The sequence below is a fragment of the Saccopteryx leptura genome, chromosome 3 (genome assembly GCF_036850995.1).
Source record: "Saccopteryx leptura isolate mSacLep1 chromosome 3, mSacLep1_pri_phased_curated, whole genome shotgun sequence".
NCBI classification, from domain to species: Eukaryota; Metazoa; Chordata; class Mammalia; order Chiroptera; family Emballonuridae; genus Saccopteryx; species Saccopteryx leptura.
Window position 1 is genome coordinate 223,655,989 of NC_089505.1, and position 144,179 is coordinate 223,800,167.

The window sequence follows — 144,179 nt, forward strand, 5'->3', positions numbered from 1 at the left end:
ACCAAATGAAATTGGTTTACCAATGAAACACAGCGTACTTGCTCACTATCTATTCCCAGGGCCTCGAATGGTGCTAGGCTTGTACCTGCTGCTCAGTAAGCGATTGTTAAAATGGAGGCTGCAAAAGGCACATTTGGGCTGTCACTGTGGCAGTTATCCTAGGTCTTGAATGAATGCCTGCACAGAACCCGCAGAGACCATAGGCCAGTCACCTGGGGAGGGGCTCTGAGAGGACCTGAGTGCGGGGACAACAGGAGGCACCGCTGGTGCTGGCACCTTCTCGATGCAGCCGCCCCATCTTGGTGAATGAGTATTTCCAAGGCACTTTTAAAATAATTATTCAACCCTCTATTTCCTGAGAATGCTTAGTAACATGAAGTCTTAGTTTCCAAACTTTTCAGGCAACAGCTCTTCTAATCAGCAGTTAGAAGACTTGATCCCTTTGCTGCCAAAGTGTCCTTGCTTTCAAGTTCAAACCCAAAAGTGGTAGCGTGGTTGTTCTTCAAGCTGATCTGTGCACAGTAACCACAAATATCAGCCCTGCTGATGGTTTCTAATTGAATGTGACTTTCTTTGTTAACGCCCGTCCTTGCCCCCAGCAGCAAACTGACAAGCAAGACTTGCCTTTGAGAGTTGAGATGACGTCGCTGATAACCAACAGCATGTGTTAATTTTTCCTGATAATCTCATGGTATTTTTAATGAGATTGGTGGCAAACACACCATTTCTGGGGCAAATTAATTTGTCCTTGAAAAACAGAGTGTCAGCAATTTTTATTTCCTTTGTGTCTGATGTACCATGTGTTGTGTTTTGAATGGCAATAGATACAACTGAGTATTTTCAAGTGCAGTGTAGGAAGGACAAGATTTTTCCAAGAGAGTGATAAAATCAACACAATCACAATTAAATGTCAGATGTTTGGAAAATAGTCGGCTGACATTTCTTCCTTCATCCTCCATATTGAGAGGGGTTGTGACTTATCAAAGGGTGGAGAAATGAACAAGGCAGCCTCCAGGAAGCCTAGCCACGAAAGGCAAAGTGGTCAGGAAATGTGACCCTCTGTACCTAACGTGCTCCCGCCCTCAGTCATTAGTGCAGTACTGCTTTCTCTGCCCAGGCTCTGGGCGGCAGCCTGCCCTTGGGCCCCCTTGTGTTGCTGGAGTCATGAAGGGGAGAACTGGAAATACTGTACCCAAAGCTCCCATCCTCTATTACTAAGGTCTGTCGCCCTTCACCACCAAAAAAAAAAAAAAAAATCAAATAAAAATTACCCTCCTAGTTGGAAGACTTTTGACCACAGTATCAGTCATTATAGCTGTTTCCATAATCCCTGTACATTGTTTATACTAGCTCTAACCAAAGTGTAGGATGGAGTTAGGAACCGTGCAGTTCATGGAATTAACCATCTCTTTCTTATGTTGGATGGAAAAGAACTGGGGGCTGAATTCACTAACACAAGTTTTAAATTCTAACACTCCTAGAATTTTAACTAGGCATTTTCTGCTGTTTAGGGTCCCATCACAGAAGACAGGGATGCTCAGACCTTTGGTAGGCAGTAGGGTCCTGGGAGTTATGGAAGGCCTGCAGGGTGGGTGCGGTCTTTCTACGGACACTAAGGGAAAAAGCAAGTGGCTTTGGCAGCATTCACTCCATCCCCTATCAAGAAACCAGCCAAGAACAGGAGCTCCTCTGTCCTGTTGGGGGCTGACTCTGTTGTGTGGTTGGAGATGGATTAAGACACACCCTCTAAAAAGCAGTGAAACATGGGGGCCTGAATCACTATGTAGAAGGGGCCATGGACCAACTCACCCCCCTTTCTAGCTATGGTGCGGCCAGCCATGACAGCTGTGCACGATGTGGGTGTCCTCCCTTGAGCATAGGGCTCAGTTTTATTATTCTTAACTTGGAGTAAAGAGAAGCAAATCTTTTATGTTATTATGAAGAAGAGCTGCTTAGAATCCATTATAATTGAATAAAAGCTGGGTATTGAGCAGGGTTTCAGCATGGGGCATGAGCAGTAGAGCTAAACAGATCTTTGTGGCTCCCACATGGGCATGATCCTTGCCAGAGCCACACAGCCCGCGTGTCCCATGTTGACATTCCTGTATACTTGATACAGTCATTAGTAATTCTGGTTCTGGAAAAAAGTTTCAATTCAAAGCTCATTAAGCTCAAGACCAATATGCGATACAGTAGTTTACGTCATGAATCTTACCCAGGAGTTTTGGTTAAAGCAATTTTGGGGTAAAATACATAGGTGCTGTCACATATCCACAGCTCATGTAGATATATGCAAATACAACCCATCTTTTATCTGGGCAGAAAAAAAAGACAAACTTTAAAACATTTCAGAATATTCTGACAGCTCTGTTTCGGGCAAGCCAGAATTAAGATTCAGCCATACACGATGCCAAGGTCACTGGCACCTGCCTCTGACCATGCCTACCTCTTTATGGTATGGGAACCTTGGCCTGAGTCTGCCCTCAGACAGCAAGCTTTTTGCTTTAATGTGAACCTGCCAGGGTCACCGATGACAGCATATACAGCATGGAGTAAAAAGTAACTTGTGGTGCTATAAATTGGACAGCATAAAATTTCTTTTTTTACCCAAGGTTATCAGGTTACTTCACAATTTCATTTCTCTTCATATTCTAAAGAAGAGTAAATACCGTATTTTCCCATGTATAAGGCGCTCCCATAAATAAGATGTACCTTAATTTTGGGGCCCGAATTTTGAAAAAAAAAGTATTATATAAAGTCATTGAACTCAAGTGGGTTTTTGGTTTTTTTGTGTGTGATAGAGACAGAGAGAGACAGAGAGAGGGACAGACAGGGACAGGAAGGGAGAGAGATGAGAAGCATCAATTTCTTCATTGTGGCACCTTAGTTGTTCATTGATTGCTTTCTCATATGTGCCTTGACCAGGGTGCTCCAACTGACCAGTGACCCCTTGCTCAAGCCAGTGACCTTGGGCTCAAGATGGTGAGCTTTGCTCAAACCAGATGAGCCCATGCTCAAGCTGATGACCTCAGGGTCTCGATCGAGCCTGGGTCTTCAGCATCCCAGTCTGATACTCTATCCACTGCGCCACCACCTGGTCAGGCAAAGTCAAGTTTTATTCATCATAAAATTCACACAACTCCTTATCACTGTCAAAACTCCCATCCATTAGCTTACCTCACCTGTGTCTGATAACAAATCACTCTCTTCAACAATGAGCACAAAAACAATTGTGAAAAAGCGGGAAATGCAAGTAAAAAAAATCTACAATCACTGTATAAGATGCACCCAGTTTTTAGACCCCCAAATTTTCGAAGTAATGTGCATCTTCTACATGGGGAAATATGGAAAGCTGCTTCTTTTCAGTGGCTTGGCCACTTGCAAAACCAGGATATGAAGTTATTCCCAACTGGAGAAATTGTGCTTTGTCACATCTGTCTATACCAGCGGTTCTCAACCTGTGGGTCGCTACCCCGGCGGGGGTCGAACAACCAAAACACAGGGGTCACCTAAAGCCTCGAAGGCCCACAGATTGAGAACCGCTGGTCTATACAAATCTATGTGATGGTCTGTGATGTTCTGGCTCTGACTCAGGTGCTACGTGGTAAATGTCATGGCTACACCATAAATGCCAGGGCCTTTCATACTAGATGAAGGTCACACTTCTCTTCTGGTGCACATGAAGTCACGCCCATAACCTAAAATACACTGCTTTGAAATAATGACAATGCTTAGAAGCAGAGAGTAAAACTTGATATAGCAACTGCGTGACACCATTTAACATATCCTTGAGTGTCTCTGGGTGGTCGCTAGGCCAAATTCTTTTTGGCCTAGCCAAAAGAATTTCTCCAGTTTCACCCAAGCCAATCCCATATCTTCCTGAGCACATCAATGTAAATGTATTTAATAAATGTAATAAATATGATATATGTATATAAGCATGTACAAATAACTAATGATTATAACATAGCTAACAAGTATAAATACCTTATAGAAATACATATTTTTGCAAATGTATAGTTATAATATACATAATAAAATGTTGTTAAATGAATGAATGGATGTGTCTTAAGTAGTCACCATAATTCATTCACCTCACACTAGCATTCTCTCTCCCGTTATATAATTAACACTTCTGGCAAATTGACTTTTTTTACTTTTTTTTTTAAATTCTGATTTTTGTTTCCTGATTGGAGGTCTCTTTTTTAAAAAAATTTATTTAGTCATTTTAGAGAGGAGAGGGAGAGACAGAGAGAGAGAGAGAGAGAGAGAGAGAAAGGAGAGACAGAGAGAGAGAAGGGGGGAGGAGCTGGAAGCATCAACTCCCATATGTGCCTTGACCAGGCAAGCCCAGGGTTTCGAACCGGCAACCTCAGCATTTCCAGGTAGACGCTTTATCCACTGCGCCACCACAGGTCAGGCCTGGCAAATTGACTTTTATTTGGCCCCATAAAATGGCAATGTTGTCTTCTGATATTTTCACTATCTTAAGTGAAAAGAGAAGAATATTATAGTCTAGGGTTTATAATTTCTTTTCCATTCAGAAAGTCAGTACTTTCTAAACTCCTGATTTCTATTTGAAAACAATAAAATAAACTTATGACAAATACTACCAAATTAATATTTCAATTACACTTTTTTATTGAATTTATTGGGGTAACATTGGTTTGCAAAACCATACAGGTTTCGGGTGCACAACTCAATAAAACATATGCATCATGCGCCTGTCGTTTCAAGCAAAGTCTCTTCTCATCCCTGTTTCCCCCCTTGTCTTTCTCCACCAACTACCCCCCCTTCCCTCTGGTTATCATCACACTGTTGTCTGCGTCAACGTGTTATACAAATATTGATAGACGTATGACCTATGCAACTTACGACCATTCGACTTTATGACCACAATCGCTAGCCATGACTGCTCCGCGTCTGGCAGCGCAAGCGTTGCCCAGCTGGGTGTAGGACAGTGCGGACCAGCTTCCGGCAGCACTACCATCTCCGTGTGCACCATTTCAACTGTTATTCCAGACTCAGTACTGCAATTTGTGTTTTGTGTCTTGGATATTTTTCATCAAACCCCTCCCAAGATGTCTACCAAGAGGAAATTGTCTTTGCAAATATTATACCAGTTGTACTGGTAATGCAGTGTTTTACTTAAACCTGACAAATGTAAAAATAAGAAACAAAATGGCGTAGAGATGATACAAATGGCATAAAATGAACACAAAAAAATTATGATATATAACAGTAATGAAAGAAAATTATGATAAAATATGACTTAAAGATTTTTGTAACATCATTTCACAGTACTGTACATATAGCCTACTCAACTTATGACCAAATCGTATTACGACTGGTCTGTAGGAACCAATCGTGGTTGTAAGTTGAGCACTAGCTGTATATATTTTTTAAAAGTTTATTTTTTGCTTAATCCCTTCACCTTCTTTCATCCAGACTCCCAACACCCCTCCCCTCTGTCAGCTGTCTGCCTGTTCCATGTATCCATGCCTGTTTCTATTATTCCAATTATACTTAAACACCAAATTAACATTGGTGTTTAATGCTTTTAAAACTCAGTTTGAGATGAATGGCTAATTTAAATGTGAAAGGTAAAACATGTCAACTTTAAGAAAAAAAAAAGATTATCTTCACGTTCTTGGCAAAGGCAAAGATTTCTTAATGAGAACACCAAAAGCACCATAAAAGAAAACAATGCACACCTACAAAAAATGTCATTGATGTAATGTTGGGTATAGAAATGAATTTCTCCTGCCTGGGTAAAAAAGAAGGTTCTGAGACTCAGAAAGACCCCGGGGGTGGGTGAGACATTTCCCCTATCTTAGAAAGACAGGCTTTAGAGGAGAATGTCAATTTGCAAACAAATTCTAACTCTGAGGCCAGAAACGTTCATGGGCAGCAGCATCATCCACTACCATGTCCAGGGCTTGTCGTGTGCTGGCCCTTTATGCACAATATAGCCTTCCACTGTGATGGCAACCCAATGAAGCAGATATAATGCTGAGCAAGGTCAAATGACCAGTCCAAGGTTAGGTAGGTAGGTAGCTGGTAACTTGGTCTAATAGGGCACCGTGCTGTATCTTCCTGGGTGCAGGCCACACGGCCGCTTCTCCGTCACACCGAGCAGTTCCCCAGCTCAGTGTGAGTTGTGCTTGCTCCGTCCATACCTTTTTGTGGCCAGGGCTCCTGTTTGGCTATGTGTCCTGTTTTATTTCATTCAGAATAAGAGAGACAGTTTGATAGAAAAATCACAACATAATTTAAATTCTAAAAAGCTGATATTCAAAGAAATAGTGCTAACTTTTCTTACTTATAAATCATGCTTTCAGTGGAAGTCTGCAGTTTGCAGATCATATAATACAGCGGGAGGGTAAAGAACACTGAGCACAGCACCGCACTGTTCCAAGGAAACTCAAGGAGGCAGCTTACCACTGAGGGACTAAAGAAAGGAGTCTGGGGACCTGCCCGGACTCGATGTCCTTGAGTCTCCCTCGCCGTAGTTTTTGCTGCATTTCACATTGCTGGCAGTCAACAGCTGTCAGGTTTATGAAGAATGAGATAATCACACTCATTTTGGGGTCTCGAGCTTTGAGCACTTGAGTGCTGTCTAGCATGTTAATATCAGTTAAAAACCCCACACCCATCTGCTGAGGTCAGTGGTGTGAAAGGACATGGTTGGCACCTGTGCCTGGATATCAGAATGTATTGATATTTCAGACACTTGCTTTTAGAATTTACTCCTGTAACTGAGACTCAAACAGAAACTTTAAGAATCGATGTTCAAACTTCTAGATTGAATGTATATTACCCATGTGATGTTGGGTATGAATAAAAATCTGTAGCAGGGTTCTTTTCTTTTTTTTGACAGAGACAGAGAGAGAGAGAGAGAGAGAGAGAGAGAGAGAGAGAGAAAGTCAGAGAGAGGGACAGACAGGAAGGGAGAGAGAAGGGAAGTATCAATTCTACGTTGTGGCACCTTAGTTGTTCATTGATTGGTTTCTTATATGTGTCTTGACTGGGGGGGGGGGCTACAACAGACCAAGTAACCCCTTGCTCAAGCCAGCAACCTTGGGCTCAAGCCCAGTGACCTTGGGTTTCAAGCCAGCGACCATGATGTCATATCTATGAGCCCGTGCTCAAGCCCGTGACCTCGGGGTTTCAAACCTGGGTCCTCTGAGTCCCAATCCCACACTCTATCCACTGCACCACGGCTCAGTCAGGCATGTAGTAGGGGTTTTGAATAGATTCTTTCATGTGAGCATGAGCATGTGTGTGCTTAACCCTTGACAATCTCAGGGACAGGAGCAGAGCTCGGTGGTTACCACAGTTTCTCTGCAGACCCAAGTCTCAGTTCAGACACAGTGCCTCCCATCCGTGGCTCTTTCAGTACCTTAGTTGCACTGGACCTTTGCTACCCAAAGTGCAACCCTGGGACCAGCAGCAGTGGCATCCCAGGGAGAAGGTAAGAAATGCAGACTCCCGGGCTTCTCCTGGACCTGTAGAATCAGTCGGTATTTCATAAAGATCCTCCAGGGACCTGAATGCCCCTGAGGTTTGAGAAAGTGAGAAATGCCACTCATGACACTCTCCCCTTCTCTCTTTGGAGCACATTTCTGTGCGTCTTCAGATTGATTTTGCACTTAGTGTGGTCAGGGGCTGGGAATTTAAGACTGGTTTGGCTTTCTCGTGCTTGTCTAGCGTCCTGGCTGTAGGAGGCATTTCTTGGTCAGATGTGTTCTCTACCATGGTGTTCACCAACCTCTTCTCTGGAGACAGGCAGAACCACAGACACGACTCTGCAGGTGGAAGAACAAGGGAACTGTGCGGGTGGGCTGAGGCTGCTTACTGGTGGAGGGATTCTGTCTGGGACGGGAGTCCGGCCGTCTGCCCTCAGGAGGAACAGGGGACTGTAGCTTGTATCGCGAACTGAATTACCTGCTCGCTCTATCCTAGCAGTTGCCTACACTTGCAAACACATTTTTTTGTTTGATAAAAAAATAAATATCGCCCTCCAAAAATTTTAGATAAAAAATATTTTAAATTCCTATCGTGCCACATTGACATTTTACATAAAATGATTTACATAGATTTAAGTGACAGTTTTTAAGACCCATTTAAGATCCTGGATTTATCCCACTAGTTCCAGCTGATTCCCTTCAGTTTTTATAAAATCTGATACTTGTTATCCTCGTGTCAATCATTCTCAGGCTCGTTCTTCCTTTCTCCTCATCCCTCCCACCAGCGGCACCCGCCTCCCTCTCTGGCTGTGGAGGGAGGAGGCCTTGTCCCCAACTGCTCCCGCTCCCTGCTGCCAGGTGCCTTGTGCTTCAACACAGTTTTGGAAGAAAAGGCCTGGGAACCTTGACTTCCCTGTTGACCAACAAGAAGTGACTCATGGCAACTAAAATCCATGCTTGGCTGTTTTTATGACTTCCTCATAAGAGTGCGTGTATGCTACAAGCCATGAAGGAAAGCCTGGCAGGGACCCAGCCATGTTTCAGACGCCCCAGTGCCCTGGGCAGCACAGGGTGTGGTCGAGGAGGGGATCAGGGCGTGGTCGGCAGATCAGCATAACCTCAGCAGCCTGGGGCAGGCCAAGGGCAAGGCCTCTGGGACTTGTTCTGAGCCAAGGCCTTGCTGTCTTCTGTGCAGATCAGCACACACACTTATGCTGTGAGTAGTATGTTCTGTATGGAAATAATATTTGAATTGCATGGGCTTGGGTGAGGGGGGCGGCTGGCTGTCCTGCCTCCAGTCATTTGTATACTGGTATTGCAAATTTCTCAGAACAATGCAACCCTGTGTAGATGTATAAATTCACATAGGGACACACAGATACACAGTGTAACTCTAGCTGCTATGCAAATAAACCTCATGGTACCTGTGGCTTATTGCCAGCTCAGGTTATCAGGGCCTGTCCTCCCCAGCGAGGCAGAGAACCTGGTTCCCCCATTGCGCTATTCTCCACCATTCTGCACCCCAGCAGAAAAAGTGCAGAGCCCCCCCCCCCCCTCCCACTGGCTTCTCAGAAGCCTTGGCCTGGATGAGACCTACACCCCTTCCTATCACCTCCCACCCGGAAGAACTGACCCACTGCTACCCCAGGCTACATGGGCTGGGCCTGTGGTGTTTGGTCACAACTCCACATGCGACGAGGCTACTACATTGTGGTTGACAAATACTTTCTCTACCACACTACATGCAAGGGTAGTAGCACATTCCTGTAAGATGTCTAGCACTTCCTATGTGGGAGTCTGAGGGCCTGATGGTATCTTCCTTTACAGATGCCTAGGAAATTGACTTGTATTTTGGCAGATGTGGGAGGAAGAACAAGATCCCAGAGACTTCCTATGCTGTTTTCATCACAGTGGTATTGGTTTTCATTTTTTAAAAAAGCAAGCAAGAGAGAAAGCAGTTAGCTGCACAGCAGCATTTCTGCGGCTTGTCTGAGACAGGCTCTGCGCTCTCTTGATTGGACTTCCCCTGTGTGCACACCCTCAGGTTTTCCTCAGGCCTGGCTCTCTGGGGGCAGAGGAGTGGCTGAGCCTTTACAACCTGATGCCAGCTTTTCACTGTTTTCATAACTTCCCTAAATTTCATAACTTGACTGTGTGTGTCTTCCCCCTAAAACACAGATGCAGCAAGTTCTTGTGAAACTACAAGGGATCCAGTAACCAAACCTGGTCCAGTCTCCTCTGTTCTGAGAGTATCCCATTAGAGATGGGAGGGACCAGGCTTTTGCCTGGAGACATGGGGCCTGGGAGGGGAGAGCCAGCTACAGGGACCCACAGGCTTAGGTCTTCATCCAGTTGTGCCATCTGATAGCTTGTGGTCTTGGGCAAGAATCGTAGTTTCTTAGGCCTCTGCAGTTTTATCTATAAGATGGGGGCAAAATCACTCAGCTTTCAGAGTTGCCCTGTTTGCTGGAGATTGGAGTGTAGAGGCTTCTCATGTGCATCAGTGGGTGATGGGTGGGAGAGGATTTCCATGGAGTCATCCCTTCCCTCTGTCTTTCCTTCATGCTGCCTGGTGACAGAGTCCTCCTCTGCCCCCTCCTCCTGTTCTGACCACTATGCAAGGATTGCTCTGGTCCAAATCCCAGGCTGTGTCTCCCATGGGGCATTTCTCTATAGGGTCTCACTGACCCCGCAAATGAAAACACCTGAGTACACCCACCTGCCAAACACTGCCAGCCTCCTTCCCACGGGGCATCTCCTGCCTCCCGGTTACTATTTCATCAGGGGCAGGGGGCGGGGCTCAGGGGAATCTTCCTCTCTTCCCTCTCCGTCTCTGATGCTCCCCTTTGTGCCCTCCAGCAGCCTCTGCTCCCACTCCTGCAGCCTCTGCAACTCCAGTCCACTTTCTAGATTAAGGCCAGATATATTTTCTTACAACTCTCCTCCCCTCAGCAGCCTAAAGAGGCTGCCTGTTTCTCCCCAGGGAAAAGACTCGATAGATGAAGGTGTCCTGAGTCTGAGATAAATCCTTAATATGATGGTCAGGGTCCTTCCATTTAACCCTTACTTGCTCCTCTTCCCCCCTTCTCCCCAGTGAAGTCAGTATGACTGAACTAAGCTCAGCCAATTAAAGCCTCTGACACTCATGAAAACAACTGGCTCTGTGTTCCCTGTTCTGCTGTCTGGACTCATCCCCTTCACTCCTGGACACCCCTTGCCTGGGATGCATTCTTCACTCCCCACTCATTCATTCTTTATTTTTACTCCCACCCCTCCCATTTTTTGTTTTGACAAAATCTCTCACCACTGGATGCCATCAGCGTGAGTCAGGGTGGGGTCCTGGAGGGCGGAAGGTGTGCAGAGAGAAGGCTGGGTATGGGTCACTGGAGTTGGAATATGAATGTTAGAATTATTAAACTTCCAAACCCCTGTTTCTTTAAGATTAAGAGTTCAACTTATAAATATGGTTAGTCTACTTACTAACTAGTTATATAACTTATAATTATATATTTTAAGTTGTATATGCATACTTAATATATTTTATTCTCTTCTTACGTACTCCTTAACAAGTAACAAATTTCTAAGAACTTAAAACATTTTTGTAACCCTGATGGATTGGACTTAAAATGCATGTTCAATCTATGAACAACTTTAGATACATTATTTTATAGCGTTCAACTTTTATCCAAATTCAAAAATCAAATATCCAATTATAGCTTTTATAATCACCAGGTATTCTGCTTTCCTCACACTTCTTGGTGGATAAGCCCCAACTCTTAGAGACATTAAATAACATGGAGGGGGTGCTACCTTTCCTGCAAGCTCTGCCTCTGGGTTTATACATTGAAACGCTGCCCAGGACAAGGGTCTCAGCAGGATGGAGTCCTTCTCTTCCCTGGGCCCAGTCAGGACCTGTTACACGTGGTGTGACCTTGCCTGTCAGATCCCCCATGACTTTGAGATTGCAGTGGGTCCTCTGTGACTCGTACCCCTACCTCCCTGCCCCTGTGGTATCTTATGTGTTCTAGGCAAGAACACATAACTGTTGTCCTGCTGAATGCATTTACCTTGTCAAGGAGGCCAGGAGGGGTGATTAGCTCAGGGCCACCACAAACTGATGACAGCAGGGGCAGGATCGGTGCCGCCATCACTAGCTGTGCCACAGTAGAAGTACTTCTTGCTTCTGGCTTAGCTGTTAACATAAAACTACTGGGTCTGCTCTCATCCCCATAGTCACAAGATAGCTTTTAACTATAGAAACGGTACTTCTTATTCCCAAAGGAAAGTGACGCTGAGATTGTAAAATGTCATCACTATGTTGGTCCCTGTGTTTGACACCGTGGTCAGTCCCTGCAGTTGTGGGAAAGCGGTCACTTCTGTGTTCAGTGAAGCTCTGTGAAGCTGTAAACATCACATGAGATGCTGTCATCTGCGGTGCTGATGGCTTAGGTTGTAAAAAGTCAGGAGACTGATATTGTGTTTGTTGAACTTTTTTGGTAGCAAGAAAGAGGAAACTCAGAGAACTGGAGATTGCATAAGAGAGAATTGATGAGAGGATTCAGGAGTGTATCACAGAATCAGAGAGACTGGAAGAGTGAGGCCTGGAAAAGGTGTGGGATAGGTCAGCTCCCTGCCAGCCGAGGCCCGGGTGCAGGGAGACCAGCAGCAACACAGCAGATGAGGAAATAGTCCTGTGGATTGTGACAGTGATGGCTGTGCCATTTCTGGATTTTCAGACATGCTCCAGGGTACCAAATTTTGTCATTGAAAACTGAATCAATGGGGTGGGAAGTGTGGTTTTCGTGGGAGGAATTTTTACCTCTGAACTTCATAATAGGCAAAGTCACAAAATGTTAAGAGGAGGAAATGGAAAACTGACTGGTATTTTGAGAGACAGAAAGTGGCATGTGTGAGGAAAGAGACCCAGACCCTGCCTGGGAGGCCAGTTTCCCCACAGACACAGGGTACCTCGGTCAATGCTGAGGATTTCTTCTTCAGGGTTCCAGATCAGGGCAGGCTCTGGCCTGCTCTGAATCCACACTGACATTACTTAACTATTAGATGAGTCCAGGTTACCACATATGATCAGCCCAACAGAGCTGGGAGGCCCTGACGGCATGAGCAAGCAGGAGTCAGGACAGAGCCAGAGGGACACCTTGGCTCCACCACCAGCCCTGGGGTCACCCAGGCAAGTTGGCTCGGCTTCCACCTCCATGAAGTAAACAGACTACATGTCATAACACTCATAGTCCTCTCCTTTTCCAGAGAACTGGGATTTGACAATTTCAAATTAGTGGTGGGATTGAAACTCTGTCCTAAGACAGCGATTACCGCCTTTCCAAACAGTTTCAAGGAGACATGTTCTGTATCATACTCTCTGCATCATTCTGGATTTCAGCTCGCGTTTGGGTTCTGAGGCAGTTAGAAACACATTGTTGAGTGCATTTGGGTATTCTGGGTCTGGGGAAGGGTCAGGCTGGATGCTGTCCAGACTGGACTGGAGTTGGAAATGCCTGGAAATTATCCTCTATCGGGCACCAGGATCACCCTAATATTCTGGTATTGACTTCACCAGAGCAGCTCTGGCAGGTGGACCAGTGTGGAGTCTGGGGCCAACCATGGAGCCTGCTCAGGGTCTGATGCTCTTTGAAGACTCAAGATGTGATCTGATTTTTCTTTTTATCTTTTTTGATTAAAAGTTTTAATTGTGGTGGCCCTGGCCAGTTGGCTCAGTGGTAGAGCGTTGGCGCGGTAGGTGGGTGTCCCAAGCTCAATTCTTGGCCAGGGCACACAGGAGAAGCGGCCATCTGCTTCTCCACTCTTCCCTCTCTCCTTCCTCTCTATCTCTCTCTTCCCCTCCCACAGCCAAGGCTCCATTGGAGCAAAGTTGGCCTGGGCGCTGAGGATGGCTCCATGGCCTCTGTCTCAGGCATTAAAATGGCTCTGATTGTAGCAGAGCAACACTCCAGAAGGGCCAAGCATCGCCCCCTGGTGGGCCTGCCAGGTGGATCCCAGTCAGCATGCGGGAGTCTGTCTGTCTGCCTCTCCCCTGCTTCTCACTTTGGAAAAATACCAAAAAAAAAAAAACCCCTAAAAACCCCAAAATAAAAATTTTAATTGTGATAAATATATATAATAAAATATGTCACATTAACATGTTTAAGTGAGCAGCAGTTCAGTGTCAATAAGCACATTTATATTGTTGTACAACCATCTCCACTATCCATCTCCTGAACTTTCATCCTCCTGAACTGCAGCTCTGTCCCCATGAAACACTAGCTCCCCGTTCCTCTCCTCCAGCCCCTGGCACCACAATTCTACTACTTGTCTCTTGATTCTGATTATTCTACGTACATTAGTGGAATTGTATGGTATTTTTTTTGTGTGTGTGTGAAGGGCCTATTTCACTTAGAATAATGTCTTCAAAGTTCACTTATATTGTAGTATGTGTCAGAATTTCCTTTATTTTTAAGACTAAACAATACTTCATTGTATGTATTTACCATGTTTCGTTGATCCAGTCATCTGTCATGGACACTTGGATTGCTTCTATCTTTTGAGTATTGTGAATAAAACTGCTGTGAATATGGGTTGCAAATATCTCTTTGAGCACCATGTTTTTAATTCCTTAGGATAAATACCCAGAAATGGAATTGCTGGATCATAAAGTAGTTCTATTTTTATTTTCTATTCACGGAGAGGAGGGGAGGCAGAGAGACTCCTGCATGTGCTCTGACTGGGATCCACCTGGAAAGCCCACTAGAGGACAGTGTTCTGCCCATCTGGGTCCATTGCTCCATTGCTCAGCACTCGAGCTTTTCTTAGTGCCTGAGGTGGAAGCCATGGAGCCATTTTCAGTGCCTAGGGCAAACTTGCTCTAATCAAGCCATGGCTGCAGGAGAGGGCAGGAGGGGAGGGGATGAGAGGGGGGAAGGGGTGGAGAAGCAGATGGGGACTTCTCCTGTGTGCTCTAACTGGGAATGGAACCTAGGACATCCACACACTAGGCTGATACTCTACCACTGAGCCAACTGGCCAGGTCCTATTTTTATTTTTTTGAGGAACCACCTTACAGTTTTCCATAGGGGCAGCAGTATTTTACATTCCCATTAACAGTGCACAAATGTTCAGGTCCTGGCCAGGTAGCTCAGTTGGTTTAGAGCATCGACTCGACACACCAAGTTTGCAGGTTGGATTCCTGGTCAGGGCACATGTTAGAATCAACCAATGAATACAAAAATAAGTGGAACAACAAATCAGTGTTTCTCTTTCTCCCTCCCTCTCTCTCTAAAATCAATCAATAAAAAATTAAAAAAATAAACAGTGCACAAGTGTTCCAATTTCTCCACATCCTTGCCTACACTTGCTATTTTCAGGCCCGTGTGATTTTCTTTTTTAACCATATTTTTTCTGGCTGGTTCTCACAGGCTTTCACTTGTCTCTCTCTAGCCATCGGCCTGGCCATGTTCCCAGGTGCAGTACCTTGGCCTGGGAAGTGTGAGAAGCCATGAATGCCTTTTGTAGGAGACCTTTGGCTTCTTCAGGGGAAGAACTTTGGTGCATAGGGAGCATGGGAAGTTTTCCTTGCTGGCTGAGGAATGAAGTTGTCATGTAAACGGACCAACAGACCTGAAGAAAGGGAGAGTCTTTCTGGCTGCTGGGATTTTGCTGCTGAAGGATCCAGAGTGATGAGTCTGGAAATGTACCACAACTGGACTCTGCTTCTTGGCAGGAGTAAGTAGCTGTGTGATTGAAGAATTCCTTTTTCTCGTGGGCTAGTAAGGAGTTGGTAGGGAGATGTTGGCCAGAGCAAGCCTAGCCCCCCAGAGATTTTGTCTTCCACTGATGGCTCATTTAAGAGATTATTTCCCAATGTTAACTGTTTCCTTGAGCAATGTTGTAAATTTCCTTTCTCCTCTGAGGCCAGTAATAGATCCAGTTATGTTTCTAGGCTGTTGCTACTTGGGATAAAATTCTTCCTAAGAAATACAGGAAAGATGTTGTGTCAAGAATGGGAGCTCTGTTCTATTGCCCTAAAGGAACCTGTCCTGGGGGACTGTGGGGATGCAGGCACTGAGGCACAGAGGGCACCAAACTGCAGCCAGAAAAAATACCAAAGAAAGTCCCCAGGCTCCTCACAAGTAGAATTTCCTCTGAGTGTTTCTAGGGACAACCACTCATCACTAATGCATTGAAGCAAATCACACAAAATCCTTGACATATTTTTTTAAATTTAAAACTGGCTTTAGAGAATAGATGAAGAAATATTGTCCTTGCTATGTAAATAAACCTTTAGAAAATTGTGTCCTCATGGTATGGAAGTGCTGCCATCCTCACCCATAAGCATTTAGCCTCTCTTTCTTGCCCTTCAGCCACCCTCCCTGCCATTTGCCCTTCCTCTTGCCCAACCCACCCCCAGCCCCGGCCACCTCTCCAGCCAACGTTTTCACTATCTCTGTTTTGTGGAATCCCTTTGCCCTGACCCCTCTAATACAAAAATAGAATTTCACCGACAACTATAGGTTGGCATAAATATTTTAAATAGACTTATTCTAGACTAAAACTCATTACGGGGTGTATAGTTTGCCTCAGGCCACCATTTAACTGTCTTGGATAATGAAATGGAAAACTGAATGGGCTGACATAAGAGTCTTGTCTTCTAGACAGCAAAGGACAATCCTCACTTCCTCGCAAAAGCTGCAATCATCATTTCCATGACCCTGGAAGCTGATTTAGAAATCAGCTCTTACTTGTGTCTGAACTCCTAACTTATTTTTGAAGTTGGTAAGTGTTGGCCTTGGCTGTCAGTCTGTTTATTTGACTTATAGCTTCTGGCCTGAACACATCATATTGATGCATTATTTAGATAAACACAGTAATAAATAAAGCTTTTGCTTACTTTAGACCCAAAGATAAATGTTGGGATCTATTACATACTCTTCTAACTTAATAAGGCCTCCCAGGAAGAATTTGCCTTCAGAAAATCACAGAACTGGGCCTGGAAGTGCCAAACAGGTGAAATTACTGAGGCTTAATCATGGTTGGCTCATTTGATATATAATACTTGCTTATTTTGTCCTTGTCTTTATCCATGTGCTTTGTTCAGTGTTTACGAGGCCTCAGGTTCTATAGAATAGCTCAGTGAAGCGCAGCTTCTGTCATTCATTCATTCATTCATTCATTCATTCATTCATTCATTCATCTATTGAACACTCATCATGTGCCACCTCTATGCCAAGCCTTCCACTATTCAGGAGTCAGTATTTTGGTGAGGATAATGTAGGCTAAGGTATATAATGGAAGACTTTGAGAATAGACACTAACTTTAATATTAACTCAAGAAAATTGCTTTTATGCAGAGTTATCAGTTATCTAAAACAAGCTTAAAACAATGGACATTGATTATTACAGCTTCTGTGGGTCAAGAATCTGACATGACTTAGCTGGACATCTTTGGTTTAAGCATTGTCATGAAACTACAGTGAAGCTGTTGGCTCCAGCTGCGATCTCATCTGATGACTCAGCTGGGGCCAGTGGTATCCACTTCCAAGTATACACATGTGGCTGTTGGCAGCCTTGGTCCCTTCTTGTGGGCCTCCCAACAAGGCTGCCTCATGACAAGGAAGTTAGTGTGAAAGCATTCAAGACAGAACCTACCGTCTTTTTTAGAACTTAATCTCACTCTTGCTATATTCTAGGTTAGAAGAGAGTTAGTTAGTCCAGCTCAGACCCAAGGAGAGGAATTTCATAACACTGGTTACCAGGAGGTGGCTTCTGGCCTTAACAGTATATATTAATGTGATGCATAGTCGAGCACAGCAATAAATAGACCTTTTGTTTACTTTAAAACCCAAAAATACAGGCTGGGAAGCTATTACATGCTATTCTAACTTAATAAGGCCCTGCAGGAGGAATGATGAGCCATGATGAAATGGGGCCATCTCAGAGACTGCCTATCACAGAGAGTGTGTCAGTTAGGGGTTGGGTTCAGCTGCCAGTGACAGACCTGACCTAAGTGATTCAAACACATAAGGGTTTACTTTACCAACATAATGAGAAATCTGGAAGCAAATAGTTGGTAGCCTTTGCTCAGAGGCTGAGAGGTTTGTGGTTTTTCTAGCCTTTTGCCCATGGCCCCAAGATAGTTGCTGTAACTCCTGCCATTGTGTCTGCATTTGAAGTGGCAGTACAGTAAGCAGGAAATAGGGAAAAGAGGTAAAAAGAGTACCAACTGACTGTCCCTTTAATCCCATGAATTGACACTCAACATGCTCAATTCACATTTCTATCGCCATCCCTAGCTGCTATGGAGACTGCTATGGAGACTGGGAAATGTAACCATGAACCCCATTATCTCAAAGTGCCCACTGCCTCTAGCTTCTTCCCGCCTCTCATAGATACAGAACGAACTGACAGCCCCTCTCTCTCCTACCATGCCTGCCCTTCAAGTCAGTCTTGTGCCCCTCGAGCCAATCACATCTTTATTAATTGAGCTGTGGAACATCTCTGGGCCTCAGCTTTTTCACTTATACAGTGCCTTGCCTATAAAGCTGTCGGTGGACCCTCTGAGAAGAAGCATGTGGCTGAGCACAGCACCGGGGCACAGGAGGAGCTGAGCACACATGAGCCACATGAATAATAGTGATGGTGATGACAGTGATGATAAAATGCTGACAGTCGTGATGATAATAAGTTTCCACATTAGATCTTGGCTATAATTTCCCTATTTATGGGAATATGCATATCTGCATATATTGCTGCCTGTTATCTGTACTTCCTATGAATAGTCCCAGGCACGGGAGATTCCACAGCAGTCTTGACTGGCCCAGGTGCCCGTACCATTCTACAGATGGGCAATACCTAACTTGGGAGCATAGATGTGGCCTAAAGCATTCTTCGAAAGTCCCATAAATAACATGATATAACTTGCCCAAAGAAGATAGATTTGACTCTTAACATGACCTACTTTTAGCATTAACACAACTAACCTGAATTCTGAGTCCTTGGAACTTGGAAGAGATAAAGAATAAAAAGCAAGAGAGGAGATCTGAAGAAGACACATATGCTGAACCACAATTAAAATTTTTTTTAATTATTTCATTAATTTGTGTGTGTGTGTGTGTGTGAGAGAGAGAGAGAGAGAGACAGAGACAGAGAGAGAAAGAGAACCATCAACTCGTTCCATTTAGTTGCATACTCACTGATTACTTTTCTTACTTGCTCTGACTGGGTATCGACCCCACGACTTCAGTGTGCCAGGACAATGCTTTATCCACTGAGCCACTTTGCCAGGGCACTGAAACACAATTTTTTTTTTTTGTATTTTTCTGAAGTTGGAAACGGGGAGGCAGTCAGACAGACTCCCACATGCGCCCAACCAGGATCCACCCGGCATGCCCACCAAGGGGCGATGCTCTGCCCATCTGGGGTGTTGCTCCATTGCAACCAGAGCCATTCTAGCACCTGAGGCAGAGGCCACAGAGCCATCCTCAGCGCCTGGGCCAACTTTGCTCCAATGGAGCCTTGGCTGCGGGAGGGGAAGAGAGAGACAGAGAAGAAGGAGAGGGGGAGGCGTGGAGAAGCAGAAGGGTGCTTCTCCTGTGTGACTTGGTCGGGAATCGAACCCTGGACTCCTGCACACAGGCCAACGCTCTACCACTGAGCCAACCGGCCAGGGCCTGAAGCACAATTTTGAAATGAGAAAGTTTATCTGTGGTCACTTGCATCCCCATTCCTTGGTGCAGGGTCTACCTCCACATACCTCTGTCTTTCTTTGCTGAATCCAAAGTCACCTCACCATGGACGTTAGTCAGTGAAGGGACAGCAAGCTAAGAGCGCTGCCCCATACCCGGCAGAGTGACTGCTCAGCTTGTGACCGCAGGTGGAGTACTAACTGTCGATATTTAAGGATGCTTGTAAAAGGTGTTATCAGTCAATGAACATTGCATGCTACAGTGTGTGCCAGGCACCTACCCGTGCTAAGAACACAGCTGTGACAAATCCACAAAGCCTGCCTTCATGTTGCTGCATTTCTGCAGAAAGTTTCACTTCAGAGAAGCTGATTAGACTCCAGGGCACTCACTGAGTCCCTAAGGGGTAGGCGCCTGGGGCGCTTAGCGGACTGCCTATGGCCCTAGTCCAGGCCCCCAGCCCCGCACCCTCAGACTGTGCCCTGGCGGCGGGTTCCCGCATGCACAATGTGCTTGTGGCGTGTTACAGGCAGGGTGGCTGTCGCTGGACACCCTTCACCAGGATGTGACTGGGATTTAGTGTGACTCTTTCTTCTTCTGGAAATAAAACTGAGCAGTCCACTCTTTTACACACAATTGCTGGCGTATCTTCCATTTTCTTTTTGTTTATGGACCCTCCCCCTCCCCCTTCCCATCAGGGCTGCTGCAGCCTGGGCCTACCTTCCAAGTTTAAAGCTAGTGTGTGTGTAGGAAAGAACTTCTGGATTATGAGGTTGCTTAGCAGTCAACACACTGGCCTCTGGGAGTTGGCAGTTGAACAAGGTTGGTCACGTCCTTCCCCTGGTGACTGTCTTAGTTCTGATTCCTGTTCAGGAGCCCAAATGGGGGAAACTTGCCTTTGTGTAATGAAGACTGGTGTGATGAACCCACTGAGGACCATCAAAATTCCACCATGAAAACAAGCCTCCACTCTGAGCACTGGGGAGCTTTAATAGTGGAGGAAATGCTTATGTTTTATGTTAAGTGAAATAAAGCAGGGTACAAAGTTATGTATTCAGTATGAATACAGCTATGTAAACAGATGGGTGGGGGAGGGGGAGAGGAGGAGAGCAAAGAAAGAAATACCAGGGAATACTAACAGTGCTTAGCTTTGAGGGGAGGATTAATGGTCTCTACTCTTCTGCATTTTCCAGATCATCACCAGGCAGTATTTTTAACTTTTATAATCATAAAAACATAGACTCTATATTAAAACATACATGGTTTTAAGATCTTAATACTTTCCCTCAGCTTTAAGATCAGCTAATAAAAGAACCCTGCTACTCTAACCAGAGGCTGTTATCTTGCTTAGCATGTCTCTCATGGTGAAGGAGGTAAATGTTGAACAGTCAGTTGAGTAACCAGTGCATGGAATCACCTAGCTTACAAAATGAAAGCAATATAAAATGATATGAAAGCAAAAATAAAAATTCCATGAACTCCATCAGAATGAACTTCCCCTTAGGGACATGGTAAGGAGTAATCATTTAGAAGGTGCCCCACACCCTGAGCTCCTGGCAGCTACTAAACTGCTTCTCGTCGCTATGGACAGACCTGCTTACTTTGGACATTTCATATAAATGGGGTCATACAACATGTGATCTTTGTGCCTGGCATCTTTCAGTTAGCATAATATTTTTAAGGTTCACCCATATTGCAGTATATACCATATTTTTTTTTTGGCAAAATAATGTTCCATTGTATGTATCAAGCAATTTTTTAGTTCACAGTTTCTTGAACAATTTAGGTTCAATAGACACACAATCAGCATCTGACCTATTGGCTTCTACACAGTTCCACATCCACATGGCTGCCATCATACCCAGAGTTCTTACCAAGAGTAGGCGGGTCGACAAATATGGAAAGAAGTTTAGTGGTTGCCAGGGGCTGGGAGTGCGGGGCACCTGCCAAGTGATTTCTTCCCCTTCTTCTTCCTCCTCCTCCTTCTCCTCCTCCTCCTTCTTCTTCCTCTTCCTCTTCCTCTTTTTATCCTCTTCCTCCTCCTCCTCCTCTTCCTCCTCCTCCTCCTTCTTCTTTTTTTTATTTTTGAGGGAGGCAGGGAGAGACAGGAACATCAAGCTGCTCCGTATGGCCCTGACCAGCGATTGAACCCACAATCTTGCTGTTTTGGGATGACACTCTTAACTGAGCTAACTGGCCAGATCACTAAATGATTACTTCTTTACATATCCCTAAGGGGAAATTCATTCTGATGGAGTTCATGGAATCTTTACTTTTTTTCCCCCTTACCTCTCTCTCCTTTGATTGAACTGTGGCCCCCTAAGTCTTTCTGGAACACAGTGTGGGGACGGCCATGCCTTTCCCTTCATCTCTTTCTGGGCCACTTCAGGCCTCAGTCACTCAAAGATCATCCCCAACTCATTTTTTTCCATTTGGGATCTATAAGCCATTGACTTTTTTGACTTTGCAAGGCCCTGCATTTCTGAATTACCTCTTTTCCTTTTTAGATAACAACAATTCCACTGATGCTCAGGCATCATTGATTACAAAACAGAGCATAATTTTATACATCACCAAGTAAAAAGAGAACACCCTCTGCTAATAAAATCATAACACACCATATAGTGAAAAAGCAATTACAACGTAGGAGAAACTACCTCTCACATTCAATGGCATGCAGTAATAACAGCAATAACATAAATGACTGGCACTGATTGAAATCTTACAATGTGCCCGAAATTGTGGGTTACCCTATGAGAGAAGTATCATTATTATTATTATCTTACACCACGGAGGCGGTAGAGACAGAGAGAGGAGGCCAACTCAGCATCCAGATCTACAGCCCTTGCTCAGAGACTGCTGTTGGAATGCATTCTACGTGCGCCAAGCATTAGAGCACTTGCAGCTCACTTAGTCAGTCATCCAGGGACAAGCATTTGTGGTCACCTGTGGGAGCGTGTGTGTGGGTAGATGAGATTTTTCCCTCTAGGACCTTTTGGTTTAATTGGGGGATGTAGAGTAAAGAATTACAGTACAATATAAAAGCAAGAAGGGGAGAGAGATGGCAGTTGGCAACCTCACTCCAGTGCACGCTATGTCCCTTTGCTAACAGTATTCTCTGTGTGTGTGACTCTGCCCCTCCAGTTCATGATCCACAGGGAATGTGGACCTTTCTTTCCCTGTATCATAGACCAGATCCTATGGAAGGACACTGATGGCCCAGCTTGACTCCATCTCATGGCAGATACTGCTAGTTGTCAACTGAGATTGCTTCTCCTTTCTTGATTAATTCAAAAACACATTATATTTCAGGTGGAAATGTGTTCAGTGAAAAGACTACATTCCAAGACTGGCTTTCAGCTAGGAGAGACCATGGGACTTGGCTTTATTCCTGGAACTATTATGTAGAACTTTCAGTTAAGACTCCATAATGGTGGGCGTGAGGTGGAGTCATACACTCTTTTGTTTTCCCTCACTTCTTCCTACTGTCAATAAAGAGAATATGGATTTGCTGGCTGGAGTTCCAGCAGCTATCTTGGACCTGAGGTCACTTTGAGGTTGGAAGCCATGTTCCAGAATGGTAGATCCGAAGACGGGAGCTCAAATTTCTAGTGATAATTTGAGGCTGCCACATCAGCCATGTGACCTCTGTCACACTATTTTTTCACAAGAGAGAAACTAAGTCCTAGCTCAAGCCATTGTTACTGTGCAGCCAGACAGAATCTTAGTTGATGCACTGGTGTGACGGGTGGTTTAGGTTGGGAGGTCACTAGGATGATGGAGTCTCTAGGACCACATAAAAGGGAAGAGGAGGGTCCACCAGGAAAGGGTGCTGTTAGACAAATGACAGCTTATCCACTACAAAGACTGCCACTTCCTGGGTGCACACTAAGGGCCCAGGCTTCTTCTAAGTACTCCACCTGCATTGTTATTTAATCCACATCAAAATGCTGGGACAAGACTTTCTTATGATCATGGTTATTCTCAATTTACAAATGAGGGAAAGAAGGCTCAGGAAGGTCACTTTCTCAAAGAAACTCAACTGGGAGCTGGCTTTCAATCTGGGCCTGTTTGACTCAGGGACAAACCCTTAAACCCTGTACAGACCCCCAAAAGCTGTGCAGATGTGAAAGCTAGAGAGTGGCCCAATCTGATCTGTGGCTTTGTCTTATCACAGAAGTGAAAGAAGCAGTTCAGAGAAGGGAGTGGTGCATGGCAGGCAGAGGTAAGAAGACACAGGCAGACCCTGTAATGCTTATGAAGTTGGGATGAGTGACTCCGGGACCAGAGCCTGTTTGTTCATTGGTAACTCCTGAAGCCCATGGTGGGGATGGTCACTCGTAAATAAGACATTTAACTCTTAGGTTTTTATTAAAAGCCACTAGAGATAAATGCCCTGTCTTAAGTTCATGTTTGATTACATTTAATTACCTATCAGTGGCCATTAGAAGCATGCTGTTTTTTTTTTTTAATACAGTTATAGAGTTTTTAATTATGAGCTTTTTAAGAGGCAAAAACTCAGATGGCATGGGGTGTTTGTGCTCATGTAAAACAAAGTGAAAATTAAGAAGCTAGTACTGCTCATAAAAACATCTCTGGGCTCCAAATCAAGATGGCCTTCCAGAGAAGTAGGCTCTGTTTATCTCTTGGCAGTGTGCACCAGACCAAAGAAGTATTTAGATATGAAAGGTTTTGTTTCACCAGTTATCAAGCCCGAGAACTCCCAAGCCACGCAAAATGCTGATGACTGTCTCAGCCGCTGTTTACAATGGAAAGAAACCAATCATAAGGTCTTCCTGTTAGCCAAGAACAGAGAATTTAACTGCCTGGGCTCGTAATAATCATTTTGTTTTATGTTTTTCTTGTTAATGTTTCAAAAGTAAGTTTGTCTTCACCAAAGCAAAGACAGCTGATTCAAACAAGCACCTCAGAACATTCTTAATGTGTTTGCCAGGCTGAATGGTATTGTGTTATGTCAGGGATTATGCACTCTCTCCTAGCACCCACCTCACCCCAGGCTGTAATGCAGGGGTAGTCAACCTTTTTATACCTACCACCCACTTTTGTATTTCTGTTAGTAGTAAAATTTTCTAACCGCCCACCAGTTCCACAGTAATGGCGATTTATAAAGTAGGGAAGTAACTTTACTTTATAAAATTTATAAAGCAGAGTTACAGCAAGTTAAAGCATATAAATATAATTACTTACCAAGTACTTTATGTCGGATTTTTGCTAAGTTTGGCAGAATAAATCTTTATAAAACAACTTACTATAGTTAAATCTATCTTTTTATTTATACTTTGGTTGCTTTGCTACCGCCCACCATGAAAGCTGGAATGCCCACTAGTGGGCGGTAGGGACCAGATTGACTACCACTGTTGTAATGCCTTCTTCATCTTGGCTCCATTTTCCTCTGTCTTCATTGGCCAAGGGTACTGGGCTCCCTTCCCATCTTCACATGTTCCCCCTTTGTCATCCAGATAAGATCTCTAATTCCATCTCTAGAATATGGACTCTGGCTTACTCAACCTCTCCACATGGATGTCTGATAGCATGTCCAAATTAAGGTGGCTGAAAGAGAACCTATGATTTCACCCCACCACAAGTTGCATTGGTCCTTTCTCAATCTTCCCATCTCAGTATATGACACCACTCAGTTGCTTAAACCAAAAATCTAAGGGCTATGCCCCTAAACCCAATCCATTCATCAACTTTACCTCCAAAACATTACTCTGGTAGGGCCTCATCTTCCATCTCTGCCTCCATCATCAGCTTCCCAATGGGCTATGCTGGCCTTCCTACTCCCACTTGGCCCTACACAAGTTTCTCCATTTAGCAGCAAGAGTTAGTCTTGAAAATGCAAATCAGACCATGTCACTCTTCTGTTTTAAACCCTACAGGGTCTATTAACTGCACTTGGCATAGACTCCGGGTTCCTTCCATCCACCCTCTCCAGCTCCATCCCATCTGCTCTCCTGTTCTCCACTAGCTTCAGCCACATTTCAGGCTCCCTTTTGCCTTGGGGTTGGGAGCCTCAGCATTATCTGATTCCTTGTCCCCACAGTGCTGCTGGCTGGCTCCTGACCACAGTTCAAATCGCAGTTTAAATGGTACCTCCCTAGAGTGGCCTTTTAAGATGGCCTCATCAATCTCAAGTAGTTCTCTCTTACTCCATGCTAATTTTTTTGCACAATTCATAACACTAGCTTTCATTTTTCTTGGCCGCTTATTTACTGTCTCACGCCACTAGAAGGTGAGCATCATGACACTAGGGATCTGTTGTGTCCTTTTCCTGTGGTGTCCCAAAGACTTGTATCAGTGCTTAGCATCTGGCAAGTATCCATTAAATAGTTGTTAGATAATTGAGTTCCCAAATTTGTGTTTTTTTCCTTATAGTCTGATATTTTCTTTATTATGGTCTGCTTTGTTAAGTAATATTTTATAATCATGCAGCTCATTCGTAGGCATTGGCTTTTTTTAAGTCATTCACATTTAGAATGTGATTCATTCATTTAAAATTCTAGACTTTTGACTGTATTCTGTGAGTCAGGTACTGTATTCATGGCACAACTTTCAAATAATCAACCACACATATCTGGCATTTTACCAAGTCAATGGCATGTATGAATAACACTGGAGAACAAAATTTTTGTTGCATCCACAAAAACACCTGTTCTTACCTAATTCGAGTGTGCTAATCTCAAATCTGACATTAGTTTTTCTCTGTAAGCTACAGTTTATTTGCAATTCAAGATTTTAGGTTTTCATCTTATTGTAAAAATTTTTAACATTTAGTTTAACATAATGAAGTAGAATGTCTTCTTGGGCATCATCTTTGTGAAAATATAATAATTTATAATATTCAGTAAATACAGTGTGTCTGTAAAGTAAATACAATGTGTCTGTAAAGTCATGGTGCACTTTTGACCCGTCACAGGAAAGCAACAAAAGATGATAGAAATGTGAAATCTGCACCAAATAAAAGGAAAACTCTCCCATTTTCATACCTATTCAGTGCAGTTCAATGTGGACTCATGCACAGATTTTTTTAGGGCTCCTTAGGTAGCTATCCTGTATAGCCTCTATAGACTCGTCACTGACTGATGGCCTACCAGAACGGGGTTTCTTCACCAAACTGCAGGTTTCCTTCAACTGCTTATCCCACCCAGTAATGTTATTCCTATGTGGTGGCGCTTTGTTATAAACGCACCGATATTCATGTTACACTTTGGTCACGAATTCGAATTTAGCGAGCCACAGAACACACTGAACTTTCCTTTGTACCGTCCATATCTCGACTGGCATGGCTGTAGGCTGCTCCGCTGTATACACGGTGTTACGTCATCACCTGCGCATGCGCACATGCTGCCACATCATCCTACAGAAACTGGGAGGGTTTTCCTTTTATTTGGTGCAGATTTCACATTTCTATCATCTTTTGTTGCTTTCCTGTGACCGGCCAAAAGTGCACCATGACTTTATGGACACACTGTACACTAATACACTAAAAGATAAGATTGCATCAGAATTTTTCTACAATTTTGAAATAGAACATATTAAAACACTTATTTTTTTTTAAAGAATTTATTTATTTATTTATTTATTTACAGAGACAGAGAGAAAGTCAGAGTAAAGGATAGACAAGGACAGACAGACAGAAACGAAGAGATGAGAAGCATCAATCATTAGTTTTTCATTGCGTATTGCAATACCTTAGTTGTTCATTGATTGCTTTCTCATATGTGCCTTGACCGCGGGCCTTCAGCAGACCGAGTAACCCCTTGCTTGAGCCAGCAACTTTGGGTCCAAGCTGGTGAGGTTTTGCTCAAACCAGATGAGCCCCACACTCAAGCTGGTGACCTTGGGGTCTCGAACCTGGGTCCTCAGCATCCCAGTCCGATGCTCTATCCACTGCGCCACCACCTGGTTAGGCTTAAAACACTTATTTTAATCATAAAGTTTGTGCAGAACTTATTTAAATTCTATTCAGGCAAAAATTTGCGTTTGTAGCTCTTGTGTTTGTGTACTTGTTGATGACAATTTTGTTTGATGCTCTAGCAGTAGTCTGCTCATCACTAACAGTTCCAAGATTTTCAGGAAACTTATCAAGGTGACTGCTCAGGAAGTGAATCTTAATGCTCACATTACATCCAATGCCGCAGAAAGCCAACAGCATCCTTTGAACCAGGAGTTCATAGTTTTCTGCTTTTTTGCTGCCAAGGAAGTTCTTTGTAACTGCCACAAAAGACTGCCATGCTGCTTTCTCCTCCTTATTCATCTTCCTGGCAAATTCTTCATCATGTATGAAGGTTTGAAGTTGAGGTCCATCGAATACACCTGCTTTTATCTTCTCGAAAGACAAAGCAGGAAAAGCAGAAATAATATGTTGAAAGCATTCACTTTCTCTATTCAAAGCCTGAACAAACTGCTTCATTAAGCCAAGTTTGATGTGAAGTGGGGGAAAAATGATCCTGTGTCAATTAACTACAGGTCCATTCACAATATTTTTCATCCCTACTTCCAGAACTTCACGTTTTGGCCACTTCTTCTGTGTCCAGTGTTTCTCCTGAGCTGTAGGAGCAGCAGCCCCTGATGGGCAGAGCATTGCCCTGTAGGGGGCTTGCTGGGTGGATCCTGGTTGGGGAGCATGTAGGAGTCTTTCTCTTTGCTTACCTGCCTCCCCGCCTCTCACTTAATTAAAAATAAACAAACAAACCAACCAACCAACCCCAGGGTGTCAGCTGGGCTGAGCTTTCCTATAGAAACTATGAGGGAAAATGCACTCCAAGCTTATCTGAGTTATTGGCAGAGTCCAGGTCCGGGAGGCTGTAGATCTGAGGTCTCATGTCCTTGAAGACTGTCCTCCTTTCTGACCACATGATCCCTTGTGCTCTGAGTCTCCAAATTCCTCTTCCACATGCAGCTGAGGAAAAGCTTCTGCTTTTAAAAGACTCACCCGTATAGTCCCTTCTCTTAAGATCAGTTTTCTTGGCTTCACTCACATCTGCAAAATCCCTCCCCAGAAGTACTTAGATTAGTGCTTGAATAACTAGGAATCTGTCAAATGATCTTAATTAGAAAGACTTTTAGATAGCCATATCAAGTGTTTGGTTTTGCTTTTTCTCTTTTAACCACTTGCTAATGACAGGGATCACATAGCAGCACAAATGTTTACAACAGTGCATTCGGGGGTAAAAGACATGGTGCCAGGGTTGACTTTGTGCAGGTATGATAGCTTCTTGCTTTGCTCCCTTCTGGCAGTGGCCATGCTGCAGAAGCACATCTTATCCCAAGTGAATGAATCAGAGAATGAAAGTGTGACTTATTTGACTTGATGTTTCCAAACATCATCTGTGCTGTTCTGAGGAAGACGGCCATGTCTCTACACACCAGCTTGGACTCTGCCTTCTTGGGGAGGCCCCGTGTACCTTGCCCCCCACGACACAGACTAGGAGTTAGAGTTGTGCCCAGGGCCAGGGTCCCCAGCTGGATGAGGAACAGGCCTCTGCTGTGCTGCACCTGGAGAGCTGGTACCTGCAAGGTCGCTGGCCTGTGCCATCAGCCATGACTTCTTCAGTTCTGAGACTCCTTCATGTTTTAGTTCACATGACAAATATGTGAACTTGAGAATTTGGAATCTTTTTTGCACTTGTTTCTAAATTTGTCAGATGTTACCCTGCACTATAGTGCCTATCAGTGCAAACAGTAAGGTTTCAAGCCGAAGTGTTCCTGAGAGGTCACCTGGTCTGAGAATTCCAACCCTGACCACCCTGGACACATAAGGAGCCCAGAATTAGCACAAAACACCATTTGGCAACTTTAACAGCTGATCTAATCTATCCTATTTCAAATGCAGATTTAAGTGCTTCTTTGAGGATCCTAAACAGGTAACCAGTTAGTGCCTGTATGAAAACTCAAGGGACAGGACTGTCAGGGGGCTGTCTTGTTTTGAGAGCTGGTTTTGTGGAGCTCTCCCTAACCCACTTTCAGTGACATCATGCTGGTAGCCTGAAACTGGCAACGGAGGGAGAGTTTACATAGAGAAGTGAATTGTTTTGTTCATTTATTTTTGGAAAGCCTGTTGTTAAACATTTGTGGCCACACTGCAGGGTGGATGCATGGAAGATGGAAGGGAGTCAGGAAAGCCCAGGTCTCCAGCTCCGTGCCTGGGAATGTGGACATGCTGGCCGTGTGTGGGGGGGCTCAGAGGGATGGCTGCTAGTGTCAGCCTGAGAGCATGGCCCTGTGGGCTGGTATGTGGAGTCTCCACATGAGAGAGCAAGGGGGAAATCAGGGCTAGCCATCTTGGCTAATAGCCAAAAACAATGGGGAAGAGAGAGACAAAGGCCAAGGGCGTGAGGGTACCACAACAGAATGTGTGGCTCACTTCAGCAGAACGATGCCTTGTGAGTTCCTTCTGGAAGGGAGTCACCATGTGAATCAGTAGTATGTACCATGGGGAAATGAAAACTTGTGTTCATGCTAAACCTGCACATAAATTATCACAGCAGCTTTATTTGTCAAGAATGCCCTTGAACAGGTGAGTGGATAAACAACCTGTGGTACATCGTACAATGAAATAGCACGTAGAAATGCAAAGGAATAGATCCTAGCTGGTTGCTCAGTGGATAGAGCATATGCCTAGTGTGAGGAAGACCTGAGGTTGATCCCCAGTCAGGACACACATAAGAAATGATCATCTGCTTCTGTTCTCCACCCCTCTCCCCCCTTTCTCTTCCACCTCACAGCCAGTAGCTCAGTTGGTCTGAGCGTCAGTCTCAGGCACTGAGGATAGTTCAGATGATTCGAGAATGTGCCCCAGACAAGGTTACCGGCTGGATCCCGGTCTGGGCGCATACGTGTGTCTGTCTCTATGTCTCCTCTCCTCTCACTAAAAAAAAATAAAAAATAATAAAAAAAAATGCAATGGAAGCACACAACTTGGATGGATTTCAAGAGAGAGAGAGAGAGAGAGAGAGAGAGAGAGAGTGTTGAAGGTGTGTGTAGCAGAGAGGGACTTCTGCATGTCCAGGCCTGTCCCACCGAACCAGCCACCAGCACTGATGGTCTTCCCAGCCGGGTGCAGAGAGCAATCGTCTCATGAACTCAATTTAGTACACGGGGTCCAGCTCTGGAGGGAGGCACTTGCCATCTCATTGATGTTCCCACACCAACCTTCCCCTCAGGGAACTGGCTTGATCCATCCCCCAACCTGTGTGATTGTCGAAGCTTCTCTCTCAGATTTCAGTCCTTTTCTTACTAACACATGTTTCTTTTCCACTTCCCCAAATCTTGCCTTCGTCATTCCTCTCTAATGTGTTCCAAATACTTTGGTGAAAAGTGCCACCTCCTCATCAAAAGGGGCTTTAGTTTTAGCTGTAATTTTTTAAGGTTTTTCATAAGAATATTTTATTTGTGTACTACTTGTCTTGAATTTTTTAAATTGATGTCATTTTTATTAAAGATAATGAAACATACAAGAGCACATACAACATGCATGGTTGGCCCCTCCCCACTTGGCCAACGCCCTGTTCTGGGTGTGGATTTCTCTCACTGAGGCCAGGCCCTCCCTTTCTGCAGCGGGCCTGGTCTCTCCTCCTAGCTCACCAAGTGCTCTCTGGTTCTCTCCTGCATCATCAATTTTTCCCTCTTCACTAAGTCATTTCAATCAGTGAATATACAGGTGAGCTATTATTTCTCTCCTCTTAACAAAAAGAAAATTTTCCTTGACCCTGTTACCTCCTCTGGTTACAGTCCCATTTTTAGAAAGTGATGTCTCTTGTCACTGTCTTCCTTCTCTCTCCCCTTTTTGTCTCCTGACTCCTTTCATACCTTCACAATCCCTCTCCAACAAGGACCCCTTTGCCAAATCCAGTCCCCTCTCCTGGCACCTCTAGGGATGATTATGCAGGTGATCATTCTGTTCTCCGAAAGCCCCTTTCTTCCCTGCCTTGCAGGGACTGCGCTCTCCTGGCCCTCTCCTGCCAGCTCGCTGGCCCCTGCTCTCCGGGGTCCCCACCATCCCTTCTCTGCTGGCTCCTTCTCCTCACCCATGAGCCCCTGAAGCTGCAGGGCCCCGCTGCTCACTACTTGCTCCTTTGTCTCCACTCCTTCCTTTGGTGAGCTTACCCAGTCTCATGGCTTTCCAGATCCTCGTCCATCTGATTAAAGCTGCCTTCACTTATAAGTGTAGCATTGAATTCAAGTTCCACCAAGGAAGAAGAAACACTGCCAGGTAAGCCCCTGCTTCCCATCATTTCAGTTGCAGGTGTCCCTTTGTTCTCAGAGTCCCTGAACTGCTTGGGCTGAAGACCGATGCTTCTCTGCCCCAGACTCCTGGTGGTGGAAAGCAGGTTAACTCTTTGCCCTCTGTTCCTCCCTCCATCTCTGTATCGCTCACCCTGTGGGATCCTTACACAGTCTCGGGGAGGACTCACCTGGTACTGAGACCAGCCTTACCACACCATGGTCTATGAGGATTTACTCCCCGGGATTGTGCCGGTTGTACAGGGTTGCCTGACTTGACCCATTCTTTCAAACCTCCTCCCTCCCTCCTTTCTACTCTTTTTTTCCCCCCTTCTTTCCTTCTCCTTCCTTTATTTCTTTTTTTTTCTCTCTCTTTCTTTCCTCTTTTCTAGACTTCTGAAGCTTGAAAGCAAGAGAATGTCCTTAGACTCCTGCATTCTTTCCTGTCATCTGAGGCAAAGGCCTCCTAAGCATGTTTCCATGGCTGGAAGAAACTGAAACAGTCTTAGGAGCCCACCCTAGAGCAAGCCATAGTGGCAAGGGATGGCATTTCCTTGTGTTAGTTTGCTCCATCAAAACTCCCACTGGGTGTGGGGGAAGAGTCCATTCCAACCAAAGAGCATGGCTGCTGCCTGGGCAGGGGCGGGGATAGAAGGCTCGTGGGGGCACCGTGGGGTCTGCTCCACAGAGCCACAGACAGGAAGGGTGTTTTCAGAGAGAAGAGACCTGAGCGGGTGCTTAGGCCCATAGACAAGAGAAGGTGAAGGGCATCGGAGGGAAAGGGCCTATATATGATTAGAAGCAAAATCCCAGAAGGGAGGTGAGAAGAGAGGGGCTGAAGCTGACAGACAGGCTGGATCTCCTCCCAGGAGAGAGGGTGCTGAAGAGTCCTGTCTGCTCCAGTGAGGGAAGGACCAATAAGTGTACTTTCTGATGTCCTCATGTCCCCAGGAGGAGGAGCACTGTCTCTGGAAGCACTGGTGTCATGAGCAGCCTCGTGGTACTTTTGGGGACATGCCAATTGGAAATGCTAATTGAATTTATAGGAACTGTTACCATTTTAAGGACTAGGTCACTTCAAGGCTAGAATTTTTATTTATTTCTCAAATGAATAGAAAGTACCTCTTTCTTACACATGTCTTCAGAGTTTGGGAGGATGCATCATGGAGGAGAATGTGTGTGAAAGGGTTTAACAAAGTCCTTTGTGAGAATCGACTTGGCCTGGGACTCAGGAATGTGGGCTCCGATGCCAGGCAGCCTGGAGATGTATGCAGACTCTGCCCAGTGGTGGGATTCAAATAATTCAACAACCAATTCTCTGCCCTAATAATGGTTTTAAGTATAAAAACAGATATACCAAAAGGTAGTTTATTATTTCATTCATTTAATACTTAAATAAGAACAATAACAGAGGTACACAAAACTAGATTATGTTATAAAAGAGAATTTTAAAATATTAATGAAAAAATATTAAATAATACCTGACAAAAAAACAATAAAACTGTTATTTAAGGTATTTTCATATTGCTTCTTGATTGGTGTCCTCACTTGCAATTTTTTTCATCTATGAACAGAATAAACATTACCATAGGCACTTAGAATACACTGTTGTGCAGATGAACATTAAAAAGAGTAAGGAATGTAAATTTGTGATTTCCACATTGGGCGGCTGCCCAGGTGCCCACCTTAGAGAGAACCCTGATTATAAGTGCCACTTTAATAACCGGTTTGCCAAACTCAACAAGAAATTAGGTATTGGTTCTGCCGAACCGGTGCAAACTGGCTGAATCCCACCACTGGCTCTGCACCCTTGTGCAGGTTCCTGACCTTTCTTTGCTGGAAAGTGGGGATGATGTCATTACCTTCCTCATCAGGCTAATTTGAAGATCAGAGATACCTGTGCATGTTTAGGAGGCTGACTGGCACATATAAAATATTCATCAATGTGAACCATCAGTTTTCAGAAGAACCTATAATGTTCTAGAATGTGCTATCTTCAGACTGGGTACTGTCTTTAGGAGTGAAAAATTTTTATTTTCTTAATCCAATAAAACTTACATTTTTACAGTGCTTTTTTCATTGGTGAAAGAGCCTGCAGATGTTTACAGAGTGTTTCCACATTTAAAATGTCATCATTTCACTTAATCAGTTATATAAATGTCTGGTCACTGGGTTGTACACCTGAAATTAACACGTCAATTTTAATTAAAAAATAAAGAATTGTTAAAATAATAAAGACAAAACAAGAAAACAAAAACAAAAAAAAAATAAAAAATAAAATGTCATCATTATTTCCTTTCTGGTGGAACATGCAGGAATGAGCCAGCTTAATGCGAAGGCACTCTAGAACATTTCATGTTAAGTTCCAGAGGGTATTAATGTACTGGGAATTGCCTCCTTCATCTCACTCTAATGTCCTCTCCCAATTCCTGTCCCAAATGAGAAGAGCTCTGGGTAGTCAGTCAGGATTCAGACACAGCGTACACATGACACTATGTAGGGATGACCCAGTTCCACTGCCCTTTCATGGTGGTAGCTCAAATTTTTGCTTTGGAAGGAGGCTCAGTTTCATGTCTTAGGTCTTACCCTGGAATGTTCTGGAAGACTCGTTGGAACAGTGTTGCTGTGGAAGGAGCCACAAATAAAGTGATGAAGCCTTTGGCAGGGCCCTTCCAGCAGGAGGGTGTGGTTGCCACTTGGAGCCTACATTTCCCGACTATTTCAAAATTTTAAAATTCATTCCTAATGATTTAAAAATATTTTTTCAATTCCTTCAAAGACTAATAAATTGACAATACAAGTCTTCATAAATAATGCTGGCTTTCCACAGACAAGACTAAAATGAACAATGCATAACCCTCCTCAGTGGCCCCTGCAGACTTCGGCCTTATGCATGCCTCTCAGGGCAGGGCTGGACCCCACTGCCTACGATGCGTCCCTCAGGGGCTGCTCTGGAGGCTGCTGCCCCCACCTCCGCTCCCGCTTTTCCCTAAAGAAAGCACACTGCAATGAATTGCACAATAAAGGTATGTCTAACTTTCAGAAAACCAATAAGTTTTCCACTCTCCTGGAAAAACAAACAAACCAACAAACTCAAACTGCAAGAAATAAGAATATTTGGCCATTTGATTGACACAGTACAACTTTCACAGGGAGCTTAAAGTACTTGGTATTGTTTTACAGCAAATGCCCTGATTTTCTTGCTATAAGAACTGAGATACGGAATAGTAAGTGTTTTTCTCTACAGCAGGGGTCTCAAACTCGCGGCCCGCTGAACAATTTTGTGCGGCCCGCAGACTAATCCATGAAGTTCAAAATATTTTGGATAAAATTAAGTAAGCCTAGGGGCCTACTTGTATTTTTCATTTCTCTAGCATCCTAGCTTAGTTAACAGCAGTTGTGATGCGAACTACAGTTTCTGGTCGTTTTGTGACACTGAGTAAACTGCATGTACGATTGTGCTTGTTGTACTGATTTTTTTTTGTTTTCAACTGCAGTGAAAAAAGTGTTGCGTAACAGTTGCCTTTTGTAGACCTAGTGCGGCCCGCCGAATGGCTGTGACCTTGCTCTGCGGCCCACATGCTGAGTTGAGTTTGAGACCCCTGCTCTACAGTGAGCCCAACTGTAAGTGGAAACTGGGTCTGCTGACCACTCTAGGGAGTGGGCTGCTGCACACAGGTCTCCTGTCCTCCTCCAAAATGTAACTTCCTCATTTCCTCTATGGGCTTTAAGGGCATCAGGGTACAACCCACACAACAGCAGGTACTAATGCAAGGGGTTTTAAGGAATGTTTGCACACAGCTCTGTGTGCGTCACACTCCAGGAACCCTGGTTGGCATTATGCAGTCACAGCTGCTTCTGGCTTCTCAGAGGCTGCTGAGCTTCCATGGACACTTCTCATAATTTAAAAATGTGGAAAGTGGTGGGAGGCTCCCTACCTGGAGGGTCTTCCCGAAGAAAACGGACGCAGTAGCTACTTGCTGTTTGCACATAAATATTCATCAATAATATTTAAAAGTTTGCTTGTTATACCTTATAATATTCAAATCTGGGAATTGCCTCCTTCATCTCACTTTAATGTGAGCATATTCTTGAAGTCTAAGAGATGGTGTGTGGCAGCTGTGTTAAGCTTGCTTGTGGGGTTACCAGGTGTGGGTAGAAAATATTTTGTAAGTCACTTAGTGCTGAAAACAGGGCACACACCTTCATAATAAACAGCTGTCAATGCTGAGGAAGAAGATACTAAGAACAGCTCCTGGTGGCTAAATAGGCTCAAATTCAAAGCAGCCATTTTTAAACAGGAGCCTTTCCTGGAAGCCACACTTCAGGGAGAAGCCTACACTGAACTGTTTGCCTGCACTATGTTCCTGTCTTCTGAGCCAACCTTTGTAAAGGAGTTCTTGGAATCCTATTTCAACCAAAAAGACTGAGACTTTCCTAATCCAATTGGATCTGTGCAGCCACATTCCCATCAGCAGCTTCACAGACCAATTAGAGCTGCTTTATTTTGACCAATCAAGACAGTGCTTTTTGGACCAATCAAACTTCAAGGCTTTGGAATCCTTATTTGCATGAGGACAGACCAGTCAGAGACTGAGGGTGCAGATTTCTCTCTATATAAGTCCACTATCCTCTGGCGCAGGTACCACACTTTTCCTTTCCAAAATTAAAGACTATATTTCACCAAATATTAAAGACTATATTTCCCTGTAGTGGACCAAAGTGTAGGAGGGCAGCCTGGACTGTGGGCCGTCTCCCACTAGGGTCACCTCACAGCTCTGCTGCTTTATAATTGAGCTGTAATGCTGTTGAGCTGTTCCACAATTGAAATGTTTGTGCTGAATAAATTTCTTTCTTCCATACGCCCCAAATGGAGAATTCTTATTGGCATTGAATTGGCACCAATGACCATCAGCTGAAGCAGCTTTGAACAGATCATGATTTTTCAATTCTATGATTTATTGAATCAGAAGAGGATATGCAGAAGAAAACGGTAAATCCAACTTCCTAAGAGAGTAAGACATTATCCTATTCAACTCCCTTCCCTGAAATGCTTTGAGAAGAACAAGAGTTTCAAGCACAAGCTTTGTGATACATTATAAAATTTCAGTGTGTGTTTGAAATTCAAATGTTATTTTTCAGTCGTTCTCAACTGTCCCAAATAAATCCCTTCCCCTGGGGCGACATGGGAGGTCGTGTGTCTCTCTGCCAAGGCCAGGAAGGCTGTCCTTCCAGGAAGGGCTGCATAGACCCTGGGAACCAACCAGCCAGCTCACAAGAATGAAGAGAATGTTGGGAGAGGAAGTGGTGGCTGTGAGTCAGCATGAGTCATCTCGTTCCAATGAGAATGAAGACTGAGGTGTGTGCCTCTTTCTTTCTTTACTTTTTTTTTTTTTTTTTTTTGTCTCAATCGTACGGACATCATTGGGAATGGAGGGAAATAAGTGACTGTAAGGTTGTTGCTGTTTAACTTTTAAACAAATATTCCAGGCAGGCTGTGCCTGAGCCTGTGTCTGTTTCCAGATTGTTGCTGCATTGCTGCACTGTTTCTGGGAAGGTGGAGCCATCAGCTTTTCCCTGGTGAGTATGTTTCTGTCATTTTTATGATCATTTCTTCTATTTACCTCAAAATCTCCACTGTATCAAAGCTGTTGCATTTGAAGTGGACACTCTTTCATTCAGACTTGGAGGAGCCATCGTTTTAGAGACGTGGCTGCCTCTGTCCCCACCCACATAGCTACTATATTTTAGCCTGATTGGGGAAGTTTCTGAGTTGATAATTGTGAGACTGTAGATACTTGTCGTATAGTATGTCGTCTTGGAAGAGACAGGGATGCTTGTCTGAAAAAGCGGCTGTTGGAGACTCCTGTCTGGGGCCACAGTGAAGCTCAGAGATGGAGGTGGGGATCTGTGCTAGCACCCGGTGCTGAGGTTGGGCTGCTTCCGCCTCTCGGAGCTGGAGGAAACAGCTTCTGAGCAATTTCTGGCCTCATGGTCTGAGCTGCCCAGCTTGAGTTCAAGAAATACAACGGAGAGGCAAAATGTTGACTTCCCTCTCTAAAGGTATATGAATGATTTCTGGGGATTTTTTGTATGGCTTTTCTTTTCCCTTAACCCTGAACATCACGAACTGTTGTAGAATCAGAAAGAAAAATTGCTGGGCTGAGGACAAGGCAGCTGGGCTGTGGAGGCCCGAGATGACCCTGATGTATGTTTCTCAGATTGTTACTATTCTGATCAGGCTTAGCTTTACTGTCAAGTAAAATACAAGAAATACATATATATATATATATATATATATATATATATATATATATATATATATATATAATCGTTCTAGTTACCGTAAATGAAACAGTTAAAATGTCATAAAGACCTTATGATACACACTTTTTGAATTTGCTTAAAAAGCTGCACATCAGTAAGCAGAGTATGACAGAGAAGGTTTTTCAGTGCAGTCATTTGAGTGTGTGGGCTTCCTGGGTTAATAATGAGTCAGCACCCAATTTCTAAAATTGAAGCAGCTAAGCAAAGGTTCGATCATCCCCCAGCACAACACACTGGCTGGCTGCCCCTTTTAGGAGAATTTGGCTCTCTGGTTCTTTGGTTAAAATCAACTTTGGCTGCCTCCCCTGTCTGGGTGCCTCCAGCTTTGGTCCCAGCTCTGCTGTGTGCCACAGAGAGGCCCCTTCGCAGCAGGGTCCCGGGGCCAGGACCAGCTCCTTTAGTTGATGGTGGCAATTTTTAGGTTGAGTATACACTTTATTAAATAAAAAATGCAGAGTTCATGATGGGGTAGGGTGGGTCAGGGCTGAAGCTGCCTCTGGTGTCCTGAGATGTCACACCCACTGAGGGACCATGTGGGGGAGGCGCTCACAGCTTGAGCTTCACGCAGGCACTGTGCATGGGTGTGTAGGGTGGGAAGACTGTCCACTTGAAATCAGAGAGCAGGATTACCTTCCTCAAACCCTACTCTTCCTATCTGTAAGTTGGAGGAGTGTATAGAAAATTAAAAATAAGAGAAGATAAGGTAAAATAATTGGGGTTGCAGGCAGGCAGCTTAAGGGCCAAGTGCAGTCCTGTTTGCATGCATTCCCCCACCGAGTCTGGTTGGACCTGCCCAGGATTGTTTTTTTGTGCTTGTTTGACAGTGGGTCAAGTCCCAAATCCCATTGCTTGGCCTCTGAAACGCTCAGGCTTCCAGACTGTGGACATGCCTGCCTTAGAGGGTGGCAGGGAGGCTCAGAGAGTTGGCATCTGCCAAGTGCTTCCCAGAGTCTGGACATAGAAGAGCCTCAGCAACCTTAGCTCTATTAGCTTCTGCTCAGACCTGTCCCCTGAAGGCCTTAGACTTTTGGCCCATGCATTGGTGCCGTGACTTTTCAAGCAGGATCTTGCCATCCCAATGAAGCCAGGGACTGTTCCACAGCAGAGTCACGGCCATGCTATTGTCAACCTGGGGCCTCAGCAAAGCAGACCCCAAGGGTTTCCAAGGTGGGCAATCAGCTGGCCTCTCTCTCTTGGCTGTCGTCCTCAGAAGTGTCCAGGGAATGGCCATCTTAGTGGAGAAAAGGGCCTGTGGAGGGCAGCTGCCTACCTGAGGTGGAGCCTCCGCACTTCCCACACAAGCACTTTCTTCTGTCCTCATTTTAGAGATCACCTGAGGTTGGGTGTGTGTTGATCCCCAGGTCCTATGTCTTTAAATTCTCCCAGATAAGCACAGCTGGGCAGTGACTTTAGGTGGCTGATTTCTAGCCATTGAGTGTCTTCTTTTATATAGAATTTGGGCAGTTGAATGGAGGTTGGCAGTTGACTCACCTTTTAATCATGAGAAAGAAGCCAGCAGTGAACTGATATTATCACTTTGTAATCAGGAGAGTTATTTTATTTTATTTTATTTTTTTTATAATAATTTTATTTTTTTAATGGGGTGACATCAATAAATCAGGATACATATATTCAAAGATAACAAGTCCAGGTTATCTTGTCGTTCAATTATGTTGCATACCCATCACCCAAAGTCAGATTGTCCTCTGTCACCTTCTATCTTGTCTTCTTTGTGCCCCTCCCCCTCCCCCTTTCCCTCTCCCATTCCCCCCTCCCCCCCGTAACCACCACACTCTTATCAATGTCTCTTAGTCTCACCTTTATGTCCCACCTACGTATGGAATAATGCAGTTCCTGGTTTTTTCTGATTTACTTATTTCGCTTTGTATCATGTTATCAAGATCCCACCATTTTGCTGTAAATGTTCCGATGTCATCATTTCTTATGGCTGAGTAGTATTCCATAGTGTATATGTGCCACATCTTCTTTATCCAGTCATCTATTGACGGGATTTTTGGTTGTTTCCATGTCCTGGCCACTGTGAACAATGCTACAATAAACATGGGGCTGCGTGTGTCTTTATGTATCAATGTTTCTGAGATTTTGGGGTATATACCCAGTAGAGGGATTGCTGGGTCATAAGGTAGTTCTATTTTCAGTTTTTTGAGGAACCACCATACTTTCTTCCATAATGGTTGTACTACTTTACATTCCCACCAACAGTGTATGAGGGTTCCTTTTTAGGAGAGTTATTTTAAAAGGCCAGAGATAAGGCCATGATCGTGTCTGAAAATAGAGAATTTATTAATATAATCTGCTTTGTCATTTTCCAACTACCAAGAAGAGCTGCCTCTGAGTGTGGATGGGGCAGTGAGGGAAGGGGAGGGGAGCATTCTGCGAGAGGGACTGAGCCCACACTTAGTAGAACATCTTAGCAGAAAGAGAATGCTGGCAGTTTGATGGCATTTGGAAGTTTCTTAGAGCCCTGTTGTCAGGTGCCCTCAGCCAGGGAAAGGCTTATCATGGCTTGTTGGCTCTACCTTCGCTCTACCTTTGTCAACACCTGACCTGGTCTCTCCTGACTTCCTGTGGGCAGGTTTCCTAGGTACCTGAGAGGTGTCTCCACTACTGGCTGCCATGTGGTGAGCTCAACCTGTGTTGAGCAAGCTACAGTTCTTGGTGTCCCACCTTCTTCATGGTGAAATGTGAATGGAAATAGGACCTGCCTTGTGGGTTCTTGTAAAGATCAGCTGATGATTGCTTAGCACATGAATTACAAGAGGCTCAATAACTATGGAGAATACGTTCACTGACTGGAAAATGTAACAGACACCTTTGTACCTCTACCTGGGTTCTGCCCCACCAGCATCCATAGGTATTAGCTCTCATGTCCCTGACATGAGAGCCCTCCCATGTCATCAATTCCATGGTGTGTTTTGCCTTTGCAAGAGAGTTATTGATAAATGTGAAATGCTTCTTGGCTCTCTTCAGGAAAACCTGGGGTTCTAGATGTCAGGGTAGTCATTACTATCACATCATCATGACAATAACCATCTCTGTCACCCTCACTATCATCACCATTGTCACGATCATCATCATCATCATCATCATCATCATGTCACCATCATCAGTGTTTTCAACAACATCTTTACACTAAAAACAGTTCTCATCTTATTCAGCCCAACTGCATGATAGTAACTCTCTGTGACTACCTTTACCTCCCAACACACACACACACACACACACACACACACACACACACACACACACCCTGGAAGAAAGGAAGGATGGACGGTTACTTAATCACTCAAGGTCCAGGATTCTCAGGCAGTGTACCTGGCAGAGCAGCATCAGCAGGAGAGGAAAGTCGGGACAAGCAGGGGAACAGGAAAGTTCTGAGTGTGATCCAGCAACCTGAGTCCACAGGCCAAAAAACCCAGGACCACCAGCCTCAGGCTTGCCCCCAAGGTGGAAGCAGTGGATTCTGGACTCATGCTTCCTGTCTAAAGCCTGCAAAGTCAACCTCTGGCTATTTGAAAATATCGCAGTCCACGGAGCTGACTAATACCGAAAATATTAAGTAAAACACAGTTAAAACTAAAACCACGGAGTGCATAACATGACCTTCCCTTGTCAATTCTGAAGATAATTCATGATCATGCAATGCCTTGGAGCCGAGCTACCTCACTCATTCTGCTCGGTCTGCCTTCCCTGGTATTGACTTGACAAAGGAAGGCAGCTGGTGCTTTATACATCTCCTTTCGGAGACTTTAGGTGTAGAGTTCCAAGCCTTGGCTTTAATGAGTCGCTCAGTGTGACATAATGGAGAATTTCCCCCCTGTGCCACAGTGCCAAGGATGGGCAGTGGCATGCTGAGTCCAGGGCTGCAGGGAGGATTGAGTTCTTCATGAGATGCAGGAGAATTCTGGTTAGACCACAGAGCTCAGGAAAGGGGAAATCAGCACAGATCAGAAGGAAGTTGGGTGCCCAGGACAAAAGAGCTGGCAGCATGCTTGGCTGGTCTCAGAGGAGTCCTCTGATTTTTCTTTTTTCAGTGGGTTTTATTGCATCTTATATAATTGGAAAAATTACTGGCTATGGCATATCTCATCCATTGTGATTTTCCTGCTTGTCTTTTGCTTTCAGAATTGGTTACCCTGCAGGTGAGGGCTTTTGCTACAGACTTCTAGCCTTCCCCTCACCCCAACCCATCCTTTCCAAAATTTAACATACTTAAAATATTGCAATTTTTAATGAAGGCAGGAATGTATTGTTATAGCTGTTTTCAGTGGACAAATTACAGAGTGTGAGAGGGATGCAGTCATAATTCAGTTAGATATAAATAAAAGCTTTACAAAATAGCAGTGGCTCCAACAAGGGTCAAACTTTCCTTCAGATAGAAAAAGATAAGAGGCAGGCTGTCCAGGGTGAAGGTCAACAAGCAGCTTGTTCATTCATCTCCCTGCTTTGCCCTCTAAGCATTGGCTGCCTTCTTCAAAGTTGTCTTATGGTTTCAACAATGCTGCTAGAACTGCAGCCATCACCACTGCATTCCATACAGGAGGCAGTGAAGGAAAGGAGTTGGATGGGGGACAAACACTTAAGTATTTTGGATACCTGGCTCCTTTAAGGGGCTTTCCTAGAATCCCCAGCTAAGCCTTTCAGCCTCCATTTTTCATTCACACATTATCTGTAAAGGAGCCTGGGAAATGTCATTTTTTAACTGCTGCCCCTGACAACACAGGAAGCAGAGGAAAATGGATATAGGGCGGGCAACAAGCAGTCTCCATGGCAGAGTGCTCCTGAAGACAGCTAGATTCTCAGTCTTTTAATGGACTCAGGGACCAGTCACTTAGTTCCTCTGTGACTAGGGTCTACTCTGAAATAACCACATTGCTCACATCATACACATCAGGACAGGTAGAGAGACTGTACCCCTGGCTTTAAGAGCTTTGAACAACTTGAAGGAAGGCATTCAAAGGGACAGAATCATTGTTTGATTTTTGTGTTTTATCTAAATAGAATTTCTTTTCATTCATGGCTTATTTTATTCAGTAAAATAATGGTTATATGAACACTGCTTTGTTTATTTAGTGCTTACTTGGCACCAGGCACTATTCTGTGTGCTTTGCAAATAGGACTTTGCTTAGTCTTCACAGAATAGTGTGTGGCCAGAGGCAGATTAAGGTCGGTTGAGGCCCTGGGCACAGAAAAAAATATTGGGCCCCTTAAAGAGAGAGAGAGAGAGAGAGAGAGAGAGAGAGAGACAGGGAAAATAAAAATACATGTTAATCATATTTTTAAATAAATAAAAAAATATTATGTACTATTAATGTTAAAATTGCATATATGAAACCAAACTTGGTGTCATTAGAAAAAAGTGTAAAGTTGGGGTTTTGCAGGGCCCTTGAGAAGTCAGGGCTCAGGGCGCACTCCATTAAATCTGCCTCTGTGTGTGGCAATTATCAGTGTCATTCCTATCATCCAGGCACAGAGGTATTAAGGAAGACACTGTTGTTTGGTGGAGGAGCTCGGCTTGGAAGCCAACAGTCTGGTTCTTTGCTCCAGGGATGTGAGGATGACCTGTCAGGCATACTCTCTCCTGTTTATGTCTTTCTGGTGAAATAAACATGAAGCCAATACTGTCAAGCTGTCTTCAGAGCCCCAGGAGATGAGCACATGGCTGTGGGGCTGCTTCACCCCCTCAGCACCTCCAGCCATGAGGGACCACATTGTGGACTCAAGCTCAAGCTGAGCCCTCTGTCCCAGAGGACACACTGTGAACCTTGGCTGTGTCTGGACTCAGGACTCACCCCTGCTTGCAGCTGGCTCTTTTGGAACATCCGTGCTTGAGTCAGGGCCACACCCTTCCAGTCCTGGGTGTAGCCAGGACACTATCCAGGCCTGGCTGCAAAGGCAAGGTGACAGTCCAGCAAAGTACGGAGTGGCTGACATAGATGGAGCTCAGCTTCAAGGAACAGGGTTTATTCATATATTTCAACCCAGTTAATGGCCGGAGCAGGTGGAACCGCACAACCTCTGTGCTCTACCACCTCAGTACCTGGTGGCTAAGTTAGGCCATGAGGATGCATGAGGACAGGATGGATTGTCTGCTGTTCCACCTGGGACTGAGTGCCCTCCTGTGCTTCCCTGCTCTGTACCACCTCAGGGCCCTGCTTTACTCCTCTGTCTGCCAGCTCCTTTACAGCTAAAGTGGCTAGTGGGTAGTTGGGAGTTTTAGGAAAGCTTCTGAAAGGAGTCTGACATCTAAGAGGCTTGACCTTTTATCCTCCTCCCACCCCCCGCCCCGTGTGGAATGCAGAGGCATTGGCTGGAGTTCCAGAAGGCTTATTGAAACCATAAGACAACTTGGAAGAAGGAAGCCAATGGTCAGTATAGCAGAGAAGTCACAGGCCTTTGGGAGGCAGGGTACTTTGCCTGGAGATGTGACTATTTTTGGAGTGGTTTTACCTGCATGATTTAGAGGGAGGTAGAAAAAATCACTGCTGAGACTTAACCTGCAGGTCAGAGGAGAGGATGTGTTGGGGTATCAGGGTCCCTTCTGTGTGGAGCTGCTTTTCCTGTCTCTCGTGTAATGGACAAGGACTTAGGGCTGTGCAGTGACTTCCATGGGCCCCGGTGATTTTGCTTTCATTGCCTCTTTGTCATGAAAAACATACTGTGACTGTCTTAGCATAAAAATGAATGTCATCCAGACAGGATTCATTATTATATATTCATTTGCATTATATTCAGGGTTTCTTCTTTTTTTATGTGTGTGACAGAGACAGAGAGAGAGAGAGGGACAGACAAGGACAGACAGACAGGAAGGGAGAGAGTTGTGAAGCATCAATTCTTTGTTGTGGCTCCTTAGTCTCCTTAGTTGTTCGTTGATTGCTTTGTCATATGTGCCTTGACCGGGGGGCTGCAGCAGAGCAAGTGACCCCTTGCTCAAGCCAGCGACCTTTGGGCTCAAGCTAGTGACCATGGGGTCCTGTCTATGATGCCACGCTCAAGCCAGTGACCCTGAGCTCAAGCTGGTGAGCCTGTGCTCTAGCCATATGAACCCGTGCTCAAGCCAGTGACCTCAGGGTTTTGAACTTGGGTTCTCTGAGTCCCAGTCCAATGCTCTATCCACTGCGCCACCACCTGGTCAGGCGGGGGTTTCTTCTAATTTTAAAATAAATTAAAACATTTTATTTGAAGAGCATTATGGGCCCCAGGCATTGTCCGCTCTGTGCCTTATGCATAGGTCAGACCTGGAGGGCTAGAGCTACCACAGCAGGGCTTTGTCATAGACACAGAGGCTGGTTCCTGGAGGGGCCACCTCTCAACTGTGGGTGCAGGCCTTTGCCCCGGGCAAGCCCGAGGAGCAGCTCTGCCTGCTCCAGTCCTGTGGACTGGCCGCTGGAGGGGCGGCCATGGCAGTGTGACGAAGCCAGCCTGCTACCCACTGCATGGTAACTTGCTCAGCACTGGTTGGCCTCAGTTTCCTTGTAGTGAAATAAGAACACAGGAGTAATTACCACAGAGGGTTATTTCAAGGGTGGAGTTACTGCATAAAAAATTCTTAGAAAAGTCTTGTACATCATGGGTATTCAATAGTTAGTAGTTATTAGGGAACTGAGGCCTTCTTGCCACTTAACTACTGACTGTAGTAGACTTTCTCTGGGCCTGGACCTCCATCCCCACCGTGGCTCATTGGCTCCAGTTGTGGCCTCCTGGGAATTCCACAGTCCTGTCTCAGTGGCTCATTTCCTGCAGGCCCAGGGCAGAGTTAGCTATACAGCCCTGAACAACTGGGGAAAGAAGTTCAATTTTCCATCCATTCATTCACTCACTCACCTCACTCACTCAGTCATTATTCAACAGTGTGTATGGAGAATTATGGAGGCAGCCGATAAACAAATGTGGCTGTAAAGAGGGTGTTGGAAGAGGGAAGCGGACGGTACGGGGAGGGGCTTCTCATGTCTGGGGTGGGCTCGAGCTTCAGCTGAGGAGATGTTTGAGAGGAGATCTGACAGGCATATATATTTTATTTTCATTCTTTTTTAAAAAATGTTTATACAACTAAATGGAACTAAGTGGAACAATAAATTGATGCTTCTCTTTTTCTCTCTCTCTTCCTCTCTCTCAAATCAATTTAAAAAATTAAAAATTTATTGGGGTAAGATTGGTTAATAAAATTATATAGGTCTCAGGTATACAACTCTATGATATATCAACTGTATCTTGTATTGTGTGTTCACAACCTCAATGACAGCATTTCCTTTGTTTTTCCTGGATGGACAATACAGCTGGCATAGAGTCCTGTCTCCCCTTGCTGTCTGTATGTCCACAAGAGAATCACCAAGCCTCTCTGATCCTCTGTACAGCATGGGTGAGATGACCTTCAATGGCAGGTGCCCCACAACCCAGACTCTGGGTTGAAAGGCACAAAGGCACTGTTTTCCATGATAGTTTCCCTACATGAGCTCCCAAGGGGCTATTTAATCTATGTTTAACCCCTTCTCTCCTTCCAGAAACAGTACAGTAAAACCCCTACTGAGAAGATGTTCCTTAAAGAATCCAGCCTGTGTCCTGACTTTTACACATTTTGGATCTAGCCCTGCCCCCCAAAGCCACTTAATCACAGCCATAACAATAGTCATGGTCATAATTCAACACATTCGGTAATATTCTTTGAGCAATTATTCTGTCCTCAAACTGCTGAATTACAACACAAACCCGGGCTTCATCTGGAGCCCTTCCAACCGTGGGTGTGACCTCTGTGGTCAAGCTCCTCCTTCTTCCCACATTTCCCCAGAGATGCAGCGTGCAGTGAGGTGAGCAGCGCCCCTCACCATGCGCTGCCCTCTGCGGAACAAGCCGCAGATTTCTGATGTCCCTCTTCATGTGAGCAGTGGCCTCCCTTGTACTGAACATTGTACAGGTGGAGGTTCTGGCCAACACACCCGGCAGTGGACCCACACTGTACTAACAGTTGGGCTGATATCCCTGCCTCTTTGTGTGAGAACACATCTCCCTCATTTTGCATTTGAGGAGCTGACTTTTTTTTTTTAACCTAAGTAGAACATTACATTATTTTTAGTTTCATCTAGATTAGGCCCATATATTCTCTAACACAACATGTGAAGCATCATGGCACCTGCAAGTCAGAGAGGTATCCCTTTTACATCTTTACCAGAAGACCTGTGGATCAGTGTGGACTGAGGGTAGAGACCTGTGGCCCTCCATAGCAATTGTCTCCAACATTGCCAGCAGCTAACCTGTTGGGACAGCTCACTGTAAAGGAACAGAGTACCTTGTGTGCAGGCTTCACTGATGCGGATGAAAAGACAGTAAAACATATACAATCAAATGAATGCTAGGATCCTCTAGTCTAGACAAATGGAGTAAATACTGAATCAGATACTGATTCAGACTTGGCCAGACTTCATGGGTAGCCATCCTGTCTCTTTCCCTCATAAGCCTTGGACAGCTGGTAATTAGGTATGAGCAGCAAGTTATCTTAAATGTCTAGCATTCGAATGCTCTGTTGTCCGCAATTGCTGTTTTAGTTGTTTATACACAGTCACATCCTTGAGGTTGTGGGTTGAGTGCGTTTCATTCAGTTCAGATATGCCTTTCAAACTGGCGCCACTGGGCTGGGCCCGTCAGACGGTGGCTGTCTTTGTGCAGCCATCCCTTTGAAGTCCCCAGAAGTGCCTACTCTACAGAGGAGAGAGCTGAGACACAGAATGAGTGCTGACTGCCACCCAGCCGCTCAAGAGGTGACTGCAAACCAGGAGGCTTTCAGTCATTGTCTTCCCTCCAGAGTGAGTGTCACCTTCTCTATACTCACTGGCTGAGTCCATCACAGGGGACACTTGCACAGAACAGGATCAGTCACTTGAGAGGGACCAAGGACTGCCTCCCTGAATCCTTACATTGCCTTTAAAGTTGTGCAGCCCTCTCTCAGTTTGTCCCTACCTTCACCTGCACTCTGGTTACCAAAATTATTAGAATCTTCCAACTCTAATTTTTAGCATTTTCTGTGAAAACAGATAGTCATGGACTTCTTACTAAAATGAAAATTGTTCATATTTAAGAAAATAGTGTTCCAAAATTACCTGAGCAAACCGATTAAAAAGACTATTGCAGTTACTCCCTGCTCTGCTGATGAGAAAGAGGGGTCCCTTGGTTCTCATGGGATGCTTTAATTTATATCTGCTGCAGGTCATAGGGAAGACTAACCATGTTACCTAAAATGCAGGTAGTGAATCTATTTCATTTGAAAAGGGCTTCTGGCAGTCATTGGGATGAATTTAATATTTATGGGGCCCTCTAATGGACAGGCATGTGCGGGCTGCTTCGCATCTGTTAGTGTGTTTAACCCCATCTTCTCCCTACGAGGACTAGTGTGGTCAACCTGGGTTGCAGATGAGCAGACTGAGGCTCTGAAGAATTGGAGGGTGCACAGCTCAAGGCAGAGCTAGAATTCTCATGCTTATCCTAAGCACCTTGATCTACAAGAGGCCCTACTTCTGGTGTTGCTGGGTTGTATTTTTCAAGACCACACACAGATTATAGCCTTTAGGATCATTAAGTCTACTGTTTCCAAGGGAAGACAACCTTTTTTGCAGGCACTGTGAGGCAGCTATTCCTTAGCCTCAGGGCACCTCTCCAGGAGCTGTGCAGTCAGTGGTGGGAACACCCTGCCGTGGCACCTCAAGGTGATCACCTGGGAGGGATGCTCAAGTGGTGCTGACCTCAGTCAACGCTTTTGAGATGAACACACAGAATGTCTCTCTCTCTCTCTCTCTCTTTTTGTATTTTTCCAGAGTGAGAAGTGGGGAGACAGAGACAGACTCCTGCATGTGCTGGACCGGGATCCACCCGGCATGCCCACCAGGGGGCAATGCTTTGCCCACCTGGGGCATTGCTCCATTGCAGCTGGAGCCATTCAACACCTGAGGCGGAGGCCATGCAGCCATCCTCAGCACCTGGGCCAACTTTGCTCCAATGGAGCCTTGGCTGAGGGAGAGGAAGAGAGAGACAGAGAGGAAGGAGGGGGGGTGGAGAAGCAGATGGGCGCTTCTCCTGTGTGCCCTGGCCAGGAATCAAACCCAGGACTTCCACATGCCAGGCCGATACTCTACTGCTGAGCCAACTGGCCAGGGCCAGAATGTGTCTTTTAATCTGCAAATGTGAATAGGAAAAAGAGTTTCCAGCTTTCACTAATTTTTCTTTAATAAAGTTCAAAATTGAAACTATATGTAAAGGTGTTCAGTGAAAAGCATACACTTACACCCACCATCTCTCTTCCAGCCAGAGAGGAAGGGACTTACATAGAGGGAAGTCTCTGTTTCTAGTCCCTGAACGACCCATTCTCATGCAAATGAGGACTCCAAATATTCAGTTTGATCGATTTAAAAGGCACTGTCCTGATTGGTCAGAAATAAGCTGTTATAATTGGTCAGTAAAGAAGCTGATGGAGCTATAGCTGCACAATTCCAAATGGATGGAGAAAGCCTCAGTCCTATTGGTTGAAAAAGAACTCCTGGAACTTCTTTTTTTTTTTAAATTTATTTTTAAATTTTTATCAATTTTCATTTATTGTGTTAACATGGACCCAAGTGTCCCACTCAATATAACATCTTCACCCCCACCCCCATGTTCCTCATTACAACTTTGTCCCTGTCCCCTAAATCCCTCTCCCCTTACCTCTGGGATTTGCTGTCCTGCTATCTGTATCTATGTCTATATATTTATAATTTCTTAATAAGGGCTGGCTCAGATTGCAGAACACAGTGCAGGCAGGCAGTTCAGTGCCGGCTTCTCCCTAAATTACAGTTTTTACTAGAAGCCCCTGTGTAGGAAATGGCTGCTAGGTGCTGTTTTTAGTAGTTATATTCCTTCTGAGGGTCCACGGGGTTCAAGTGGGGCTCCCCTTTCCCAAATGTCCTTTCAAAAAGGGGACATTTGGACACAGAGAAGGGGGTCTGTTCTCACCCAGTAGTCCAGGGGGCAGGAGGATGGGAACTTGGGGGCAAGGAGGGCTCTCTGCCCCAGTGAAGCCCCAGGGGGCCAGGGCTGAGTTGCCATCAACAAGGTCAGGCAATTCTGAGATGTGATCCCTGTGGCTGGACTTCATTCTCAGGTGACAATCTGGAAAGTGGCTGAGGGCTCAAAAGCCAAGTGGTGACTTGGACTGTGTGTTTCGTGAGGGTCTCAGACCCCCCAGAGTCAATATAATACCAAGTTGTATTTACAAACAGAGGGATGAAGAAATGAAGATTGGGTGTTCACAGAACTAATTCCAGAATTCTTCTAAATTAAACAAACCTCACAGGTGCTGTTGGTGCTCATACTGTGACAAGAGACATCACAGTCACCTTCTCTGGGCCAGGCACCATCCTAAGGGCTTCACACATTGTAGCTCCCCCAACAACCCTAAATGACAAGGCCTAAAATCACTCAGCCTCCAGTGGGGGAGCCAGAGTTCTAGGTCAGGCAGCTCCGTGCCGAAGCAACTCGGTGGACAGCTGTTCTCACAGCCTGGGCCTGTGGGGCTGCCTGGATTTTTATCTCTGAGCACCCAGGGACTGAGAGGACAGAGGCTGCCTAGAGGTCTAAGGTGGCAGATGTCTCCACTGAGACACAACTCCCATGGCTCCTTTCCGCGGGCCAGGTGGCCGGGAGCCTCTCCAAGAGGCCTTCCTGATGAGAAGTGTTTAAATCAGAAGCAGGGTTTTGAGCTGTATGGAACTCCACACTTGTAACAACCTTTAACTGGACTCTTTCTAGCACAGGCATGACACGGATGGGGAAGGAAGCAGACGGCCGTGTTTATTAAGAGGGCAACTTATTTCAGGGGAATGAATTTGCAGGACAGACAGGCAGAGGAAATGACAAAGAAAGTGAGTGGGAGTCGAGACTTTGTGAGTCATCATTTAGGCCTCTGTGTGTTATGGGGTGACCTGTGTCTCCCCGAAATGTATATGTTGAAGTTCTACCCCTGACAATAACCAGAATGAGAACTTATTTGGAAGTAGGGTCATTGTAGATGTAATTCATACTGGAGTGGGGCGACTTTTATTCCAGTACAACTGGGGTCCTTTCAAAAAGGGGACATTTGGACACAGTCACACACAGGAGAACACCATGTGAGGACAAGTGATGTTGTCCCAGACAAGGAGCCACCAGAAGCCAGATTAGAGGCCTGGGACAGATTCTCCAGTGGGAGTGTGGCCCTGAGACAGCTTAATGTCAGACTTCTCGCTTTCACAACATTTCTGTGCTTTGAGCCCCACGTGTGGCACTGGATTACAGTGAGCCTAGGAGGCAGATACAGTGAGCCCCATTCCGACGCCGCAGGAGTACCTCCAGCCCTACACAGGTCTCCATGCCAGGCCCCCAGCTCAGTGTAGACTGTCCACTCACGAGACATCTGCTGAGCATGGATGAGTGGCCAACCTGAATGCAGAAGATCAATTTTTATTCCAGTGAATAAAATGCTCTCACTTTAAACTTTCCCTGAACTACAGAGACAGAGGCTCGAAAACAAAATTTGGTCTTTGTATTTGCTTTGGGGTGAAAAAAAGAAAGAAAAGGTAAAAAACCTTCTTCAGCTTTGTCTGTGATGGGATCCTGCTCTGCGTGGATCCCAGTGCAGGACGTTTGGGGCTCACCCCTGGGCGGTGCTGGGCCACCCCCCACCCCCTTCCCCGTGAGCAGAGCAATCTAACCTCACACTGAGAACCTCATGATGGTTCGGGACTTTCACCGCAGTGTCCTGTTCCTGCCCCTCTCCCTCTCTTTGAGGCTCACTCCCCGGCACACTTACAAGGCCGGGTAGAGGCTCTGCCATGTGGCCGGAGGTCACATTTTCTGCAGGGACTTTTCTGTTTCCTAGTTATTGAACAAGGGTGACTTCAAGCTCAATGCACACACGAGGTCAACTAGCACTTCAGAAAAAAACAGGAACTGTTAATTCACGAGAATTTAAAGAAAAAGACTTTAAAGAACTGAGAATTTGCCACATTATAGTGAAAGAAGGTCAGGTTTGGGAAATGACAAAAACGAGCAATTTCACCCTGAAACCCCGGCAGAATCAGTGGAGTCGGTTACACAAGATGTAACCACACACAAACACGGGCATTTCTTAGAACACAAGGGCATTTACAGTCAGGAAGCCACTTTCAGAGTATTTCATGGAAAGTTATTTTAGTAACAAGGGTCGCTGTCAGCAATGACTCTTCGTCAAGAGAGTGAAACCTGACTTCAAAGTCAGGAAAAGAGGAGCCCAGACTCAGCACAGAGCGAGCAGCAACCGGGGCCCATGTGCTCGGTACCCAGGAGTGGCCTGACAGAGGAGGCCCTGGGAGGTGGGCAGGGGGCACATCCACTGTTGAGGAACCCTTGTTGCCACAGTTTGCTGCTATAACTGCCAGCTTTTAAGCGTTTGAGTAATTCCCCAATTGTAAAATTCAGGGCATTGTTTGAAACAAGGCAAAAATTGCATATATAAAAAAATTATGTCTGTGGGAAGTGAATGTCTTGTTCTTATAAGATAATATCTGAAAAAACTACCGGGGTTCCAGGTGGGAGGTGTGCTAGGGTGGAGGTGCTAGGTGAAGGCCCCAGGACGGAGGGGAGCTAGCGGAGCCCAGGAGGTGGGGCACCGAGAGCAGGTGGGGGACCCGGGACTAGAAAGGAAGTGATGCCTGTGTGCCTCCTGCTAGGGCCTCTGCAGTTCCATTCAGGTTTCTGTCCTCTGCATTAGTTTAATCATTGCACAAGTAACAACATAATTCCTCTTTAAAATTCAGAATAGGTACAGTTCCTTGGAATCCTTTGCTCATTTCTCTGTGGTCACCTACCTTTGTGGTCACAATTGTCTCTCTTTGGAAGGGCTCTGCCTCTAGGGTATATTTAAAATCTGCCCTCCTTGCTGGAGAGTTATGGCATAAATCTGATGAAATTGTAGTTATGCATTGTAAAAACTAAAGGATTAAACCCAGCTTTCAGAAATATTAATTTTAAAAACAAATATATAAACTAACAGATGGTTCCACAAAGAGTAGATTTAAAGGAGGTTTGTGGTCTTTTATAAATTTCCTGCTCATATTCTTTACTCTTCCTTCCTTCCTTCCCCCTCCACCCTTTTTGGTTGTGGTTCTGTAAGAGTTCTTTAATATTCTGGGTTTTAAATGTTTGCTAGAAATGTGGCAAATATTTTCTTTCAGTCTGTTGCTTAATTTTTACTAAATTTTGCTTTACAGAGATACATAACTTTTTCTTGTTTGAGGAAAGTTGGCTAATACCTTTAATGTTTGCGAGGTGGGGGTGTCGTGGAGAGGCTCAGGAGCTCTTGGTGAGGTAGCCATTGCCTCTTCACCATCATGTTCGCTATTCAGGGTGGCGCACGCTCTGTGAGTGGCCACGTGCTGATCCGGGCGGCTAAGCGCAGATGCGGGCTGAACTTGTTCTTGAGGATCACGTGCCCAAGCTGCTCAGGGTGGCCTGTGTGTTCTTGGATGGTGGTCAGCATATAGGAGGAGGCCAACTTTCACTGGCTGGATGTTTGCTTCTTGACGACTACCATACCTTTGCCATTGGCCCCGGCTCCATGCCCAGACTAGCGGTGAATCAACCTGTTGTAGCATAAGGAATTGCAGGCCTTGGGTCATTGGGCTTCGTGCTGCCCTCAGCTTGCTCCTCTTGATCAGGAGTTGGAGCATGCCCACTACCACCCACTGTTGGTGCATGGACATGGGTAGCTCCTTTCACTTCGGCAGCCTGAAAGAGGGCCAGCGAACACTCCATTTTATGTGGTTCAGTCTGTTATTATTTTCCTGACACCCAGGTTTTTGGCTTGCATAGAGTGTACCCTCCCAATTACAAAAATATTCTCACGTATCTTTCCTCCTAGTCTTTTATAATTTTATTTTTTAGATTTTGAATACCAATTTCATAGGGATTTATTTTTGTTTATGATTTGAAGTGTGGGGAGGTTATTTTGTCTCTAAATGGCCAACAATTTTTCCTGGCATCATTTATTAAGCAGTCCACCTTTTCTTAGTAAAATGATATATTCAGCTTGTGAGTTTCATGTTGGAGAAGTTGGAAGGGGTGGAATAGGGAATTTTGGTTGGAATGTGGAGTGAGCATACTGACCCACAGCTCAGCCTTTCAGATGCCCTGTGACTTCAAGGCTGAGGGCTGGCGGGAGCTCAGAGCTTTTAGAGAACAGGAGGTAGAAACAGGAGGGGTCAGGTGGGCAGCGGAAAGAGTGGAGGGGCCGCAGAGCTGGAAAGAGGAGGTGTCAGTGCAGAGCTAAGGAGTTGCTCAGAACAAGTGGATCTAGCTCATGTCCAGCTAATGGCAAGGCAGATGCCCACACTAGATGTGGGCCAGGCTTGCTGGCTGGCAAGGTGCATGGGCACTGGGGGAGTCAGGCTCAGGTGGGTATTTGCCTATTGAGAAACTGTGACCTGCAGTATAAAAAGTAGACATGTGACCCAGGTAAGAAAAAACTGATTTTAGCAGGAATAGACACAACCTACAAGAAGGAGCCTGACTTAGGAGGTGGAGTGAAACCAGCTGGTTAGAGGGGCCATCAAGCCTGCTAAGGGGGCGGGCCCCCCGAGGGCCAACCCAAGAGCCCCTTTCCAAGAAGGCTTTCTAGGGAACCAGGACTTCTGTCCTGCCACCGGGAGACTTTGAGGTGAGACCCAGAAGGTCCCAGCACTCTTCCTCCTAGGTTCATGGCAGATGGCTGCTGGGCCAGCCCCACGGACTGTGCAAGTAGGTGCTCAGGGCCCTTTGCTCAGAAGGCCCCCTGTGTTCTAAGGCTCTGCGGTCTCCATGTTGTAATTCCTAATAGCTTCTGAACAAGGGCCATGTGTGTTCATTTTGCACTGGGCCCACATGTTCTGTGGCCAGGCCAGGGTCTCATGAGCAACTCCAGCATGTTTCCTGGGTGCCCAGATGTTGATTGTAGTCCCTGAACACGGGGCCTCAGGGAGCCTTGCTGAATGGCAGCACCAGCAGAAGATGAAATGTAGTTGCCTTTCGGGAACTTAGACGGGACGGCTCCTGATTGCTTCATGACTCATGAAATGTAATTTAAAACCAGCTTAGAGAAATTAAGGAGCAGTAATGAAATTCTGTCCCAGTAAAGACCTCCAGCCACATGGCTCACTGTGCTTGGCTGTGTTCTCTGTACTACAAGGACCTGCAGAGACAGGAGGCCACCAGCAGGAGGCCTGGGTGCACTACAGAACCGATGGTCAGACATGCACTTGTTCTACATGGTTCCTAGAACTGAGTCTGGTGGCTCAAGGACCACTGGGAGACCTCTTTGTTGCAATCTAAGATGCACTACAGTACAGGGAGTGGGCTGTTGTACAACCTTTCCAGTTCATCCCTCATCCCTGGGATCCTAGGGATTGGGGAAATGATGTGTTCCAGATCCTTCTCTCACCATCCCACTGTGTCCTGCTACTTTTTTGGTACTCCTTATGCAGGCAGCATTGCATAGCCTCAGGATCCTGGAGACTCAGAGGGTGTTTGCATCATCACCTATCCAGCAGGATCAGGTACCCCATGAAGGAGGAAAATGCTGCCCAATTATCAGGAAACCATCAAGAGACATGATGACAACTCATGTCCTCCCCAGTGGCTCCTGAATCCACAGTTATCTGGTGAGTTCTCCTCCTGGATTTCATGGATCAGGTTCTAGCCAAGGACAGCTCACTGAGATTGGGTTGAGGGACGCTTGTTGCAGGGTCCTGGGACTCTGGTAGCCCAAGCACATGATGGCCTGTAAAATGGAACACCCAGAACATGTAGCTCTAGGTGCCTCTCTGTTGTTTTATGGTCAAGCCACCTATGGGTCAGTTGTTCATAATGTGTCAATGCTCATAAAGATACTGGCACGGGGGAAGGAGCTTTGACTTTGTAGCATGCTCAGTATGAACTAAGATGGCACCATAAGGGGTGAAGTCTAGCCTGGGAAAAGAATCAGATTGGATAAGGAACACAGAAATCTGGAAAATCTAGGAAATGGATTGGCTCAGGGGAGGACCCAATACAAGTGAAAGATTGGGAAATTGATTGGTTGGCTTGAAGGGCACCTGGTCCTTACCATGACCAAGATAATATATTCAGAGCCTAACAAAGCTCTCTCTCTTTCACCTAGTAACACACACTCGCTCTGATTCACTTGCATTCTCTCTTCGTAGCAGCCATGTGGACCTAGCAGCCACTTGGGACCTCGGGTAGACCATGCGGGCTCTGGGCAGGGACCTGGGCACAGGCCAGCGGGAGAGCAGCCGGGAGCACAGACTAAGCTAGCCAGCACTGGACTGCATGAATGACACAATTTGTGGATCCTGGCCTTTGTTATGGGTGAAGGCTGGACTTTTTTCTGCAGTGGGGCGGACAGAAATGAGACACTGGGAACCCAGAGGCAGTCCTTTTATTTTGTTTCTACAATATATCTTGCCGCAGAGCCTCAACCTCCCATACACGAGTCTGCTGAAATGCTTTTCTTGCGACTCGGTGGGAGGATTTGATTTCCACTGATATCAGTATGGAGGGGAGGGGTACTGGGTGAGCCGTGTAGACCACAATAACTGCTATGCCTCACACAGTCTAGCCAAACCTAGAATGGGAACATCCAGGATGATCCAAGAGAAATTTCTTTTTAACTGGAGGACTTCTCAGGGCCTTTGGTGATGCTATGTAAATATCAGAAATGTGCTTTGTAAATATCTCAAATGACATAAAGCAGGCAGTCTATGCTAAAAGGAGATGGTGGTGGAAACATCTCAGCTGTTTCTTTTCTTGGAGAATTTCATAGACCCAGAGTTCTAAAGAAAGCAATTTGGGACCAAACATGAATATTATAGAAGATTAGAAGGAATATGTTAAAATGGGCTGAAAGATAAGTGACATGTAGATTGTAAATTTAAAAAATGAGGAAAGGTCCCCATTTGGGAGGAGAGGAGTGGTCAGAAGGAGACATGTGGTGCATGCTGGGCTGACCGGCCAGGGCTGGCTGGTGGTGCTGCGGCTTGTTAGAGCCTTGGTGGCCAGACCACGGCGCTGGGCCCTTCACCTGTGGGCAGCGTGCTTGGGTGTATGTCTGTGTGTGTCTGTGACTGTGTGTCTGTGAGTGAGTCTCTGAGTGTGTCTGTGTGTGTACAACCCTGTGGGGGCTAAAAAATATTATTACTTTTCTCCCACCTTCTAAGTTCTTCCGGCTGGGCTAATAATCACATTAACAGAGACAGATTAACAAGAGAATATCAAAGTTTTGGTCCATGTGCACAGGGAATCCACATAGGCATGGAAATTCCCAAGATGCTGAGGTGACATTGGGGTATATGAGACATTTTGGACAAAGGAGGAAAAGGAGGAGCACTGGGTATTAGATGTCAGAAGTGAGAAGAGGTGATTTACAGGTAGTTGAGAAAGAGGGGAACACGCAGGGCGGGCAAGTCCTTGCTAGGCAACATAGACCATAGAACACGGGGTATCTGACTGACAGGCACCTGCCTGAGCCTTCTTGTTTACCACTCTCAATTCAAAGCAGGCCAAGGCAGTATCCTAAAATTCCCTTTCTGAAGCAAGTTTTTTTTTTTAATCTCTTGCACAGGAAAGTGGGGAGGGTCAGAGGTTCTTTCTGAGTCTTGTTTTTTAATAAACTGCTTAAAATCAATATCTCAAAAAGACAGCTTCAAAGTGACAAAACTTTGGTTCTCTCAAAGTGTGTGTGAGAGAGAGAGAGAGAGAGAGAGAGAGAGTCTGTGTGTGTCTCTGTGTTGCTTAGAGATTTTGAGCAGAGGATAGGATGGTGAATTGCAGCTTTAGAAAAATAGCTTTGTGGGGAGAATTAAAGTAAAGACATACTGAAGTCTTGTACCTTCCTGGAAGTTACCCCCATCATCGCGGAAGCTCAGTGTGGCTCGGAAGTAATGGGTTCGACCATGGTGGGACAGCAGAACAGACACACAAGCCACTGGGAGCATAGAAGTGGCCGTGTGGAGAACTGGTTGAACTGTGAGACTGCAGGTCACCTATGTCACCACTGACGTTTTGAGAACTCAGAACAAATGGCAATACCTGGGCCAGCTGTACAGATGGGTCAGGGGAATGACTGTGATTGCATGAGGGGTGGGCATGGAGGGGAAGTAGTTTCTCTCACCCAAGCATTAAGAATATTACAGAGGGGTTCCCCCTGTTCCCCTCAAGTGTGTATTGGCTGAGCAGCCATCAAAGACAAACAGGGACACCTGCATGTTAGGAGCACACTGTGGTGGTGCACCTGGCTGACCACTGCAGCGGGGCCAGCTCCTTTGGCCAGTTGTCCATGTAGAGAGACTGTGTCATGTCAGGAGAAGCCGTGGTCATAGGCAGGCCTCCCTGCTGTGATGGACAGCTCACCATTGCTGGTTGAGAGCTACAATCCCAGATGCTATCATTTAATATGCAATGAATAAGGCTTATTTCCATAGGAGCTGGCTCTTTAAAACAAGTGAATTTCTTGCCATTTGGAACCAGCAAAACCTACTGTTCACTTGTCCTGCAATCTCACAACTTTGCATGTTGAAGTTGTTAATAAAAAAAGAAGATGATAATTTGAACAAGCCCTGTGGTTTGGAAGTCACTGAGTTTGGGGCTTAATGTTCACACATGAGATGGAGAGCATTTGAGGAACAGTGTTTCTTAGACTAAGGGTTGATGTTTGGATTTAATGCGGCAACTCCAGACGGTCGCCCAGAGAAACCTAGTCAGCCTCTGTCCTCCACACATTCCCTCTGGTGCTCTCCTCCCATGCACACGGGTATGTGTGTTCACACATCCTCTCTCCTGTGCTCTCAGATGCAGACATTTGGCCACTCGAGATCTTAATCCCCCTCTATCCAGGCATTTACTAGCACCAACTGATGGAGGTTTTTAGTACATAGAAGGGTAGACATTACAGTTATCTTACATTGCAAAGAAAACCAGAATAGATTTAAAAATATATCTCTGCACTGCAATGAGGAAGTCGTGAGATTTGAGCAAAGTGAAAAACCACAGATATCTCAATAAGCACCATAGGTACGGATAAGGATGCAGCAACGAACCAGGAAGGAATGTGGTGGAAATAGTGTGCCGCCTCGAAGACTGATGAGGACGTGGAGGCAGGAAGGAACGCACTGAAGTGGGTTCAGGTCCGTGTGAGCTGCAGCTCAGGGGGAGAAGGACAGACCATGGGCTAATGAAAAGGAGGCTGCATCTGGAGAGGAAAGCTGGTTTGAGGTGCAGCCCTGGTGACACTGGTTGTCCAGGTGCAGGGTCGGCAGGTGCAGAGGCTTGGAGGTGAACAAGCCCAGGTTGTGCCATGAGGGTTGTTGGGTGTCGTTTGACTGGTGAATGAGTGCGCAAAGCTGGAGGTGCAGAACTCAGCAGGAAAAGCCAGTTTGTCCTGCTAAGGCCTGCTGTGACAAAAATATGCCTCTCACAGCATAGCTGTCAGGACATACACTTCTGCCAGGGTTGAAATTGCTTGAAACACAGCCAAAAATTTCCTGTTGGGTATTACACTTGGACCCGGTGTAGAAGCCAGAGCAAGAAGGACCCTCACTGTCCTTGCTGTGACTCAGCCAGGCCTCCACCTGGCTCACAACACCTGACAGTATCTAAAATCTCTCACCCAGAATTTGTCATTCTAGTAAGCATCCATAAAGAACTCTGGGGGCCAGGAAAGCTGTTCCAAAAGAAGAACTTGAAAATCGGACTTTAAGCAGCAAAATTGGTGACTTCCAAACCACAGGGCTTGTTTGAATTCTCCACAGAGTTCTTGATTAGCAACTTCAGTGTGCAAAGTCGTGAGCTTCTGGGACAGGCAGGTGAGCGAGTGGTGGGTTCTGCTGGTTCCAAAGATCAAAAAAGCAAAACAAAATAGACCTTGTTTTAAAGAGCCGGCTCCATTAGAATTGTCTTTATTGATCACATATTTCAGCATTTGTGTGGCTCTCAGTTTTCTACCTGGGGTCTTTCTTTTTGGGACACTGGCCATTTCCCTACCACCATGTACTTGTCGCAGGGTCAACATGGATTCAATAACTTCTCTGTGCAACTGTCCTGGCTAACACTGCGATGTGTGTGTGCACGTGCACTTCTGAGCTGTCATGAAGTCTGGGTTCTCTACCATTTTCAGTATTATTTAGGATTCCACTGTAAGGAGGACATTACTAAGTTTTGTGAAATCAAAGCTCTCATGTTGGTTGAGACCATGTGGGTTGAGGATCCAACAGGCTGGGCTGCTTCAGTCATATCTGATAGCCCAGAAGATAGAAAACCTGAACCCCTCGTTATTCAACGTAACCAAGAAAAAACAAAATGGTTTTGAAATGTGCATTTATCTGCTAAGGCTGCCATAACAAAATACTGTAGACTGGGGGGCTTAAACAACAGAATGCATTTGCTTACAGTTCTGGAGGCTGTAAGTCCAAGATCAGGGTATTGGTAGGTTTGCTTTCTTCTGCGGCCTCTCTTCCTGGCTTGTAGATGAATGCTTGCTTGTATTTCACGTGGTCCTCCATCTGTGCACACGTCTGTGTCCTATTCTCTTATAAGGACACCACTCATAGTGGAGTAGGGCTCACCCAGACATCCTCATTTTAACTTAATTACCTCTTTAAAGATCCCATTTCCAAAAATAGCCCTATTCTGAGGCCCTGCAGGTTAGGACTTCAACATATAAAATTTGTAGGAACACAGCCCATGGCAGTTTGTTTTTAGTAAACATTTACAAGATGAGCTTCCATGTATTTATCTTACCGATGGATGGATTATGTAGCCAGTGGCTACATGAAATGTTTGTCCAATTAACATCATCATGCTCATTATAAAGGTGAAAGCTGCATTCTTCATTGCTGGCTTCTGAGCTATTAAATCTGGCTGCTATAAATTCAGAATTTTGCTAGCAGCAGTGTCAAATCCCTTTCTGGTTTCAGAACACTTATCTCACTACAGATTTTGACCCATGGCCAAGTGCAAGCAGGTGAGATGATTCTCGTGCTTGTGGGAGCACAGGGGCTTCTAGTTCATTCCTGTAGGAAGGGGCTGTGTCACCTGCTGAATGGCCTGACCATTTGGTCCTTCTCACAGGGGCAGCTCTGGGGTCAGCCAGGCCATTGACCAGTTTCGCTGCCCTCACAGAGACCTAGTGATGCTCTGGACACAGCCTCACTCTCACAGGCAGCTCTGCGGGCATCAGAACACAGCTTCCAGCTGGCCCGCCTTCCACAGGCCCTTGTCTTCCAAAGGGTTAACTGTTTTTGGTGGTGCTTCTGGCCCACCTTCTGCCTGGATTTATAATTTTTGTTTATTTTAGTTAGCAATTTCTGACCTTCATTTCTCCCACGTGTTGTATTCATGTAGAAATTGATTGAGGTGAGGAATATCTGAATGAACAACATCGGTCTCCCCTAGACTTCTTTTTGGTCTTATGCTCAGAGCAGCACCCTCAGTCCTTCCTTGGACCACGCTGGTTCTTGACCCTGAAGTTTCACTGAGTGGGCTGGGGTCACCAGCCCGCTGATTAGTGGTCACTCAAGTTAGTATGATTTAGTTCCCATCCTTTAGGCTCAGCACCATTGTCTATGAGGTGGAGGTCAATGGTGACACCTGTTCCAGAGGCATCTGCCAGTGATAAACATAAAACTCTTCATACAGAGTTTGGTACCCAGTAGGGACATGGAAATGTAAACTCCATCACTATGGTTATTCTTTGCACCTGCTGTTGCATCTCACAAAGCCATTGTTGCTTTCCTAGACTCAGCCCTGGGCAGGGGCGGATTAAGGTCAGTTGAGGCCCCAGGCACAGAAGAAAATATTGAGCCCCTTAAAAAAAAGTGAGAGACAGGGGAAAAATATGTTAACCATATTTTTAAATAAATACAAAATATTATGTACTATTAATGTTGAAATTGCACATAAGAAACCAAACTTGGTGTTATTAGAAAAAAAGTGTAAAGCTGGGGTTTTGCGGGGCCCTTCAGAAGTCGGGGTCCAGGAAGTGTGCCCAGTGTACCCACCGTTAAATCTGCCTCTGCCTCCAGGGTTAGAGAGAACCCCATGACCAGCTTGTACAACCGCTGTATACCTCTGAAGATGTCTCCTTCAGTGGCCAGGGGCCAGGCCATTTGCTAATGGTTGGACAGTTCTAGTTTGAATTGAAACAGTCTGTTTACTGGAAATCTGCTAACTTCTGGTCCATGCTCTGACCCTTGGAACAGAATAGTTTGAGCTGGTTGTTCTCATGTCCTTGCAAGACAGTCCCAGATCAAAGCTCCTTGACTGCTTCACACCCAATGAACACATCTCCTCACTCCCACCTACATATTCTCAGCTGCTGCATCCTTAGAAAGAAACAAGGTGCTTTGGGTGAGGTCTGATCAGCTTAGAGCAGACAGGGTCCTATTAGGCACCGTGGAGTCCTTTGCTTAGTTGGTGGACACACATTGCACTTTTGTTAGTGTTGCATTTGTTGTAATGAAATTGTGTAAGTTTTTTTCCTCTTTAATTTCTGCCACAAAAAATTGGTCTTCAATATACTCTAAACTTATGGAGATAGGCCTTTTTTGTTTCCAAAAGTACATAACCTAATGATACTTTTATTTAACTCTATTTTGAAATACGTAAGCCATTATCTGCTCCCCTCAACGTTTTCCAGTATTGTGAGTCAGTGAATGCACTATCCCTGCAGGGGATGGGTCATCAGTAGATCTGAAAAACACACGGACTATAGTGCTGCCATGTCACTGAAAAGAGATGAACAAGACAGGGCTAAGGAGAGAGGTCTGGAGCATGACTGGAGGCAACATCATCAGAATTCTTGGGTCAGTCAACCAACAGCAAAATCACTGAACTTGTTACTGGCAATATCTGTCCATCTTGACTTCTAGGATTCTTGCTGCATGCCTTGCTGAAGTCTAGACAGGCTACTTCTCATGTGTCCTTGACATCCCTGTCTCAAGACTGGGACACAGAAAATGAGATCAACTAGATGTGGCCTGGTCCTGAGACTCACTACTTCCTTTTCTGGAGCCTTCTAAAGCATTATTGCTGGTGTTTTAGAATTTTCTCAAGGACAGCTATAAGTTTCAGTGTGTATGGAGTCACCTTCCTGCCCTTCATGGTCGCCAGAGTTGCCCGAGCTTTATGAACACATTAAAGGTCCAGCCTGGTGGCTCTTAGAGCTCATCTCCAGGGGATGGGCTGAAGGTCACTGAGGCAGGAGGTGGGGCCCAGTGCTCACCATCCATCTCCACCCTCATCCTGAGCCTCCATTGCCTCACGTACTGTTGGTTGTCCTTGTGATGGTTAATTTTCATGTGTCAAGTTGGCTAGGCCACTGCACCCACATATTTGTCCAAACATTATTGTAGATATTTCTGTAAAGTTAATTTTAATATGAGACTAATTTAAATCTGTTAGCATTTAGTAAGGCAGATTACTCTTCATAGTGGGTAGGCCTCATCTAATCAGTGGAAGGCCTGAACAAAAAAAAAGACTGTGGTCCCTCACAGAAGGAATTCTGCCAGCACACCGCCTTCAGGCTCAAACTGCAGCTCTTCCCTGGGTTTCAAGCCTGCCTGCCTACCCTCTGGAGTCGGGCCTGCCAAGCCTCCATAGCTGCATGAATTAATTTAAGATAAATCTTCCTCTGTCCACATGCACATCCTACTGGCTCTGCTTCTCTGGAGAACTCTGGTGACCACAGTCCTCTTCCTGGTGTTGACATTCCTTTGACAGAGAAGACAGATTACATAGAGTTCTGGCTCCTCTCACAACCCAAGCTCTTCTGTTTCTGGAAGCCCAGTTACACGGGTGCCTTCCTGAGAGGTTCCACCAGGTCTCTGTCGATTTCCAGTTACAACGCAAAATGAGCACCTGCTGTGTGTGGGTGCCAGCTCCCTTAGGCACCTCTCTCATGCTTTGTTTGTGCCCTCCCCCCGTGGGCTCTAACACTGGTTGACAGTCTGCGGAAGTATCTTCTCTTTGTCCTCATAGGATCACATTCTCCCCTAGAGGAGAACTGAACTCTTAAGACTCCTCCCATTTTGAGTCATCCTTTCCCAGGATCAGACTACACTTTTCAGCATCTGCTTTCCTGGAGAGCCTTCTGCTTCTCCCACCGGAAGGCAGCAAGCAGGGTAGTTACAAGCCCAGGTCAGGGGTCAGAGAGCCTTTGGTCTTCATCTAAAACAGTGTTTCCCAACCTTTTTTGTGCCATGCCCCACCTTAACCTTTCTAAAATTTTTATGTCCCCCCCTATGTAACATACATAATTTTTAACATTAAAAAATTGATTTGTTCACTTAATAAACATAAATGATAGGTTCTAGGAAGAAATCACTATGAAATTGTTAACAAAACACAGTAAGTAAAATTTCAAAACATATAATGAAAAACAGAAATTTAAATTCCAAATAATTTTAATACAGATTTTTCTATATTAATTTATTATTTTAATTTAGTGTGATCCTTGCGCTTGATGCTTGCTGCACAGAGATTTTATATTAGGTTCCAATTTGGTTAGCTTTAGTCTCAAGTCTCTACGTTGTGTTATATCCAGCCGATTTCTTTTTTTTACCAGTAAATCATTTACAGCACTAAATCCACATTCAGCTAAAAATGAAGATGGAAACGGTAGCAATAGTTTTCTTGCACATTTGGTTGAATTTGGGTATTTGATTTCTGTTTCCTCACAAAGCCATGCCATCGCTCCTTTGATATTAAATAAAGCTTTAACTGACTCATCATTTTGCAATTCTGCGAGTTCTTCTTGATACTGCATATTTGATATATCAGACAAATCCACTAACATTGGCTGCATCATCCATGTTGGGAAATCAATTTGTTTTAAATCAGAAAATCTTTCTTTTAAATCAGCCGATAGAATATTCAAATGATTGACAATAACAAGTAAAGCGGTATCAGTTACTTCACATTTTTGGAGCCAATGAAACTGTTTAAAGTTTTGTTGTTAATATGTTTCTGACATAACTCAATATTGGTAATGAAACCAAATATCTTTGCTTTTGCATCGACAAGAGTTTTATTTGTTCCTTGAAGTTGCTTATTTAATATATTTAGTTTTTCAAAGATATCGGCTAAATAACTCACAAATGCTTTACCATCTATTGTTAACAGATACTTCATTTCAGGTTTGTCGCTTAAAAATCACTAAGAGTATCAAACAGTTCCATAAACCTTTTCAAACCGTTTCCTTTAGATAGCCATCTTACTTCAGTATGAAGTAAAAGTCTCACATGGTCTTCATTTTGTTCTTCACAAAATAGCTTGAAAAGACGCTCACATTTGGCACTAGCTTTAATAGCATTAACACACTTTATTACTGTATGTAATACTTCATTCAGAACAGGCGAGATGTTTTTAGCTACCAAGTTTTCCCTATGAATAACACAATGCACAAGAATCATTTCTGGATTCGCATCTTTCATCAATTTTAAGCAGCCATTTTTCTTGCCCATCATATTGGGAGCACCATCTGCAGCACAAGATGTTATATTTTTCATTGGTATATCATTGACATCTAAGTAGTTTTTTAGCTTATTATATATATCTTTGGAGGTAGTGGTGCTTTCTAATCTTTTACAGAACAACATTTCTTCAGCAAAATGTCCTTTATCAATATATCTTATGTAAGTTATCAATACTGCCTCACTGTCTCTCAAAGTTGATTCATCCATTTGCAAGGAGAATTTTCTTGTTTTCAGCTTTTCAATAAGTTGTTTTTCAATATCCTCACTCATTTCGTCTATTCTTCTGCTAACAGTATTGTCACTGAGGGGCATAGCTTTTACATCTTTGTCATCTTTTTCAAGAACCGTTTTAAGAAATGCTGATATTGACGGTTTTATTAAATTCTCTCCTATAGTGTGATTTTCTCCAGTTTTAGCGATGAATAAAGAAATTTGATAACTAGCCTCAAGAACACGATTATTAGTTGAAGTATGAGCAGTAAATAGAGACTTTAATGTTGTTCTTTTTTCAAAATTTTTCTTTAAAGTTTTAAAGTAACTCAAATCTGAATTAATATGAGCACTATGTTTTGCCTTCAAATGTGCCTCAAGACGACCTCATTTCATTGATTTGTTGGTCAAGCATTGCTGGCATAAAAGACAAAAAGGAATCCGCTCATCGTGAACAGCGGGTATGAACCCAAATTTTAAATATTCCTCCGAATATTGATGAGTTTTTTTCTTGCTTGCACCACTCATTTTACTATGGGCTATAAGAAATAAAAACAAGATCAATTAAAAACTAATATTAAAATATGTGTTAAAATATATTCAATGTGACATAGAGTAAACGTATACTAAAAATTCATATTTATTTAAATATATATAACACATTTACTACACTACCACTGCAAATCAAAAGGTATCTATATTTTTTCCACTTGACAAAATTTTCTGGAAAGTTATGCTTCTAAAATTAAAATTGTCATGCATGCACTATTATAGCCCCAATAATATTTATAAAATATTAGTGCTTTCTAGCCCCGATGCAAGAAGTACTTAATAAAGAGTTTAATATTGATAAAAATAAAATCAAATACTTACCAATTATATTGATACAATATATATATGTATATTTATTAAATCAATGAGCTTTTACAACAGTTTTGACTGACACTTATTTCAAATTAACACCAACTGAATGATGTGAAACACTACAGAAGTTGCGATGGGCCAATTAGGTGAGAATAACTGCGTTGTTTAGCGAGTTTTTAAAACATCTGGGGTTCCCCGCGGCAGACGGCACACTCCGCGGTGAACCCAGGACGAAGTTTACTGACGACGCCAATCACCCAGTTGATATTTTGGTCTTGTCAAATGAAATTATACTTAATAATTATTTACCGCAATTATTTAAGAATTACATTTTTTGTTAAATTTGGCACCGATATCTAGCATTGCATTTAAATGGCCGAGGGCGAAAGAGTTAAAGTCGTGTTGAGTCCATTTTCAAATTGCCCCCCTTAACTATCCAATTGCCCCCCTGTGGGGCGTGGGCCCCACGTTGGGAAACACCGATCTAAAATCTGCCATGTGGTTGCAGTTAGATCTTGGATAGTGTTTAACCTTCCTGCATCTCAATGTTCTCATTTGTGAAGGGGCTTTTGATGGTGCTCACCTCCTGGGCTGGCTGTGAGGATTCAGTGAGAAGATGTATATCAAACACAGTGTGAACCACATGGGCTCAGGAAGGTTTGCTCAGCCCCATCAGACATGGTTCTCCTTGGGCTTCTGGGATGTTCCTTTCCTTTCTCCACTCTGCCATTCATCATTCCCTGTGGTTGTCTTTAGTGTTGTCCATAACACATGGTAGATTGTAATTGCCCAGGCTTTTTTAAGTTACACATGGCCATTAGACTTTCTTTGGCAGAAGAGAGAGAGAGAGAATGTGTTAGATGTGCAGTGTGAATGAAAAACAGATCTTTGTTGGGATAAGTTGCTGAGATATGTGAGGTGGTATTTGTTACACAGCAAAGCCTAGCCTGTGTTGATTGAGATACTCTTTAGTTTTGAAAATTGAAAATCTTGTAGCCAATACCATCATTAGATTGGTAGTATGTATAGATGGCATTTATTTATATGAATGTATTTGCATACATGTATATTAATATATAGATGTACAGAAATACATCTATACTTCTAAAGACTTATTTGAGGGCATTTTTTTAAATGGTCCAGTTTAACTTTCTATTATACACAGGAATTTGGGGCAAGTGGTATAATTGTCTAATCTACTCATAGGGACTGTAATTGGAAAATGGCCACAGAAATTAGAGCTGAGTGTCCAGTCCTAGGCTTGACCCCAAGTGAGATCCCAAGCACCCCTCCCCCATGTGCACTGAGAAGTAAGAGAACGTTGGTAGCAGTCACCTCCCCTGCAGCCTCGCCGCTTTCTATCTCACCCAGCACATGGCTCTTCAGCCCCATCCTGACTTGACCTCCTTCTCTCCTTTCCCCTTCACCCAACGTGGGGGCCTGGGGCCTTTCTCTTTTTCTTAGGTGGCTGGCAGTTTAACCTTCTTTTGCTTGCTCCAAATTTTCTCCCTTCTGTCCCTTTCAAACCTACCACAGTCACCACAGACATCTTCAGAATCCACCTTAGAAGGGATGGGGAGGGCATTTTATACAACTCAGTTTAATCAATAGCAGAATGTCCACAAGAATCAATCACCTCCTAACAGCATATGAGCTGCCCAGATGGTTCTGACCAGATGGGCTAATGGGAGTCCCTATAAAGGTGTTATCCACCTTGAGAGCGGATTGTTGGCCTGGCTTGAGAGGGTGTTGTCTGACCTCAGACACACTTAGAGAGGGTAGGCCTGTTTATTCTTGTTTGCGGGGATTCTGAGACTAGAATAACTGATTGTTCCGTGCTTTGACCAGCAGTGTACAACACTTTGTGTAAGTCTATTTAAAGACCATTGCTGTGCCCATGAGGATGCAGGAGGCCTTTCTCTCTCCCTCGGCCCAGAGCTATGGAGAGACGATCTCCAAGCCCCTAAGAAAAAAGGGAAGGGGAGGGAAAGGACTAGGGTTCCCAGCAGAGTGGGAAGGAGACCCCAACTCCCACGTTCCGTCTAAGGTTCTCTGCAGGACCAGAACACCAGAGAGAGACCGAAGCCAAATCCGCTTCCCCCTCTGCCAGACATCAGCTACTGTTACTGGCAGAGCTGCTGGAGCACATGTTTTTGGTGTGTAGAAACAATGAGCTTCTCGATCTCACAACCCACAGACCAGGGAGGGCTGACAACCACAAGCCTGAGTGTTCGTGGCAGAAGTAGCAATCCGTTCTTGAGAAACGTTGTTTGGAAGTTGAGCAGAATTTGTACATCTAGTAGTTTTGTTCTCCCAAAGACATAATAGTGCACATAGTTAAAAACAAATGCCTAGAGTTCTGGCTTTTTCAGAACCTCAGGCAAGTTACCTAACCTCTCAGAGCCTTGGTTTCATCACCTGCAGTGGAGACAGACCCATCTCCTGGCTCCAAACCTGATGCAGGGATGGTGCTCAGGCCAGTGCCCTGCAAGGATTAGTGGACAGCCAGAGTACCTCAGCTGTGCAGCTACAGGTGTCCTGCAGCTGGACTTGTGCCCATGACCTTTCACAGAGGCAGAAACGGCTTCTGAGAGTGCCCAGAGTCCCTCCAAGGCAGCGCGGGCTTCATCTGTCACCTGTGGTTGTCTTGTAGGGAAGGCAGGAGGGCACTGCTCTTAGTGTGGTTTGGGTCAGCTTTAGATGGAGTGACAAGTCACCAGCGGGTTCCTTTCCTCTCAGGGCTTTCTGAGGGGTGTTAGTATGGCTATAGTTTTTGTTTTATAAAAGTTCCCACCTACAGTTTGTTTCACAACTATTTTAAGAACTTCTTATAGATGAACCAGATCTTGTTGGCACTCAGGACAATTTACAGAGTCACTTCGTTGCAGCTGTGAGAGCCACAGGAACCCCACAAATGCACCTTGAAAATGAAAGCGAGTATTCAATGGGACCGAGAAGGAAGATCTTTGGGTAAATGGAAACGAGGATTCTGCCAATGGCTCCTCCTGGGTCTCTATGGATGGAAGCCCTTGACAGCTTGTAGGAAAAAACCTTCAAAATCATTCCCCAAGATTATGTGAATTTTGTAAATGAAATGATAATGACTACAGCTTAAGGAATTCTTCAGATCTAAAACTCATATTAAAATATCCTTGAATAACTGATTTAACATAAGAGTAAAGGAAGGCACGCCTGTGTGGCTCCTCACACCTCCACCTTCTACTAACTCTGCGTCTGGTTGGGGATTATTTGTCCAAGTGGATGTTACCTCAAATCACTGGAGTTAAACTGCAAACGAATCACACATAATGCAGATAAAAGTGATTGCACGTCCCAGTTTCTAGAACATGACTTGACTGTGAACCAGTCATTTGTTAACCCCACGTGACCCCTAAAAGGTCCAAGGCTCTGTCCACCCTCCTTGGGGCCTGTCTCCCTAGACCCCCTGAAGAAGCCAGACACCCCCCTCTGTCTCCTTCCCTTGGTTTGTGTAATTCCTGGCTCGCTGCTCAAGGCTCCACTTCTGTTAGAAGTTTGGTGTGAGCTACAGGCTTTACTCCTGACACCACTACTAAGCCATTATTGTGGGTTCGTGATTGCCCTTCTGAAAAGAGGTTGTTCCCAAGTTGCACCTGGGCATTTTAAAGTAAATGTGCTGCACATGCTTGGCAGACAGCATGTGCACATTAACTTCAGAGTAAAGAGTGAGTGTGTGGGGCTGGGGTGGGGGCGGTGTGGGCAAGGAAAACAATTTGCATGCTTGCTGACTGGCGAAACTGAAACCTGGCTGTGGGTGGGGTTGGTTTCCTAACGTCAGCCTGTCGCCCACTGACGCCCCCACTGACACGTGGTGCCCTCCCTCGCCCACAGGTCAGGGGGGATGGCCAGGCACAGGGGCTGGGGACCAAGTGGGAAGCAGAATGAACCCCTAGAGCTCAGGCCTGTGAGCGCCCTGGTCTCACTCTAGGAGGAAACACAGGGTGTCCTTTTTTGCCTGAAGCACCTTTGAACCTGGCTCAGTGCCATCTCATCTTGTATGACAAGGCAAGTCAGAAAAGTGGGTTAAATCGTTTTTAAAGAGTTATCTCTTCTTTTCTCTTTCCCTTGAGAGTCAGTTCTGAGTCAGCTTGTGCGCTCCAGAGCCTGACACCCAAGGGTCAGCATGGCTCATGGCCTGCAGCTCTTGTGTACCAGGAAGGCCCAGGCCTGGGGTCACGGCAGGAGTGCATGGGTGAGCACCTCCCCCTGCTGGAGCTGTAACCCTGGGGTGCTGCGAGTTCTTTCTGCTGGTAGGAATTTGACAATTACGTGAACTTAAAGTTTCTGTGCTGTGTGGCTAGCTGAAGCCTCTGAGAGGCGATGTGATTTTGGTGGAAGGGGGAATCATACCGGAATATCCCTGATCCAGGACTGCTCTTCCCTCAGTGCCGGCTTTTCCACTGTGAAGTGCATAGATAGACTCTCTGTAGAGCAGTGAGAATAGAAGCCTTTCCTAGCTGCTTCTGTTTGCTCCATCTTCAGCCAGCATGGGCCTGTCCTCTTGTTGGCAGAATGTTCTGGGAGTGGGCCCCACTCTGGAGGCCTCGGATCCATGATGTTCTCGTGGACCGGTGACATTCTTGGAGACTCTGAGCTCCACCTGCGTGTCAGCCATGAAAATAACTAAATAACGACACTGGCATTATGTATTCTATCATATAGGGGCTCTTTTAATGCAAATAATATAAATTCTTTTACATGTATTTAAAAAATTACCACATAATAAAAATATAACTAATATAATAATGTGGGGGAGGAGAGTGACTCAGACTCAGAAGATGAATGTCACAGCCCTGAGACCAGCCTTGTCACTGGGCAGGAGAGGCACAAAGAAGTGTCAGTTATAAACTTCAGTCATGGGTCTGTTTGGCCCCAGGATGAACATCATGGTACTACTTTTCATTCTACCATAATGAGTGTAGATTTCACCATCCACTTCTTATTTAAAAGTTTTTATTTTATGGAACATTGAAAAGAAGATAATTTACACAAGTGCATTTCTGTTAGGCATTTTTGGGGTGTTTACATGGAAAAGCTATGGATTAGGCCAAAGGAGAGAAGCAGGGGGACTTTCTTTAGTTAACTTAAAAATATTAATCAGTTTGTGTTACATTTCTTGTTGTGTTTTAGAAGAAGGAGGATAAACTAGTTTTAAAACTACAAATGGATTATGATGTCTGTTTATTTTCATAGACATTGTTACCTGGATGATTGTTATGACCCAAGCACCATGACACTCTAAAGCAGGGGTCTCAAACTCGCGGCCCACGGGACGCATGCGGCCCGCTGAACAATTTTATGCGGCCCGCAGACTAATCCATGAAGTTCAAAATATTTTGGATAAAATTAAGTAAGCCTAGGGGCCTACTTGTATTTTTCATTTCTCTAGCATCCTAGCTAGATATTAGCTTAGTTAACAGCAGTTGTGATGCGAACTACAGTTTCTGGTCGTTTTGTGACACTGAGTAAACTGCATGTACGATTGTGCTTGTTGTACTGATTTTTTTTTGTTTTCAACTGCAGTGAGAAAAGTGTTGCGTAACAGTTGCCTTTTGTAGACCTAGTGCGGCCCGCCGAATGGCTGTGATCTTGCTCTGCGGCCCACATGCTGAGTTGAGTTTGGGACCCCTGCTCTAAAGAGTAGAGCCCTTGTTCTTGGGAAGTTCACAGTTTGGAAGGGCAGACAATTATGAAAGATAATGTGATATCAACACTTCTGTTTTGCAAGGGTCAAATGTGTGCCAGGTTCTGGCCCAGTTTATCATGTGAATAATCCTCATAAAACCCATGAGTGAAGTCCTAGTATGATCCTCATTTTACAGATGAAGAAAATGAGGCACAGAGAGGTTAAGTAACTTGTCCAAGGTCACACAGCAAGTAGGTGATAGGGCCTGAATTTGAAGCTTGACTGGATTCCAGAACATATATGTCATGGAGCCATACTAGGAATGAAGCATGCAGGAGCACATAGAAGAACTTGGAGGGCTCTGTCTGCCGGTGTCTGAGGGGTGTTCAATGAGTAACTCATGTTTAGCTCAGCCGGGAAGGGTTGGGTACCAGTGTTGGATAAACACATAAGGTGACTTTTCCTTTTAGTGACAACAGAAGAAAAGTATAAAAGAGAGCTCCTTGTCCACACCTAGAGAGACACTCTGTTTGAACAGACCCTGGTTGTTTCTCATCCTCTAGATCTCAGGCTAGTGTTAGGTGGTTAAGGTTGGTGAGGATGGCATTCCTGCCCCACACAGTGACACATTGCTTCTCATACGTGTGACATAGGCATAAAATGAGCAAAAGAACACTGAAAAGAACATTTCATCAGGATAGGCTAATGGGGATTTCACTGGTTGGAACTAGAAAGCTTCCCAGTAAGTCATAAAAAAATACACTTTGGAACTCTCTGACGTGAGTAGCCCTCATCTGAAAGATGCAGGGACCACCTATGGGGAAGAGATGCCCTGCCCTTTGGCTGCTTTTAGTTAGAAAACTAACATTGGTTTGGCACCTACCAAGCCTAGCCTTGATCCTGTGGCATTGTATTGCTTCTTATTATGAACTGAATTGTGACCCACTTCAAATTCATATTGCTGAAGCCCTAACCCCTGTAAAGCAGGCTCCCGTTGTCTGCAGGGGATGTGAACCAAGAGCCTCAGTGGATGCCTGGAACCATGGATAGTACCAAACCTTATATATACAATGTTTTTTTTCCTCTACATACTTACTTTTTCACTTCAAGGAAGCACTTTGTGGCTTCTCTTTGGCACATTTGAATTGCCAGCAGCACTACTATTGCAGTGTGGGGACATTATTAAGTAAAATAAGAGTGACTTTAACACAAGCACTATGTTACCATGATGTAGTGACTAGCAGTCAGAGAGTGTATACAGTATAGAGACGCTGGACTAAAGGATGCGTCATGTTCTAGGTGGGATTGAGCAGGTTGTCAAGAGAGTTTATCACACTACTCAGAATGGTGCACAATTTAAAACTTATGTGGTGTTTATTTCTGGAACTTTCCATTTAATATTTTTGGACCTCAGTTGACCATGGGTAACTGAAACTACAGGAAGCAAAACCATGGACAAAGGGGGACTGTTGTATCTTGAATGTGACTATATTTAAAGGTAGGGTCTTTAAAGAAATAATTAAGTTAAAATGAGGTCATTCAAGTGGACGCTACTCCAGTATGTACAGTGTCCTTGTGAGAAGAGAAGATTAGGGCAGAGGCATATGGAAGGCTCATCAGAGTCAGCATGGAGAGCCCCTGTGATTGGAATATGGCCTCCAGGAGCTGCTCAGGAAGGAACGTCTGGTCCTAAGCTGTGAGCACTGGTCAGTGCTGTTTCCCTTCTGGGCAGTGTGGTCCTTCCAAGCACTGCTGCTGCCCCATTGGCATGTGCAGAGGCTGCCTGAACTGCCCCCACTGAGTGTGATGATCTAGCCTTCATTATGAAAAAGCCATTGACCAAGTACCACAACCTATTTGAGACATCCTTTCCCTACACCATGATGCAGGCATGGGGCTCCCATAGGATTCGAGGCCTGAGCCAACTGGGACCACTGGCCGCTGCATGGTTATTACCCACCACTCCTGCTCCCTGCCACTGTTTGGAAATCCATTGTTGGCTACAAAATCTTTGCCCAGGCTCAGAAGGACCTTATCTGTGAGCAGCTGTAGAGAGACTAAGGGCACTTTCTGAGGTTCATTACCACCTGGTATAGAAAGAGTGGGAGATAGCAGCCATCACCTGACCACGCTCACCCCAGGGTCTTCTGCCTGAGAGAAGCAAGGCCTAGGGTTTGTGCAGATGTGGGATCAATAACTTTAAAACTTGTCAAACTTAAAAGATATATATTTCATTTATTTTAATAAAGTTAGTACTGACAGTGTCCATTTAAAACCCATATGCCAGGCCAAAAAGTACAAATACAATAAAAAAAAAAGAGCAATGCTCTGTTGTATAAACTTCTGCATGAATAACTTTATTAACTCTAATGAAAATTCTATAAGCCAATGAGAGAGGCCTCAGAAGAAAATAAACTTGCAACACCTTGATCATAGACTTCTAGACTCTAGAATTTTGGGAACATAGATTTTTGTTATTTAAGCCACTTAGTGTATGGTCCTTAGTTGTGGCAACCTTTGTGACCAAATGCAAATGCCCTATGTAGTTTTGTTGAATAAAACATGGATAGATGAATGGGAGGAAGAAAATGTTTCATAACTAGGGCAAGAGCAAACCACTGGGGTCTTTCTCAACCTGGGTGGAGAATTTAAATTCAGTGTTGGCAGCAAGAGAGAGCAATAGAGGTCCCAGAGCAGGGGAATTCCATGCCCGAAGCAAAGTTGTAGGAAAACTGATCTGTAGGCTCTGGTGCTCTGAGCCAGTGCAAAGAGCCAGGACTGGGAACCGTATGAAAGCTTGACAAGGAGCTAGTGGATAAACTGGTGGGCACTGGTGAAATGCAGGGGCCCCTCTCCTTCCCTTTGTAATAGTATTCTCTCCTGGAGGGGCAGATAATGACCTCTGATGGACCAGGAAATTGGAATTCTATCGGGAGACAAGCCTACAAAGTCTCTGATCTGATTGGACAGAGGCTGGCTCCTCGCCTCTGTCCTCTTTGGTCATATTTCACAGCAAATAATATTAACCCTAAGTGAAAATTCCTGGTTTAAAGAGAATTAATATTTTTTTTAAATGGCTGGATGAGAAATAATGTTGAAAATGGAAGTCTAATGATGATATCACACAGTCCTCTGTCATTCCTTAGTCTTCTGTTTCAAAAACTCGTTCCATCTGGCTTTCTATTACTTTCTATTTTCACTTCCACTTTGATTTCCTTTATAGCTGTTGTGCAACTGTGAAGGTGTCTCTGAGGGACCAGTCTGGAAGCCTGGGGAGCCACCTCTGGGAGCAGGGTCTCGCATCGTGTTGAGGCATGGGGGCACTATGACAACTGCTCTCCATTGGATTTTATTGGGTCTCCTGGTGCATATTTCTGTGTCATTAGTTAAGTGGGATAACTGTTGATAAAACCAGGTACATTTATGAAGGAAGAAGAGTCCACAACTGTGGACCCTCTCTTTTAAGGGTGGGTAGTATATAATTGCAGAGGCATTTCTGACTTAATTAAGAGTCTCTGTTAAAAGTGACAGAAAACCCAATTTAAAGTGGTTTGGAATGTACCAGAATGTACCATGCCACATTAATAAGCAACCTCAGAATAGGGTTGGCATAAATATTGCTCAAATAAAGTAAAGACACTGCAGGCTTCCTCTGCTCCTCACAGCTCAGATTCTAATGGGCTAACTCCCTTCTCAAATAGATGCAAGCCTCATGGTCTCAAGGTGGCTGGCTGCCATTAGTTCTTCTAGGTCCAAATCCAGCTGAAAAGAGCTTTGTCTCAGCACTACCTGCAACAGCATTGAGATTCACTGTGGTTGGGCCAGCTGAAGTTATAAGTCTATCCCTGAGCAATCACAGTGGAAAGTGTACTGATTGAAAGTTACCTGCCTTAACCTCTTCTGGGGTAAAGTTATAAAGGTTAAATGTGGGACACAGGAAAGCAAACCACAGATGTCCACTTAATTTTACTCAATGACCTATGTGACTCACTAAGTTTAAGCTTGCTGGTGTGCAAAAAAGCCATTTCTTGACTTCCTAATAACTGCTGACATATCACTTGTCACAATAGCTATCCTCTTGTAGGCTGGCTGGGAGCTCAGCAGCTTACAAGGGAGCCACTTACAAATTGAGCATCATGTCCATTATATCCAATCCCAGTGTGAAAATGGTGGCAGGACAGAACCTATTCACAGACTGTCTGCCCTAGTCCTTTCCCCCACCAGCCTCCCCACTCCCCAGCTCCTGGGCCAGGCATCAGCACCTTCCTCACTGTCCCGAAGAGCTGTATCTGTGTTTGCAGAGGACTTTCCTGTATCGTGCACCCACGTTTTCTGTTGGGGAAGCAGACAGTTTTATCTGTCTGCCTTTTTCTGTGTCATTTAGCTAAAGCCAATTAATTGCTTCAAAAATATTTTCCGATGTTGATGAAGTATTTTGTCTACTCTTATGCCCAATAAATAAGTCCTCCCTCGACAGAAGTTATCACCTATAGGTCACCCTCTTTGCTGTGAGAGTCTCCCTTCCGAGATTTGACCCCTAAGAGGGTTCATCAAGGCCACATGGCAAAACAACAGCACATCTCTGGGTCTTCCATGTTAAAGGTATGTGTGATGAGTCCTCGGTGATCACACCAGCAAGCAAATGATGGCTTCTGTGCGATTTGGTGAACTTCATCCTTTATTGTGACCGTCAAGGTCACTTTTAGTCCCTCTGCTGTTCCTCCAGCCGTTCAGAAAGGCATGTCCTGATGCTAGAGCATTTGCGGTCTGTTTCTGATCAGTTACACTGGTCTTGCTCAGTGCTAAGTTCAGCTTTGGTTCGTGTATCCCCTATCTGCAGATATGCTTTTTGTTACCCCATACTGTAGGAGACCTCTTATTATTTAGTTCTCACTGTCATGTGAAGAAGGTCACCAGTATCAGGAATACCTTGCTAATGTCACAAGAGCAGCAGACATGGAAGGTAAATAATAATAAAATTCCTGATTACTGGGGCATAGAAGAAAACTCCTGGGAAGTTCCCTGAGTTGATGATCCGACATTTTTAAGTGTCTTTCTTGAGTAGGGAAAACATGGTATTAGAGCTATTCAAAACGATGAGACTCAGCAGAGTTTAGAATGAGAGAATTTTTAAAAAGTGTTCCAGCCTTGGCTGGTTAGCTCAGTTGGTTAGAGCATCATCCCGAAACAGCAAGGTTATAGGTTGGATTCCCGATCAGAGCACACACGGGAAGAAACCAATGAATACACGAACAACAAATGAATGTTTCCCTTCCCCTCCCCCTCCACTCTCACTCCCTTCTCTCTGTCCCTGAAAAAAAAAAAATTAAGCCCTGGTCAGATAGCTTGGTTGGTTGGAGCATCATCCCTGAATGTGGAGGTTGCCAGTTCAATTCCCCAGTCAGCAGCTCCATGTTCCTGTTTTTGTCTCTCTGCCGCTCTCAAAAAAAAAAAAAAAAAAAAAGAGAAAAAGAAAAAAGAAAAAAGTGTTCCACGATGCTGGACCTTTAATAAACACATGTCTGCAAGGATAGATAGTATATCCAGGTCATTCTCAAGAGAAAACATGGCTGTCAAGTTTTAATTTCTATGGTCATTCATCTCTGTTCCCTCAGTCTCGTTGGCCTTGAGCCTTGTGCTAAATGCAGGCAGGGAAGGAGCCTGGAGAACACCATGGGGGGAGATGAAGAAGGAAGGGCGGAGTTCACAGAAGTCACTGGTGATTCACAGTGACCTTGGCTGGACTGACCTGAGCTGGGTCCCTATCGCCATAAAGAGAAATACAAGTGCCTCAGCCCTCTGTCCTCTGAGTCTGGGAACCTCAGTGAATGGCCTCCTGTGCTCACACACCCTCACCTTCTCTAACACAGCAGAGCTCAGCACCAATGTTATGTGAGACATTTGCGTTTTTATTGCATTCATGGGCATGTCTGGCAAGATGCAAAATCCCACTGATAAAACGTGGACTTTTCCTGGGTAGAAATGAATGCCGTCAGATGGATGTGCAAAAAGCAAACCAGTTTAAACATTTTTTTTAGATAACATATTATTTTTATGAGATAATTAATTCCACTTATTTCATCTGAACTTCTGTCATCAGAGACATTTGCAGACCTGAAATAGGTTCAAGTCTAAAAATCAAGACTCAGTAGCATTTTCAAAGATGTTCTGGGAGGGTGTTGAAAGACATGCTAGTGTATGCTTTTGTTTTCTTTTCCCCCATTTATACAGACTTTTGTTCTGCTCTTAGATAAAATACTAATAAACAGGAAGTTAAAAAAATGTGGTGCAATTGTTCTGCATGTTGTTTTTCTGGTAAGACTTTATGGCCTCACTGCACCTCCTATTCAGAGCAGTCCCTGTAGGTGGTGGTGTTAATAAAGAAATGAGAGGCCTGCCCGCCCGCCAGCCGCTGGGTCTGGAGGCCTCCGTCTTCAGCACAGCGCCTGCTCAGACGTCCCAGCACTTCTCTCTTTACTAGTCCTGAACTACGTTGTAGAATTTTAAGGAGGTAAAAATAGGCCATTCCTATGGAAAATGTATTTTCTTCTCTGTTTCTCATGCTGAGTGCACAAGACTGTTTTATTGTGTGTGTGTTGTATAAAAGAACCAAGAACAAACAATTTAACAGAAAGGTGCAAATCTTTGTTTATCTTTAGAGCAGGTAATGGTCTGTTGCCATTTGAACAAATTATTAAGAAAAATATGAATCTATTCTCTCTCTCTCTCTCTCTCTCTCTTTTAAAGAATGACTTTCATAATCACAGCAGCCTTTACTCAGTTTAATGATCCATGACAAGATAGCAGGCAAGAATAGATACTGAAAGTCACCACCCCCCCAGGCCCAGAGCCCCAGTGGTCCTGGCTTGTGTGAGCCAGTCTGGAGGTTTCAGCAGCCAGAAAGGGGAGCTCTGGGATGCATGGACTCCTGGAGAGTGGTGGTCAGTCTCAGTGTGAGGCTGCCTTGGCGATCATTCTGATGCGCACAGGGATGGTTGCTTGCCCTCCTTAGCCCCCATGTTTGTGTGAGGGCTCACAGGACCAGGCCTGAAGTCTTAGACCCTTAGCTTTTGCCTCTTGCCCCCAACTGGGGTGCAGAGTGGCAGAAAGACAGAGCTGAAGAAATAGGAGGGCTGGGAGGGAGCAGGGCCAGGCTCCATCTCGAGGGTACACAAGGTCCCCGACAGGGAGGTGAGGGCAAAGAAAGCCACCAGTCACCAGAGGCACAGAGTCCCCTCCACCATTACACAGGCTATGAATTCTCACCTACCCGGAATCCTCTAACTCCCAGCCCCTGCTCCCATCAAGCCTGGTCCTCTGGCTGGCACCTGCACAGCCCCAGACAGCTGCCCCTGGCTCGGGCAGATTCTCTGTCTTTTCTGATTTAGTGTTTATTACCAAGTGAAGCTTAGTGTTGAAAACGAGGAGGAGGTAGAGGTGCAGTGTCCACGAGAGCAGGAGCCTGGGCAGAAGTAACAGGGCAAAGGGCGAAGGGCATGGCCAAGTCTGTGAACCCTGCTCCAGGGGTCCAGGCTTGAGCTCCGAGGCCATTTTTTAAAAAGTTGTCATTAATGTCAAAACTGGGAAAGAGTGACCACACCCTTTCCCTGTTACCCTGTACCTGGAGCAGAGCAAAGCCCTTGGCATAATAGGATTTCATGGATTAGACATCCCTGGTCTTTTCTGGGTTTGGCTGTGTTTGGGGAAGATCTGGTTACAAGTGTGTGAGCACGCACCTAGGTTTTGGGCAGAGATTCCAGAGGGAAGAGATTTGCATGCTGAGCTCCCTGCTGGAAGGACCTTTTACAGCAGAGCTGAAAAGAAGCTGGATTCTTAGAAGATTGACCACCTTGCCTTTAGGGGAACAGCAATCCTTGTTTCTGGAGATGGCTGGCTTTACTCACACATCGCACATTCTAGGGTTGAGTACATAGACATTTGGCACTCTCTTTACTATTTTTAACATTTTATTTTCTGTTCAGAGTCCAGAAGTGTATCTACCTAGGTCATTCCCTGTCAGTAAATGCAATGTTCCAGCAATAAAGAATCTAAATGCTTCCCAGGCTAGAGTCCTGCCCTGTCTATGAGCAGATTTTGATGAAATCCCAAAAGGGAAATCAGGTTTAACTATTGTGCAAAAAAGCATTGGGACACTTTTGTCTAGTTGGGCTCAGTTTTCATGAATTATTAAGTTTTTTCTTAGATGACTGAGCTCCGTGGTTACAGAGCAGATACGTTACTTTGCTCTTAAGTGCTGAGTATTTTCACTTATTTCAGTCTTACTCATTAGAGAATATTGTGCTCACCCACAGATGCCAGGGTTCTAGAGCACCACCCCTCAGACTTCTCCTGCAGACATTTTAGATGTGCAGCCCCCACTGTGGCTTTCACAGTTGAATGGGAGCTGAATCTGTGATCAGTGATTATTTTTGGAACATGCTCACTCCACTTGGTCACAGTGTTTGGTGGGTGTGTGTGAAATAAGATGTCCACCCCAGGGCCCTTAAAGGTCACTCATACCTAGATTCTGCCATCTAGACATGAAAAGTGTGGATGTTATTACCAATGGATGCAACATGACTAAACGCCCATTTGCAATGGCCCTGTTGTGCAATTGTTGGGATTTCCATTAGTGCACCAAGCCTAATCAGCACATTGCATTTTTGACCTTTTGCATTTTTGGAGGGATTGAAAACTAATTCTATCTGTTTCAGTTTGAATTTTCTCTGATCATTTTACCAGCTTTAGACCCATGTTGATAGATAATGCCTTCATTTTAAACATAGCTATTTTCTTTCTGTTAAGTGATCATTCCTGGCTTGGTATGTGGTCTAATGATTCACTGATTTCAAAATCTTATGGGGCAAGTGGGTTTGGATGCAGAACCCGGTTCTGGTGTGGCTAGGCTGCCTGCCCATCCCCAAACAAAGTCATTGGGTTGTACAGGGTTGCTGAATTATGTCTAAAAGGTGGAAACAGTAGGGACCTCAGTGGTGTAATTTAAGAGCTTTATTGTTTGGTTGTTGGTCCAGAAAATCCATTCTCTTTAATAAATATGTATACCCTCTCTAACCTTTCCCTACAGAGTGCTGTAATTAATTGTGTTCAATCAGGAATTTGCTTTTTGAGATTTCCCCCTTTTTCCTAGGAAGCCTATTAATAAGTCCTCTTGGTTATTATATTCATATATAATGTATTTACATTTTGCATATTTTATATAGCAAATATATTTATATACATGCATGTAAACAAACTATCTGATGTTTTCTATAAAAAAAGAGAAATAATATTAGTTGATTAATTTCCATTTCTTTTCAATGTCAAAAGGACATTGTGTAATAAGCCCAGTAGGAAAAGGTTCAGAAATTAAAACAAGTTGGCATTGCCCAGCTCTGAATTAAAATGCATCATTTAGTTTTATTTTTTCTTCTCTGGTCAGCCCTTGTTTTGCTACAGTAGCAGGCTTTTTCAGATTTAAGACAAAAATGACAGAATTATTTTTTCAAATTAGAACTGTAATCTGGCCACTCACATATTTTGCTGTTATGGTGTAGTAAATAATGCTCTTTAATCAATAATTTACATTCTGGGCAAGCAATTTTTATATTCATATGCAGTCATATTTCATGATATTAATATATTTGCTTACCTCTTAAATTAATATTTTGTTTGCTTGCCTATGCTATTAGTTTTTCTGTAATGCTGCAGCTCATCTTGAAGTAATCAAGTCAAGAAAATTAGTAAGATGGACAAAATACCTTGTATAAAACACATGTTAGCTTTATCAGTAATACCTGGTATTAAGAGATGAATTTTAAAACTAAAACTTGCCTTTTCTATAACACAAAAAACCTTTTCTTCTTTTCTCTCCTCTCTTTTACGTTGGTTCCTTTTTATTTTTTAAACCCTAAATAATCAACTTTAGCCACCCCAACCTCGGGGGAATTTATTCACTGTATTTTCTACTTACGGTCATAGTCACCGAGGACTAACACACGGTCCCCTGTAAGTTTCCTGTTTTGGGTGACTTTACTTAGTGGTGAGAAAGAACTTGTTTGCAGAGTGCTCACAGAGGCTATGAGATAGCAGCCTGGGTTACTTTACTTCTGAAATGACTTTTAAAAAAACCAGTGTTAAAAGTGTCTTTTACTAAACCAGAACAGCAAGTCCCTGACGTTTCTCGTATGCTTTGTGTGCGATTACATCTTTGGCCCCAACTTCCACTTTTCAAATCTGTGCGAGAATTGCTCAGGCCAACTCTGTCTTCATATAGCTTGCATGTAACAGGACAGAGAGGGGACTTGCTTCAAAGAAACTGTAATTCTGTTTGATCCTTATGATGCTTAGGATGTTTGGAATATAAAAAAAGGTACAATTCCAATCATCTGAGAATTTTAGGATAGTTAAATTCAAAGAGAAACAAAGCGTGATAGAGGTTACCAGGGGCTGGGGATAGGAGGAATGAGGAGTCATTGTTTAATGGGGACAGACTTTCTGTTTGGGACTATCAAAAAAGTTCTGGAGGAGGATGGTGGTGATGGTTGCACAACTTTGTGAATGACTTTCATACCTTTGAATTGTAGGTTTGAAAAATGATAGCATGGTAAATTTTATGTTATGCATATTTTGCCCTAGTAAAAGGATGCATGCATGGAACAGAAAGAGACCACTTGAATTACTATGTATAATAAAGTTAGTGCTAGATGGGATTTGTAAGGAATTATAGAAATTATAGGGGGAAAACAATCTCAGGAGACTGCATGGAGTGCAGGCCTCTGGTTTCACAGGTCCCAGACCTGAGGCTGTGAGGGGTGGTACTGTCCCAAGTGGGGAGGAGCCCTGACCGCAGGGGCCCAGAGCATGACTCTTAGATGACCCTTTGCTGCCTCCCCCCTTCAGAGAAATGGTGCCATTGATTATCTTTAAGATGGACCTGCACAAGGACGTGTTAATCTTGCAGCCTTTAATCTAGATGGTTCCTGAATTAGATGTAGTGTCTCTGGGGAGGGTACTTACTCCAGGCTGGTCCCACTGAGCCCTCTGACCTCAGAATGCCATCAAACAAACGAGTGGCTTACATTTCACAGGACAATCAAGTTTGAAACCAAAGTTTGTAAGCATGGGCTCCCTGAGCGGCAGCATGAGGCTGCCCCGGCATGTGGACACTGCTACTGCATGTGGGCTTCGGCTCCGACGGGTTCTGCCCGCGCTTTAGAGCCTCAACGTGTATGTCATTCACGGCTACGATTCTGAGTGTGCCTTGCTACTCAGGGAGTTATATGTGAGAATTTCGTATGTGACAACTTTTCATGTGTTTTCATTAGCTCGAGAGCTCAATCCTAGTGAAACAAATTTCAATAACCACTTCATGGCCTGGGAATATAATTCCCAAGCATTTCCTGTAGTATGCCTTTGTTGTTGTTGTTTTTTTTTATCCTAGTATATATTTTCTATCATTAAACAGGTTTTTGAGTCCTGTTTGATATTTTTTTTAAATTCTACTTTGGTGGAATGAAACCTAATGTTTAATTCCACTTAATCTGTTGTCCTGCTCATGCTGAATGTACCCATTCCTGATAGCGAACACAGCACTGCACAGGGTTTTATTGTAACATATTGTACTCACTGTCAACAATAATAATTCTGGGTGGAGATGCAGAAGAATGAAGAAATTGCCTGAGCAAGGGACCATAAATGCCTGATGTGAGACAAGCATCTCAGTGCAGCAAAATCATGACATACATTTTTTTCCAAATGAGGCAGCACTGCAAGTCAAAAGCCAGCTTGCATTTTGCTTTTTGCAATACATGTGCTGGGAGAAAACAAACCCTCAATCACCCCCATTGCCCAGGGAAACGCCATTCAGAAAAATGTAGCACGTATGGCAGGCAGTGCCTCTGGTGGATTTGTCATGGGCGATGGCATGCCACCCCCGTGGGAAGCCTGAAATATCTTCAATGTCAGGGTGGTTGCAGGCTATTTCTGTGGTTAGTTTTGTAAACGAACTAACTGAGAATTGCAGGCTTAAGTCTGTTTCTCCTAATCTGATAAATTTTCCTGCCTCTGAGCTCCTTCAGAAATGGGCCACACACATTCCATTGGGAATACTTAAATGGAGGTGAGAGAAAGGCAGAGAACCCAAGTGACTGCAGCAAAGTCATTGGATCTACGATGAGAGACTCAAGACTGAGACATGTGCAGCTTGAGTGGGAAAAAGAATGCCACTGTTACATGTGTGAAGGTGACTGACACCCTGGAGGTAAAAGAAGAGTTTAGCGTGGTATAAAGGGTAACCAGAGTACTGGAGCAAGACCAAGGGAAGACATCCTGAAATTTAATATTAGAAATGAACTTGAAATAGGGGTGTATCCATCAGAGTGTGAAATGGGCTTATCAGAAAAAAACCCCAAAAACTGTTTGGGTTTTTTGTGACATTGCAAAGAAAGTGACAATGCAAAGCTACCGAGCAGGAAGAAGCAGCAAGTAGGGTGTGTGTTGGTAGAGCGTTGGGCCAGGCCAGCTGCTGGCCCTAGGGACAGTGGTGGATTTGTACAGGGGACCCTCCAAGCAGTGAACGCTCAGGGGAACAGACAGCCCCAGACCAGCCCCTGGGCTGGGAGCTGCCGGGTGCTTGGGTGGCCCTTCCATACCTCTATCCCTGAAGTTAAGACCATGGCTTCCCACACCTGGCAGTCAGTGTCCCTGTGAAAGCCTCTTTGCTACTGTGCAGTAGTATTATATGGTCACAACTGGGAATGGCAAACACAGTCATAATGGGGGTACATTTTATTTTATTACAATATTTTGATTTTCTAAGTAATCTACAGATTTCCAAATAATTGTAATTAATATTGAAACATTTTCCATTAAAATCATAGTTTAGAAGTGCCCTTGCCGCCTCCTTGCGCCGCCCGGATTTGTTTCTCCTGCAGGCAGAGAGATTTATTTCACAGCAGGGGTGTCCAGTGTCATGTCTACAGCTTGAGAGAACTCTTACTGGCTTCATGTACTGGCCTGCTTTTTAAGTATTCCTGTCACAAGGCAAAGAAAGATTTCTATAGCAAGGTCTAAGCAGCTTTTCCAACGTGAAAACATTGTGCTTCAGAAAATTGTGAGAGTCCATGACCAGCGCTTCTTCCCCCTTTGATTTCTACCACTGCCCCTTGAAAGCCCCACGGAATAAGTATCTGACCAAGGCATAAGCTTCGGACTTCCTCTGGCCTGGCCCTGGATGAGGTCAGCTTCTGTGGGATTTCTCCTCCCGCCCTCCTTCCCTCTTTCTTCCTTTCCTTTCTTCCAAACTTCTTTTCTTTCTCTCCCTCTTGTTTTCATCTGGGTCCTCATATCCTCCTTTTCTTTGCTTTCTTAAAAACATTATATAAGTTGATTTCTATTTTAAAATGAAAGGTATTTTATATACATTTTCTTTAAAAAGAAATAAGCATGAATTAAACAGTAAAAACGCCTCTTAATATATTAGTCTATGTATGGGAAGAAGAGACAGCTCAGGAAAGCAGCAAATAACAGAAACACAACTTATATTTTTCCAATGGTGGTGTCTGCTTCTCCAAAGTGGGACTGCTGACACAGCAGGAGAAGATACTGATCAGGGAGAAACAGTCCTAGTTCCACTGGGACAAATCTTGTAAGCTGCCTGCTGGTGGGACAGGCCTATCTCCAGACAGCCGACTCTTACCCTGCCCCTGGGATTTGGCTGAAAGGAGGCCTGGAATCCTGCTATTAGTTTCATGGACATACACATGCCTCTTCTGGGACACAAGCCAGAATGCGAGGCCCACATGTTGCCTGGTAACAAAAGTCTGTCCTGCCAGGGAGAGGAACGAGGAGGTGCCTTTCAAACCAGAAAGCGACATTAGGATTTCTGTCTGATGGCGGTAGTCACATCTAGAAGAGAACAGCTCCCTCCATGTCCACCAGCTTCCTAGTCATGGTGCCCAGCGGTGCCAGGCCGTGTCCACCACTATAAAAAGGCACAGGAAAGGGCTGGGGAGCCACGTAGAAAAACAAGGAGAGTCTGGGTTTGTGGACAGAAGTTGCTCTTCGCTGATCACTGGCAAGAAGTAAATATTGGTGCAACTATGATGTCACTCTTCTAAATAAATCCTCATGAAAATGACAATGGTTTCCAAGTCACTTCTTGGAAATAAATTGTGGGTAAGGACCATTTGCTTAAAGCCTGGAAACCCAGTTTCCTCTGGTTTATGTTTTTAATGCTTTGACGATGTGGTTTGCTTTTCTCTCCAAGAAAGAGCAAAAAAGTAAATAAAGACTGACAAGTGAGTGAGACCCATAGAACACTATTGGAAGAGTCCACAGTCACCAGGGGCGTGAGGGTTGGCGCGGAAGAGCGGAAGTTCAGAAGGGACAGGAGATCTGTTCCAAGGGCACCAGCCCAATGATAAGATGAAGAAAATACACATTTCTTCTGAGGGAAATGTAAACAAGGATGTTTTTAAGAATGATTTCTACTTTGTAACCAAACTGAGTTGCTGGTGCCCATTGCCAAGTGAGGATTGCTGCCACTCTTGAAGGGTTGGGGCTCATTCCTTAGCAACAGGCAGCAGCAGAAAGAAAGATATGTAAGCAGGATCCCCTAACAAACACAGTGGGCACAGTGGCAACAGCAAAGGCAGCCACTGAGGGAGGGAAACGAGGCAGCACGTGGTCCCAGGGGCTTCTTATTGATGCCGGTGGCCCAGACAAGTGAAAAGAAGATGCAGACATTTTTGGAAGTCCCTTTGGTTTGCTGAAGCAAAGATTTCACTTTTTTTTTTTTTAGGCTAGCATTGCCATTCTGGATTAGTTCCATCACAAGGGCTTTACTGCTCTGTTGTAGCTCTTGTTTCTTTATTTGTCCTTTGCAAAACCAATCCATGAAGCAAATTTGCCGACCAGCTGTCTTTGGGACCTTTGTGTGTTGGCTCAGAACCCTAGTCTGATGTACAAAGGAGCTGGCAGAACATGGCTTCAGATCGAGAAGCAGAGCTCCCTGGTGTTGATGGGACAAACCCCCTTCATTGCACCCTTCCTTAGAGACCAGCTTTCCTGGTATTTTCTGGTCTTTGTAACTTCTTAAACAAACGCCACAGCACAGGCAAGGGGAAGAGAGTTCTTAATAAACAAATAACATAAATTTTAAAAGTCTAGGTACCTTTGGGCCCTGACCAGACAGTTCAGTTAGTTGAGGTAAAGTTGCCTGATATGTCAAAGTTGCCAGTTCAATCCCCTGTTAGGGTACATGCAAGAATCAACCAGTGAATACATGAATAAGTGGACCAAAAAACCGATGCTTCTCTTTCTATAAAAATCAATAATATTTTTTTTAAAAAAAATCCAGGAATCTTTGAGTTTATAAAATAAATTAAAATCATTATTTCCCACTACTAAGACCGTTGTGAAGCAGGTGATAGGTGGCGATCATTGCTGTCCTCTGCTGTCCCCAGGCCTCTGCACTGCTCTCTTTTCTAGCTGCTCTGTCAGGAAGGGCCCCGTGAGGATTTCCTCTGGCTGGCCTCTCCTGGGGTTGAATGGTAACTGATATGAAAGATTTTATACTACCTTTTTTTTTTTTTTCAACAAAAAGATTAACAATGAAAGCATTGGGCTTGGGGAGAAACCCTTTTTAAAGCAAACTATCGAAAGCGATTGATGAGTAATGCAGTTTTATACATTTTTTTTCCCTGTAACACTTTAAAAACTGTGTTGCTAGCTTCATGCAACCCCTGCATTCATATCCTGGAGCCAGTGCCTCTGACCTCTGCAATGTGAATTCAGGTGGAAGGGTGTAGGAGCAGAGTTCCTATTTGAATGTACATTGATGTCACATCACACAGAGGGCCATTTCCCTTTCTGTTTGAGAGACCTGTGCGGTCCCACACAGGGGTTCTGTGGTTCAGGCCGCTGTTGGCTACAGAGTGCCACATTCGTGTGGGTCAGCCACAGCTTGTCTGAACCTTAATTTGTCTGAGAGCTTTATGTCCTTTCCTACAAAATTAAGCAAGACAGAAAAGGACATTTGGAAAAGAGTGAATGAATAACACATTTACCAATCATCACTCTATGACAGTTAAAAGGTGATGATTCACTTGCCCATCTCTCAATAAAACATAAATTATTAATTCTTGGTTACTATGCAAAGTGACAAAACTACTGACTCAGGCTCCTCGTTGGAGATACCTGAGGGCAGACGTGTACCTGGGATTTTTTACTGCTCCTTCGATATAACTTCTAGCTAGACAGCTTAACTTGTGGTAAAAGGTTGGGTGTCACTCTGGGTTTTCCTTGTTGTCGACAATTCTAAGTGCTAAGTGAGGGAAAGTCCGTCTTGTCAGAGTGTTCTTTCCAAGTGGTAGTGAAGTCGGTTTGGACCTGTCTCTGTTTCAGGAAACACTCTGCTAATCAATAACTCGGGGCTCTGTCCATTGTGGCTCGCCGGCCCCGTCACCGTCCTGGTATTGGGGTGAGAAAGTGGGCTTCTATTCCACTGGTCACCCATGGCTCCACTTTCTTTTTAGCAAGTCTTAGGTAAGGAAGTGAGAGGACATGGAAAAGATTGGTGTCCAGTAAATAAGAGTTAATTTCTTTTTTCAGATTTCTAGGCTGGAAATCAACAAAACAAGATGTGCGCACAGAAGTGGTTACATCTAAACTAAGTATAGACTGGAGATAAATCTGACAACCTCTGACATCTTTAAATGTCAAATCCACCCGCACATCACAGATGACATTGGACCTAATGATCAAACTCCCTTTAAAATATATTTCATGTAAATACATTTTTGTGAAACCACAAGCTGTTTCTCTCAGTTTTGTTTTCAGCTGGCTTTGATGAAGAGATTGGCATTCTACAGATAATTAAACAGCTTTCAAGACAACATCAATGAAAGGTTTTAGACTCAGAAATATACTACACTCTTCATGGTCCAGGGGTATCCACATGTTATTTAACTGGGCTCACAGACCTTGTCAGAGGAGAATTATTTAGCTCTGACCTGAGTTTACAACCCAAACCATAGATCCAGAGTCTGAGCTGTCTTTGTCAGCTCATCGTATTTCACACAGTGAGTTGGATTCATATTAACAAGAAATGCAGTTCATGTTTCTGTTTTCACTTAGGTAGATTAGTATTGAAGATAATACAAATTTCTTACACTTGTTACATATTTCACTGTGTGACTAGAAGGCTATTTGTGTTTTCTTTGTGGGAAATAGGAAATATAATGCAAGAGACACTGGTTTCCAGGTCAAGAATTAGAAGTTTCTGGGCTTCTCTCACTCTTGTCTGTCTGCCTTATTATTATTATTACTTTTTTACAGGTGTAGTTATTTCTAGATTCTGGAAATTATTACTGGTTTTTTATAAAAGGTTTGTCTTTCTAATTCAACAGTTAAACTTGCCCTAACCCTTCAAGCCAGATTGTTCTAACAAAATCGTTGTCATTATTTCATACAACAACATAGATTGGCTTCAAATAAAAAGACATATCTAGTAAATGAGAGGAAAACTGTTTTACTTACACTTAAGAATGCCTCTAAATATAATGATGTTATTTTTAAATATTGGTGCTAACAAATGCATTTTGTGAAAAAAAGGGAAGAAGAGTTAGCTAGCTGCATGTGAAGTAATTGTGCTAAAAATTTAATTTTTAATGTAGAAGAGTTCACATTTTTATTTATATACTAGCAAATAAAAGTGCATTTTTTCCCCAATGTTGTGTGTGACTATATCTTCAACGAAAGCTTATGTATGATGTTGTTCTGCTTTTAAGAAATTCCCGGGTTACAGATACAGTTAAGGGTGAACTTGAAATTGTTCCGTGACCATGGCCTTTTTGGTTGTGGTAAAACAGGGTTAGAATGACAACGGTTCTAATGAAAGTGCTTTAAGACCATGTCATGTTTCACTCTTTCCAGATGACTAAAGTCACCATCATTTCCCAAGTGTCCTGTCGGGGGAAGGGGAGATGTGTGGTTTAAAAGAGTAGCAAGTATTAGTGAAGGTCAGGCTTCTTCTGAACGTGAGAGTTCGATAATGCTGGGCGGGGTGGGTAGGAGTCGGGGGTATGCCAGGGTGAAATACTCATACAGAAAATGTCGTGGAGTGACAAGTTCAGGTGACTACCAGGGTCCTCTTATGCCTTGTCATCTTTAATTGTATTGTTCGTTCAAGGTTTTTTAGTTTGTTCTTACATGTCAGGATACTTGCTTTAAAGTATCAGAACAGTCACATACTGTAGAAAGAATTGGAACATAAAAACATGAAGAGTGATTTCTGAATACCATGCCTCAGGTCTGGTGTTAAACAGTCCAACATGTCACCTTGGATAGAAGATGTTGTTACATTGATACAGCCATCGGTTCAAGTTTACTAATGCTACCTCACTAAGAAAGTTTTGCACTGACTACAAATATACCTTGTCTTCTTCAGGATTTAGAATTCCTCATGCTAAGTTCCCTGTCAATCAATATATATTTCCAGTATTCTCCCTGAATTTTGTTACTAGCTTTTTAGCTCTTGTCAGTGTTTCTTTGCTGGTCTGTGTTTTATAAAGAAATCTACTCTCAGAAGCAATGACTTCTTATTCTCTGTGGTGTGTTTCCTTTCTTTACTACTTTAAGATTTTAAAAATATTACTAGATTATGAGAATTCATATTTGTGCAAAGAAGGTGGGGGAGAAGAATTAACTAATTTTTAAATTGTTTGAGATCAGGGAAATACTGGGCTGAATCTACTGGTGTTTTTCAAATTGTTCCTCAATTTAACTAAAGCACTGAGTAGCATTTCTTTCTAACAGACACATTAAAAACAGCTTAACTTTTCTAAATGTACACAGCAAGGACTAATGCTCTAAGTGTTGTCTGAAAAATCTAGAAATGTCTGCACGCTGTTGTGAACAATTCTGTCTCTTTATGGAGAGTTGTTTGGGCTTTTTAGAAACTCATTAATTTGATTGTACGAGCCTGAGTGTTATCAGAAAAAGAAGCTTTAGAAAATGGTTTCAGAATGTGTCATGTACTCCTTGGTTTAATCTGAGATATAGTGTGTGGGCATGCTGGTATTTTAAAAGTCTAAAAGTGTTGTACATATTGCTGTGCCTTCAAACATGAGGTGGGATTACAAATAGAAGGGTTTTCTTCAGTCTTCTATCTGAAATTCTGCTTTTCCCCAAAGAAGTAATTCTGAGATTTTTAGTGAGGACTCATTCATTCTTTTTTCATTTTCCATTTGTTGTTGTAATTAAGCAGAAACAAAATTTTAAAAGCTGTCAGCTTTCTATCATTTTGATCTTCATATTTAATGTTTCATAAAATAAAACCCTGTGTTTTCATTTTAGTTAGTTTCTTTTTTTATGAAATGATTTGCAGTATAAGACTGCCATTTGGTTTCAATATTAATATATAAGATGAACTCTGTGGGTGTTGTTTATTTTCAGTAGTAAATAACTGCTTAAGCGATTATTTTACCTTAGCATAATTCAATCGACTCCTGTAGCATTTTGCTCTGCAGGGTTCAAACAATATTTGATCTATGTGTATGTAAAATAAAAATTACATTGTCATTAAAAACCAGTTTCATGCTGTCATGGTGGTCAGAATTGAGGATATATTATGTGGAAGGTTTCAAAATCCAGTCAGTGGGTTAATCATTATTTCTTCTTCTTCTTTATTTTTTTTTCCAGGAATGTCTAATTAGGTAGTTTCAGAATTTCAATTTGCTAGAATTCTTTTTTAAAAATATTTTATGTGTGTGTGTGCCATTCTGACCTTAAAAAGAGGTTAATTTAGTAAAAATAGGTACATTTTCTGTTTTTATTGTGGCTTATTCAATTTCTCATAAACTGTATTTGGTAGCTAAAATGTTGAAAGCAGTTTGGGAACAAAATGTCTGCTTACCCCATGACAAAATTGGCCACAATTTGCCGATTGGGCTGATAACAAAAGCCAGCAACACAAAATAGGTAGAAAAACAGTTTGTTCGGTGAAGTGAGACCACTGAAGGTCTCTTTGCATGTTTTTTTTTTTATTCTGATGTTTATGTGGTGCTGGAAGGTACATGAAGAGAAATTTCTGCTCACCCGTGATTCTGATTAACCATTTCATCCAGTAGATTTCCTCTCAGAGTTCAGAAAGCAGCTGCTCACCTGGCGTTGAAGACTGACCGGGCAAAGCCCAGCTCTGACCCGACACCCACACCCACGTTTCAGGGGGCCTCCCCTGGGCAGGTCTCTCATCTCTCAATGTGGTCTTTTAAAGCAGCACCTAAATTCCATTGTTTCGAGTGTTTAACAGCAATTATAAGGCTGTTACTACAATTCTGCAAATGTAAAACAGAAATGATAGCTTGCAGTTAAAAAAAAAACTTCTCCACCAGAGCACAGAGTTGATAAAAATTTCAATAACTAAAAGTACACATTGACTCTCTGTTATCCTCACAGACTGCAAGCAAATATTATTATTTTACGTGAGACAATGCATGTTTTCAAACGGCAGAAGGAGATCCTTTCTCCTCCACTGTTTTGACTTCTGCCTTGAGTGTGTGTGATATGGTCTTTTTTTTTCTCTGTCTTAAAAATCAGATACTTCTGTGCAATAATTAGGATGAGGTTTATGTTTTTACTTATTTAATCTTTGTTTTCACAAATAAATACAAATACTCAAACTGAAACCCGATGGCTTTGGTGATAATAAAATAGCAGCCACGGGGAAATTTTCTTCATTTTGATGCTCTTTCGCAACCTACATTCAGTTTCAGTAGGAAAATTATTAACCTTTCAACAGGGTGCTTCAACATGGGTTCACAAGAGACTCCTGAGTATGATTTGCAGGTTTTGGTTCTATTTTGAGATTTTGGTGTGCAATTTTTTCTTTTTCTTTTCTTTCTGTCTTTCTTTCTTTCTTTTTTAAGACCGTGGCTTTCTTTGAGAACGATAGTAAGGCTTGAATGCCTTTCAGCGGGTGCACACTTGATAGTGAGTGCATTTATTAGTAGGCAAGGGGGAGGATTCCTCTTCCTCACCCTCCTCCTGTTCTGTGCTGGCAGAGAGGAAATGTCTTTAGCCTTCTCGTTTTCCTCATTCTGATTCTTGGTGGACAAGAATTGTTCTTAAAATCCAGTTGAGCCACATTTCTGAGAGGGCAGGTGCTTCTGTGCTCTGCCCCTGACATGGCTCCTGCCTGCCTTGGCTGCCCCAGTGGCCTTAGAGCTCATTGTCCTGGAGGGCTGCAGGGCCACCGGCCTGGATGTGAGGCCAGGATGTGGTGTCTTCCTGCGACTGCCGATAGAGTTGCACTTCTGGAAGGGGCTGGAGGGCGAGGACCACGGTCTTGTTCCTGTGTCTTCAGTCTGAAACACACAGAAGGACAGAACGCAGGGCGAGTGAGGCAGGTGCGTGGGAGGATCCCCATGGCGGTTTCCATTTAGGCACCTTTTTCTCCACGTCTGGCTAGGACAGTCACCTGCAGGGAGGCTCTGCCTGGGACTCAGTTTTACCACACACTTCCCTGTGTCTGCTAAGGCTGTGTCTCATGACCCACGGTCCCCTTTCTTGTTCTGTCTCCATCATTTGTAAGTCCCCACCTGTTCCCACCACCCCCGCAAAGTGGGAAATGGAAACTGAGTAACACTGTCTACCTGTAACAGACGTGTGCACTTCCATTTTTACCACTTTCAAAGTTGCACCCTGGGTTGTGTTTTCTTCTCCTTCTTCTTTTTCTTCTCATACTTCCTGTATGAGGTTAGTTTTTTTTTTTTTTAATGATAAACAAACTATTTTTTAACTCTTTTGGGGGGGGCCTGGTCATATGCTGCCTTCTACCTGTTTGGTAGTGAGTATTCAGCGGGTGCTCTCTCCGGGGCATGATCAGATGTTGGGGGACCATTGTTCCCCTTCCCTCCCAGGATGGCAGGTCAACACATTTTCTAATCTCCAATTTGAGAGAAATGCCACTTAGACTTCATGGCTCAGGTATTCTCTAGGCAAATGGGCCTGAGAGCAGGGGGAGGAAGGTCCAGGGAGTGAGTGTGCTGCCTAGCCAGTAGGGAGAGCCCCCTGGTGTGGGGGGGGGTGCCCCCCAGTGCTCACCCTGGTCACTCAGCGGAGCGGCACCAGAAAGGGAGCTAAGTAAGGGACGCATCAGGCTGACACTTCCCCCCAGGTCATCTCAAGAACTTGTTGGCTATCTTCATGGCTTCTGAGCTGCTGCTCTTTCCCCAAGCTGTGGGGTCTCAAGAGAGAGCCACTGGTGAGGAGCATGGGCCAACCTGCAGTCACCCACAGTCATGAGGGGCCTAGCGCATGGCAAGAGCATTGCCAGAAGCTGGTAATACATTTATCCGTGGGGGTTCTGGGCATGGGTTTAAATCACCAGGGGACTTGTGAAAACACATGACCCCAGTCGTCACTCCCATAGTTTCCAATTTAGAAGGGCAGGGCAGGGCCTGAGAATTTGCATTTCTAACAAACTACAGGTTATGTAATGCTGCTGGTCCAAAGACCCACATTGGAACCACTCTGAGGGTCATATCTATGGTTGACTGGGTACTGAAAAGCCTCATGGAGCCCGCTGACTGTCTGCATTTTTCTCTAATGCTGAGGGTCCCTTCACAGGTCTGAATACAAGCTTGGACATAAAACCAGGCCTTTTGCATCTCTCAGTAACTGTATGTCAAGGTTACCTGTTATGGTACATTTGCTAAAATGATTTTGAGGTTTGATTCTTTAAAAAGTGGGTTTTATCTTATGGGTAGAAAAAGTGGCTGTGGTGAGGGATGAGGTGGCTGGGCCAGGACATCGGACCTGAGGGGCTGCAGGGCTGCAGGGCTGGAGGCACCTCAGGAGCAGTGTCTGGCGTCAGAGGTATTCGTTAACTGGGCAGGGGACCTGAGTGTGTTCTGGGACTGCATACACTCTGCCGACAGGGGTCTTGAGGATCAGGGAGTCTTTCTGAATCACATGTAAGTCTGTAGTGATGTGTGAAATACTTTGCAAAACTGCTTCCCAGGTGAGGTCCCCTCAGGAAAGCTTCTAAGTCTGCTTAGCCTTATGTGGCTTCAGCTCTAGACACGGGAGCCCCTCCAGAAACAAAGAGAGAGCTCTCAGGTGTGGGCTTCTTCCTCTTGGGAAGACTTTTTCAAGTCTCAGAAAGTGGGCTTGCAACATGGTCAGGATCCCACTGAGTCACCGCTGTGCGGATGTGATTTTCCCCAGTGCAGAGCGGTTGCGGGTGTGTCTGTACCCGTGGGTGGCCAGGGGCAGACACAACGAGGTGTGGGAAACCCTGTGGATGTTATAGCAAAACGAGTTTTGCAGTCTTCCTATCTCCCTGCCTGGTGCTTACTGCCTGGGGCGAATAGGCTTGGATCGCACTGAGAAGCAGAACACCTTGCCCAGGGAACCATCAGTCTGGAGGTGGGTGTCGAAGCCGCTGTTTCTTGCTCCTTCTCCATCTCCTGTGTGAGGAGCCTCTCTTCTGATTGCCATCAGTACAGAGATGGCATGACATGGGGGCTCTCTTGGGAGAGTCCAGAGGGTTTCCTGGGCTACATTAGAGGGACCACCTTCATGTTGTGATGATGTGTGTGACCTTGAGGCCATCCCTCAGATCCAAAGGACAACAATGTTGTGTACCTATACTGGGGAGACCTACTTGAGGCCCCTTGAATATCAGAGACCAAAGGAACAACATAGCTCAGCCAAGCTGGAGTAAGAGTGAGTGAGTAATGTATGACCAAGAGCCCCTCCAGGACCATCCCAACACAGGGGAGACGCTACTGGTCTCCACCCACTCTCAGTGCACACCGGCATATGGGAAGCCATATGTATGAAGGGCTCAGAATGAGAGGCAAGCATTTTAAAGTGTCTGGATGGGCTACCTTGGGTTTCTGTAATGATAACTAGACAGGCAGACCAATACAAAAACTCCAGGGATTGACTCTCCATGCTAAAGCTCCCAGACAAACTAGAGTCAGCTCAGGCCTTATAGTGGAAGCTGATATTCAGAATCTAAGGCTGGGTAGGGGTGAACCAGGTCTCTGTTCCAGCAGTGTCCCTTTCAGTGTGACCCAAGGAAGATGACTGACTTCTTTCCTCTGTGTGCCTGTGAAATGAAGGTTGGCCAGATGATCCTTAGGGCCCCACTACTTCTTACTCTGTGAATTTGGTCAAGTCCACATGGTCAGGTGCTCCACCTCAAGGCCTGGCTGCCCTTGGTCTTCCGCCTCACTGAGAAGTGGGGACCTGGAGAGGAGTGAGGTTATTAAGCTGCCTCTCTATTTCAATGGTGAGACTAAAGGAACCAGGCTTGCCCTTCCTCCCAGGCCAGCCACTGATGCATTTCTTAGTTCCTCTTTCTCTTTGCCCACCCAGGAAGGCTCTGAATATGAAACCTTGGGCCCACATTCTGGATTGCGAAATGCTGGTGCACACCAGAAAGCTGCTTTTTCCAACAAGTTCACCTGGGCAATGTTCTCCCCGGGGTGTTAGTCCCACAGGGTCATCACCCCTTGGAAAGCCTGGTTTTTCACTGCCACTAGAAAATGAAGCCTTTGAGGGAAAATAAAAAAGCTGCAGGCATTTGTGTGAGTGCCCACTCCTGTGGACAGGACTTTGGGGCAGAGATATTAGAGAAATACAATACAGAGTTTGAAGTAATAAATACAGACTGTCACAACTGCCTGTGAGTGTCGGGACAGCAAAGACCATGTAAGACAAACTTTGCTCTCCACAACCTGCAGTGCCATGCTGATCCCTTTGCCCTCAGAAGGGCCAAGCAGGCTGCCTCAGCAACATTCCTAATGCTGCCAAAGGCTGGTGCCTGAGAAAGGGCTCTGCTCCAGAGATGTTTGGGATGCACGTAATACCTTCACTTAAATGGCTGTCCTTATTTTCTAACTCTTCAGGCACTTTTATATGGTGCTGTGCATGGTGCATGAATTTCTTGGGGAAGGATGGAACTCTTCCAAAATCGTGCAGAATTTTTTTTGTCATTAACAAAAGTCAGAGAATGGGGATGGGTCGGGGAACTAGTTTTCCTGGTGAATTCAAGGCTGCATCGGGACAGGTTTGTATGTGGAGGTGACAGCCCCCCAAGGAAGCTCTGAGTAGTCAGGGGCAGATCTGGTCCCTTCTTTGACCATCAGGAGTAGCTGGACAGAGAACATGGGAGGCTTGGAGTTGACCCCTCCCATGGCAGTACTGTCTTCTTCCCCAAATGCCTCTGGGTAGGAGATTAAAGCATACAGCTGGCTTTTGGGTTACAGTGTAGACTTTGGGGGTGATGATGCTCTCTGTATTTCAATTGCCCATTCTGTCTTTGGAAATGTCCTTCTACTTGTTTGAGGAAATTAGCTTCCAGAAATGATGTGCTTCCTGGGAGCCAAACCATGCTGCTCTCAGGTGTCAAAACAGGATTTAATATAACCACGGTCCTTGGAGCTGTTCTCAGGCTATGCTGTCCTCAGGGCTTTTGCTTGGTCAGGGGCTTCCCCCCACCTTTCTGGGGCTGCTGAGTACAAGCTTGTCTGCTATGATGCATTCATGTACACCAGGAGGCCAACTCAACTGGAATGGGGAGCGGAGATGGAATTTGTTCATTTTCATGGGGTAGCAATTCCATCAGAGATAGATTTAATGATGGGCACACTAGGCGTGTGCCCTGGGCCCCAATTTCTGAAGGGCCCCTCAAAACCCCAACTTTACATTTTTTTCTAATGACACCAAGTTCGGTTTCATACGTGCAGTTTTAACATTAATGGTACATAATATATATTTTTATTTATTTAAAAATATGATTAACATGTATTTTTTTTTTTTTTTTTTTTTGCATTTTTCAGAAGCTGGAAACAGGGAGAGACAGTCAGACAGACTCCCGCATGCGCCCGACCGGGATCCACCCGGCACGCCCACCATGGGGCGATGCTCTGCCCACCAGGGGGCGATGCTCTGCCCATCCTGGGCGTCGCCATGTTGCGACCAGAGCCACTCTAGCGCCTGAGGCAGAGGCCACAGAGCCATCCCCAGCGCCCGGGCCATTTTTGCTCCAATGGAGCCTTGGCTGCGGGAGGGGAAGAGAGAGACAGAGAGGAAGGAGCGGCGGAGGGGTGGAGAAGCAAATGGGCACTTCTCCTGTGTGCCCTGGCCGGGAATCGAACCCGGGTCCTCCGCACGCTAGGCCGACGCTCTACCGCTGAGCCAACCGGCCAGGGCTTAACATGTATTTTTATTTTCCCTGTCTCTCTCTCTCTCTCTCTCTTTTAAAGGGGCCTAATATTTTCTTCTGCGCCTGGGGCCTCAACCGACCTTAGTCCGCCTCTAAATTCCATAGCCATCTCTTCTAACTGTCTTTGGACCTGGGAGGAAGCTCAGGACATCATCTGGGCAAACAGGTTATCCTGAAAGTCCTATATGACTCTCCAGCTGGGCCAACAGGGCACAGGGGGAAGAGCCTCAGTTGCCCTAGGATAGACCGTGACCTAGAGTCTGACCTCAACTTGTCAGTAAATAGACAGTGGGCTTCTGGGAACATTTGCTTTTCAGTCTCTTCTGAATTATTTTTAAATGATGCCCCACCCCACCCCCATCACCAGCTGCAATTTTTGTCGATTATCACTATTTGAATAGATGCTGATAAATTTGATCCCCAGCTCACTGTGGCATTTATGATCTGTCTTTCCCTTTTCGATTTCCATGTACTGGAGTGACTGTCTCTCAGTGTGGTTGCCAGTGACTTGTGTTTTTTATGCATGTTTTTGTTTCAGAATAACTGGGAGATGAAACAGGAAGCTCTATGACACATTTGATCGAAAATGACACAGACGAAAAAAATATCAGGACTCGGCCCCCTTCCAGCACCTCTGCTTGCTGCCTGCCCACTGCCCACGGCTGGGTGCAGGTGACAGGTCTGCCCGGGACCTGACTGATGGCAGTGGACTTTAAGGTCCTCTGCATTCGCTGATGATGTGTCTTCAATATTATGGTCATGGTCTAGTCTGGGTCATTTCCTATTTATCTGGCCATCTCTATGTGTCTTAATTCTCTTTTCTTCATTAAGAGCAAAACAAACAAAAAAAAAGTGAATTGTTTGCTTTTAGCTATATTTAAACACTAATGTAAAGGATACCAAATCGTGTTTGAGATTAATTTCTATAAGGCCACAAGTAAACCCTGCCATAACCACACAGATCATTATGACAATCTTTAGAAGGGTGTTGACTTGAATCTCTCTTAACTCCCAGCCTTGTTTGGCCTTCTCTTCTGTCTCTCTATAAAGCCCCTCTTGAATCAGTATTGGTACATGGCATTTGAGGAAAACACTACAAGACGTTTATTTGGAAGGGAGTACACTCTAATATTGACCTGCCAGTGGCGATCTCAATCACCAGCCGTGAGACCTCTGTCCTCTCAGCTGCCTCCCTTTCTCCTTCCGCACATGAATCACCCATTCACTTCTTCACTTCACACAGGTTTCTCTGGGGCCTTCTCTGTGCCATGTTCTGAAGACAAAGTGGTGGATGGGACCAGCTCTGCCGGGTCTCCCCGATTCTTCTCCTGCGTCTGAGTGAGTGAACACTGCCAGGTTTGTTCGTGAAGTGCAGGGGGCTGTGCAGCGATCACGGATGGATAGCACAGGCATTTCATTTAGATGTCCTGACTTCTTAAATTTGAACCTCTGAAAATGGCACCTAAATATTCCTAAAACGGGTAAATGTGAAAGCATTCCTCTGTGGAGTCCCATTCTCTTCCCCAACTGAGCAGATAACTGTCCTGAGGAGATGGCCAAAGAGGCCATTAGAAGTTTCTTCCTACACATCTTGTCTTCACTTTTACACTTAGCAGACATCCAAGAACAATTTAAAATGACTAGGTGTACTATTTACCCTTCTCAGAATTAATTTACTAGTAGACTGTGATGAAAATCTCCAACCCCTCTCTGCATGGCATAGCACATACTGCCATGCCCATCTGGGTCTCAGCCCAGATGTGCCTCCTCAGGGAGGCTCTCTTTGACCACTAGGTCCGGTGGGGATCCCCCCTTCTATTGTCCTGATTGCTCATTTATTAATTAGCCGTCTGCCTCTCATCTGCCCCCAATTTAAGCTCTATAAAGGCAGGTTCTAGCCTATTGTTCCATCTATTCCCTGGCATTCTGTTCATTAATTATGTGTTAACCAGATTCATTGTCTAATTACTTCTCATTGCAACACTGTGGTGTGGGAAGTCCAGCATTCTAACCACTGTTTGGTGGATGAGGAAACTGTACCCATTGCCCTCCAATGCACGAGCATGGTGAATGGAGCAGCCAGGTTGGGAGCCGGGCTCTCACACAGGACCCGTCCAGCAGAAAAACCTGATCACAAACCACATGTTCTCTCAATAATCAGACTCTCATCTAAACCAAGCTTTGCCTTGGTCTTAAACATCCTTAAGTCAAATATTATTTATTTGCATTCCTGGAAGATGAAAGGCAACCATGTGGTGGAGGACGTGTCCATGGGGCATCAGCAGTGCGGGCCCTCGTCCTTGCACTGCCAGCTCTTGCCCCTGGTGAGCCACCTGACTTCTCTGGGGGACCACGTGACATGGTTCCACAGATCCCACCCTGCCCAGGGTTCTTTATGTTTTCCTCTCTACTGGTGCTACTGCTTCTAGCTCTAGGAGAGGAGGAGGCAATGCAGAGCGTGTTGAGGACAGCAAGACAAAGCCCCTGCGAATGCAAGGAGCCCAAGACCAGCTATGGGTTTGTGAACATGCCCCTTGTGGCCTACACAGACCTAAGTCAGCCCCTCTGCCCTGGAACAAGGCAATCTCTTTAGGAAGAATGTCTCCTCCCATCTGGTCACTCCTCATTTGTGCTTTTGAGCATTCCAGAGACTAACCCACTAAGGTATTTATAACCCAGAAGAGCTGGAAGTAAGTCATAGACTCAGGGAGAAGCAGAAACAACTAATGTGGGGTTTGCGGGATAATTAACTCACAAGGTTAACAGGAGAAGGAACTGAAGAGGTTTCACCAAACATTTCTCAATGATTCTGAACCCTGGCCAGATATTTGAATTACCCAGGAGTTATTAAAGATCCAAGGGGCCAGGCTCCCCCAAGGCCAATCACATCAGAATTTGGGCTGCAGGATAGACATCAGTAATTTTTAAAACTTCCCAGGTAATTCCATCATGTAGCCAAGGCTGAGAACTGTTGGCTAGGACTGTATTGTCTGATACAGCAGCTACTAGCCACATGTGTGTCCATTGTAAACTTAAAATATGCCTGGTGTGACCAAGGGTTTGAATTTTTATTGTAATTAATTTAAATGTAAATATGCACTTATGATAGCAGCTGCCGTGATGGGCAGTACACACATAAAACATGCATGTTGTCACCAAAAGTTCTACTGGACAGCTCAATCTAGGGGACCACATGGAGCCTGCAACTATCCAGTGAAATCACAGTATGCCCAAGATTGGGCACCAGCAAGAGAGACATGCTTTCAACGCACTGCCCTATTGGATGGAAAGAACTTAAAATGCCTGGAAAAGTCTAAGGCCCTAACCCTGATCATCTGGCTCTCACCCTCTCGTGCCAGCCGGGCACTGGGTTTGCATCTCTGAAGACTCAGCCCTGGCGCGGGAGCTTTCCGAATGATTACTGAATTACGGTAATCCTGGAATTTAGGACAGTGGGAAGCAGCCTTCCAGGAAAACCTTCTGGAAAAGCAGATTGCCAGGGGAGAGGTGGAGCTGGCAGAGTCCGCCTCTGAGGCAGGTTCACTGAGGTCGCTCAGCAAGCTTAACCAGTTTGGGGTTAAAGCTGGAGAAACAGAAGCCCACGCTGAATCATATTCTGCTTTTTGCTCGCAGACTAGCAGGTTTTATTTTCTTTTTTTGGAGGGAAAGCACCTTACACAAATAATAATACTATTTTGAATTTCAGAGCTTTCCCTTTTCAAAGCACTTTACCTCCTCTAACTTATTTTGTCCTCACAACAAGGCCAGAACTAGGCAGGGAAGGGATTTTCAGTGCCTACCAACCAGGGCAAAAGCTCGATAATGTGGAAAGGGGAGTGAAGTCACTGATGCACCATCCCGGTGTCTGGCCACACCGGGACGCCCGGCACACCTGGGACGAGCACACCCAGCCCGCGTGCTCCTGCCTAGACCCTGATTTAATACGCAGGACTTCCCACTTGCTCTGCCTTGTCTCAGCTTTCTCACTGCCAGCAGATGAGCTCAGGCCATTTTTTCCCAGAGGTTTGTGTGTTTGGCAAATTTGATAAACATGCCTTCCATGTCCCTTCCTCCAACTGATTTTCAAATTGATGAGTGGACAGGACACAGGACAGGGTCCTGTGGCTCTTCATGGAAACATTCAAAGGACACAACCAGTACACACTGGCCACAAACCGACACTGCGACCTGGGAGCCCTCCACCTCACCTAGGTGTGGAATTGCCAAGAATCATTTGAAAGCAGACTTGCAGTGGGAGCAACGCTGATACTCTGTCCACCTGAGACCTCATGGGTGGCCCGCCAGCCCGGCCACCTGCACGGCTGCAGTGAGTACAGAGGCAGCAGGGCTGACATGATGCCAAAATTGACCTCTTTGGGATGGTGTCCTCCGACTGTGAATTCTCCCGGTTACACCATCACCCACCCATCTTTGTATACTAGGACACGATGAGAGGCTTTCAGATGCTTACTGAAAGCAAGACACATTTTCTGGGGCATTCCCCTGATCGACTGTTCTGGTGAAGCTCGTCAAAACAGGAAATGAGGTTAGCATGGAATGACTTTCTCTCAGAGAACTCGCATTGCCTCTGAGAGACCACCACTTTCCTCCCCAACGCTGTGAGCCCGCCGATGCCTCTTCTAGGTTTGCCCGGAAGTCGGAGCGAGTGTGCGCTTCTGTGGCTGTTAGGAGCCATTGCTTCGGAAAATTGGGGTGACCTTTTCTCGTTCTCAGCCCTCTAGACCTTTTCCCTTTCATTCCAGTATCTTGAAGTCATTTCCTCTGAAGTTTGATTCATACATACATCAAGCACCACAAAAGTATGGTTGGGGAAGGCTCCATATGACCCCCAGGGGAAGGAGGTCACACATGAGCTCCCCTCATGGGCTTCAGGTAGCTCCCTCCTCCTGCCGCGTGGTCCATGTGTCACCTCCACACTGGAGATGCTAGCAAGAGGAAACAACTCCCGCGAGATAAAAATTTAATGGGACAGCCCATGTTCCCTCTGTTCCCCATGTCAGTGTCTGGCTAGAAATGCACCATAATGACACAGCTTCTCCTTGCTTCATTCACAGGAGTCCCCAAATGGGGTTCTCTGACTCAGAATTTCACAGTCTGGGCGACCAACAATTTGCTTATCTGTGCTGAACTTTCGGACAAATGTCTCCTCTTCAGCTGTGCTTTGGGATTCAAACGTGCTTTGGGAGTCAACCTGGGGAACACATGGCCTTGACTTCCAGGTGTGTCCAAACACAAGATGTGGATTACCTCCTGGAGAGATGCCTGTTCATGATACTCTCGCTTCTGTAATCACAGGTCCACTTCCCTTTTTACATGCCTTGGCGGAACCTTAGAAGCCACCCTGAGTCCCTAGGCTCTTCTTTCTCCTGACGTCCCTGACCCCTGTCCTGAGGTGCACAGGTGCTGCGTTCTCAGTGGTGGCTGCCTAAGTGGATGGACTAGTGCTATTAGAATAACCCCGGCTACCACCCAGGGCTCTGTTTGCTCCAGACCTCTGGGGGATCATTACATTATTTCCAGTCCTCACAATAGGCCCTAGAGGTGGGGTCATCGTCCTGTCATTTTAGTTAAGAAAAGTCAGTTTCTCCCTGGCTGGGTATCTCAGGTGATTAGAGTGCTGTCCTGATACACTGAGGTTGTAGGTTTGATCCCTGGTTAGAGGACACATAAGAATCATCTATAAATATGTGAAACAACAAATAGATCTCTCTAGATCTCCTCTCTCTCTCTTTCTTTCTCTCATTCTCTCTCAAATCAACCAATAAATAAAATTAAAAAAAAAAAGAAAGAAAGAAAACATAGTTTCAATTGTACCCAGATCGCAGAAGTAGTGCGATGGTCCATCCTGGGTTGATGTCCAGCCTTCCTTAGCTCTTTCTCTTGTTGCCATTTTGTATTTCACAAAGACACAAAAGAAAATGTTTGTGGGGTTCTTTTCCCCTTAAAATTGGTTGTGAATGGTAAGGGCAGTGAGAAGAAAGACACCAGAGCACAGCTGAAAACAGGAGGTGACGGGAAGTGACATGACTGTATTGCTTCCCGGGCACAACCTCTGCTGCGGTGGGTGCGGATGCTGCTGAGCCTCTTCATGTGAACACTGCAGCCAGGCTGGCCCTGACCCCATCAGAGTTATTGAGAGTCCCTGTGAGAAGGCTGGGCTGAGGACAGACATGGTTCTCTGAAAACTGCCCGCTACTCCTCAAAGTGTGATTTCAGCAAGCTCCAGGTGAGCACAGCTGCCGGCTCTCTCTCTGGGCCCCTGAGTTAGATCTCTGTGGTCACACCTTTAGCTCCAAAGCCCCATGTGTGGCCACCTCTCATGGGCGGGGAATAGATGCTGGTAATTTGGATCTGGTCTTTATTCTCCTGGGGAGTGAGTCAGGAGGTAGGGAAAGCACTTAGAGACTTACAGAGGATGAGCGACAGGTGCAGGGGAAGAGCTGGGAAACCATGAAGATGTCACCCCAGGAGAAACTGCCACTGGAGCAGGAAGAGTGAAAATGAGAGAAGTAGATCAGCCCAAACTATGAGTGTTCCGCCCCCAGACCTCAGCAATTCTTATTCTGCTAGTTTATGTTCTGAGCAGAAGCAGATTTAACAGCTGGAGCACCAGGCGTGCGCCCTGGGCCCCGACTTCTGAAGGGCCCCGCAAAACCCCAGCTTTACACTTTTTTCTAATGACACCAAGTTTGGTTTTATATGTACAATTTTAACATTAATAGTATATAATATTTTTTATTTATTTAAAAATATGATTAACATGTATTTTTATTTTTCCTGTCTCTCTCTCTCTTTTTTTTAAGGGGCCCAATATTTTCTTCTGTGCCTGGGGCCTCAACTGACCTTAATCCACCTCTGCTTCTGAGCCTCTAGAGGCAGCAGAACTAGACTCTAATGTCTGTCTCGGTTCCTTTAGGTGAGGAGCCCATGTCCCTGGTTTGCTCAGAATGGTCACATTTATAACTGTTAGGGATGAGTGTCAATGTCCCTTAATGCCTTCCACCTTTGCCTTTCACTCTTGGGCACATCCTAGTTTGGACAATAAATTTTACAATCACCTTGGTTTAGGTCATCAACTTTTTTATTTCCCCCAAGAAGTTGCTTTGCAAACACTAAATTATCCACATGCATCTTCTCTCTAAGAAGGAAGGGTATGTTGACAGGCCACCTGCAGCTCTGACTAGATGGCCCCAGAGCAGCAGAGCCAGCAACAGGGGAGTGAGAGCGCATGTGTGCATGGTGGCGTGGGTACATGTGTACCCATTGTGGTGATGTGTGCACTGGGGGTGCATACAGGCTTGCAGGTGGTATATATGTGTGGCGTGTGTGTAGCATATGGAGGTGTAAAAGTGAGTGTGCGGTTTATGGTACATGTGTAATATAGTGTGTGTGTTGCATGTGGTGTGTACATGTGTGGTATGTATGTGACTGGATGTGGGTATGGTGTGTGTGGTGTGGGTGTAGGTAAATGCAGCACACAGTGGCCAGAGCCCCACTTCCTCTGACTATGACAAGTATGACTAGGGTCTGAACCGGAATCCACAGAGCCAGACATGGTATAGAAATACTGATTTGCTTTAATGTAAATATTTTGTTATTTTTCTTTTCCTGAACTTTTAACCTTGCTGGTAAACAGGGTACCCACAGTAAATGAGTCGTTTTTCTGAGAACTGACTTTTAAGGAAATAGGAAAAAAACCACAATTTTTATTAGCTAATTATCAGTCTTGTGCATGATTGAACACTTATTCTTCTGCTTTTTAACTGTGATTCTGGAGACACTTGGTCACCAAAAAAAATATTTCTTTATTTTAATATATAAAAAGAACTTTAAAATGGGTAAAGACACCCATTCAAAAATAAGAAAATTTACAAATACAATAAAAGGGAGGAAAGTCGTTTTGTAGAAGATATCTGAGACAAGAAAAATAGGTAGTCCAATCTCCAGTTTGTCCTTTCTAATTAGAAACTCTCACAGGCCATTCCCCGTGGACTCCGGCCCCCCATTTCCATCCATTGTCACTTCTGAGGTATTGTAACGGAAGTGAAGAAGGCGTCTGAAGACCTGGCCACAGAGCATGAGCCTCAAGAAACACTTGTCACATTCCAGATGCTACCTTTCTTCCTCCAGGCAGGTGGCTGTCAGAACCATCTGTGTTTGCAAACATTGTACCTGCCATGGATTACGCAACACTGTTTTGTGATAAATGAGAACAATGACAGGGAACACGAACCAGGAAGACTGGGATTCTAGCTGAGCTTTCCACTTGAAAGTGTCACCTAACCTCCGTCCTGTCATTTCCTGAACTGTTTGTTAAGTGAAGATGTGACTTTCTGGCCTTCATGTCTTATGGAGGTGTTGTCAAAACCCAAGATCCACACTTGCTTCAAAATAGTCAGAGGGAAAAAGGAAATTGTCTCTGTACCAACTCGTGACAGAGTCTCTTTGACAGGGTAACAGGTGATGGCAAGTCCTTCAGGGTCCCTAAGGCTGATAGCAACCCAGCCTCAGAACAGCACTCCCTCTCCCCACTATTTGCACCAACAACACTGTCTGCTCAGGGGAACACTGGGGACCTCTTTCAAAGGATGCTCCCATTGAAAAGTAAACTGAGGACACAGAACAAATGTGTTGAGTCTTCTAAGATATAGGCAATGTTCATAATATTTCTAAGAAAGTTTCTCCCTGTGTCCTTAGAAGAAAGAGAAAAAAGGAGGAGGAGGGGGTGGAGCAGATGAAAACATTGCTCCACCTTTTCTAAAGACTGGATGGAAACTAGCCACAGAGCATGTTCACGGAGACTCATGGGAAGCCAATTCTTAACGCACTGCCTCCACATCCTTCTCCCCTGCTTTTCCTTTTAGAATAAATTAAAGAATTGGCTAAAGTCCACATTGTGTGGGTGGTATCTTTATCTGATCAACCTATACTCTTGATCGTATCTCATCTTTGCTTGTAAAGCAGCCCCTTCCTGTTCTCCAGGCACATTACTTCTGTAAATTTTATGAGCTCACACACATAGGCGTCTGCTCTGCAGAAAAACATGACTCAAGGTCTCCGATTCTTTGCATTCATTGGAAGGTCTAGTTCTGAAAGGCCCAAGCTGGTGTTATAGCAACTGTTCCACACATTCCAATAGCTCTGCAAACAACTTCTCTCCCAAAGCAAACAAGGTGAGACATCAGGTAAACACCAAAGAATGGAAATTTCATTCATTTCCCAACCTGGATCCTTCCTAGTTGACAGGAGCATCAGTCAGTGAAAGTTTTTCTGGTTAATGCAGGTTCTTTCTTTCTTTTTCTTTTCCCCTTCCATCCTTCCTTCCTTCCTTCCTTCCTTCCTTCCTTCCTTCCTTCCTTCCTTCCTTCCTTCCTTCCTTCCTTCCTTCCTTCCTTCCTCCCTCCCTCCCTCCCTCCCTCCCTCCTTCCCTCCTTCCCTCCCTCCTTCCCTTCCTCCCTCCCTCCCTTCTTTTTCTCTCTCTTTCTTTCTTTCTTTCTTTCTTTCTTTCTTTCTTTCTTTCTTTCTTTCTTTCTTTCTTTCTTTCTTTCTTTCTTTCTTCTTTCTTTCTTTCTTTCCTTGATTCATTACAACTTATTTATATTGGAAAACCAAGTGCTGTTTTAAAATGCACTTTAATCTTAAGAAAGTCACTTTGTGGGGTGGCAATGTGTCATTGCTCTTGTTGGTTGGTGGGGTCTGTCCTCTCCAGGCTCCTTGGTGATGATGAGGCTGATGGTTCTCCAGCCAGATGATGTAATAAGGGTTTCAAAGGCAATGATTACATGACCAGTGTTACTGAATCAGCCCTATGTGCATGCATATTTTTCTATTTTAAAAGTTCTTTGCAAAATTACATAAATACTTGTCAGTTATGATGTGCATATGAATGTGTCCCATTACGATGAGGGTAGATTGTAAAGTGCTTCTTTCATTGGTAAATAAATCCCCCCAATAATTCAGTGTCACACTGCTCATCACATTTGGGGCTCCCTCAGCTCTCTTCTGTTACAGGAGGGTTGCCCTAGGGCAGCAAGTTGGGGGCTTGTCTTTGCATTGAACATTGTGTTTCTTTTTTATTTTTTAAAGACTTTATTTATTCATTATAGAGAGGGGAGACAGAGAGAGAGAGAGAGAGAGGAGAGAAGGGCAGAGGAGCAGGAAGCATCAACTCCCATATGTGCCTTGACCAGGCAAGCCCAGGGTTTTGAACCAGCAACCTCAGCGTTTCCAGGTTGACGCTTTATCCACTGCGCCACCACAGGTCAGGCCAAACACTGTGTTTCTTGTATGTAGTTCAAACCAGGCAATTCTAGTATTTACTGGAAAAATTAAAAAGTGGTGTTGACTTTAAATCAATTACAGCTCATTGGCTTAAATGACAAAACAAGTACACACATAAGTTCTAGGAAGCTGGAGACCCTTTCAAAGAAAAAGTTATGTAATTGTAGTGTTCATTGTAAGCAGGACTTCTGATCTCAGAGTGACATGTTGGGGTGTCACTTAGGTCCCCAATGCTTGTATAAATAGAAATATTTTTAGCTTGATCTATGCCAGAGTTTGTGACTTTGGCATAGAAGACAATCACTGATTCTCCCCTAAATTTGAGGAGGAATTATCTTTCCATTAAATTGAGGCAGAGTTTAATACTTATTAAAAATGATAGCTTTTCCCCCCATTTGAAGACAGAATAATGAAGACTCAGAGTGAGTAAGTGACTTGCCCCAAATTACCCAGTTAGGAAATGGCAAAGCTGGTCATCCAAGTGGGTGTATTTAACCAACTTGTTTTAAAAGGTGAACTTAGTTTGTAAAACAACCCTATCTGGTTGGTATCATTGTCCACAGTTTATCACCAATCCACAGACCCTTGGCAGTTAGACATTTCTGTTATACCCAGCCCTGCCCCGCTCCTGTGCTGAGGTGAGAAGCCTTCAAGTTGCACATTTCATTGCGTCTTTGTCCAGGTGCAGGGTGAGTGCTCCTCACAAGGCATTGTGAAGGAACTCTTTCTGGAACAGGTCTCAATCCGAGCAGCGATGCCTCCCCCCACTTTGTGACACTGGGAGGCAGCATCTGTCTGCCTGTTCTCTGGTTTCATCAGGGAAAGAAGGTATAGGAAGCCTTGCTTTTTTTTTTCATAAAAAGGTTTTTTATGTATTGATTTTAGAGAGAAGAGAAAGAGAGAGAATAAGGGGGAGGAAGGAGCGGGAAGTATCAACCCATATTTGCTTCTCGCATGTGCCTTGACCAGGCAAGCCCAGGGCCCCTAACTGGTGACCTCCGCATTACAGGTCAATACTTCATCCACTTGCCATCACAGGTCAGGCAAGAAGCCTCGCTTTTCTAAGTCCCCAGCAATCCACTCCAAGGAGTATCATCAGGATGCCCCTGACAGCAAACTCTCAGCATGGAACCTGGGGCCTTCAAGGGAATTCTATGAGTCTTGGCAGGGAGATACAGTAGCCAGGCATTCCCGATTCAACATTGGGACCTGTGGGGGTGGACATAGACCATCTGAGCAGAGCCACACTCTTCTAGTGTCACAATCGCCGCCTGTCTCAGAGGCGTCTCCTTCCAACCCTCCTTCACTCAAGCTCAGAAAGGTGAAGATCAATCATAGATCTGCTCTGCACATTCACCCAGGACTGGGGACTTGGTCCCTGTAGGCCAAAAATGGATTTCATAAAGACAGAAGTAAAATCCTTCTTTTCCCAAAAGTTTTCATCTGTTGTGGAGTAAGCATCATAAATTGCCTCCTGCTACAATTTTAGCTTCAGGTTTAACTTAGTAACCATGAATAACATTGTATCCAGCATGGGTCTGATTCACCCAGCCACTCTGCCAACCTCAGGGGCAGAGAGCGCTCCCCATTCCCTGCCTTTTTTTCTCTGTGGCTTAGTAACCACTTCAGCAAATTTCCCCATTAAATATACAAGGCTACTGAGTGCAATAAAACCAAAGGATGCGGCAGTTAAAAACTCAGTCCCCGCAGTCCGACCGCAGCAGACAGTAGGCTGCCCAGCATGCCCCAGAGCCTCAGTGTCCCGTTACAGCCCCAGCAGGAGAGCTGTGCACACCTTGCCATTTGCCAGGGGTAGGCCTTGGTCTGTGGGCTGCGCTTACAGGATCACCTGCTTCCTGGCAGTCACACGCTTTGTTCGTGTTTCTGTGCGAGACGATCAAGCCAGCCAGGAAGGGGGTTTTGTCTTGCCCAGATACTGCCTGCCCCCCCTCCCCCAAATTGATTAGTGTCTCTTGAATAACTCCTGAGTATGGTCACATTTGTTAAGACTTACTCCATGCTGTGCTCATGTCACAAGAAATGCTGAGTCCTCTGTAAGGTAACAGAGAGCTCAGCACATAAAAACTAGTCACTGTGCACACAGCCAGTGACATTATATCTATGTCTCTAGTACAGTGAGGCCAAGTAATGGAGCTAGAATCTGAGCCCTGCTCTGACACAGAATTCAATATTCTTATTTACGTACGTACGTATGTATGTATGTATGTATTAGAGAGACAGAGAGACAGGAACATTGTGCTGTTCCTCTATGTACCCTGACCAGGGATCGAACAGGCAACCTCTGGGCTTCGGGATGGCCAAATTCAATTTATTTATTTATTTTTACAGAGACAGAGAGAGAGTTAGAGAGAGGGACAGATAGGGACAGACAGGAATGGAGAGAGATGAGAAGCATCAATCATTAGTTTTTCGTTGCGACACCTTAGTTCAAGGGTTGGGAACTTATGGCTCGTGGACCAAATGTGGCTCTTTTGATGGCTGCATCTGGCTCGCAGACAAATCTTTAATACAAAAAATAACGTTAAAAATATAAAACATTCTCATATATTGCAATCCATTCATTTCCTACCGCTCATGTTTATGGTTGTGGGTGGCTGGAGCCAATCACAGCTCTCCTCCGGGACAACACTAAATTTTTATTGGATAATGAGTAATGTACACAGGTCGTTGTATGGCTCTCATGGAATTACATTTTAAAATATGTTGTGTTCATGGCTCTCTCAGCCAAAAAGTTTCCTGACCCCTGCTTTATTTGTTCATTGATTGCTCTCATATGTGCCTTGACCGGGGGGGCTACAGCAGACCAAGTAACACCTTGATCAAGCCAGCGACCTTGGATCTAAGCTGGTGAGCTTTTGCTCAAACCAGATGAGCCCATGCTCAAGCTGGCAACCTCAGGGTGTTGAACTTGGGTCCTCTGCATCCCAGTCCGAAGCTCTATCCACTGCGCCACCAACTGGTCAGGCTCAATATTCTTAATCAGTAAAACTTTTCTCCCTCCCCTACCCCTGTCCCTGTTCCTACTCTCATTCACTTCATTTACACACACATACACACACACACATGCACACACACACCCCAGGCCCCCTTCTTCACACTTAAACCCTTGTGGGCCATTAATGTCAACCACCCACCACAGCACAACCTGCATTGATCCAAATTATGGGCATTTGGAATCTAAAATTTTCCATGATATTGAGGCTTGATGGAGTTCGTGATTTAAGTGAGCTTCAATTTTCTTTTAAACCAGCGATCAGCAAACTTTTCTTCTAAAGTGCCAAATGATAAATATTTTAGGTTTTGCGAGCCACGTGGCCTTTGTTGAGACTATCCCACTCTACTGCTGTAGCACAGCAGCTGCCACAGGTGATCTGGAAGGGAAGAAGCATGGTCACAGCCCAATAAAACTTTATTTACAAAGACAGGGCAGTGGGCCTAATTTGGCTCAAGGGCCACGGTTTGAGACCTCATGGTTTTAAAGCCAAGCCATCATTAAAATTGTTACCGATACCCTAGGATCTTAGACACTGGGTTTGTTGAATCTATCAGAGGCAAGACTGGGGGCCCTTGCAGTCAAGCCAGTGGATCTCAATGTGTGATCTGCAGGCAGAAAGCACGAGGCACTTTGCCAGGAGAGATTTGGGGGGGCTAGTTAGCTTAGGGAAATGTGGGTTAGAGAGCTGAGCTGTTTGCTTTGCTGCAGGGTTTCTCAAGGCCATTAATATGCTCACAAACTCTTTTCATGTTTAGCAAGGGGAAGTAGTACAAGTCTCTCATGCTTGCCAGACCTTTGTGTCAGACTCTGTGTGCACAATATTCTTTGGGAAGATTGCTGTAGATCTCAGCCCCTGAAGTTTGTCATCCACTTGAGGGCTCCTGCCTCAGTGGCTCCCACCACGCAATTGCCCAGGTCATCCTCAGCCACGCTGCCATCCAGTCGGGGACCTTGGGGGCCCTGCCTCTCATGACCCCGTGTGAATATGCTCAGTTTGGAAGATGTGAGAAAGACAGGGCTGGGATGGGGCTACGGCATCTCTTCCTTTGTGTCTACAACCTGCAGCATGAAGGTCTGGTATCTAATGCCTTTTAGGATGTTTCAGAAACTCACAAGTGCCCCTGAACTCCCAGTTTGACAGCCAGAGAGGAAGGCCTCTTGCCACAAGAACATAGGCCCAGAGCTTCCTGAAGCCTGAGCTAGGAGCAGTTGGGGACTTAGGGACTTTTACGGGAACACAGGTGCAAGACATTCATGCTAGAAGGTCATTACCTCCTGAGACCCTGGTGAGAAGGCAGGACTTGGAGGCACAGAGTTGTCAGGACAGTGAAAACGCCATTCAGTGATGGTAGTTTGATTCAAGACTCTTGACTCTGAGGAGCCACGGTCCATTGCCTGTGAAATGGAAGGGCTGGTGCTGGCCCACCAAGGGCTGGGGATGTGAGGCTCATAGAGAAGCACATGGGAGCTTCACAGAGGGGGCTGAGGTCCTGCCTGGAGGGAGGGTTTGGGGCCATTCTGACCTTTCCGCGTCTTTCTAAGGATGGGTGTGTAACCAAGTTTGGACTCTGACTGATGGGATACCCTTTTTTAAGCATATGCTTCAGCCTGCAGCACGCAGGCTCTCAAAAATTAAGAAGTAAACAACAAAAAGCCTAAAAAGCTCTACCCTGTCAGCGAAGACCTCCAGTGAGCAGGACAGGGCTGCGGTCCCGAGAGGGACCTACCTATTATCTGCAGTGCTCAGGGGTGCTTGAGCCTTTCCTACCACGTTGTCAGATTTCACAGGGAGGCTGTGCATCCATCCCTTTTCTCATTCAAAGTTACTTAAAGAAAAAAATTTTAAAAGACAAAGAATATCAGGAAAAAAGATGCGAGGCTTTTGGGCCCAGACCACTTCCATTTCAACGAGATGTGCGAGTCTGTGAAAACCTTGTCAGATTTGTTGAACTGTCGACATCACCCTGTTTTGTTCTTTGTCTCCCCCCGCCATTCTTGTGGCCCTGAGTTTCCTAGTAGTAATTACTAAGAAAACTCCTAAACTGAACCAAAACAACAATGACAGAGCAAAACCAGAAAGCAAGCCACCCTAGGGCAGCACAACGCAGACCTTGGCGAGTGCTGGCTTTGACGGGCTGGTTGTGTTTCTGAATGCACGTACTTCCTTTTCTCTTATTCCCCGAGTCTCACGACAATTCCTCCTTCTGGTCCAGAGACCCAAAGAGCCCCTTGGAGAGGGGACCCATATGGGTCTTGGGTGGTGCATTCCAGGGAGAGGTCCCCCTGGTCCCCCCAGGTTCCCTGCTCCCCCTCCCAGGATAATGAACACTCCACACTGAGGCACCCCCAGCCCCCACCGCCAGTGCCTGGTCCTGAAGCCAGGCTTTAGCGAAGCCTTCTGTGATGCCTCTCTCCCCCAGGGAACCTCAATCTTTGAGATGGGGCCCTTATGGACACTGTGATCTCTCTGTTACCAGGAATCAGTCCACAGGGACACTGACCCATCAGTGGGGCCCTTGCATTTCCTGCCTAGAGAGCATGGTCCTGTTTTCTCTTGGGATGTGAGAAATTGGTTTTGATTCTTCCAGCTCTGCAGTCTCACCTCCCAGCCCCAGCGTGCCAACAGGCTCAGAGAAGCACCTGGCCTCTGCCTGACCCAGGCAGACAGGGTGAGTATGCCTCCTCCTACAGCGAGCCGGGCAGGTAAGAGCAAGACAGGTGTGAGTTCACATCCCAAGCTTGACCCTGACTAGATATGGGATGCAGAGCAGCTCCCTGGGCCTCCCTGAGCTTTTGTGTCCCCACTTGTAAAATGGAAACGAGCAGACCCTGCCCCATGGGGTGTGGTGGGACTGGGAAGTCGTGACCTTGCAGAGGCTGGCGCCCAGGGAGGGGGCGCCTTGGGCGAGTCTGCTGCCTGGCCATCCCGGGAGGCTGTGCAGATCAGAAGGAGGCACAGCAAGCCACTTGAAAGGGCCCTTGACTCATTCTGTGGTATGAGTGTGCAGCTCAGGAAGCGCTTCACAAGAGCACTGGGCTCTTGCCGCCCCTCGGCCCCTGCCCGCCCCCCCTAGCTGGGCGAGGATGCTGCCCAGCAGCTCTCCCCCTGTTGTCAGCTGGTGCACATCAGCAGTGTGGACGCCAGGACACGAAGTGTGGCTGTGAGCCCATGAAGGCCAACGGGTCAGGGGCCTCAGGCACATGGACAGACCCCCAGCAGCTGGGTTTTAATCCACTTCACCTTGGGCTCTGTGAGCCTCTTTTCTTCATCTGTAACTGACACTCCCGCAGGTCAAGCCAGCGCCGGGCACTGGACAGGCCATGTCTTTAATCCTCACAAGCAACTCTACAAGAAAGCACTAAACTTCTCTCCATTTAAAGATGGGGAAACTGAGGCACCCAGAGGCTGTAAAATGTTGGGGCATGCAGAGGGGATCCCAGGGAGCTGTGTTCAGAGCCTGCCTCCTAACCACTGGCATCCAGGAGCTGGCACACAGTATGGCTCAGAGGTTACTAAAGGAAGGTGGCGATGTCGTGAGTGTGGAGAAATCCCAGGCTCCCGTGGGGTGCCCCAAAGCCCCTGTAGCAGCTGCTCTGGCTGTGTCCACTGCACCTAATTGGGCCCTGCAACCCCTAGAGCAGTGGTTCTCAACCTTTCTAATGCCGTGACCCCGCAATACAGTTCCTCATGTTGCGGTGACCCCAAACCAAAAAATAATTTTGGTGGCTACTTCATAACTGTAATTTTGCTACAGTTATGATTCGGAATGTAAATACCTGATATGCATTATGTATTTTCCGATGGCTTTAGGTGACCCCGCCGGGGTTATGACCCACAGGTTGAAAACCGCTGCCCTAGAGCCTTCCACTGAACGCCGCCAGGGCGGTGGCAGCAAAAGCCCCTTGCATGTGTGCAGAGGCCCAGAGGAGAACTGTGAGGGGACCCACTGGGGAGCAGAGACTGAGTTGGGTGGGGGAGGCAGGGGAAGCAGAGGCTGTTCTGGCTGTTAGCTCTGAGCTGTCCCACTCCCTTCTGTCGGTGGTCAGGAGCTGGCTGTGGGGTTCTCAGCACGTGGGGCTGAGGGAGCGGGCTAAAGGGATATAGGAAAGTGAGCGGGTGCTGCAGAGGGTGGCACAGAACTGCTGAGCTCGCTGCCGGTCCTGAGAAGATCAGAGCCTCCTCGCTTCCTCACCACACAGCCTTGGGTAGGGACAGGAACTCTGGAAGCTGAGCTGGACCCTTGTTAGGACGTCAGGGCCTGTCCTACTTCCTCATTCAGGAGCACAACTTCATTCCCAAGGCTGTTAAAAGCCCCAAGTTGCCCAACCTGGTCAGGGAAGGCGGCCCAGGGGGCCTGCACAGCCTCCCAGCTCAGTGCTGGCCCAAGGGGCTGCCGGTGTGCCTCCAAGGCAGGACAGTGACCCACTCCCTGGGTCCCAGAGCCCACATACTCAGGAGGAAGCTGCCATTCTGACAGGCCAGAAACAGCTGTTCCCCATTTATCATTGTCAAAGTCTGATGTCTTTTGAGACTGCGTTTGAAGGACAGTTTTACTATTGTCACCAAAAAAGCAAAAGAAAGCAAACAATACAGGTCCTTAATTTCAGGACTTTTTCTGTGTCACTGAAAAGCCATTTCAGTAAATAGGAGCTATGACCAAATTTACCCTCCCCCGCAGTGAGTCGCTAAAGCATCTCCCTCCCTCTCTTCACACCAGCTTGTGATGAGAAATGTTAATACACCTGGGCTGGAACAAAAAGGGCCAGCAGGAAGCACTTTATTGTTACCTGGGCTTTTGGTGCACCTTTTGAAGGATAGTAAGATCTGTAACTGTGTCCCTGAGGCTCTGTGGTCACCACCCTTTTGGGAGCAGCAGCATGGTTTACTTTCCAGGTCTTCAGAAGCTCCTCCTCTGAGCTGGAAGTTTCCAACACAAGCTTGTTCCTACAATCCATGAGCCAGTTCAGACTCGCAGGAACCGTGGCGTTGCCAGGTCAGCCACGGGAGCTGTGACAGCTTTCCCACTCTGCCCCGGCCAGTGTGTGCGGGCACTGGTCCTGCACAAGCTTGGCTGCGGGCTCCCGGCTACTACTTGGTGAGGCTGTAAGTCAGCGCCAGATTCAGAGTGGCCACAAGATGCCCCCTCCTCCCTGCTGAAGCCTGAGGGCAGAGAGCAGCCCATTTATGTGTGGGTTGATGGAAGACCATAGCCTCCTAGACTCCTCTGAGCTCTGGAACACCTTCCTGTGCAGGGAAGTGTCAGGGTTGGGTGCCAGGAGCAGGTTCCCCAGCAAGAGGTAGGTCTGGGGTCCCGGGGTGTGACCAGTCAGCTCCTGGTTCTCTTCACCTCCCCAGTCCCACCCCACCTTCCTGCTTTTCTCATGCAAAGTTCCAGTTTCCCATGGCTCTTGTAACATCCTTGTTGGCTTAAAACCAGGCAAGTGTATTTTCTGACAGTTCTGAAGGCCAGAGCCCAACATCAGTTTCATCCAGTGGAACTCAAGGTGTTACTCTCTTTGGAGGTCTGGTGGAGTCCTTGATTGCTCCAACTTCTGGAGGAGGCTGCGTCCCGTGGGGCGCTTAGAGATGTCTAGTGAAAAAGGTACAATGAAACCTTGTCAGGACAGCTACAGTGTCTCTGGGGCCATCGGCATTATTCCATGTCTGCAGCTCCCAGGTTCCTCTGGAGCAGTGCTTCCTGCCACTGTGTGACGTCTGGGGCTGGGGGGATCCTGGTGCCTCACTGGAGCTGAGGGCTCCAGTTCTAACTCTCCCTCTTGGTACAGCCAGGGGCGGACGCTTCAACCAGCTTTGTCATCAGAACGCTGGGGCCGAGATTTGGTTTCTTATGCCATTCAGCTGGGCAGGGACTCTGACCCCACGACTCCTGCTTCATGCCCATTGTGTCATGTTCCCCGGGCACCCTTTGGGACCTGCCCATTCCCAAATCTTATGACTCAGCCTCCTCATGACTCAGGGGACTGCGTTCTTTCAGCAAGCAGGCCCTCCGAGACAGGGTTCACAGATGCAGATTCTGTTCCTTGGCCTGTGATACAAGGATTGTCTACTGAGTTGAATTAATGGAGAATTTGAGCATTAATTTAGTGTCATTTTACAAATGGGCTACTGGGTCTTGGTCACCAGTCCCGGTCTCTGGCCTTGGTTCTTGGCAATGAGGGGTCTGCTTGGGGTGCACGGGGGAGGGGTGATGGTGGCAGATGGAGTTGGCGTCACCCATTTCTGCCCTGGTTTTCTATTGCACTAGGACAGGCTTTTCCAAGACATAGATAGCATCATTATTGTCAGACCCCTGATAGGTTTCAAGACACACTACCTCAACCCATGGCACCTGGGCACATTGAATAATTTAAGCTGAAGGGACTTGAGAAGGTGGCAGAAACTAGAAATTCTTCACCCCTGTTCTCTGAAACAGCTCATACCCTCAGGTGAGAGGTGCTGTCCCTACACCTGGAGGAAAGGAGCGTTGTGGTCTCCAGAGACAAAGGGCCACCAAGAAGATGACACACAGGCCTTGCTAAGTTGCCCTCAGCTCACTCCCCATACCTGTCACCCTTCTCTTTGGCTGTGCACTCACACCCATGTCCATCTTCAAAACCCCCAGATGTTCATTGCCACATGAAGGCTTGTGTGTTTCTCCTCTTAATCTGTTCTTGTCAGTTTCATTTTCAGACTCAGCTAAAGACTCCAAGATGGTCAAGGAAAAATTTCTTTCCCTCTGTATTTGCTCATGAAATGTGCACTTGTTCAGTGGTTTGCAGGATGTTTTGGTTACAAGAACGAGCATGAGGCTCGGCTGTGGCAGGCAGGAGCCTTGGACAAGCCAAAGGGGTTGTGTCTGTTTCACCTCTGAAGCACGTCAACATGTAATGCATATGTGTTTGTTGACTGACTGAATGAATGAATGAATGAAGGCTACAGTCCAAACCACCGTCTTGCTGGTGAACAGCTATGTCTTCCGAGAGCTGCAGGCACACCTTGAAGATGAAGCCCTGAAATGCAGCTGGAGAGCTGTGTACATTGCCCATTTTTCTCTTCTTTTTGTTATTATATTTATGCTACCAGGATCACATGCAATGGAAACATAAAAGCTCAAATCCCCAAATCAGGGGTTTTCTTGAGGGTAAAAAGGCTCAAAATAGTGAAGTGAGTATTGGGACCACATAAATTTGAGGCATTTTAGAGTTACGTAGCTCTAAATAAAACAACCACTGCAAATACAAAAAAATGTTCTTTGTCATCAGAATGGATAACTAGGTAACTCATAGGTGTTTTTTTAAAAAAATAAAGCTTTTAAAACTCTGGGACCTCTTGAGCATCTTTGGACTGGAGCTACCAAGAAGAGCCAGGACAGACAGACTGCAGCTGAAATCCAAAGAGGCATTGGTGGGGGGGGGCAGGGGAGAAAGGGGTGTTGACATCAAAGATAACAAAACCAGGAGAACAAGTTGGGCAGGCAGGGGAAATGAAATAGGCAGATCAGGAAGCCTTTCCTACAGAACAGGAAGGCTCTAGAACAGGAGGCAGCTGCCCTGTGGGGAGGGAGAGCCTGTGACCCACAAGTCTTGAGGCACTGGCTTAGTGACCAAAGCATAGTTTTCCTGGAACTGAGAGGTATCTTATGATGTGGGACTCACAATGCTAAGGCTATGACAGTCCCAGGCTAACTGGGGTGCTTAGTCACTCAAGTTTTAACCTGTCTCTGGAATTCCCTGGCAATGAAAGAATGTCAGTCCCCTGGGGTCACCAAGCTGCCCCCTTACCCCCTGGTTACGCTTGGGTGAGGGCGTGCAGGATAGAAGGAAGGATCTCCTTACCTTTGCCCCTTAGAGCAAAAACACATGCTTTTCCAGGACCTTAGACTCTGAAGTGGAAGGTGAAACCTTAAAAGCCTTTTAGGATTTCATGAGAGCAATAAGATTTTATTTTAACAGTGAATTTTCTTTTTTAAATGAGAGGAGCAGAGATAAAAGAAACAGTCTCCTACATATACCCAGACTGGGATCCACCCAGCAACCATGGTTGTCAGTACCTGGGGCTGACACTCGAAAAAATTGAGCCACTGGCTGTGGGAGGGAAAGAGACAGAGAAAGGGGAGAAGGAGGGAGGGAAGAGAAGCAGATGGTTGCTTCTCTTATGTGTCCTGACCAAGGATCAAACCCGGGACATCCACACACTGGGCTGATGCTCTATCCACTGAGCCAACTGACCAGAGCCAACAATGAATTTTAGTATTTGACAAAATGCAGATATATTTCTCAGAGCTGAGACCAAGTTAGTGTGGAAAATATTCTTTCCCACCAGTGAAACTGCATAGAATTCGCTTGAACTTCAAAGGGAGAGCAGGCTGCATTCAGCTAACACAGCTGAGTGGAGCTACTATAGCGTGGTGTCACCAGGGTGCACCTAGTGCACGCAAACCCCGCATTCTAGAACCAGAGCCCTTTACGTCCCAGGTCATTCATTGTGCCCCTTCCTCTTCTCTCTTCTCACAGGCTGCTCTCCTCATGGACCCTCTCTGATATTTACATCTTCTATAAATACACAAATAGCTCAACTGTGTGTCAGAAGTACAAAAAAACCCTCTCATCTTTTTTGTGTATACCTTAGTTCATCTTGCACTCGAGGCCCTTTCCCTATTGGTAACAACAGGTATATTATTCTACATACTGCAGATTGCTCAATTTCAACCCTTTCAAAACTCAGACCCGGGAGGTATAAGCTTCTGATGCTGACCAAGGTTTCACCTCCCCTGTTTCTTTTCCATAGTGCGGTCCAGGTGCCAGAAGTGGATTTGTGTGCCCTGTGGCAGTCACTGAGGAGTATCTAGCCTGGCAGTCACCGAGGAGGGTCCAGTCTGGCAGTCACCGAGGAGGGTCTAGCCTGGCAGTCACCGAGGAGGGTCCAGCCTGGCAGTCACTGAGGAGGGTCTAGCCTGGCAGTCAGAGAGGAGCGTCTAGCCTGGCAGTCACCGAGGAGGGTCCAGCCTGGCAGTCACCGAGGAGGGTCCAGCCTGGCAGTCACCGAGGAGTGTCTAGCCTAGCAGTCACCGAGGAGGGTCTAGCCTGGCAGTCACCGAGGAGGGTCCAGCCTGGCAGTCACTGAGGAGGGTCTAGCCTGGCAGTCACCGGTCACCGAGGAGTATCTAGCCTGGCAGTCACCGAGGAGTATCTAGCCTGGCAGTCACCGAGGAGGGTCCAGCCTGGCAGTCACCGAGGAGGGTCCAGCCTGGCAGTCACTGAGGAGGGTCCAGCCTGGCAGTCACTGAGGAGGGTCTAGTCTGGCAGTCAGAGAGGAGCATCTAGCCTGGCAGTCACCGAGGAGGGTCCAGCCTGGCAGTCACCGAGGAGGGTCTAGCCTGGGAGTCACCGAGGAGGGTCTAGCCTGGCAGTCACTGAGGAGGGTCTAGCCTGGCAGTCAGAGAGGAGCGTCTAGCCTGGCAGTCACCGAGGAGGGTCCAGCCTGGCAGTCACCGAGGAGGGTCCAGCCTGGCAGTCACCGAGGAGGGTCCAGCCTGGCAGTCACCGAGGAGGGTCCAGCCTGGCAGTCACCGAGGAGGGTCCAGCCTGGCAGTCACCGAGGAGGGTCTAGCCTGGCAGTCACTGAGGAGGGTCCAGCCTGGCAGTCACTGAGGAGCATCTAGCTTCATAAGAAAGCAGAGCTTCTCACTCCTGGTCTTCAGGTGTTCGCCTCTGAGCTCACCTTGACCCCTGTCTTGGTGTCTATGGCTAGGGTTACTCTCATCTGTCACACCACAGGTACAACACTAAGTTCTGCTGTGAGTTGTGTCTAACCTCAGATTGGCTGAGAAGTATTCAATTGTAAAATTATCCCAAATTTGTCTATTCATTCACTTGTTGATCGCCATTTGGCCTATTTCCAATTTTGAAACATTACTAACAAAGCTGTTAAGAACTTGTACATGCCATTTTGTAGACTAACACTGTTTTTCTCTCGAGAAAATACCTAGCAGAAAGATTGCTAGATCATACTATACATATAAGTGTGTGTTTAATCTTTAAGTAATTGCCAAGCCAGTTTCCAAAGTGATTGTATGTTTCCACCAGCAAAGTAAGAGGCTCCAGTTGCTTCTCATCAACAACATTTGGTGTGGTCAGTCTTGACAATTGTAAGCATCCTAGTATATGAGAGATGGTATCTTGTGTGGTTTTAATGAACATTCCCCTAATTACTAGTTATGTTGAACACCTTTGCATATGCGTATTGGCCATTTGTAAAGTATCCATTCTAAATTTTTGCCTACTTTCAATATCTGGTTTTAGGCTTTTGTTTTCAAGTCTATAATTGATAAGCCTAAAGTGTATTACCTAACTTTTATTTGAAGATTTTCTAGAAATTTTATTGTTAATTTCTCATACCTGTGTGGTCAGAGAATATACACTGTATAATATCAATATTGATAATGGGCAAAACAACTGACAGTTATTTTTTAAAGATATTATAGGACAAAAAGATTAGTCCTTGATTTACCCACATACTTACCCTTTCTGGTATTTTTTTTCTATGTTGAAGACCCAAGTTGTTATGTCTCTTCAATCTGAATAATTTCCTTTCATGTTTCTTGATGAAAAAGTCTCTCAGCTTCATTTAGCTGAAAAGTGTCTCTATTACTGTCCTTTATATTTTAGAAGGATATATTTTACTAAATGCATAATTTCAGTATTTATCACTTCATTATCATATCATTCCATAATGTATGGCCTCACTACTTCTGATAAAAAGTCAGGCGTGATGAAAAAAAACAAAGTCAGGCGTGAGTCACATCATTGGTCCCTTGTATTTGTACCATGTTATTCTTTTTTCTCTGACTGCTCAAGACTTTTCTCTTTATCTTTCAGCAGTTTAACTATAATGTGTGTGTGTCTGTGTATGTGTGTGTTTATCTCCTTTGGAACTTATTGAGATCTTGGGGTTTATAAGTTAATGTTTTTAATCAAATTTTGGACATTAAAAAAGATTTTTTTTTGGCCCTGGCCAGTTGGCTCAGCGGTAGAGCGTCGGCCTGGTGTGCAGGGGATCCGGGTTCGATTCCCGGCCAGGGCACACAGGAGAAGTGCCCATCTGCTTCTCCACCCCTCCCCCTCTCCTTCCTCTCTGTCTCTCTCTTCCCCTCCCGCAGCCAAGGCTCCATTGGAGCAAAGATGGCCCGGGCGCTGGGGATGGCTCCTTGGCCTCTGCCCCAGGCACTAGAGTGGCTCTGGTTGCAACAGAGCGATGCCCCGGAGGGGCAGAGCATCGCCCCCTGGTGGGCAGAGCGTCGCCCCTGGTGGGCGTGCCAGGTGGATCCCAGTCGGGCGCAAGCTAGAGTCTGTCTGACTGTCTCTTCCCGTTTCCAGCTTCAGAAAAAAATACAAAAAAAAAAAAAAAAATTTTTTTTTTTTTAGTGCCAGGAGGGCAGCAGGCAGAGACAGACTCCTGCATGTGCCCCAACCGGGATCCACCTGGCAAGCCCATTAGGGGCGATGCTCTGCCCATCTGGGGTCCTTGCTCCATTGCAACTGGAACCTTTTTTTTGTGTGTGTGCCTGAGGTGAAGGCCAAGAAGCCATCCTCAGTGCCTGAGGCCAACTCACTCCAATTGAATCATGGCTGCGGGAGGGGAGGTGGAGAGAGAGAGAGAGGAAAGGGAGGGGGGAGGAGTGGAGAAGCAGATGGGCTCTATTCCTGTGTGCCCTGACCAGGAATTGAATCCAGGACATCCACACACTCGACTGATAATCTACTGTTGAGCCAACCAGCCCAGGGTGAAATTTTGGACAACTTTAACCATATTTTTTGAAATATTTTTATGTGCTTACCCTTCTAAAATTCCTATTACACATACATTAGTCTATTTGATATTATACCAAGTGTCACTGAAGCTCTTCTATGTTTAAGTCTATCTACTCTGTGTCCTTAAGATTGAATAATTTGTACTGACTTGTCTTCTAGTTCACTGACACTTTCTTCTGTTACCTCCAACCAGAGTTAGGCTATCCACTGATTTTTATTTCTGTGTCTTATCAGTTCTAGAACTACTATTTGGTTCTTTTAGTTTTTAAAAATTATTTCTTTAAGACATGGACAAGAGTGTGGTGGTTACCAGGGGTGGGGGGAAGGAGGACGTGGGAGGGAAAGAGGGAGAGGGGAAGGGGGAGGGGGAGGGGCACAAAGAAAACTAGATAGAGGGTGACGGAGGACAATCTGACTCTGGGCGATGGGTATGCAATGTAATTGAATGACAAGATAACCTGGACATGTTTTCTTTGAAAATATGTACCCTGATTTATTAATGTCACCCCATTAACATTAATAAAAATTTATTTAAAAAAAATTATTTCTTTAGCTTTGCTGAGAATCCCCCTATCTTCACTCTTCACATTATGGTAATGTTTTCCTTTAAGTCCTTAAACACATTTATAACTATCATTGTAAAGTTTTTTTAGAACTATAAAATTCTTATCTGTTAATTCTAAAATCTGAGTTACTTTGTATCCATTACTGTTGAATGATGTTTTTTACCTGCATATGGGGTCACATATTTTTGTTTCTTTGTATGTCTAAATTTTTATTGTTTACTGGGTTTTATGAACAATAGGTTTAAAGATTTTATATTCGGCTGTCTTCCTTTGGCAATAGCAGGTAGTTAGTTTTGGCATGTCACCCTGAAGTTGTAAAAGGTTGGTTTTGCACTCTTTAGGATGAGTCTATTGAGATTTTCTTTAGTTTTTAATCCTGGGTTTGCTCCTAGATATGATTCCATACCCCCCAGGATTTCAGTGGGATGCTCAAGGTAAACTCTATGCTTAGCCTTTAAAATGTTAAGTCCCTTTTAAGATTTACCCCCTTAATTTCCAGCCACTCTGACAGCTTTGAACACTGTCCTCTTACTCAACATCCAAAATTTCTTATGCTAAATATTAAAAAGTGCCAGAACCTTGGAGACCACTAGATTCAGCAAATCTCAACTCAAGATCCCTAGGTCCTAAACATATTCACGAAGCTAGTACAGGATTGAAGGGCAATTTTTATGTTATAAATATTACTTCCAAATATAATTACCCATAACTAAAGCCTTAAATTCCATTGTTTGGGGTTGAAATTACATCATACTTTTCATGGAGACATTCATTCATTTTCCCTTGCTAGTCAGAAATCCTGCTTGATGTTTTTGGCCAATGCACACTGGCAAAATGCATTATGATTGATAAGTGAAGTGTGGCTCTTAAGACACAGGAATCTTGTGGAGACAGATAATCAGGGGAATTGTTGGTGGCTATGGGCACTTTGAGCAGGGTTGGGTGTTTCTTGCTGATGAACTTAAACTTTCTCATTGAACTTGTCCATATCACTTTGTTGGTATAGCTTTAACTACTTTATTGAATGAGGCCTGAGAAGATGAGAGTGAGTTCTGGAGTCACACACACTCTCACTGTGGGTACAGAGACCATAACCTCAGATCAGACTGTTCTGTATGCAGGGGTGCATGCGAAATGTGAAGAAGTAACTCTGAAATCCACCATGGTTCAGAGAGAAAAGTAAGGCTAAATTTAGAGAAGAGTGTTTTAGAGTGCCACCCTGGAAGGATGTTAACTACTGGGGGACAGTCATGCTCTTTGAAGTGCCTGTGATTCTGGATGCATTAACCTCCTCAGGCAAGAAAGAACCCATTGAAGTCCAGTGACTGATTTTAATTGAGCACAGACCTATTGTGTCCTGCCAGGTTTCCCTTTGCAGCATTCATTGCTTATATTTGACTGTTGGATTTGGACTTGTGTATGTGCTTTTGTGTCAACCCATCTACCCAATTCCCAAAAGCAAACCGTTTCCAGTTTTTTATGATTTTGTGGGAAATAACTGAAGTCAGGAAAATGAACAATTGCTTTTGTTTTATATTTTCTCCAACATCCAGACAAATGTTAATATTCTTTAGTATTTATTTTCTATAGTAAAATTTAGGTTTATTTTACCACATGTACCCCTCCAAAAAGCCACGGTCTCCATTTGAGGCAGCAATCATGAAGCTAGGGGTACTTAAATGCTTCAAAAGGACTTCCATCAACCTTTCATCACCTCCACCTAGAGACACTTGGGATGAACTATTACCATTGTTGTGTGTGTGTGTGTGTGTGTGTGTGTGTGTGTGTGTGTGTGTGTGTGTGTACGCTTACCATGTCTGCTGCTTCCTCTCAGGAGACTGACGCCTAAGAAGGGTCAGGTAGGGCCAGGGCACACCTTCCTGGTGTCATCCCTAGGGAGTTTGTCTCCGGGAACCCGAGACTTGGTTCAGACTTGCTCAGATACATCTCAGAGGCCGGAGGTTGGGATAATAAGCAGATCCTCTGGGAGGCAAGAAAGCTGCTGCACAGGAAGGAGAAGCCAGCCAGCCCCTGGGGAGTGGAGAGGCCCCTAACCTCCGGGACGACTCTTGGCTTTTACCCCTTTCTATCCAGGAGCAAACTCTTTCCCACCTGTTTTCCATCCAGCCAGACCAGCACTGTAGCAAAAAAGAAAGACGACCTAAGGGCCCCACATCCAGGACTAGTGTTCCAGGAGATGTTGAGAACAGTGCTGTGCCAGGATGCAGGGGGGAACAGCCTCACAGAAACTGGCTGCAGAAGGAGGCAGCAAGGAAGGCTTCTTAGAGGAGGGGGCTGGGGCCCAGGGAAGGAGGGAAGGCAGTGGGTGAGGGGTCAGCCATCTTCGATTAAAGGTCCAGTACACTCAGCAGGGAGCAGACAGGGCCAGGGTCCCCTCTAGCAGTGCAATGCTAATCCTGAGGGTGGGGCCAGGCGAGGATAAAGGTAGAGAGAGGTCTGAGTCCAAGTCTCGCAGCACTGAGCAATGCATCTCGTCACTCTGGCTGACCCTCGCTCTTGCCCCTTCACATTCTCCTGAAGCTTGAACAGAGAGAGCCTTGTGTTTTGTCTTTGCTTTGTCCTTGTCACTATTTGTGACAAATGAAGGAATTTTATGCGTGGGTAGAACAGGACCATGGGGCTCCTAAGACTTCAGATGTGTCTATTTGGAGCTATGGGTTGTATTTTGTCTACTGTCATTTGAGCTCTTCAAATAAAAGAATTTGATATTCTGAATGCTTTGGATACATATAGAAGTAGAGAAATGTGTAGACTCTGAAGCCAGACAGCCTCATTTAATCCCCACACCACCAGGTATTGGCTGTGTGACCTTGGGCAAATTACTTAGCCTCTCTGGGCATCAATTTTCTCATATGTAAAATAAGCTATGATGACACCTATTTCATAGTGTTATTATTAGGGTTATATCAGATATTATATATGAAATTCTTAAAGTTTTTGGCACATAGAAAGTATTTTGTAAGGGTGAGCCATTGTTGCTTTTATAACTATTATTTTTATTCCATTCTTTTTATTCATTGCACACTTTGGCTTTCTAAAAGATATCCCGATTCATTATTATTAAGGTGAGAGGAAAGCCTAGATTCACCTCCTGCCTCCTGCCTCCTGGCCGTGGCCTGCACACACCCCTCCCTTTCTTTTCTTGCTGGAGCCAAAGACACACGGTTCTCTGGTCTCATCACTGTTCTTAGGGAGGGTGTTGGGTACAGAGCAGATCTATATCAGAGCATCAATTTTCAACCTTTTTTATTTCATGGTACACAGAAACTAATTACTAAAATTCTGCAGCACACCAAAAAATATATTTTCTGCCAGTCTGACCAAAAAAATAGGTATAATTTTGATTCATTCATACTGGACATCTATTGTATTAGCTGTTGTCATTTTTTATTTGAAACTCTAAGAAAAAAAAGGTCAGCGTCCCTGACTAAATAGGTATTGCAATGTTTTAAAATTTTTTATGGCATACCAGTTGAAAATCACTGGATTAGAATGAAGTTTGGGCCCCTATATTATCTTTCAACTTATAGCCTTGGTTCTCAAAGTGTGTGCCAGGGCACACTGGTGTGCCCTAGAAGATTTCCAGGTGCACCCTATGGCATTCCAGAGAAATATGTGCCTGTTGGGGACTAAAAAACCAACAGGGTTTTTGGAGTTTAGATTTTCGGGGGACAGAGGTGTGGGGAATTGGCTGTAAGCTGACAGTCTGCCCAACCTCCCACCTCACTTGCCTGATTAGGTTGCAAAAGGCTGTTAAGCTGTGGTGCTGGATTGTTTACACTACCCCCCATGATCCCCAGAAAGACTGGAGGCAAGTTTCTTCTATCCTTTGTTTGGTGTAAAGTTAAGATGATATGTATGGTGGGGGTTTTCTGCACTCAATACAATTAAGAGTAAAAAGAGTTGCCTGACCTGTGGTGGCGCAGTGGATAAAGCGTTGACCTGGAAATGCTGAGGTCGCCGGTTCGAAACCCTGGGTTTGCCTGGTCAAGGCACATATGGGAGTTGATGCTTCCAGCTCCTCCCCACCTTCTCTCTCTGTCTCTCTCTCCCTCCCTGTCTCTCTCTTCCTTTCTCTCTCCTCTCTAAAATGAATAAATAAAATAAAATAAAAAGAGAAGAATTTTTCAATGTATTGATGAGGAAATGAGAGTTTGCCTTTCAAATACAGTGTGTCCGTAAAGTCATGGTGCACTTTTTTTTTTGGTATTTTTCTGAAGTTGGAAACGGGGAGGCAGTCAGACAGACTCCCGCATGAGCCTGACTGGGATCCACCAGCATGCCCACCAGGGGGCAATTCTCTGCCCATCTGGGGCATTGCTCTGTTGCAACCAGGGCCATTCTAGCGCCTGAGGCAGAGGCCATGAAGCCATCCTCAGCACCCGGGCCAACTTTGCTCCAATGGAGCCTTGGCTGTGGGAGGGGAAGAGAGAGGCAGAGAGGAAGGAGAGGGGGAGGGGTGGAGAAGCCCTAAAAAATTTGTGCGTGAGCCCACATCGAACTGCACTGAATAGGTATGAAACTGGGAGAGTTTTCCCTTTATTTGGTGCAGATTTCGCACTTCTCCTGTGTGCCCTGGCTGGGAATTGAACCCGGGACTCCTGCACACCAGGCCGATGCTCTACCACTGAGCCAACTGGCCAGGGCTCATGGTGCACTTTTGACCGGTCACAGGAAAGCAACAAAAGACAATAGAAATGTGAAATCTGCACCAAATAAAAGGAAAAATTTCTGTAGGATGATGTGGCAGCATGTGCACTTGCGTAGATGATGACGTAACACCGTATATACAGCGGAGCAGCCCACGGCCATGCCAGTCAAGATGTGGATGGTACAGAGGAAAGTTCAGTGTGTTCTGTGGCTCGCTAAATTCAAATCTGTGACCAAAGTGCAACGTGAATATCAGCGCGTTTATAATGAAGCGCCACCACATAGGAATAATATTACTTGGTGGGATGAGCAGTTGAAGGAAACCGGCAGTTTGGTGGAGAAACCCCGTTCTGGTAGGCCATCAGTCAGTGACGAGTCTGTAGAGGCTATACGGGATAGCTACCTAAGGAGCCCTAAAAAATTTGTGCGTGAGCCCACATCGAACTGCACTGAATAGGTATGAAACTGGGAGAGTTTTCCCTTTATTTGGTGCAGATTTCACATTTCTATATTCTTTTGTTGCTTTCCTGTGACCAGTCAAAAGTGCACCATGACTTTACGGGCACACACTGTATATGCCCAAACATTGAAGAAATTGCTAGGACACATCAGGCTCATGTTTCTCATAAACACAAGAATGGAAAAACTTAACACATTTGTGCAGAGACCTGCTGAATTTACTAAATCTTACTAAGAATGTATCTATATATATAAAAAGATAACTTTTTGTCATTTTTTTATTTTTTAACCCCTCTTTTTTTATGAATTTAAAAAGCATAACTCAAAAAATGTAACATAAAAATGTTTTTTAATGTCAGAATAAATTTTAATTTTGTATTTATTTTGTTAATTACCATAAAAGCATGCTTGGACTTTATATTTTTTCTTTAACATTTGACTTAATTATTATAACATATTTCTCAGAAATTTGTATATAGTGTGCCTACAATTATTTGTAAGATTTTAAATGTGCCCCAACTTCAAAAAGTTTGAGAACCACTGACTTACAGTGTCTGCTTAATTTTTTTCACCATCATTTTTAACAACAAAATGCTTTTGTCATAATTATTTTTAAAAAAATCAGTACACACACACTGTAAGCAACCTTCAAGTACAGAAAACTGCCCAACTCTTCTTGTCTGAAGGCCAATTTCCTTCCCTTGAGTTAACCACCGTTAACTGGTCTGCTTCTGGAAGCAGAGGTGGATTTAACGCGGGTGCACCAGGCACACACCCTGGGCCCGACTTCTGAAGGGCCCTGCAAAACCCCAACTTTACACTTTTTCCTAATGGCACCAAGTTTGGTTTCATATGTGCAATTTTAACATTAATAGTACATAATATTTTTTATTTATTTAAAAATATGGTTAACATCTATTTTTATATTCCCTGTCTCTCTCTTTTTTTTAAGGGGCCCAATATTTTCTTCTGTGCCCGGGCCTCAACTGACCTTAATCGGACTCTGTCTAGAAGTGTTCCTTTTCAAAGCCCCTTCTGACCATTGCCACAGCTGTGTGATGTGTCTGGGTGCACAGGCCTGGATGGGAAGGGCCTCGGGGCTGTATGCTCCCACAGCTAGGACCCTCTGCATGGACCTGCAGGTCACAAAAGCTACAGACCTGACCTCCCATTCAGGAAACTGCAGAGGACTACCTGTCCCAGAGCTCTGCGACTCCAACATGGGCAGGGTTCTCCTGCTTTGACGCTCCTACAACAGGCTTCCTGCAGCTGCAGCGTTCCTGGGGGGTCTGTGCCCCGCCCAAGCCAGCGCCTGTGCACACGGCCTCACGCTGTGCCGGCAGGGCCCTCGCGTGCCTGTGCCCCAGCTTGCACAGCGCGTCTCTCCTCAGGCAGCCAGCATGGTGCGGACTGGGCGCATTTTCTGCATGGTATGTTTTCCTTTCTTTGGTTGCTCATAAAATCCCCCTGCCTGTGCCCAGCCTCTTGGTCTTTAATCTTCAACCTCTGCTGGCGCTGTCCCTATGTCTTTTTAATTATGCCTCTTCTTTTATAGAAGTTTCCTATTGAATTTTTATGACAATAGAGAGACATGGACAGGCTCCAACAAAAATGAAATCTTTATGGAAAAGTCATTTCTCTTCTGAAGCCTCCATGGATAGAGATACATAGAGAGAGACTGGTGGGGGGCAGGGTGGCCTGCTAAGCTTGGCTGGAGCCCAGCAGGCTGAGTGGCAGCTCTGAGCTGGTTATTATCGCAGCATTGTGATCACTGGGGGAGCAGTGCACAGCCCAGCAGGGGGGAGGGTGACCTGTGATGTGGAAGAGGGGAAGTAAATCTTTGCTAGGTATAGTGCCTCTCCTTGATGTCAGCCGACTGAGCGCCTCTCCCTGACCCCCAGCAATCGCGCTGCATGACTGCACAGGTGTGAGGTGACATGCTCAGTTACCCCTTACTCAGCACTCCCGCCCGGGCCCCCAGCCTGGCCTGAGAGCCTTTGTCCTTTAGACTAACACTGCACTTGGCTGTCTGCACGTTTCTTTGGGCGAGTCCACAGTGTGGATGAGGGATGACCCACCATCTGCAGAGAGCTCTCCAGGGGTTGGGACCAGGGCTGCCTCTGCAGGTGTGAGGCTTGTACTAGGACAAGAAGAAATTACTTATTTACAAATAGTTATTGGGAACCACCCACACTATGTGCTGGGCAAGATCTAGGCACCAGGGAATTCTAAGTCATGGTCCCTTGTTTCATGGAGCTGACATTCTTGAAGAAAGAAACAGCTAAAAGTCAAGTAAGCATGTAAATGTATGTGATGATTTCAGATTATGGTGAGTACTGGGGACTGATGAAGAAAAGAGATGAGTGCCAAAGTAGGGGGAGGGTCCCTCCCTTAGCCAGTGGCTGGGGGAGGATGCCTGCTAAGGCAGTACTAACAATGCATGGGGAGGTGGAGAGCCAGCATGCTCGGGTCAGGGAAGAGAATTCCAGGCAAAAGCAAAGGCCCTGAGTCGGAAGGCATTCATGGAACTGCTGGGGTGGTGTGAGCCAAGGGAAGTAGAGGTGAAGGCAGCTCTGTGAGCTTCTGTATCTAACAGTTCTTGTTTCAAGTGCAACGAGAGCCATGGAGAGCTTTAGGGAGTGGAGGCTTGATGAGAACCGATTTTCATTCCAAAGACGCCATTTTGATTTCTGAGTAGAGAATGGACTGTAGAATTGTATTAAAACTGAGATGCTTCATTTTGGGAGCCTCAGGAAGGTGGCATAGTACTCCTACTCTTAACAGTGAGAGGGGAGTTACTCTCTTCAGGTTGTTGGGATCTAGAGCTATTCCTTAAGCTGTAAGACCTCATACAGAACTTGTCCCCACTGCCAGGGTTGAAGACAGCTGAAAAGTTTTAGAAACAACAGAGCATTGTAGATTTTGTGAAGAAATGAAATCTCCTGTGTGAGTGAGCCAACCATCTACTCAGTTGGAAACACAGTCATAAAATGTCCACTCATAAAGAAGGACAGGAGCTTATTGTAGCACCTGTTATGTGGCAGTCTCTGTCCCATGTGATAGGTCTTATAACTGCTGCCACCACCCTAAAAAATTCGGTTAAATATAAGATCTAAGATCAGAGAAGTTAAGTAATTTGCCCAGGGTCACACAGCTAGTAAGAGGCAGACTGGGGCTTGAATTCAAGTCTGCCTGACTCTGGTGCGCTTGCTTTTGTCACTCACCACTGTGGTCTTGGACAACACCCACGTGCTGAGGGATCAGTGGTGGTTCCTCTTCCGTAAAAGTTGTCATGGTTCCTTGGAGAGGCTGCGGATTGGTAGGTAAGGTGGGGGCACCCTGAGGTGACCTTGTGCCTTCAGGGTTTCTCCCAGGCCCTTCCAGCCATCGGTGGTGAGCCTGAGGCCAGCAAGCTGTCAAAACCTTGCTTGACACTGGAAGGAAAAATTAGCTCCAAAATGTAAGAAGAAAGCTGCAAGACTTGAACTAATGATTTGAATGAACTAAGAATAAGAAGTATGAAAGACTGTATTTTACCTTCATTTTCTCGTCTCCCATCACTGCTTCACGCAGACCCACATTTCCGACCTGCAGTGTTTTCCTGCTGCTGAGAAATCTCCTCAAATACTTCCTGTGGACAGCCCTGCCACAGCCCATTCCCTCTGTTTCTCTCTGCCTGAAAACATCTTTATTTCTCTTTCATTTTTTTCAATTAAATTTTTACTTTGAAATAATTATAAATTCATAAGTGTTAGAAATAAATTAGAGAAATTCTGCATGCCCTTTACTCAGTTTCCCCCCAAAATAATGTCTTGTAAAAGTATAGTGTCACATCAGAACCAGAATATTACATTGCTACACTTTTACTTCTACTCACTGGGAGGAGTGTGTGCTCAGGTCCATGCAGTTTTAGCTCATGTGCAGGTTCATGTATTTATCACCATAGTCAAGATACCTTTTATTTCCTTGAGGATCTCTCATGTTGCCTTTTTATAATCATGCCTCCATCCCTCCATTTTTCACTGTCTTCCTTAACCCCAGGCAGCAAATAGTCTGCTGTTTTCATAATTTGTCATTTCAAGAATATTATATAAATGGGATCTGGTATGTGTGCCTCTTTTTGCTCAGTATGATTCTCTGAGATTCATTCACATTATGTGTGCATCAACATGCACCATCTCTCTTGACTGCTGAGTGACATTCCATGGCACAGAGGTGTCTATGGACCATGGTTTGTGTAACTGTTCCTCAATGAAGGGCATTGGGACTGGTTCCCTTTTGACAGGGAAATTGAGAGAAAATGGTCCTAGAGAAGCTAGAGAAGGAGCCCCCACGAAAGCACACGAGAGAGAGAAAGAGAGAGAGAAAGAAAGCTTGTATGAATTATGTAAGGCAGAATTCAAAATGTGCCCCCCCAAGACTCTATGCCTAATCCCCAGAATTTATGAATATGCTGACGTGCTTTACCTGATGTGGCAAAAGGAACCAGGTAGATTTAATTAGGTTATTAATTAGTTGATTTAATATAAGGAGATGATCCTGGATTATCTGGGTGGGACTGAGGGAATGCCATGTGCCCAGATACACTCGCTGGAAGCATCATAGGGATTTGGATACTACTGTGGTCTTTGAAGGAGAGGCCACAGACCAAGGAAACATGGGAAGCTTCTGGAAGCTGAGAATGACCCCTGGCTGACAGCCAGCAAGTAGACAGGAACTTCAGTCTGACCATCACAGGGAACTGAATTCTGCCAACACTTGTACTAGCCTGTAAGTGGACCCTTCCCCCAGAACCTCCAGATACAAGCCTAGGTTAGCGACATCTTGAGTTCAGCCACCTGGACTTCTGACCTTCAAAACTGTGAAATATTAAATGGGTATTGTTTTAAGCTGCTAAAGTTGTGTTCAATTGTGCTGCATTAGTAAATGAATGCAGTGATAAACCACGAACATTTTCCATGCCAGTGAACTGATTTGACATGTTTTAGCAGCTGCAGAGTACTCTCCTGTATGTGTGTCCCATGCTTCGGTGAGTGCCCTTTAATGATGGACACTAGATCATCACTGAGCTTAACACACTCATTTGCAGGTGCCCTCCCTCCCCCGTCACCAAAGTCCTCATACATCTCAATCATTTACTGGGGCAAAGGGTTCTAAGAAATACCCCACTCCACCCCCATTCGTGAGCCACAGCCAGCACAGACCAGACTCAATATTTCCGCCGTGTGCTGTGTCTTGCTGACACCGTGCTCTGACTTAGAACAACAACTCTGCATGCCATCACTCACCTCAGATAAACTTTGTACAAGAAGATCCTGCAAACTTCCACTGCTGGTCAAATGGAATAGCAGGGACTGGATATATCCTCTTACATGAGACAAACAAAAAAGAGCAAAAAATGTATGAATCCACAAGAAGCTACTAGAACTAATCCATGAGTTTAGAAAGGGTACAGGATGTAAGATCAATATAAGGTTATCAATCGCTTGCATTTCTAGGTACTAGCAGTGAACAATCAGAAATTGAAATAAAAAATACCATATATAGTAACCGAAAAAATAAGAAATACTTAGAAATAAATCTGGCAAAGGATGTGAAAGCCAGTATTGGAAAACTATATGGTGTTAATGAGAGGAATTAAATAAAACCTAAATAAAGAGAAGGCTCTATTGTTAAGATGGTGATTTTTCTCCAAACTGACAAATAGATTCAACACAATCCCAGCCAAAACTCTCTTAAGCCTTTTGTTTCTGTAGACATGAATAAACTGGTCCTAAAATTAAAAAGAAAGCACAATTGACCTAAGATAACCAAATGGTTTAGAAAAGGAAGAACTAATTTGGAGAACTAACACTACTTAATTTTCTATGTTATTATAAAGTTACAAAATAAAGCAGTGTCATATTAGCATACAAATGGGCAAATAGGTCAGTAAAACAACATATATATATATATCAGAAATAGACCTACATAAATATGGATAACTGATTTTTAATGAAAACTCAGAGACAGTTCAGTAGGAAAAGGAGGCTCTTTGAACAAATGGTATTGGAACAATTGACTCTCCACCTGCATGAAAAGTTGAATTTTAATAAATACCTCACACCATATACAAGAATCAACTCAAAATGATTCATAGGCCTCATGTTAACACTTGTAACAATAGAAGTTCTACAAGAAAATGCAGAAGAAATTCCTAGGTAGAAAGGGATGTCAGAGAGACTATAAAACTGAAGCTAAAAATCTAAAAACTTTTTAGATAAGACAACAAATACGTGCCATGTAAAGCAGCTGGTAAGTTGGACTCCCTAAAATTGAAGTGCTTCTGCTCTGGGAAGAGGAAAAGGTAAGTTGTATACTAGGAGAACACATTTGCAGATCACATATCTGATAATGGACTTGAATCTAGAATATTTTTTTAAACTCCTGAAATGAACAATAGAACAAATGATCCACTTTTATAAATGGGAGAACTGAGCATATACTTCAACAGTGAAGATATGTGAATGACAAATGAGCACAAAACCTTTAATAATTAGAGAAACGCTTATTTAAACAGTGAGATACCACACCACAACTCCCAGAATGTTTAAAGTTAGACATACTGACCATGAAATATGGAGGAACAGGAACCTAACACCCTGCTGGTGAGAATGTCACATGGTGAGCCCGTATTGGAAAGCAGATGGGTGGTTTCTTACAAGTAAATGTACACTAACCATGTGGCTGACCATTCCACTCATAGCTATCTACCCAAGAGGAAAGAAAGGACATGTCCACACAAAGACTCTCACATGAATGATAACACCGGCTTGATTTTTAATCCTCAAACTGGAGACAATCCAAACATATAGCAACGAGCAAATGGACAACCAGCAGCAGCACGTCCACATTTCAGACCGTGCTGAGCAACAGGAAGGAAGAATGGGTGGACCTGAATGTGAAAAGAGTCAGGGGGGAAAGATACAACCTTTGTGATTCTACTGACATGAAATTTTAGAAAATTCAAACTAATCGATAGTGAGAGAAGAGTGGGAATTTATGGTATTATATGCATATACGGCATGCATATGGTATTACATGCATGGTAAAAGAGAGATCTAAAAGTAGTCATCCAAGTTCTCATCTGAGAAAATTTTAAAATGTCTGCAAATTTAAGAGGTGGGGGAATTCTGGGACGGAATGCCACATATGACAAAAGAATCTGAGTTACAAATGCATGAAGTAACGAGTGAATGGGTAGGGGTATAAGTGTCTAACCTAGGCAGCATTGGAAGACTGTGAGACCAAAAGTAAAAGGATTGTACACAACACTGTCTTCCAGTTGATAAAGTTGTTTCCCATGGGCATGGGAATTAATTCTGTAGCCACTAATCATGAATTCTGAAATTGACAAGTGACATAAATGGATGGCAGAGGCGGGAGTCAAGCTTGTCATCATTGGAGTGGAAGGTTATAGCCAAGCAAGGAGGGAAGGCTGGGATGACCCATGTGGTGATGAATTAGCATTGAGACATCAACAGGGACTCACATTTAGTTTAATATAAATACAGATAGATGCACCAAAAATATGCAGCTTTTACCTGGGTCCTTGGGCAGGATGCACCTGTCCCAGGGAGCAGAGTGTGAGTAGTGACTCCCAGACTGCACTGGGCTCTCTTGGCCCCACCTCATCACCCTCGGGTTCTGCTTTCCACATGTCCCCCTGATCACAAACCATCTGAGGCAAGTGTGAGTTGTACACATGTATACATTCCATTTTGACTTGCCTTCACTTTACTGCCTTGCTGCTCCTCCCCTTGGAAACAATCATCTCAAAAAGGAAAGAGCCAGAGCTAGTTTGGGTGCTGGTATGCCCTCCTGTCCACAGAACTGCCCCTCATCTCTCTGTGTCAAGCACAAGCATCTCATTTCATCAACCGCAAAACTATCATGAAAGGAAGTTATCATCCCCAATTTGCAGATGAGAACACTGAGGCTAAAGAGTGATGACAACAGGATCACTTCCCTTTTTCCTGATCCTTTATCCACACTGACATTGGCTCTGCCCAGCACTCACCTGCCCAAGGTCCCAGGTAGAAGCTGCTCATTGACACTCATCACCATACCTGTCTTGATGTGGCCTCCCTAGCAGACAGACATCACAGTTCTGCACAAGAATGTGCCTGAAGGAGCTTATCAAATCCCAAAGGAGCAATTAACCTGCTGGAGGAAATCTCCGCAGGGAGAAACCATCCCATATGCTTTATCTGTCCTACCAGACCACGGCTGCATCCCCACGCATGCCCGTGATGTCTGGAAGTGTGGGCATAGGTGCTCCCGCGAGTGGTGCATGCCATGCATGCTGTGAGGGTTGAATTGAAGAGGGTGAGATCTTTGAGAGTTGAGGAGCCTGTGAGTCTCCCTCCAGCTCCCCTGCCCCAGGCCACTGGCCCCACTCTCGATGTCAAGCCTGAGCTCAGATTGAGAACAGGGCCAAGCTCCTTCGCTTTATGTTCCCTCAGTGAATGGAAACCTACCTCTGAGGTGTGCATGACACAGTAGAGGGAAGACACTCCCTGTCAGTCACATCCATAAGTTTGCGAGATAGAGCGGGACAGTGTCTCTGCATTCAGAACAGAGTCTGTGTGACCTGGTTGTGTTTGGGGAGCATCCTTCTTTCAGCTGCTTAGTGGATGATCTGGGGAGAAGGTGGGACAAACGTGTTTGGATTTATGTGGAAGCGTGTTAAGATTAAACTGAAATATCCAGGGGCTGGTACAAGGAACCTTTCAGAACAAGTGTATGGCATGTCACCCTCACCCCATCCATATAGATGACGTTGTCATATAAGTGATGAACAGCTTCATTTCAGGCTGGGGTCTTTTCAGGCCCTCTTCTGCCACTTTACCAGCTGTGTGACCATGGGTGAGTCACATGACCTCTCTTATTAAAGAAATAGACTGGAGCCTGACCAGTTGTGTCACAGTGGATGAAGTGTTGACCTGGGACGCTGAGGTCCCAGGTTCAAGACCCCGAGGTCACTAGCTTGAGTGCGGGCTCATCCTGTTTGAGTGCATGCTCACCAGCTTGAGCACGGGATCATCAACATGATCTCATGGTCTCTGGCTTGAGCCCAAGGTCACTGGCTTGAGCAAGAGGTCACTGGCTCAGCTTGAGACCCTGGTCAAGGCACATATGAGAAACAATCAGTGAATAACTAAAGTGCTGCAACTATGAGTTGAGGATTCTCATCTTTGTTGCTCTCTTGGAAAAAAAAAAAAAAAAGGAATAAAAAAGAAATGAACTGAGTACTTTCTAAATAAGCTTCCAGCTCTATAAGTCTACAAGTCTTTTTGTCTCTGAATTAATGGGAAATGAGCTACATTTAACACTCTTCCATAGCTGGTCTAAGTTAGGATATATCCACATCTGTTGATGAGCTGACTAAATTCTGAAATGGGAAGGATTTGGGACTAAAACAGGTAACAGCAGTGAATGAACAGAAGAAATTCAGTTGACATAACCTTCAACAATCTTAAGTACCTTCTACACAGAAGTCAGTAAGCTGTAAGCGGATGGAAAGGATAAAAGCATGATTCTCTTTCTAAAACCCTACATTCTATTAATGCATTAAATAATGCTTGGTGGAGGAAAAATTCCCTAGAACTTATGTAAACAGTGGAACAACGTGGAGGACAGTGAGGCTAACAGAGGGCTGTGGGAAGGCAAATGAGAGCAAGAGATGAATTTCAGGTAAAGAGCAACAAAAGCAAGGGAAAGCAGGTGACGACACTCCACCTCCAAGTCTAGTGACACAGCCCTGTTTGATGGTCCACCTCAGGACTCCAGACTTCAGTCCCAGTTACCACTGTGCCCAAAATGCCATCACTAGGAGGGGCTGCCAGGATTCTGGGGATGGAGGCCTATTCTGTGAGGACTTCCCTAGTCTGAGGAATGGAGTTCCACTGGTGCTCTTTGCCACTTTACGCTCTTCCCTGGATGAGCTAACACTTTCAGTTCTTGACCATCATTTATTTATAACCTTGGCCCTTCATGGGACAAGTAAGAAGTCAGCAAGAGGCTGGGTCTCCAGGTTGATGGGACAGAGATGCCTTGACATAACTTCCAGAGGGTCCCAGTTGTTCCCAGAAGAGGAAGTGACGTTCGTCATGCTTTTGTGATATTTGGGGAAAATTAGACAAGATAGCATTTCTGCTGAGTACGACGTAAGTTAGGGTTTTAAGAAGGAAGAAGGTTGTTTTCTTCTTGCTAAAGGAATGGTCCAGAGCAGAGAACTCAGGGACTGTGCTTGTAATTGGTTTTGTTTCTATTTGAACCTCAAACAGAATGTCTGTAGAGCAGAGCTGGAAGGGACTTTGACATTGGTTTTAAGGGAAAACTGACCACAGACACCAGTGTCCCTCGTCCAGGCCTCCTCAACATCTTTACTTGTTTTGGGGGGCTACAAAGTACCCCGACTTGGTTAGAGCAGAACTGTATTGCCTCCCAGCTGGAAGTCTGATATCAAGGTGGGTTCCTTCTGAGGCCAGAGAAAGGGTCTGTTCATACCTTGCTCCAGCTTATGAGGGTGTCCTGGCATCTTTGGTGATCCTTAGTTTGTGGATTTATCACCCTGATATCTGCCTTTATATCCACATGGCCTTCTCCCTGCATTCAAATGTTCCCTTTCTGTAAGAACACCAGCCATATTGGATCAGTGGCCCACTTGAGTCCAGTATCATCTCAAGCTGACTAATTACATCTGCCAAGGCACTATTTCCAGTAGGGTCCCATTCAGTGGTCTCAGAGGTTACAACTTCAGCATATGAATTCTGAGGGGACACAATTCAGTGGATAACAGCATCCTTTCTATTCAGAAACCTGAGTGTGAAAACCCATCAAATCACTGCCAGGAAAGGGATAAAGTGTGCTGGGTCCCTCCCTGAGTGATGCAGCCCTGGATAAGCTCCACGGGACTGGCCTCTGAGGTTCACCTGTCCCGGCTAATGGGCTGCTCTTTAAACCAGCTGTGGCTACTTGGCAAGATGTCCTCCACTGTGAAGTGGGAGTGATGTTACAGCCTGTCCCACCCATCTAAGGTGACAAAAGGAGTGTCATTCTGACTGCTGATGCTCTGTGCAGTCTCATTCCCATGGACGTCCTAAGTACCTGCTGGCAGGGACAGTGTCTGACGACTACACCATGCTGGCCCCGCGGGGGGCCCCACTCTACACACAGCAGAGGTCTGCCAGGACTCCCTGGCAGCCTGCCTGCACCTGCCGGCCTGACCAGCTGCTCCGAGCAGAGGCTGAAACCCACCAGGGCTGCATTTCAGAGGTCCAGGTCGCCCTCCCCACTTGTGAACTGCGAGAGGAGCAGCCTTTTGGGCTGGGTTCAGGCCAGGTAAGCCAGCCTGCAGGAGGAGGGGCTACCAGCAAGCACCTGTGGTTAGGTTTCTCCCTTGCGGTCCCCTCTCTCCCCACTGGATTTTTCTGTAGTGCCTCCAGCCTACAAGATTGACAACTCACTCCTGCTTGGAGCAGTGTGTAGGAAGTGGTCCTTTCAAACTTCCCCTCAGCTCCACCTGCCAAAAGCCCCACGCACAGTGCCATGTTTACTCTGGCCGGGAGGCCTCTCTGCTGCCCTGAGAAAACAGATTCCTGTCCATTGCAAAGTCCTTGAATGTTTCCTCTCTAGAGGTGGATCAATTTCTAAAAAAAAGGTTTCCTGCCGCCCATTACACCCTTTCAGTCTGTTTTATCTGTCTCACCTGCGGGAGAGGGAATTAGCTTGCTGCCCAGGCCGGGCCAGCTAAGGCCTGGAGGGGAAGCAAAGCTCATGGGTGCGTCTGGACTACATGCCACTGCCTTCTCCACCACAAGCATTGTGTGCGGGGGCCCGACCCAAACCTGGACAGGACTCTGTGTAATTTGATACGTTTTCTTTTTGTGTGCCAGATTTAACTATGCCCGGATCTGTGGTCTGTGTGTACAGTGGTGTTTCAGAGGAGGGGGGGATTGTTACAATGGGTGTTTTTCTCTCAGTCTTCCTTTGTTTTTCTTGCCTGGTTTGCTCACTGGTTGCTGTATATAACTTAACATGATTGTCCTCATCTCTGATCATTAACCCTTTGAAGAAAAGCACCACTATGTGTCTCCCATAGCGCCTTCACATATGTCCCCTGTCTGTCTACCATGCACGAGTGGGGTTAACAGCAAGGCCTCTGGAAATATGAACAGGAGAGCTTGCACAGCAGTTATCAGGGCCCCGCTCTGATGTGGAAAACTGTCCCCTCACTTGCAAACAAGCAGCAAAGGCTCTCAGAGTCCAGAGTTGCTGCTGTGCCTGAGGCCCATGGCAGGTGCCCACTTTCTAAAGACTTGTGTCCTGGACCTTCCAGATATGTGATAGAAAGGATAAGTGTCTGAGGGAAGTCGGAGTCCGTCGTCCAGCTAAAGCCTTGAATGCCAGAGGTGGATAAACCCACAAGTGGAAGAAGCGTCACTCACTGCCAGCAAGGGTGACAATGACCCTTCCTGGGTAAACAGAGGCCTGATTCACTTTGCTGAACAGAGAGAAGGCTGGCGACACATGTGGATATCTACTGAAGGATGGTAGCCACAGGGACCTGCTTGCATGGGGCAGGAGAGTCTACCCAAAGGGGTTGACATCACTCTTTAGGACCAGGGCCCATGGGATCAGAGATGTGAACAAAGAGCCTCAGATTTCACTGTGCATTTCTTTCAGAAATCACAGAGATGCTGAAAAATACAGAACCACAGGTCTTCTTGTTAGGGGAAGAGGCTTGGGTCATCTTGGCCTATATTTAGACTGGAAAAGTGCTAGCTCAGAGAAAGCTCGTTTTGTGCCCTTCTCCAAACTGTCTCTGTGCTGGGAACTTTGCCCCTTCCCTTCCTCACACGGCGCTGACACTCGCCTCCTCCAGAGAGCCTGCCCAGATATTAGAAGACTCCACAGGGCAGGTCCCAGTTTCTCTTGTTGATACACTTCACGTATCTCCTTCCAAGAGGACCACGGGGGTCCAGTGCACATGTATGTGGAGGCCCAGAGCGAGCTCAGAAGTGGGTGTCCAACTTGGAGGGGGAACTCTGCTGCCTTCACCCGCTCCGGTTCTGCTTCTCCAGGTATGAGTGCTGGGGACTGGGGACGGGCGCAGCAGGGGGTGGACACACAGATCCTGGTCTGAAGGACAGTCTCTGGGCCAGCTCACCTGCTGCACTCTGTGATCGTGTGACCACAGGCCACGGTGGGCTTCACAATGGTGGCGATTCAGCCGGTCCACTCAAGCACCCTGTGAGCTTTGTTTTCGTACCATCAAACTGTTTTTAAGAACCTGAAAGTTCATTGCATCAGTGTTGCTTCTGGATCAGCACATGATTTCTGAGAAAGAACAATGGGCACCCGCCCTGTCACCCTCCCGCCCTGGACCTACTTCCCACTTTACTGGGGGCAGGGGCAGAAGGAGCCCTGCTAAAGACAGACGTCTGTTCTCCGTGCTCCCGGGGACCACGAAGCAATGGCAGTGTAGTCATCCCTCATTGCCATGGTACCTGTTGTGGGCCAGGACAACTGTACCATTTCCCCCTCACACTGCTCTGACAGTGGCAATTACTGAGTTCTTTTTCCAGTGAGGACACCAGCCTTGTCCACAGGCACTCCACTCACCCTCTTCACCCAGTTGGTTCTACCTGTGAAAGGCACCATGGGTTCGACCCCTGGGTCTCCCATCCATTGCCTCCCACTTGGCCCACAGCCTAGCTTCCCACTACTCTAGACTGCTCAGAAGCCAGTGGGATCTTTGGCAAATGCTCACTGAGCCACGTCTCTCTCCTGCTTAGAACCCAGCAGTGGCTTCCTCTTGCTCTTAGAGCAGAATCCAGCCTCTTCCCCAGGCAAGCCAGCACCTCCTCCGTGTCGCGGCTGTGACTCACCCGCCTGCACTGCCCTGGTCTAGCCTCGGGGCCTTTCTGTTTGCTATTCGGTCCCCCCATTTGGAGCCTGGACTCTGTCTGCATTCTGGTCTCTCTCAGGGAGGGTCACAGCACTGCTCTGGCTCGTGGTTAACTGCCGCCCACTCCTGCACATCTGTTCCCTCAGGGAGGGAACACACTGTGAAGCTAGTCCCACCATCCCCAACACAGGCCCCACTGGTATCTTGTCACCAGCTTCTTTGCCCTAGACATGAGTCAGGCTCCTAAGACACAGGGCAGCTGCTTCCTTCTTGCATGTGGGCCCCATGGCTGAACTCAGGGCTCTGTGACTGGAGCTTTAGGACATGTCCTAGAGACTTGTCTGAACAGGAAGCAGACCACATTTGCCTGCTTTAAATGGCCTTTCTTTAACCAGTGCACTGACACTTGTATTTTTCCATTAATTATTGAATCGTCTCAGAAGAAAACTCATAATTAGTGACACTTGGGCTGGGTTTAACATTCAGTACCAGCCTATACAGCCATTCATCTATTGCCTCAGAATCATTTGCTCCCAGTTATCAGGCCTACAAAGATGACCTTGAACCAATCATGCAACAGTAGCCCAATGATTGTTGCTCAGAAAACCTAACCCTTTCGAAGGGCTTCCTTGGTGGCATGGGACAGCAGCCACTTTGAGGAGCCTTTGAGATAGCAGCTGTCCTTTGCACAGGGTGGTCGGTGAGGCCCCCGACCGGCTGCCTCTAGTTTCACCAGCCTCCTCATCAGGGGTCTAACAGCTTGGAATATGCCACTACTTGTTTGAAACTGAACATTTCAAATGAAAAAGAGAGAGAGAGAGAGAGAGAGAGAGTAGACAGATACGAAGTAACATTGCAGAGGTCACTGAGGTGGTCTGTCCACCACATGTTGCCTTCCTGCTTTCTCCTAAAGCCCCAGGGTCACACCTTGCCTGTCATCAATTTAACATGTTACCATTTTTTAATGAAGATTCAGTGTCATCAAACAGGTCACAGAGCGTGAGCAATGTACTCTTTGTTCTAAAAATCCTCGTGTAATAAAGTTGCCGTTCACAATTATTTTCCACTGGGTTGCTTATTCAGAAAATGATTTTCAATTAACAAACATAGGTGCATTTTCACAGCATGCGGTCCAT

General features: G+C 45.2%; 1 long non-coding RNA gene and 1 pseudogene across 1 annotated transcript; both read left to right on the top strand.

Annotated features, from left to right (window-relative positions):
* Window positions 1-36,827: 36,827 nt before the first annotated feature.
* LOC136397831 (uncharacterized) lies at window positions 36,828-103,451 on the top strand. Its single transcript, XR_010749926.1, has 3 exons — window positions 36,828-36,985; window positions 99,508-99,606; window positions 103,343-103,451. It is a non-coding gene; the product is annotated as an uncharacterized lncRNA (long non-coding RNA).
* On the top strand, window positions 60,759-74,151 carry LOC136397374 (galactose-1-phosphate uridylyltransferase pseudogene; annotated as a pseudogene).
* Window positions 103,452-144,179: the final 40,728 nt, after the last annotated feature.